The sequence below is a fragment of the Cinclus cinclus genome, chromosome 3 (assembly GCF_963662255.1).
Source record: "Cinclus cinclus chromosome 3, bCinCin1.1, whole genome shotgun sequence".
In the NCBI taxonomy this organism is placed as follows: Eukaryota; Metazoa; Chordata; class Aves; order Passeriformes; family Cinclidae; genus Cinclus; species Cinclus cinclus.
The window spans coordinates 114,511,735-114,655,913 of record NC_085048.1 but is presented as its reverse complement, the minus strand read 5'-3'; the positions used below and the strand labels follow the sequence as shown (position 1 = coordinate 114,655,913).

General features: G+C 43.0%; 3 protein-coding genes across 5 annotated transcripts; 1 reads left to right on the top strand and 2 right to left on the bottom strand.

The window, feature by feature from the left end:
- Positions 1-29,909: 29,909 nt before the first annotated feature.
- Positions 29,910-44,313, top strand: UGP2 (UDP-glucose pyrophosphorylase 2). Its single transcript, XM_062490657.1, has 9 exons — positions 29,910-30,041; positions 30,574-30,681; positions 37,506-37,691; positions 39,135-39,268; positions 39,907-40,204; positions 41,186-41,383; positions 41,566-41,808; positions 42,214-42,318; positions 43,236-44,313. Exons 1-9 carry the CDS (start codon positions 29,928-29,930, stop codon positions 43,341-43,343), a joined length of 1,494 nt encoding a protein of 497 aa, XP_062346641.1. The 5' UTR covers positions 29,910-29,927; the 3' UTR covers positions 43,344-44,313.
- A 13-nt stretch (positions 44,314-44,326) lies between these two features.
- On the bottom strand, positions 44,327-90,911 carry VPS54 (VPS54 subunit of GARP complex). 2 transcript variants are annotated; one of them, XM_062490656.1, is made up of 25 exons: positions 90,807-90,911; positions 90,409-90,492; positions 82,024-82,185; positions 81,342-81,447; positions 81,206-81,250; positions 79,683-79,761; positions 77,059-77,093; positions 75,647-75,704; positions 72,877-73,262; positions 68,930-69,056; positions 67,797-67,904; positions 65,450-65,505; positions 63,897-63,993; positions 63,055-63,392; positions 61,108-61,237; positions 60,491-60,672; positions 59,665-59,777; positions 58,319-58,382; positions 56,309-56,414; positions 52,903-52,990; positions 51,892-52,013; positions 51,707-51,787; positions 48,404-48,511; positions 47,447-47,541; positions 44,327-45,507 (listed from the first exon to the last, which is right to left on the bottom strand). In XM_062490656.1, the coding sequence occupies exons 3-25, from the start codon at positions 82,157-82,159 to the stop codon at positions 45,402-45,404; spliced, it is 2,766 nt and encodes a 921-aa protein (XP_062346640.1). In that variant the 5' UTR covers positions 82,160-82,185; positions 90,409-90,492; positions 90,807-90,911; the 3' UTR covers positions 44,327-45,401. The 2 variants fall into 2 exon arrangements, with proteins under 2 accessions (XP_062346640.1, XP_062346639.1); XM_062490655.1 differs by having other exon boundaries at positions 75,647-75,778; positions 81,206-81,447.
- Positions 90,912-93,999: 3,088 nt separating this feature from the next.
- Positions 94,000-112,702, bottom strand: PELI1 (pellino E3 ubiquitin protein ligase 1). Of its 2 annotated transcripts, XR_009933096.1 has the most exons (8): positions 112,559-112,700; positions 112,193-112,322; positions 110,506-110,607; positions 108,310-108,507; positions 108,002-108,190; positions 106,276-107,034; positions 96,133-96,227; positions 94,000-94,012 (listed from the first exon to the last, which is right to left on the bottom strand). XR_009933096.1 is itself a non-coding variant. In XM_062490654.1 (6 exons), the coding sequence occupies exons 1-6, from the start codon at positions 112,627-112,629 to the stop codon at positions 106,468-106,470; spliced, it is 1,257 nt and encodes a 418-aa protein (XP_062346638.1). In that variant the 5' UTR covers positions 112,630-112,702; the 3' UTR covers positions 104,620-106,467. The 2 variants fall into 2 exon arrangements, 1 of the variants encoding a protein (XP_062346638.1); XM_062490654.1 differs by lacking the exons at positions 94,000-94,012; positions 96,133-96,227 and having other exon boundaries at positions 104,620-107,034; positions 112,559-112,702.
- Between the last annotated feature and the right edge of the window lie 31,477 nt (positions 112,703-144,179).

Sequence of the window (144,179 nt, the reverse complement as noted above, 5' to 3'; positions counted from 1 at the left end):
AAAACCAAAAGCACCACCTCGATGTGAAACCAGCCTTTCCTTCCTTTTACTTTTCACCCAAGCACAAAGACGACATGCTTCGTTTTGGTGCACAGAAACCTTTTATGATGGAATAAAAACCCATAGATTTAATTTCTTTTTAGTGAAGGGTGGGGAAAAGAAGGTGTCTCAGAGTTTCTACGTTTGCATGTGACTATTGGGCCTCCCACCCTTCCTGCTATTAACTGAACAAGGCTTTTATGCTAAAATATAACACAGGATTTGGCTGATGATGATGCTCTTCAGCACTGGGTGTTTTTCCTTCCAGACTAGAGAAGTCAAAAGAAGGAAAGTCTGTCAGACAGAAAAAAAAACACCTGTTGGAGGGTCTCTCCAGACCTACAAGCTGTCTGCATTGAGACAGGGCTCAGACTAACCTCTGCTCAAAGTCCATAACTTTGTACCCAGGTAATGACCTTGCCCACAGGATAAGTGGGCTTATCTTGGCTCCTGGCATGGATATTGCTGACAAGGAATACAGAGAGCTGAAGGGGGCACACAAGTTTACTGCTGTCCTCTATCAGCTGCGGGGAGGTGTCCCACAGCCCAGAGGTAACGGCAGCCCCTCTTCCAAATCCCAGGCTGCAAGTGATGCAGACAAATCTCTGGGAGTTGACACTTGTCCCTCTTTAAGCATCTCAGTGATACACTTCCTTAACACACTCATCAACACAGATAATCATGGGGAAAAAAAACTGCTCGAATTCTACAGGGGAAAAAAACTGTCAGAAATATTGCCTGCAAAGTTTTCTTTATTGTGAAAATTCTGATCATAAAATGCCTGAACATTTCATTTATGGGAGAAGTGCTGCCACGTTCCCAACTCTTACTGCAAACATTTCCTTCATGTCATGAGTCACCTGGTTCCTGGTGTGCTCACAGAGCAGGCGAGGAAGCCCACACCTACCCAGGGATAAAATGTCTCTTGGCAAAGGGAATGATACCTGAGCAAATAATCTGTCACCTAATACACGTGGCTCCTACGTGGTGCTCCTCTGCCTGGGATTCTGGCAGCACTGCTGGGAAGCCAGAGGGAAAGGTCAGGGAAGTGAGTACAAAAATCCAAATCACGTATATCCTCTGAGCAAACAACTAAACAAAAAACAAACAAAAAAAAAAAGTGGTAAAAAAAAATAGTAAAAGATTTCTCAATGTTTACCTTGGCTTTTTTTTTTTTTTTTCACTAGCAAGGCAAACATTGGGGTATCGTGGCACAGAGAGACTCCTCGACATATTGTTTTAAGAATGTCAGACTGAAAAAGGTCAAGAAATGCAGTTTGAGTGATTTCAACCTGAAAATCAAAGCCACAAAGATGTAGCTCAAAGCTGCCCTGTGGTTTCCCAGCCACTTTTGCTATTGATTTTGACTGGGTTTGGTTATTAACCTTGATAAAACCAGAGCCAGACACAAAATCAATGCTGCTTTTCACAGGTATTTTTCAATCCATTATATGCTATTGATAGCACGTGGTATTTTTCATCATGACAAGTTTTTATCTTCCCTTGGTTTGTTCAGGAGCTTTGTCTTAAAATACTTTTTGCCTTTCCAGTAGGTAACATTGTACTCTCCAAATAACTTATCTGTAATGATATCCTTCATTTTTGGCTGTAGCACTACTCTTCCTTTTCTTTTTGCATCGTGTCTTTTTGCATCCATCATCTTCCATTTACTCCAGATGAAAGGTCTGTTCATTTGTTCCCCATTTTAGAATGTGTTGAGAATGATCTTGTTTGCGTGAGCTTGTGAATTCCCTTGGTTTTGTCTCTACAGAAGGTATGTTTTTGGCTCTAGCACAGGCTAACAAACCTTTTGAAAGCAAAGTGAAGGAAGCTAGTCAGAAGCAGCAATTGACAGTGTGGATTTCAGGAGATAGGCGAAAATAAGTAGATGTATCCAAAGAAACTGGTTACTGAAGCTCACAAAAACACAGGCTGAACCCCAAAAAGGTGACACAAAAAAGAACTGTGTGACACTGTTAGAAAGACAACCTGGACAGGAGGATGAGGACGTCACTTCAACTCAGGAGGAGCTGATTAAGTGAAAATGAGAGAAGTGGGAAGAGAGCCAGGCTGGCCTGAGGGATAATCCCAAAAGCTAACTGAATCTGGGAGAAGGGGAATATAGGCAGAGATAGAGAGAATTTAGGGGAATGGAGGAGGAGGAGGATGAATTATCCCTGTGGTAAGGAGGAAGCAGATGATGAGACAGGACAGAAGGTGCAGGTGGGAGATAGAAGTAGGACAGACAAGAGGTCGGAATGTGGACATGTCAGGTGGATGATGTCCCTCTCATGACCCAGCCCGCTGCTTGGGCAGGTGTGAGACGAGCAGCAGTGTCACACCCAGCATGTCTCTGAGGGAGGTGGCAGTCACCAAACCCCAGGAAAGGCCACAAGGACACAGCTGAAGGAGCACGTGGCAGGGGAAATGTCCGTGTGGCACGGTGACTCCCCTGTGTTTGCTTTGGCATTGGCAAGTCAAACGAGATCAAGCAGGAAAAAAGCAGAGTGTAGATGGCAGCCAGCATGGCTGGGGGTGGGTTGCAGTGTTCTGCCTTGCTGGAGTCACAGCATGAGAGCAGAGACAGAGGGAAAAGTGCTGCTCAGACAACTCTGATCAACACACCCAAGGAGAAGTCTGGGCAAAAGCCAGCAATGGAGGTTGCAGGGAGGGCTGAGGAGGAAATAGTGCAGGTTAAAACCAAGACCAAAGCAGTGACAGCAGGAGTGCACTTGGAAATGTCCCTGGGTACAGAGCTGGGGCAGGGTTTATGAAATTTTCTTAGAATTCTGTGAAAGAGGATGCTCCTCTCATCGCCACTAAGCCAGCTATTTTGGTTCAGTTAGGGGCACGTGGGGTCTGTAGGGACCCTCTGCGCTGGAAAATACTCTTGTCCTTATTCCCACCCAGCCCCTTCTGTGGCAGGATCATCCTCTGGACCTAGCAGGGTCTAGCACAGCTCAGGGTGAGAGTCTGGAGGGGCAGAGGACAGGCATTTCTTCCACTGGACACAGTTTCAGCAGCCAGCCGGCCGTACCTTATGGCCAGCTCCACCCAGGTGTGCAGGGGTGCTGGAGGTGAGTGGATGCCAGCTGGCTCCTTCTCCGAGATGGGAATGCCTGGCATGTCCTGCAACAAAACTCTGGGGCAGTGACTTGCTCGGTAATCCAGCTAAATCCCCATCTGCAGCAAAAAGACAATGCGAGAAGAGGTAAGAGTCCAAGCTGGAGAAAGTAGCATCAAGCTATCCATGCTGTTCCCATGTGATATTCCACCCTTGCTTTTCTAAGGCAGATCACGCTCTTGAGCACCTAACTAACATGGAGCAATCAGGACATGCCTCACCTTTTCTCCTGACTCATATCCTGCTGTGGTACCCTGGGTACACAGAAGCAAAAGGTCGTGATACCTTTCAGGCCACCATCCTTTAGCCAGGTTCATTTGAGCCCATGAGCTGACCTGCCAGGGGACTGGGAAGGACGCAGCTCCCAGGTTACCAGAGTTCCAGAAAAAATGTGCTCATTACATCAAATGGAGGCTGCACTTTGGTACTCAGACTTAAAGGCTTCCCTTCCATTCATGCTGCTTTGACAGAATCAGTATTATAAAGAGAAACTGCTTGGCCAAACCACTGTTTCCCTTCCAGACTCCCTGGGGTGAACACATTTGTGTTAGATTTCATACACAGGGGCAGGTTTTTCAGAGACTTATTACATTTACATGAGGGGGAGAAGAAAAAAGCAAATTATTAATCCACAACATTCCCACCTCTCTTGTTATACCATGGAAGATATTATGGGGTTGTGAGGAGATTTTCCACAATCCTGGTCTGTTTGTTCTCCCAAAATAACTGCATTAACATCCTCTCTCTTTATAGATGTGTACTTGCCACTGCATTGGAGTACTTGAAGTGGTCATCAGTTTTCATCCAAGCAGAGGAATAGGAAGAAGATCAAAAGATAAAAAGGCCTTAACTATGATTGTGTCCAGTATTTATCAGCTTTTCTTTTCATGTGGTTTCCTCCTGGCTTTTATGATTTGATTCCAAATTTGCATCATTTAAGAAGTGACCATTTCCCAGGTGAACCCAGATTTTATTTGCTACCCATAAAACCCGAAGTGATGCTTCAATGAAGCACTTTGTAGGAGTTGTAAAAGCAACCACTCCAGCTCAGGAGAAAGGGATGGTTTGGGTCTCTCTCCCTGGAGAATTTCAGTCAAGCAACTTTTCCCAAGCAGTCATAGAGCAGACAGAGAAGAGCTGTAGTTTAAAAGAGCTTATAAAACAATCTCAAGGTTAAATCAGAGCTGGAAATGTAGATTAGATGCTGTTATAGAAATTCGCATAGCTATTCACCCTGCCCAAAATGGCAGGATGGATTCAGCTCCACTGAAGGCTTTATTTACCATCAGCACTGTGCATAATAACTGAGCTCCCAGATCACTCAGCTCACCATAACCACCACATTCCTGGGAGAAAGAGCTTGCATTAGATATAGAACAAAGTGGAGGCACTGAAATAACAGTTAATATTTAATCACTGGGAGTTTTCCAGCCCTCTGGCACAAGCCGGAGCTGGGGAGCACGTCCTCTGTTCACAGTGAACATGCACTGCTCTGGTGGGACTGAGGATGAAATCCTAGATTTCTCAAAATCCCTTTGATAAGAGAAACTCAGTCAACCTGGGAGCTGTTGTTCCCCAGAAAAGAACAACATTAACAAAAGTGAGTTCTTCTTTCTCTGCAGTTGTCCCACTTGATAATGAGCTGGATTTGAAGAAAAAACAGGGATTTCCCTGGTTACAAAGAGCAAATAAACTCACTCTTCCTAACCACCTAATGTATTTCTAAACCAGTATTTAAGATGATTTGTGTTTGTTTCACCTGGTCTTCTGCTCTGCAGGGCTGTCAGGGGATGGGCAGACATGGTCATCCATGGCCATCTGGGAGAGGCAGAGCATCTGGGGTTGAGCCAGCTTTGGTTTCCAGCACTGGCATTTGCCCAGCCCTCGTCAGCTCTCACCTTCAGAAGAGACGTGCGACGGAGTCACGGGTCTTGTCTGCTGCCACCTCAGCCAAAAATACTGCTCCTGACTTCTGAGGATTTAGAGAAGGAGTGGATAACAGGTGGAAGACATAACGTTAGAAAGGAGATGGTATTTTTATAGCTTGTTCTTCAAGGAAGCTGTTGACCCTACGGAGATACATGATGAGATAAAAAAAAGGAGTTTGAAGACACTTGGACAACTTCAGGCTGATGAGGTCTGGACAGTGGTAAATGTCACGTCCCTGCCAGGATCCTACCGAAGTCAGAGCTGAAAAGGCATCTATGGAGAAGAGTGGCAATGAAGTCTGTCTTTTAAGTTTACAGCCCAGGAACAACCCACTCAAAAGTGTGAGACACCTCCTGGATTGTTGCTTTTAGGGAATTTGTGCTGTTTCTCCACCTCTAATTCAGCAAATAGCTTAAGTTTCTTACAGAGCTTTTACAAGAAGATGGTGAAAGTCACTAAATAATTTTGTCTCATTTTCCCCTGCAAAACTCCTGTTTTCTCTGCCTTGCCTCTGCCAGCATGTGAGCATCTTCAAGGTCTCAGCATCCAACATGACAAATGCCACAGCTGCTCTACCTCATTGCTTTTGCTCCATTTGGAAAAGTGACGTTGGAAAATGGTTTGTCTTCCAGCATTAGCTCTGGGAAACCACTCTGGCAGGGCAGCTCCCCGTGCCTGTCTCGCCCCGGGGCCAGTGATTAGCAGGTGTTGCATTAGGGCTGCTTAAGTGGGCTCAGCCTCAGAGGCTCAGCTCTATTTATAGCTGAGTTCACCACCAGGGCTGTGCCAAGTAATGGACACACTGTGGGACGTCATCCCCTGAGGTTCCTTACAAATCCTTGCAGTCCCCCAAAAGACGCTGAAGTGCGTAAGCACAAGAAATGCACCCTTAGGACCCCAAATTATTGCTCTTGGCACTCCCACAAAACCACTGTGTTTGGCCTTGGTGGTGCCAGGTCTTTAGGTTGTCCCCCAGAGGGTGGAAGGGTCATGCCAACCCATCAGAGACTCCTGCCTCCAGCCTGTAGAATGAGAAGGTGGAAATGTGGTTGAAGGGGATCTCAGCCCAAAGAGTGAGCGCAAACAAGGGCAGGTTGGAAGAGAGCATCCAGCAGGGTGGTGTATGTGCCTCCATCTGGGTCATCTCTCATTTCAGGAGAGGTGGCAGGGCTCACTGCCACGTCTCCCTGGAGCTGAGGAAAAGTCACGCCAACAAACAAGGATCTATTTTAATCACAGCCCTGACAAATGTCCCTCCTCCACGGGGGTTTGAAATGTCACCTTAAAGACAGAAGGCTTGGTACATGCTGTACAGCTTAATGAAAAAAGTCATGTGGAGCCTCATGGATAGAAGTTTGCTGAGTTATACTGGGAAAATTAAACACAAGTCACCCTCTGTCTGGATTTGACATCAACACATTTGTCATACTAAAATCGTTTTCCATGTGATGGTAGTGAAAGGCCAAATTCTGTCCCTGCGTAGTCAGACATGTGCTGTCATTGAACTGGGACCCAGGACACTACAGATGGATTTATTTACTGAGTCAGGAATTGCTGCCCCTTGGTAGCAGCACACAGTTCTTCAATACCAGCTGGATGGGAGCCCCCCTGAAGCAGATTTTGGTTAGCGTCCCTTGCAGTTTTATCTGAGTACTTTAAAGTCCAGACACGCTTAGCCACATTATTTCCCATAAAAATGGTGAATCTCTTAGTGGGTCTTATTATAGTCCGAATTTACAAATCAGTCTTGAAGAAAAAAGTTGTATTTAACAGGAAAAATTCCTGTTAGAATTATTGGAAGGAAGCACTGGACTCTCTGATCCTTGTGGGTTCCTTCCAACACAGGATATTTTATGATTGTACAATTCAGAGAGGCAATGTAGAGTTTTAATCTTCGCAGCATTTTAAAAATTAAATTCCTCTTGGTGTTCAATTCTTTTCCTTGCCTTTTGTCAGTTAGGACTTAGGCACAGAATTAATTATGAAGGATGGACTTTTACAGGTTCAGTCTGAGTGCTGCTCGTATGAGTACAGTTGCCTGCTTATACCCTTCTTCAAAGGATTAGGAGGTTAAATCTCTTTAACTGAATAGCACTGGCTGTCTAATTTCCACTTTTATTTCATTGATAGCAACTGCAGAATATCAAAAGAACAATATATGGTAAGAATTAACGCCACATATTTGGCATCTGCTCCCAATAAAGCATTTGGGGAACAGACAATTGGATAAAAGTGGAGGTCAGGGACTGCAAATAAGAATAGCACTCCTTAAGGACTGATGACAATAGATACTCTGTCTCCTGCACTAGGAAAATGTACTGGTGTTTTACTGCCGTGTTTGTTATTTAACCACAGGACAACTCATAGCCACTGAAAATATTCCTCTGAAGTCCTGGCATGCTGCTGAATCCAACAAGTGTGTATTTTTAAGGGGGGAAAAAGAGCAGAATTGTCTTCTCCTCCCCACCTGAAAGGGGTTCAGGAGCCGGTGGGACTGGGATGTGGGATGGCTCAGTAGCCCTTCCCTGTCTCCCCTCGCAGCAGCCAGCGATGAAAGGCACACTCAGCAGGAGGGGCCATCAATGCCAGGATTGTAATGCAGCTTTCCCTCCCTTCCTGAGGTCCGTCTGCAGCCTTCCCGGCATAAAGCTGCCTTTTCAACAGCCCCTGCTATTTCCAGTGCTTTTTAACCATCTCCTCATGGGACCAGCCTGGCTTCAAAACACCACAGGGGACACAGCCAGAGCCGGCTCCAGGAGAGCAAAATGGGAGTGCTGGATTGACCTGGGAGAGGTGGAAAGCTGTGCATGAGGAATTACAAGCCATTACCTTATTACATGCTTGAAAAAAGGTACAAAGAAGCCCAGCTAGCTACAGCTCCACCCAAAACACATGTGGGGAAGATTTAATGGGAGCCATGCACTGCCAAACGCCTCCCATACCAGCACCCCTCCTTCCCAGCCCGGTTTTTCTAACAACAAGCCTTGCTGCTTTGTCTAGTGTTTAGCTCTGAAGCATCCAGTGCCCCCACAAAGGCTGTTATGAGCCTAATTTATATTTGCTGTTTATGCTGGAACATTAATTTGCCTGACAACCACGGATATTTTTCCCATGCTGGTTTACTATTATTTATGTGCATTCACAGTTGGCAACCCTGCTATGTACAGAGTTTATTGGGGAACAGAGTTGCTTGGTTTTCCTCCATGCTGGCTCCTCCATGGCAGCTCAGCTGGGTGCTGGTGCACTTGTGGGAGCAAATGCAGAGGTTCAACTGAACAGAGAGTAAAATGCCTCTGTTCTCACTTGGCTTCTACTCTACCTTGGCACTTGCAGATGATTATTTTCAAAGCACGTTTCTCTCTGTGGCAGTTCCAGTCACAGCCTTTCTCTTTAGGTGCCCCCACCAAAGGATCTCTATGAAAGATGCCCTTTCTACTCAGACATCCCTTTTCCCATCACAGAGTTAGGAGAGGTGGTGGGAATGGTTTGGGACAGGGTGGGTTGGCTTGGCAGAAACTGTTGTGTCTGTGGTACAATATAACTGCAGAGGGGATAATCTGGGAATATCCCTGGCCACCTCTGTAGTGTGAGTTAGCATATGCTGGTGTGAAAACAGCCTATGGGTCCAGGGTAGAGGTTTTGGACTTTTTCCTCTTGGGATTTTGGATCCAGACTGGGTTGATGGAGTGGTTCCTCCTGCAAAGACATTTTCTTGTCAAGGGGAGGTGGCAGCTTGCATCTCCTTGTCTTGGGAAATGTTGTAGAATATATCTGCAGCTCCTTTTCTTCATGCTTTTATTAGAGACACCTCCACAATCATCCTGTCCAAGGTGGGAACATGAATTTGAGATGGTTTTTTTTGGTACTGGGGGCCAAGTGGCAAAGAGCATGTTGTAAGCACATTAATTCCTTAGCCCCCAGCCACATCCCAGCTGCCTTGGAGGGAGGTCACCAGCCAAGCTGTGAGCTGGGATGTTTTGAAGGGCTGTGCTGAAGTCATGAGTGACCCACACCCCGTGCTGCTGATGTAATCACAGCAGAACTGCAGGATTTACAACAGTGGAAGATACAGCCCAGATAATTTAAATCCTGTTTCTTTGGTCTCTGCTTGCTAGCTAGCACACTGCTGGATGTCTCTGGGTTTGGTTTGGTTGGAGTCTCCACTTAAGCCCTCCTGAACTTCAGAGGAGCTGCATCAGAAGGAAGCAGCTGGGTCTTTATTTTAGAAGAAACCCTGGACCAGGCTCAGAGCACTTCATATATGGGGAAAAACATGGATTTGAATTTAGACACACTGCTCTTCATAAAGCAGAGAGGCAGACAGCTGAGCTGAGGTCTAACTTGCTAGGGACAGCCTTCCTGAAAAGGTGGAGCACACCTAGAAGTGCTCCCTGAGCTGCTCATGGTCCAAAATGATCCTCTTGCATCTGGGACAAGGAAGGGATTCAGGACTCTTGTCCTTCTAGCTGGTCCAGAGGAAGTAGAGATAGAAGAGGCATTGCAGCTGAAAAAGATGATGCTACCTGGGGGAAACAGAAGGAAAGCAGCAGAAAAACATCATGGCAGAAGACAGTGGTTAGGGAAAAATTAGGTTTGGAGTGGGAAATACCTGCAGATAGAAGTCCTAGGAAGGAAAGTGAGGGATGAATGTAAGAAAATAGGAAACCACAGGTCACCAAGGTGATTGCAGGAAGGTCTTAGATGTGCTTCTTTTCTACTGGCTGTGATCAGGAGATGATCCAAAAATGTTCCAAGATCCAGCTGTGTCTGTCCTTTGCCTACTCTGCCTCTCTCTCTTGGAATGATCCAGCATTTCTTTTGGATCAAATACATAGACAGGTGAGGGTAACAGGAAGATTTCAGGACATGAAGAAATCCTTGCATCTTTTTTATTTGTTTTCATTTGAGATTGTTAAACCATATTAAAAAAAATAACATGTATTTCTATTTAAATTGGGAAATGTTCATACACATGCCTACATGTGTTTATTTATATACAAGCATCTCTCCCCCCCATGCAGAAACAGGTTGCTTCTCAGCTCTTCATCCCACTTAACCATAATTTTTCCTTTGAGAGCCCTGGCAGCAATAAAGCTCTATGGAGCTCTCCTTCTGCCTATGGAGGGAGTGAGGCTGATCCCATCCCTCCACTAACCCACTGGATGTGGGGCTGGCACTGTGTTATCCCACAGCTCGTACCTGTTCCCCAGCAAAACCTCCCACTGGAGGAGAAAATTCCTTCCTAAGATCTCTAATCTTCTGTGCAGCAAAGGTGACCACAGAGTTATCCCTTTGCCCGAAGCGCTGGTGCTGGAAAAGGCAGGATGCCTGGTGTGAAGGAGATGGAGTCCCAGTTTCCACCAGCCATTCCACCAGGGTCGAGGTCCCCGATACTGCCAGCTGGGCATACTGGTTCAGCTGGATTTTCACGTTCCTTTACGTATCACAGGTTACTTCCGAGCAGCAGTGCTGCCTCTGCACAGGACAGAGCTGATCTGCCCTGGGAAGTGAGTGGGAGGGAATGCAGTGTTTTGGCTCCTCTGTCGTGTTTTGGCTCCTCTGTCTAAGCTCCTGTGCCACCCCAGTGCTGGTACCCAGGACCTCGAGGTGCCTGGGGTGAGTAGAGGTGTCATTCCCATACCCCACCTCCCTTCCTCCCCGCCCCACAGGCTCAGGGATGGGCTGGGGTGGCTCAGGCACAGGCTGGGGTGAGATGGAGCACACTTCCCAATAAAATGCTTTTCCTGCATTATTTTACTGGCAGGGAAATGTAAACCATTGGCTGCATTTATTTGCTGACTCAAAGCTGTGACCGATGATGCCATAATCCAAATGTCACCAGAGCTGTAACCTTACATTGGGTGACTGGGGTCGTAGGTCTCATGACTGCTGTCATATTTTTGTAGCTGTGCTCAGCCCAGAGATAAAACTTCCCTTGCAACTTCCTTTCCCTGCAAAGATCATGGCCAAGTATGTGCAGTCCTGTGCCCTGGGACACGCCACTGGCAGCTTCTGGGAGATCCCGAGGCGTGAGGATGGGGCAGCTCTTGGGCTGCTGGGGCTGGTAGGATCCTCTCTGCTGTGGAGAGGGTGGCTCTTCCCTCTTAAAAGGCCAAGCACTGGCACCTTGTACCCAAATAGGCACTGCCAGGCCATAAGTGCACCCCTGGCACTTCGGCTTCAAAAGTTGTTCTGTGGACAATCTATTGCCTTGAGTTGTTTGAAAACTATATAGGAAGATCCTTTCCTTTCTCAGTACTACTAATATGGAAAAGTTGAGCTATTCTTTTCAGGTTTGTATCCTGTTCAAAATATGTCTGAAGTTTAGAGAGCGTTCAGTGATGGAAGTTTGTCAGAGTTGGTGCTGAGGGGAGTTTTACAGGCTTGTTAAGGTTAAGACACCCCTGGAAGCACCTGCAAGTGGACTCAGCAATGTTTTTATTCTGCTTTTATTGAATTGATATCAGTCAGCTCTTCAGGTAGTTGCCTGAATATTTTTTTTTTTTATTTTATTTGTGGTGAAAGACCTGACTCTCTTTGACCAGGAAGAGGCTTTCATTTCACCCGGGGGCAGATGGGGCCTCTGAGAGCCCCATCAGCCTTGTCTGCTGGTGCTCTGTGATGTGTACCAGTCCCTCCGAAGGCATATGGAGATCCCATTTGCTTTAAGAGCATTTTACATCGTCCCAGGGTATTTTAAGGCTGGGTCATTGTAAAGTGGCTTTTGTATTAAGGAGTATCAGACCCAGGGATTTTGTAACTCCACTTACTGCAATTCTCATAATCAGCTTGAAGTCTCTAATTAGCTGCATTAATGACTCAGCCCTGCAGAAAAGTCTTGAAGGTGAAGGGTGGCATGCTGGAATTGCTCTCTTATCTGGAAAAGGCTGAGATGTATTGTGCCTTTTTTTAAAAGGCAAGTTGGGCAGCTAAGAAATTTACCCTCTCCCCAGGTTTCATTAAAGGCATTAAAAGTCATTTGATATGTTCAAAAGCCACATCCACCTCTCTTCTGCTCAGATCAGGAGTCTCTCCAAATTAGCTTTAAAAGATACAGTTGCCCATCATTTAGTTGCTTCCTGGAGGCTACCTGTTACATCATCATTTCAGATCCATCAGGTGAGGCCTGGGTTTGTTCAGGACCATGGTTTTCTCCAGGGAACTGTGGCACCTGCAGTGCAGCGGGTGATCTGCCTGGCTGGATCCAGCTCCAGGCTGGTCCACGGAGAATTGGCTTGGGAGGAGAAATGTGTCCATTCTGCACAAATTTAATTAAAGCCTGACAAGAGAATGGAGCAAGTTCTTGACAAAAGAGACTATGAAATTTGAAAGGAAGGCTGCTTTGCTGGCTCTCATTGAACGAATAGCTGCTGGAGTTTCTTGGGTCCCCATAAATGGCTATAATTTGCTTTTCAACAGCTTCTACTAATGGTTTTGAAGAAGTATCTCATTAAAGTTTATGGGAGCTTCTAATCTCCCAGGACTCTAAAAAATGCAGAAGTTGCTCTGTGCCTTCACATGAATTCGTGAGCTGCTCTCATCAAACTTCCATCTCTGTAAAAAAGTCCTGTGCTTATTTCCTGACAAGCTGCCACTTTCCCAGCTCGGTGGCTTCGTGTCCCCACTTCCCAGACAGTCAGATGAAATCTACTGTCCCATGGGGTTGCAGCCAGCACAAGGTAAGGGAGACCCTAGAACCTACAGCCCAATCCTGGAGGTGTCGTTCACTTGATAATTCAGGATTTTAACGCCTGTTGCAAGGTTCTCTGCTTCTGGGCAGGTAAAAAATTGTCTGTAGCAGCAGGAGTGCTGCTGTGCCCAGCCCTGCAGTGCAGATATTGCAGCTTTGAGTTGGCAGCACCGTGTGGAGCATGTAGGGCTGTGTGGGGCTGCTGGGAGGTGGTGGGGGCTGCAATCCCCTTCTGCCCATAAATACTGCCCGTGATAACTGCATTCCTCATGGGAGGCCCCTAAAAGAGGGACCCTGGGCAAGCAGGGGCATGGGGTGGTGCTCTCACAGCTCTTAACTAGCTGCCTTACCCAGGCTGTCTTGACCAGCTCTTGCTTTGCCATGCCAGCTTTTGGGATGAGCTCTCCAAAGGGTCTGGCAGGTGGGTTCTTGCATGCTGGGAGACCGAAGCACCCCACTGCATTCCCAGGAGGTTGGAGCCACTGGGGGCAGGGAGAGGTGGCTGTGAGGGAGGGTGGTGGCTCTGCAGATGGAGGCAGGGTTTGCTCATGCTGGAGCACAGCCACCTCAGCACCGACACTGGGACAGAGGGCAAGGAGGACAGCTGGCACCTGTGCTGGGCTGGGCAGCTCTGCCATGAGCTGAGGATCAGCTCCTTGAGCTCCAGGCTCAACAGGAACAGCACCAAGAAAAAATGCCACATCCCCTGGAGATGTAGTACTTGCCAGCTTAACCTCTTGTATGTCCATTTGGCTTTCTGGTGTTGAGTTTTTCAGCCTATTTCCCTTTGCATGAAAAAAAAAAAAAAATATATATGTTTTAAATTTTCTTCTCAGTCCCAAGATTCCCAAAGGGGCAGAATGACAAACCCTGTCTCAAAGCCCAGTGTGGTGGAGCATGGATGAGAGATGCCAGAGCTCGGGCTAGCTTGGCCATATTATAAATATAGCTGTATACACATACACATACACATACACATACACATACACATACACATACACATATACATATACATGTATATATACATGTACATATACATATACATGCAGAATATTTTCAGCTGCTGCCTGGGCCAGCACTGGGTCAAATCTGTGTGGCTGACAAAACCAACAGCACCGTCCCCTCACTGCCACACACCGGCATGTGTCCCAGCACGTTGGGCCATCACAGTAAATCAACTCGTTTTTTGCCTTATTTGAGACTTCCAACTGGCAACAGTGCAGCTCCCATGGCGTGCCCTTCCTAACAAATGGTTTCCCAAAGTTTTCTGCTGAAAGCTGCAGGATTTGGCTTCTCGGTGGTGTTTGCATTCAGTGAGAGCCCCCGCTGGCTCCGTGCACCCTGTGATGCGGTGGTGCCATCGCCGTCTCTGCACAGCCTCAACTTGGCAGCAGGAGAGGACATTTCCCACAGCTATGGATAAAGCTCAGGGACCCTGCCTGTATTGTGGAGCTAGTTCCCCATCAGTACAGCCAAACTCCTGTGAAAGCCTCCTCACTCAAGCAGAGAATATTTATGGCCTTTGATAAGCTTGTAAAACATTTCCGTCTGTTTCTGGATTTCTCCAGCAAAGACAGGTAGCAGAAGATTAAACTCGCTCATGTTTTACCCCAGAGCTTAACAAAACTAGGGCAAAAAAAAGGGGAAAGTGCTCTTGAACAGGTCAGCTGTGCTTTAGCTGTAGAGAAAAGCCCGACTTTGAAGCAGCTACTTTCATACAGAATCACACAATCACAGATGGGAAAAAAATCATAGAATCCCTAAGGTTATTGAGTCCAAACATTAAATTTTTTTTGAGGAATTTGATCAGGACCCATTTGCAGAATGAGAAGTGCTGTTGGCTTTCAGGAGTCATTGGTGGGGCAAAATACAGCTCTTGGAGCATATGGCATTATATGCTCCTGGCAACAAGCATAGCCCAAGGCAGTGGAGGCACCCCAGGTCTCCTGTCCCTCAGCAGCTGTGGCTCTGTCTGCTGCTGGAATGAGCCTGTTTGCTCAGGCTCCTCACTGACCTCATCTTGTCATCCAGAGACCTGGTTTCCTGTCCTGACCTCTATTTCTGAGGTGCTGAGCAACAATCCTTAGGAATCACTCACAGTGCTTCCCTTGACAAGGTTTTTTTGGGCAAGGATCTTCAGGGCTCATTGTATGCCAACCCCAGTGGAAACTTGATCAGGATTGAAAACTTTAGGACAGCTCCTCTGTGAAAACATACCCAGGACAGAAGGGTCTGGCTTTATATTTGCAATGTTTCACCCTTCATGGCTGCACCCAAAGCACAATTCCACTGCATGGGTTGCAGTTTGGTAAGCATGTCCTTGAAAATGGATAAAACACTAAGCAAGTTTCACAGTTAACAGATGGATTTATCATCCAACATTCAAAGAACAGTACTGGGGGCAAACTTCAACCCCCTCCACCCTAAGCTTGGTTGGAAAGGATGGCAGCTGATAGTGCTCTAAGAGGATTTGTGCTGCAACCAGCAAAGCCTGAACAGCTGTGAGGTCATCTAAAAGAATCTGAGATTCTGACTTTGCCATCAAAAAAGGATTATAGTGGCAATATCATAGAATCCTAGAATGGTTGGCATTGGAAGGGACCTTAAAGTTCCAAGCCGCACTCCCTTCATTGGGCAGGGACATTGATGTGCAGAGGTGTGGACACTAGAAATAAATTGTTTTCTGGTGTTTCATCTGGCTTCCCCATGACTATTTAGTAGCACGAAGAAAACATTTTAGCAGGAGTTCCAGCTGAAGTTTTTTTTTCTCTCTCTAACTAAGGAAGGGAACCAAATGTGGCCTTTAATAAAAGGACTTACTATGTGGGAGAAACTATGAAAAAAAGTCGTTTCACAGAGATGGGGCTGGGAAGTCCAGTGTGGAGCAGGCTGGAACTAAAGGGATGAAATCCACCCAATTCCATTGGAGAAGGGGTAAAAAAGCAGGGCAGGCTTTGTGGGGAGTCACTGTCCTACCACAATAGTCCTTGACATAATTTCCAAGGGCTCCAGGGAGCTTGTCTGCTAGTGGATGTCCTGGCTGGAACATGGAAGAGGTGAAAAACATGTCAATTTGTAGCAATAAATACATAATCTTTTCCTTTCTATTATAAACTATATTTTCAGAGACTGCTCCCAAAAAGAGCAGGTCTAAAATTAAACCAAAATGAAGGTAACAAGTGATGGATAACAACTCTATGATTTGAAACGGGTTAGCATCTGGCACTTCCTACCTTCCTCCTTAATGTCCCTAAATACAAGCCCGTGAAGGGACATGGGAGGGCTCAACAGGACCACGTTCTTTGCAGTTTTCTTCCAGGGGCAGGACAGCCCCACGGAGCCACGGCTCCAGGCTTGAGGCCATCCTGAATTTGGTCCAGCAAGAGCCTGCCAAATCCCACCAGGATGCCTCACCCCTGCTCTGTGAAATTGCTGCAGCGTGACCTCGGGAAGGCGACACTCACACCACGTGTTGTGTCTGTGAGAAGCAGCTGTGGAGAGGCATTTGGCTGTTGGGAAAGCTCCACGTCACCCATGGAGTTTTGGGATGCAGCAGCTTTCGGTCGTGTCTTTCTGTTGGATCTTCCCAACCCTGTCACCCCAGCCTGCAGCCCACTAAAGCAAAGCAGTGAGTCCCATTTGTTCCTGTTGGCTCCCTCAGGCTGTGTACATGTGAAAACCACTGGCCCTTTGGGCTGCTCCACTCTCAGGGTGCTTGGCAGCATCATCATCAAGGGATAGGCTTCTGCTGGTTGAACCATGGGCCCAGGAAAGATCTGGTGGCCTGTAGAGGTTTTCAGATGCTTAAAAACAGGTGATATTTTGCTTCTTCCTCCAGCAGTGGTGCATATAATCCTGCACATGCCAGAAAAGTAGGCTGGTGGTCTGCCAGTAAGGGGCACAACCATTTCAAGAAATAAAATGGGAATTAATTTATTTTATGCATTTTGGGGGGTGGGGGGAAAGGATCACATGGACACGCTGGGGTTGGTCTTCTGTTTGGTTTCGCAGTGTTGCAGAACTAGGAGTTGGCTGAAGAGCACCATTCCCTCTCTAGGACAAACTCTGCTGTGCTGTTGCATGTGGGCTTGTGAACAGATTTTATTTTCCTTCAGAAAGCAACTGGTTGGGTAACTGTGCAAGAAAAAAATATTGAGAAATGTGATGAATAAGGAAAAAAAGTAATCTCTCTGGAGGGGACACTGGTGTGAAGAGAGTTTTGCAAAGTTGGGGCTGCTGTAGAAGCCTGGACATGATCCCAGCACATGGGAGGGAAGGGCTCCTGGGCAAACAGCATTAAATGATGCCAGTAGGTCTTTCCTGTTCAGTTCTGTTCCTTGTTTGCCTCAGGGATTAATATGTGTGTGTTAACAAATTTAGTAGCAGCCAGAAGGAAGCTTAGATTTTGTTTTGTTCTTGCTTTTTTCTCTTTTTATTTGATGGCACGTGGCTAATACAGAATTGCAGGTGGAAGAAATAGATATAGAGGTAGTTGTTAAGTAAGAATGCAGTCAATTTTTTTTTTGCGATAGGTAGGGATAGGAGAGGAACATTTTTAGCACAGATAAATTTACAGTTCTAATTTGTGGTTAAATCACCTTGTAACTAAGGGTTAACCTTCTCTTTCACCTTAAGCCTCTGCTGCTGTTCAGTTCCATGAGAATATTATATATTTTCTTTCTCATCCACATTCTAATGTTACGTTAAATCACCTTGCTTTAAAACTTACTATTAAGCTTCAAAATAAAAACTAAAATTCTCTGCATCTGGATGAAGCATCTGCATATGGATGAAGCATAAACTAGTGCATTTAAGCGTGTCTCTATTAACTGCTTGAAGCTATTCCCTGATTGCATAATCTGAGATTTTGTATTAAGATGTGTCAGTAGTTTAAATTTCTCCCACGTGATCAAGAACAGGAGCTATCCAGAGAGGATAACCAGACAAATTCAGCCTTAGAAATGGTCCATCAGGAACCTCACCAAGCCCAGCAAAGGCAAATGCCAGAGCAGAGAGAGAGTTGGATGTAGCCAGGCTCTTCTCAGAAGTTAGACAAGGGGCAGTGGGCACAAGGTGGAAGATTTCAGTTGGGTATCAGGAAAAAACTTATTTTCCATGAGGGTGACCCAAAAATGGAGCCCAACAAGGCTGTGGAATATCTGTCTTGGGATATGAAAACATTGGTCCTGAGCAACCTGGTCCAGCAGGAGTTGGAGAAAGGGCCTCTAGAGGTCCCAGATCCAGAGCTCCTTCCCTGCCTCTGTTTTTCTGCAGATCTATGACTCGTTAGGAAAACCCCATGGTCTATTGGTAGAGAAATCTGGAAAATTACAGTAATTCCTTTAGTCTTGTTCTTAACTCACCTGTTTGGTGCTTTTCATAGCCAGGTTCACCGTGCCCCAGTGCACGTCTTTTCTTTCTGCATGTCCAACATTTAAGACCAAATTACTGACCGGTCAAACACCTCTTCATGCTCTGCTTGGCTGAGTGGAGTGATCTGGAAACCACTTCTTTCCCCTTGCCTCCAGCTGCCAGGCAGGCACCAATATCCTACCGAGATGTTTCACCAAATCCACAGGAGGGCTCACCAGCAGTGCTAGTCCCTAATCCTCTGGGCTAGGAAGCTCAGATGTCACCAAGCCCAGTCAGCCTCAGTGCAGAGGTGAGGGAGGCTCATCACCCAGTGGCAGAACCCCATCCCTTGCAGAACTCCAGGCTCAGGGCAGGCCCTCAGCACCAGCATTCCAAGGTCCACCACCACTCTCCTGGCTGCAGGGAACCTGCCTGACCACGGGTGCAAACCCTGGGAGGTGGATGAGCCTGGCATGGCACTGCAAGGCTGTCCCCACTCGGGATTCCTGGTGGGCACACAGGTGTCCAGTTATGGTCACTGGGTCGGAACTAGGTCCTGAATCCAGCCCTGGGCATGCAGGGGAGGAAGGGGAAGGCTTTCACCCCGCTGCAGACGTAATGAGCCTTTTTACTCCCGTGTCTCCAGCACTTGGCTTCCAGCCCGGAAAGGAAGAGCACCATGCCAAGAATTTCCAGGGCAGTGTCCAACAGAGCAAGCTGACACCTGATTTGCTGTTAATTATAGCACTGGGAATAGGTCCAGGGGCAAATGTGAAGGGGTGACAACGGGGTGGCGATAAGGACAAGACTCATCTGTCGCTTGTCATAAGGGCTCGTCGAGAGGGTTTTGTTTTCTGTGAAAATCCAGTGGAAAGACTTCCAGCATGCAGAGAAGCAGCTGGCAGGGCAGGACCTAGAGGAACCCTGCCTTCCCCTTTGGCTATCTTCCCCCAGCACCTCCAGAGCAGAGAGGGCTGCGTTGTTCCCAACACCCTCTCCCAGCCCCTCGCCAGGAGCGCGGTTTGCGTGCCACCAGGCACCGGCCGCCACGAAATTCCTGCAAGGAGAGAGGTAAAAATAGACCCTGAATGATTCCAGACCTTTTGTCCGTCTCACAATAACACTAAATAAATAAATAAATAAATAAATATATAAATAAATAATTTTAATAAGTACACTAACAATTTAGCTAGCACTAAAGACACCACAAAAACAAATACATTAACCAAAAAAAAAAATAAATCAATTTAACAAACCAAAACCACTACAGGTCCCCGCTGAGGTTGCTAGCAGATTTTTAGGTACAACCGGGCTTATTTCTGATTCAGTGGCTTTCAGCTCTTGCCCCAAAGGTGTGCTGTGTGTCCTTGCTTAAAACACAGAAAGGAGACAAAATTATAGAATTAAAATCATTATCTTATTTTAATATTTTTTTTTCCAGCATTGAAGCAGGTGGAGTTGAACGATGGTTAGTGAGCATGGCATGGGCAGGGAGAACTCTGTTTCTTAAACTAAAGGAAACTAAAATGAAATTAAATGTGGATTTTTATACCTTTTTAACCACTTGGGGAGCGTTTCATAAGAAGCAGTCTCAGGTTTCTGTGCCCCATGTTGAAGCCCTGGGGTATCACAGAGCGGTGCCACGGGGATATATATATTTTTTTTTTTAATGATGCACTTAGAAACCTTTGACCTGTTTGGTGCTATTAAACTCGTTAATGCTTTACGTCCTCCCCGGCTGATGCCCGAGCACGGATTGTTTGAACTCGGCTGCTCCCCAACCCGCAGGGACAATTGGAAGGCGAAGAGGGAGTGGGAGCGATGGTGCTCGCCGATGAGACTCCGCTTGTTTGGGAAATACTGCAAATGGGTGTTGGTCAGGAAACAAAGCTCCAGAGCAACCGGGAATGTGTCGGGAGGCTGCTGCTGCTGTCACTCGCTGCACAAACAGGAGCCGGCGGAGCTCAGGTGCAACCGTGCCCTGTGCGCCCCGCCCCACCCAAGGGGACCCAGAGGTGGCCTTTTACTGCTGCCAGTCACTCACTGTCCTTTCCGGCCAAAATTCAGATTTCAAAAAGAAAAATTGGAAGAAAAATTATAGTAGATATAATGCTATATATATAATGTATATAATACCATAACTATATATAATACAGGTTTTATAAACTGTGAAAATGCATACGTCCGTAATATAAATGTATATAGATTAAATAGATATAAATCTTTAAGTAATAAGTATTTATATTATACACACATACACACACATCCTTGGGGATCCATGTGTGTATCATGTCTACTTTGCTGGATGCCTGGATGCATCTGAAATTATATGTATATAATATATATTCCTGGATTTATATTGTAGATGAAGTTGTAAATGTGTATTTATATAATATAGAAAAATATATAATATTTTGAGATACACATATAATATACATTATGATATACACATGATGTAGAAATCATAGATATATATTACTACATATATGCATATCACTACATATAGATATATTATTACATATATACATGTTACAGTACTATATATTTTGTATTTGTATTATGTATTTATATATGTATATTATACACATCTTTATTTATAGTATATATTACAATATATATTGAATATATAATTTATATATTATACAATCTATATAAAATACATTATATTATAGATTACTATACATATTAAATATATATAATTATCAAAGAAATGGCTATAAAGCAACTGTGTTATCATTTATGTTATTTGGACAACAACGACAACAACAAAGATTTTTCTATTCTTCCCTAGTCAGCAAACTAAAATGTTCACACATTGGCTTTCCAGCTGCCTCCCAGCCATGTTTCCTTGGCATTTGCACTATCCCTTCCCCATAAACACAGAGATTTCCATTATCTGCTGACCCTTCTCAGCTCAAACAAGTCAGTCAGTTGCAATAAATGAAGTGACTGAAAAACAGAGGAGAGAGGGAAAAATAAATGTCCTCAGTGGGAAACTTACTAAGGAGAGCTGAGGAAGAAATAAATGAGTGAGATGAAAGTGTCATGCTGGGTCTTCATTTTCCACTTCCCCTTGTCACCACCCTCCTGCAAGCCAGGAATGAGCCCATCCTAAAGACAGCTCTCCCAGCCAAAAACTGCCAGAGCAGAGCCAAAACAGGGATGGGGAGAAGGGCTGGAGTAAGGGGGTGGGGGGGGGGGGGGTGGAGGGGAGAAGGCAGCATCTCGCCTTGGTGTAAGCTTCTCAGCTGATGAAACCAAAGGAAACCATAACTACTGAATTAATTTATTTTATTTACGAGGCATATTTATGAGACAGTTTATTTATGAGGCACAAAACCAGGCAGTGGTTTGGGTTCGGTGCCTCTATCACGTTGTTCCTTTGTGACACAGCTCCAGCTTCCTGGAAGGTGCTGAACCCCCTGGCTGAGATGGTGACATCAGGCACTGGGGGAGCAAAAGGTTCTTTTTCATTTGAGGAATTTAGACCTCTCTTTGGCATTCCTGTGTCTACTTAATCCAAAATGCTGGTGCAGGTGGATGGGCTGCCAGGATGCTGCTCCTGGCACATCCCTGGCTGGTGTTTTGGGAGCAGCGGCACCAGGAGGCTGCATGAGCAGCTTGCCTGTGGGCTGTGAGATAAACCTCCCCCGGAGTTTAATCTAGCTCAAGAGCTTTACCAAACTTTGCTGGTTTTGGACCGATTTGTTCTGGTTACCTTCTCAATGACACCGACTGATACCACCAGTGCTCAGTCTTGATTGTTCCCTTCCTTCTAATAAAATGCAGTGAAGGAGGGAGTGTTTTCCCCTGGTTGCACTGCAGTGAGACAGGTTACTGGAACTAGTTTTATTGCTGGCAGATAAAAAGTTATCTCTGCTTCTTACCCTGTAGGTCATGCCTGTAATTATCCTTTGAAAGGACAGCTGTACAAAAGTTGCCCCTATCCAGAGATTACCTAGGTTGTGTTTGACTTGCAGGTGTTGGATGTGGGATCATAGCAGAGCTGAACTGTAGAAAGAGAACAACAGGTTTAAACCAAAGCATTTTAATTAACAGTGGAAGGACAGGAGTGGGGCTGATCCTGCATTTAATGTAACAGCAAGCTCTCATCAACATCTAGAGAAAAGGATCAGGATTTCGCTGAAGTTATGGAGTAAATCCAGGACTTCTTTCCTGGTGTATCCAGGGCATAAAGAGGAGCATCTTCCCTGATGTCAAGAAGGCAGCATGCAGTGAGCCCTGTACTGTCTGGCGCTACAAAATGAAAAGGGATGCTCCCAGGTCCAGTGGACTGGGATGTTAAATTCAAAGGGTCTTTGCAATTGTGGTGTTCTTAAGAGCCAAGGAACAGGCAGATGCAGAGGTAAGCCATCCCACTCACAAATGGACTGGTTACCTGGTTTATCCCGGAGAACTTTAGCCAGGAGGGATGAAGACCACCCTGCCCATCCCATGCAAGGCTGCACCAATCCACCTCTTGAAACTGGAATTCAGCAGCACCCTGCCAATTCCCCCACCCCTCTCCTCATGGTAACAGGGCACTGGTCTGGTCTGCAGCTTGACTATGTGTGGATGCGAAAGGATTCAGTGATGTATTACATATGATTTTACATACAGCTACATATATAACCACTGCAAGGCCATATAGGGCTGATTTTTTTCAAAAATGAGAGAGTCAGAACCAGAGTGGTGATCTACCTGCAGGGTGTTGGGGGGGTATTTATGGTAGGCAGGGTCACAGTGTCTGCAGGCAAAAATAGGAAAAATATTCGACAAAGAGAGAAATCACAGCCTAGCTCAGGAGCAGTGCTTAGCCTCTGGCACCTGTGTGCTTCCTGGGGCTGCTGCACCAGCACAGCACCTCCCCAGCACCGAATGTGGCCATGAACCCAGGATGGAAAGCCATGGGTGGAAATGCTTTAACTCACAGTACACTCCATAAATCAGAAATGCTTAACAGAACCACAGAATCAATCAGGCTGGGAAAGACCTCTGGGAACACCGAGTCCAACCCGACCGGACACCACGGTGTCGGCCAGACCGTGCCACCGAGTTCCATGTCCAGTCATCCCTTAAACACCTCCAGGGATGGCGACTCCACCACCTCCCCGGGAAGCCCATTCCAATGTCTAACCAACCCTTCTGTGAGGAAATTCTTACTGTCCAACCTAAACCTCCTCCAGCACAGCTCGAGGCCACGTCCTCTCATTCTGCCGCTGCCTGCCTGGGAAAAGAGGCCGAGTCCCACCTGGCTACAGCCTCCTGCCAGAGAGCTGGGGGCCGAGCAGGCCGCCCCTGCGCCTCCTTTTCAACGGGTGCAGCCGTTCACAGGACCCGTGTCCCGGACCCTGGGCTGGTCTCACATCCCCCAGGCCGCCGTTCACAGGACCCGTGTCCCGGACCCTGGGCTGGTCTCACATCCCCCAGGCCGCCGTTCACAGGACCCGTATCCCGGACCCTGGGCTGGCCTCACATCCCCCAGGCTGCCGTTCACAGGACCCGTGTCCCGGTCCCTGGGCTGGCCTCCCGTCTCCCCGGCCGCCGCTCGGGGCCGAGGGGCGGTTCCCTGGCCCCGCCCACTTCCGGTGGCGGCGCCCGCGAGGGGCCCGCCGGGATGGGCGCGGGCCCCGCCCCCGCCGCGGGGGGGAGGGGGTGGGCGGGGGCGCGCGCGGCACGCGGGTCCCCGCCCCCCGCCCGCGGTGCCGCAGGACGAGGTGGGTTCGGCTCGGCCGCCGCCGGCACCGCCCGGCCCGGGCGGGGGTCCCGCGGCCCGGCCCGGCCCGTCCCGGCCCGAGGTAGCGGTGGGGCGGGGCGGAACCGCCTCCGGCCTGGCGGCAGCGCGGAGCGGGCGGAGCGCGGGGCGGCCGCGCCGGCCCGGCCCGGCCTGGCCTGTCCCGTCCCATCGCGTCCCGGGAGCGGGGAGGAGCCGCGCCGGGAGCTCCCCGGGGAGGCGGGCGGCCCGGCCCGGCGGGGAGGGGAGAGGAGGGGAGGGTCGGGGGTGGCGAAACCCGGGGCGCGGCGGGTCCGCCTCTTCCATTGATGAAATTTAAATTGCTCGGGGTTCGCCGCCCGCCCGCCGGCCCGGGAGGGACTGCTCGGCGGAGGGGCAGCGCGGCGGGCGGGCGGGCGGGCGGGCGGGAGCTCCCAGTGAGGCCGGGGTCGCCGCCTCTCCCGCCTCAGCCTCCGCAGGGGCGGCAGCCGCGCTCCGGCCCTTCGCTGCCGGCCGCGGGGCGGAACCCCCCGAGCGGGGCGCTCCGTGTTTACCCAAGTGCTTGTTAATTTATTAAAGCGCGAAAATGTCGGCTCTCGTGAAAGGTAAGCTGACGAGCTTTGTTTTCCTCGGCTCCTCCGCCGTGCGTACGCCGTGTTTTGGGTCCGCGGTCCCGGTGCCTCGGGGGCGGCAGCCGGGCTGAGATGTGCCCGGGCTGCCCCGGTGCCCTGGCCGTGATCGGGCGGCGGGGCCGGCCCGGCTCGGTTCGGCTGTGCACGGCCGGGGGCTGTGGGGGATCCTGCGGGACCTCGGCAGCGCAAATCGCCCCTCTCCGCTAAGCCGTCTGGTAAAGTTGCGGGAGGATGGATGCCGAGGTTAAACGTCTTCGCTTTTTAAGTTTTTTATTTTAATTTTTTGTTTTAATTTTTTTTGAGGCTTGATTGTGTTTTGGGGTTTTTTGGTCCCTGTGTGGGCTCTGACGCTCTCCTCTACTCCTCTCCGCATGTGGGAGCGTTTGTGTGTACGTGGTCTGAGTTTTGGATTCCCTGTGAAACAGGGAAGCAGCCCACAAGAGATCATTCGGGGAAGAAAAATTACTTTGGTGCATTGCCGTTGCAGTTTTCTTTCCCTTTTTTCCTACGTTTCTTATATTTAATGGTGTGTGTGCGCTTTTTTTTAATGAAATGCATGCCTGTAGGGTTCCTTAATATAAATCCATGCAGGCCTGTCAACAAATGTAATGCTGCCTGGAGAAGGAACACGAGTAGGTCATTTGCTATACAAACTTGGGAACTTTGGCCTCTGGGAAATCACTGTCCCTCACACGGTGGATGTCCAGGGTTGGGCAATGCTGGCTGTGTGAAGGCACCACCTGTCTACACATGTCCTGTGGCACCTGGGCAGAAAGCAGGCAGCTAGAGGAGGAAAGTGTTTCCAGCTGGTTGCTCAACCGGCCGCTCTGAAAGTTATCAAGATAAATGCTTGTGAAGTTGATTAGGAAAATACATTGCTAACTGTTTTTTAAGTGGAATTGGCTTATCTCAGGCTCCTGCTGAAGGTAGCCATCTTGCAGAGAAGTGCTGTTATTTCTGAAACGGAAAGCTGTGGAAACCTATGTGAAGATGATAATTCGCTTTTAAAATATTACCAGAGATTTGACAATCCTGAAAGCCTTTAAAAAAAAAAAAAACAAAAAAAAACCCACAAACCATCCGCTGTTTAGATACTGTTTTGTCAGGCCAGTAGTACTAAAACATATTGTCATGTCAAGTGATATTTTTAGCCTGAGGATCATCTGCTAAACTGGGAAATTCAGCTGTGTCTGACTGTTACACCTAAACTCTTGGTGTGTGCAGCTGGCAAGAACAGCTTCCTAGGTTGCAAATTTCTGAGTTAGCTCAGGCTAATGTGCTCATCTGTCAAGAAGAGTCAGAGCATAGAGGTTTCACTTCATGTATGCTTCAGTCCAGCACGTGTTGGCAAATTTTGCCTCTAGTAGTAGGAAATTGTTTGTCGAGGTAGAGTGGGTATGTTCACTTCTAAAATTCAAAGTAGTATTCGTTAGCATTGCACGGTATAATGTGGGTATTGAAAGAGACTTTTATCCCTGCCAGAGATAAAAATTGCCTTGAACTTTAAGCGGAATTGTTGGAAGTTTAGGCATTCACTCTGCACCCTGAGCACAGAGTTCAAGGGTAGAACATTTAAAGTTTAGCCGACTGTTGTAACTTACTGGCCACCCTTCTTGGTTTTTATGTGTTAGTCTGGCTCCAGGGAGACCTAAATTATTTTCTGCTGTAGGTCTTTCTGTATACATACTTGGACTGCAAAGGTAATCACAATTCCTAACCCTCAGCCCGAGAGATTCCGTACTTTTTTATGAGAGAAGTTCTTGCTTCACTTGTCCCACAACTCCCTCCTGTGCTGCCTCCTTGTACACACAGCACCAAGGCAGTGACATTCTCTTCTGAGCGGATTAATGAACAAAATTAACAAATCTTAACATTTTCTCTGCTTTTAATGTAGAATAAGAGGAAGGACAGCAGGAAGGAAATAAGGTGCAAGCCCCTCAGTAAGAGGTGACCACTGTTCTGTTCTTGTGCAGTTTTCTTGAGGAGATCTGCACACTTATATTGTTTGTGGTAGTGTACAAAGTCCTCGTTTCTGTTAGCTTGCTCTGATGTACCATGATTTGGGTTTTTTTTTTCATGTATCAGTTATAAAATTAGGCATCATAAACCTGTCGATACTCTTCTGTGTGCTGTAGCTTGTGCTGTGAGGGCAGGGGCCAAGTTAGCAATCAGAGAAGAGCACAAAAGCCTGCTAGAAATGACGGTGGGGGCAGGAGGGTTGGAGTGAAACCCTCCACACGTCGAACACCACCATGAACTTGACTGAAGTGCCATCCTGTGTCTGCTGCTCGGGGGAACGCTTTGTGGCAAAGGCATTAAAGTGAGATATCCTCTGTGGTCGTTTTTGCAAAGCCCAGTGTTCTGGGAAGTCTCTACTATTTAGTCACGCTTTTCTGGTCTGTGCTCATTTCCTGTGTGGGCAGGTCCCCCAAGAGTCTTCCACTACCTTATCCCACCCTTTTCTTATGTCTGATGAGTGTTCAAGAGCACGGGTTTCATAAAAGTGGGCTAAAACTGAAGTATGAGGCATTGGTTGCGAAATAGCTTGGAAGAGGCATTTCGTTTTTTACCGTAATTTTGGATTTCATGGCCACGTGTATCCTTGGAAATCTCTTCCTGTGATTATCCAGCACCCCAGCCTCCCATCTGATTTTGAGAGGCCCAGTAACTACTTTTCATTATGGCCTTAGGAAATTTTAGTTGCCTGCAGGAAAGAACTGCTCTCAGATATGCAGTTGCCCTGGCCTTTCAACTTCCTTGTTGCTGCTAAGTGAAAGGGAAATCAATCTTCACCCAGGCTGTTAAATTCAGCTGTAATTTGTGTTAAAGGACTTGCAGTTGTCTTCCTGCCAACCGTAGGCTGAGATGTGTGAATACCAGCTCCTTCCCAAAAACTCTTGAGGGGCAGCAGGAACAGCTGTGAGCCAAGTTTGCTCATGGCATGCACCGATCCTGCTTTGGGGAGCCTTTAGAGAGTGCAGCCCAGGTCCTGGTGATCATTTCCAAGATAAATGCTCAAAGCCTCTGCCTCACCCTGGCATGTTAAGAACGCAAGAGCTGTCACCTGCTGTTTCTCTGGGCTCTTTAGTTACAGTATTCACATTCTTACCTATGCAGAATAGATACTTTTCTTGCACCAGGCAAGTGCATGGTTTTATGGACTCCAACCAAATCCTTCCTCTCTCTTTCCCTGCAATAATAATAATTGGACTAACAGCAGCAATGCTCTGCCTGAGCAGCAGTGTCCTGACACACTGGGTCTGGGTGAGGCTGAGGGGTCGCAGTAGTTGATAAATGTTAAATGTAAAGCCTAAATATCCCCCACTGCTGATGAAGGGTATGGCACTGGCAGCTTTGGCAGGCTCGGGTTTGGTAAGAGCTGTCCCATCCAGCTGCTGCTCTGCGTGCCTCATGTCTGGTGTTGGAAAAAGCAACAGGTCTGCTTTGCTTTCCTGTGAGGATGTTGGTGATCAAATGTGTTAAGCGTTTGCTCATTCAGTTTGTGAATAACTTAGAATATTACAGGGAAAAAAAAAAAGGACCCCTGAACTAGGACATTGTCATCAATTTACTTTTATGATGCCTTTTTAACTCAATTTGTTTGTGATGTTGCTTAGTCTCTAAGTGCCCCCTTTTTTTTTTTCTGGTAGACACAAATCTTTTGGCTAATATAAAAGCAGAGCAGGCTTTTCCTACTTATATGGCAGCGTGGGGAGGCTGGGCTGTGCCTCCCTCAGCCCCAGTGTGTTCCACGGCACGGCTGAAGGTCTCTGCTGAGACTTGGGATTTGCAGAGCTCCTTATGAGATGTGTTGCATCACACTGGGAGGGAGGTTCAAATATTTCACAGGCCCGGAGAGTGGTGAGAAATGGCCTCTGTTGTTGCTGTGGCAGAAGTGGTGTATTCTAATGGGTTGCAGGGAGGATTGGAAACATATGAAAGCATCTCCTGGCAGTTGTTTCCCTGTGCATCACCCCAAAGGGTGGGAATGAAGGGAGCACTCGTAGCAGTTGGGTGTTGAGCGTGAAGCTGGTACACACCTTGTTTTTCTATAGGAAAAAGTGCTTCCTGGTGGAGAGCTGTCTGTGTTTTTATACATTTGACCCGGAAAGATATGCCTACCAGGCTTTTAACTCTTACCTGCTTTTACTATTAAATGAAGCAATTTATTTAAAAAAGGACCTATTGTTTAGTGTACTGTTCATCTTGAGCTGGAGTTTTCCCGTGTTGCACCACACATGCTATGTGCACTGCAGCACTTGTCTGTCTTTTTTTTTTTTTTCCTCTCCCTCCCCTACCTGCAAAACAGTGCAGTCAGGAAAATGGCTTCTGTGGGCTTCAAAGCAAGGATTAGATACTGTCACTGAGGCTGAGGCTGTGGAGTATTTTGCTTAGAAAAATAAAATAAAATCAAAATTGCACTAAAATGATCTGTCTTTGGCTTTCTTAGACATTCTCAGTAGAAGAGCCTTTTAACGCATGATCTCAGTAAGTAGACTTTAAATGCAGGTTCCTCTTCTAACAGTATTTTCTGTCAGTGTTGCTCTGCTCACTTGCAAAGTTCCCTCCTGTCCCTTTTTTGCACTAGTATTCAGAGTGTTTCTAAAATCCAGCTATATTTGGCAATACATCACTCTCTGTGTTACAGGGAAGTGATCACTCAAGGGATTTGGCAGAAATTAAATTAACTGAGGTCTTTAGAGAACATACTCAGAATGTCTTTTGAGAATAGACTCGCTTCCAATTCTTTCTGTTGGAAAATAAAATCGTGTTCTCTCCTGGTTCTTTCTGCAGGGTGGACTTTATAGAATAATTGTGTATTTACTCTTTTTCACGTTTGTGGAGTTTATGACTTTCAAAAACAAAACAAATGCTGAAGTGATAGACAGCCCAATTTTCTAGGTTGCTTAGTAACAGAAATGCATGCTGTAGTGTGAAAATACTCCTGACAAAGTAAGGGAATGTTTACTGGAACAAACAGGAGATCCTGTGAAAGTGCACTGTATAAATAATTAAAGCATATGTTTTTATTTGCTTGTGGAACAGAGGGATACCATCAATCACAATGTTCTACAAAACTTTTCACAAAGAAAATTATTCTTTTTCACACTTGCTGAAGTGTGCTGATGTGGTAGGATGTGAGTTCTCTAGCAGAAAAGCGTGGTGCTGCAGATTTTTGGATACTTCTTGAGATGGACCATTGATCCTTTGGGGTACCTCTGAGTTTTGAAAGAAGGGTCGTTATTCTTTGGGCCCAGTTTAAGATTTGTTCCCCAAGTAACTAGGAACAAAAACTTTAGATTCCTAGATTGCTGGCACAGCAATTTTTGAGTTTATCAGTCTTTTTAAAGAAAACTGAAGGCTATCTGTAGTCTAATTAAGCTAGTTTGTTTGTTTGGTTTTTTTTAATAATTTCCTTTTGTTTTTATTCAAGATTTCAGCAAAGCAATGTCTCAAGCTGGCTCCTCACAGTTTCAGGAAGTCATTCGGCAGGAGCTGGAGTATTCAATGAAAGTAGAACTTGATAAGATACTTGCGACCGCACACTCAAACGAGATAGAGGTAAGAAGCACAGAGTGGATGCTACTCAGAGCATGAGAAATGGGATGCAGGACATTGAGGGAAATCTCAGAGAGGAGATAAGTCATGGATTTCCAGGCCTTTATTTTAAGGGTGTGCTCTGATCCTGTGTGGAAGAATAGCCAGGATACAATGTCAGTAGTAGGAGACTTTCAGTTCCCTCTGGACTAGGTGACAAGAGTTATTTAGTGTTTAATCATCTTTAGTTATTAAAGGTTCTGTGTAATCTTCAGTGGATTACAGAAAGGGAGGGTAAAGCTGTTCTCTTCAGTGTTGGGCCAAATTACAATGGTTATGATTTTGACAAAAGACTTGTGTAAGTTGGTTTTGTACTCTGAATTTTAGTGAAAATGAGTTTTTTTGGTAACTTCTGGATTTTAGTTTAGCATGTCTACTTCAGTGCTAATGAAATTACTCTTGTGAATAGACTGTACTTCAGTTTGTAGAAATGCTTCTGTGATTGAGTAGATGTGCATTGAATACCAGCATTAACTAATGCATTTCTTCTTTGTAGCACACTAAAAAGGACCTAGAAGGATTTAAGAAGCTATTTCATAGATTCCTACAAGAAAAGGGACCATCTGTGGACTGGGGGAAGATTCAGAGACCTCCAGAAGATTCTGTAAGTTGTGATTAAGTGACAGTTTGTAAGGAAAATAAAACTGATAATTGCTACTTAAGGCAAATGATGTGTTCACCCATCAAATGGGTCTATCTGCCATGGTTCTGTAAAACCATGTAGGACACAACTTTGGGTTCTAACTGAGATTTTAATTATTTGTTGACATATGTTGTATGCCTTCCTGAACATCAGGTTCTGCTTACCATGCGTGTCAAGTTCTTTGGTATTATTTTGTTAGGTGGTCTGGGAGCAGAGGAACAAAATGGGAGAGATGCTACCTCACCATTTGGTGCCCTCTCTGGAGAAAAGTTGTGTTAGGGGGGAAGTATGGGGCACCCTTGTGGTTCCTTTTTCCCTCCTGCCCATAGAAGAGGGTTGCATGTCTCAGATGTGATTGTTTCCAGCAATCCTTTACCTTTAATAATTTGAAAGGGACATATGGCAAGTGGGCTGGTAATAGAGCTCATTTAGCAACTTCTGTAACCTGAAGCAGCTCAGCAAAAGTGAGGGATATGAACCAAGGAGTTGATTGTGGGGGGTTTTGGAGCCTGATTTTCTAATGTTGTCTGTGTTGTTGTAACTTATAACCTGTAATTTGAGCTTCTCCTGAAAAAGCACTGTGTATTTTTTCAGCACTGTTTAGTACTAAATAAATACTTCCTATTAAACCTGACTTCATTTTACTGAATCATCAGTGGCCTTAGGCTGTCCTTTGACTCTTGTGCAACGAATGGTGTAGTTGTGCTACAAATTCTTGCTTTTCCCAGCATAGTGATCTTGGCATATTGCAGGAGTTCTGTGTGCTCCCGGGCCTGTGGTTTCTCTAAGGCTCTCTGTGTGCCTCAATTGAGGCTCTGTTTCCCATGAAAGGCAGGCTGTCCAGTTACTTCCAGAACAGATGCAGAGCTGCTCTATAAAGCGTTGGAGAATGATGCTGTTTTAGAGCAACTCTAGGGTTTTTCCAAGGTTGAGTGTTTTCTTTTAACTTCAAAAACATGTGATGTCTCTTTTCTGTACTGTAACACTGAATGAAGTGTTGCTTTGGGGAGAGAAGTCTGCCCTCAGTGAAGAGGCCAGGGTGGGAAATTGGAGTTCTAGGTAAGATGACTTACAAGGAAGGCTGAAGAAAACGGGATTTATTTCAGTGTAGGGGGCTGAGACTCCGGGGGGGGGAGGGGCAATAGGTCTTTTTAATATGTGAGAAGGTAGTTGGGACAATCAAAGGAACAAACTGTTCCCTGTGCCAAGAGAAGGGATTAAATTACAGAAATTTAGGGTGAGTGAATGGCTGCTTTGTGGAGAGGGAGAGCTGTTGTCTGTTTTTCAAGTTTTGCACACCTTCAGTGGAAAAACGTACAAGTTCTGTAAAGGTCTGAAAGTACCCAGGTGGGACATCTGGAGCAGATGTCAAACTGGAGGTTGTGTTAAGGCTCTGAAATAGACTGGGGGCATATTCCCAGGCATGGCAAGCTGCTAAAAAAAACTAAGAGAAAGGTCTAACTTAAGGTCACAGAGGGCTGAGTGGAGAAGGGCAGAATTAGAAAGAGTATTTCTCTTTTTCCTTATGGCCTGTACTGCTCATTCTGAAATGTGTCCCTGTGCTATGTAGCAACTTTTGATGAGAAAGGTAAGAATTCTGCAAAATCGGGTCACTTCTGATGAGATGCATGCATGATGGAAAATGAAATTTTGCTTCCTAGAATGAAGTCTAAATCAAGTAAACATGCTTGATAAGTGCCACAGGAGAGAGTTAGGGCAAAATATCTGCAAACAAACTTCCTTCCATGCCTTCATCACTTCATAGTAAATTCCCCTTTCTTTAGGGATACTTGGACTTCCTGATCTGACAGGAAATGTTTGAGTGCTTATGAAAACTGAAAGTAAAGTTAAATTCTGTTTGTTTTTTTTTTTTTTTTCCTTTTCTCCCTTTTGCTGACCATTAGATTTCTATCTCTCTCCCTGCTGTATCCACTCCCTCCTTTTTAATGTGTCAGTCATGTCAGGGACATACTGTGGAAAATGAAAAGAGTTCTTCATAAGACACATTCCAAGGGACCTTCTCCCAAGTTGTTCTTTGCTGAGGAGTATGACTTGTGGAATTATTAAATAAAAGTTGATTTCCTGAAGACCAGAATTTCAGAATTATTAATCTGGCTGGTGTGAGCTTTTAGAAGGAGTAAAGGGGGATAAGTTTTGAAGGGCTGCAGTACTGAGTTCTTTGGGACAGGTTTCCATCTGTGAGTGCATATTGTGTTTGAGTGCTTCTGTTCAGTTCCAATTGAGTTTTCCTAGCTATAAAACCTCAGAGCATATTCTCATCCTGCTCTTGTTAGAACAACACAGGGATTGGTGTATAGAAGAAGTGTTTGCTGTTAATCTTGCAAGTGATTTATAATTGCCTGTAGGGATGACCTTGTTTTTATGAGGTGGTGGGATGCTTGCCTGCTTGGAGAATCTTACACTGCAAGGATCATGGCCTAGAAAGCACCAAATTCTCTGCAGTGTGAATTTATTTGCCTGTGATTGTTTTGGAGAATTGCTTTGCTGCTGGGAATTCTGGCGAGTATAGTCTTCAGCTGATCCCTAATAGGGTAAAAAGCATATGTTGAGGTATCTATGTGCCTCTGTGTGTATAAACACACAGACATACGTGTGTATCTGTAAACAGAGGCACACAGAAAGTCTGTCAAAGTGTGGGTTTGTTGCTTTCTTTGTTTATTTAGCAGCTTAAAAAAGTTCATGAATAGTTCATTGGATTTATGGGCTTTGACTTTTAGGCGAAAAGGTAGGGGGAAGAGTGTTTCAGGCTTTTGCCCAGTGCCAAGGGACTGTGCTGTGCAGAAGCAGAACTTCTGATCAGACTTCTGTAGGTCATCTAGTATGTTATCTGTTGTATTTTTTCTCTGAATGTAGCTTCTGCTTCTTCCTGAAGACAGGTAAAGGCTCCTTTCAGTTGCAATTAAAACAGAAATTATTGCTTTGTAGTGTCTCTGTTTTTCTCTGCAATGGGGGATTTCATCCCCGACCTCCGTATTTTCAGTGTAACAACTTATGTTGATGCCAGTAAGAGAAGATTGAACCCATTTCACACTATATAGGTAAACCTCTGACTTGATTTTTTCCTTCCAGATGCTTTGCTTTCATATGTCCAAAAGCTTACAGTGATAGCTCATGTAGTTAGGACCCATTCCTGTTACAGTCTCCAGAGAAGAAAGTACACTGAGAGTGCCAGTGAACAGGGAGAGGAGATAAAGAACGTGGACATGGCAAGTGTAACTTAATCCCCTCCATGTAGATTACAGTGATCTGTTTGTTTGAATTGGAAGCAATAGCAAAGTCCTGCTGGGAGGCCTCTGAGAGAACTACAGTGATCAAGTCAACCTCAGAACAGCAATGCAGAACCTCATCTGGAATGTAAAAAGAGCACCTGGGCAGTGTGAGTGTGAAAGGAACTTGTCTGTTAGAGCCTTTGCTTTTTTTCTTCCCCAGTGGCTGGATTCTTGTCTGCAGCTCAGGTTGTCACCTCAGTGAGCTTTATTGTAAAGGAAAAGAATGACTGTTATGCCCCTTATTCAAAAGCTAAATATCTTCTTAACCTTCAGCTTTGGAAGCAGGAATGGTTTGGGAGGGACCTTAAAAATTGTCTTGTTCCACCCCCCTCCCCACGGGCAGGGATACCTTCCACTAGACCAGATTGTTCCAAGCCTTATCCTAGCTGATCTTGAAGCCTCCAGGGGTGGGGCAGCCACAGCTGCTCTGGCTGACTGGTTCTTCTGCTTTATTACCCTAAAGAACTTTGCTAAAGAATTTTTACTGAAGAACTTCTTGCTAAGATCTGATATTAGTCTTTCTTCTTGTAGTTGGAAACTATTTCTCATACCAGTTTAAGAAGTCTCTCTTCCTCTGTAAGTCCCCTCTAGGTGGTGGAAGGCTGCTCTAAGGTCTCCCACAGCATCCTCTTCTCCAGGCTGACCACCCCCAGCTCTCTCACCCTGACATCACAGGAGAGCTGTTCTCTCTCTGATCACCTTTGTGGCTCTCCTCTGCACTGCTCTAACAGGTCTGCAGATTATCTGTGCTGAGGACTCCAGACCTGGGTGCAGCACTGCAGGTGGGGTCTCATGAGGGTGGAGACCTCTTCATTTGGTGCTATTTCTAGAAGTGTTTCCTCAAACTGTAAGTACATATTAACTAATAGGGGCGTCCTCCTTTCCGGTCTGCCCACGATGACAGCCCTGATGCTCATTTTGTCTGTCTCTGACAAACTCTTGCAAGCCTCCTTGCAGTGGGAGTAGGCTGCTGGAATCTGTTAGTCAAACTCCCAATGTTGCCTCATCCAGGCTGTTCCAAGAAATCACTTCTGTGACACTGGCTGCAAAACAAAAGAAGCTGCATATGTCATCTTAGAGCAGTCCCAAACTGCCAGACGTGTCTCAAGCGAGTAACACTGCAGCCAGGCATCTGTAAGACATGTCATTCCTGCTCCTGTTGTTTTTTTTTCCTGTAGAATTTCCCCATCAACATTTACTTACTTGTCAAGCACACTGTTCCAAACCCCCAGAGCAAGAATTGATCTTTGTTGCTGTGGAGCGCTTCTCCGGTTGTGTGTAAGTTTGTAGGTGATGAGGTAGTTGTGCATATTAGTGCCTGAACATGGCTGGCACTGTTGGATTGATAGCACTGGCATCCAGCAGTCCTGGTGTGGCAATGTTCCTGCTGGAACTTGACTTTTTGACATTTGTTATTCTCTGAATTAAAGACCCTTCAAGATCCAGGGCTTTATTGCCAAGTTGACGTTTCCAATGCCTGTGCCAGAAGAAATTGAAACAATTAGTGGGGCTAAGTCATAAATTTTGTGTTGTTACTGGTGCAACATGCAATGAACTGAGTTCTTGATGGAGCTGCTACCTTCTTCAGGACTTTTACTCTGAATGTTCTGGTTTCAGGCATGATAGCGAAAGCATCAAGAGGTAGTTGGCACTTCAGCAAAAGATTTTTGAGGCAGTCTGGCCCTGAACTGAGTGTCAGACTTTCTGCTTTTTGTGAGTGATGCAAGAAGAACATAGTGAGACTTGAAAGTTGAGACAGTTTTTTTGGATGTTCAGACAGTGTCAGAATATCATGGCTGTGACTCACATCCCACCCAGCTAAAGCTCAAGACGAAATGTTTTTAATCCATGTACAATCTAATGCAGAGTGTTACTGACCTTGGAGTGGATGGGAAGCAGTAAATCTGAACGTAAAATCTGAACATAAATCTGGTTCTCCTGATAGCAGAATGTTCATTGAGCTTCCTGATGTACCTCCAAGGCATTAAACCCAGGATTTATCATCTTGCTGTTAATGAGAAGAGCAGTTGTTTTTTCAGGGTGTTTCAGCCTGAACATAATCTCTGGTGTTGACAAAGCAAGAGTCTGCTTTTTGTGCCCCTCTGTTCCTGAAAAGTTCCTGGCAGTTTGGAAGGAAGTTTCTGCCTGTGTCCTCATGAAATGGCGGTGATTGTGGTGCTGCTTTCTGTCCGAGCCACAAGACCTCCACGTGGAGTTCTGTTATCTTGCAATACATCCCATAGGCTTTCCAGATCCCATTGGGCAGAATTTCCCTGATGTGAGGGATCTGCCCTGATCTGCTGCCCGTGGTGTCCTGGAATGCTGGAATTGCACAAGCCATCCTCTCTGCCCCCACATATGCCAGTAAGAAGTACAACCCTTGTTCCAGGGCAGTGTGATTTTCTACTTGAACCCCAGCTCTTGCCCAAAGCAAACACAGCTCTTAAAACTACACTGTATGTATTTGGTTTTGAAAACCAGCTGTGGGTCTTACACACCCCTTATCAGAATTAAATAATTCTAGCTGCACCTAGAATGCTGCAGCACTGGAGCATCAGGGCTTTTCTTCAAAAGAAAATCTCTAGAAGGGCAGGCTAAAGGATCATTGTATTGATTCTGTTCTAACAGTTTTGGCATGACTCTTATTGTGGCATTGCCACCATTATTTCTTTGACTTAGGGGACAGCCATACCTAATGTGAGGCATACTGTCATTATGAGCCTGATTTTGCTCTCAAATGTAGCCCAGACTCTGTTCTTAAACCTGTAGGAAACAGCTGTCAGTGAGGTAGAAGACTTCCTGTAAGGTTTATTATGAGCTGGATGAGCACATTCTGAAAACAGCAGAATAAGAACTAGGAACTCTCTTCCACTCTGTATCATGCTGTCAGGAGAAATGAATTCTATCAGAGCAGTGGCTGGAATAAGAATCAGTTCGACTGAGTTGAAGAACCAATATTTTCCCAAGAATGTTGCCTTTGACAACCTCAGAGCGCAAAAAAAAAAAAAAAAAAAAATAAAGGAGTTTAAGCTGCTCAGGGAAGGAAAGTTGTATGCCTTGCATGTAGAGCCTAGTTTTTAAATTGTGGCCTGACTGAAGGGGGAGAGGGGCTGTCCTATGGGGCAGTGAGTTAGATGGTTCCCAAGGAAACCCCTTCCCCTTCTGTAGGGCAGGAGCGGGGTTGTGACAAGTGGCATAACTGGCCTGGCTTCTCATCTGAATGAAGCTAATGGTGCCTGGTGTCACAGAGTCTATAGAACCTCTTGAGAAAAGAGGTTATTGTAGTAAGAAACCAGGTTATTTGTATCATTACAAATCAGTTATTGTAGCCACACTTTGCAGATGTTCTTTAGTGTCGTAGGGCATGTGAATAAATGTGGGTTTTATCACCAGATTGTAAGTTTTGAAAGTTTTTAGGAGAAAGCAATTTCTTTCTGAATATCTAACTGTTGGGCTTTGTTTGTTTGTTTGTTTGTTTTTCATTTGTTTTCCCAGATCCAACCCTATGAGAAGATCAAGGCCAGAGGCCTGCCTGATAACATTGCTTCTGTCTTGAACAAGCTGGTGGTGGTGAAGCTCAATGGTGGCTTGGGCACAAGCATGGGCTGCAAAGGCCCCAAGAGCCTCATTGGGGTTCGGAACGAGAACACCTTCCTGGACCTGACAGTGCAGCAGATCGAGGTAATGTTTGATGAGCTTTGCTGGCTGCCTTGCAGGAGGCAACACACACTGAGCTGCTCCTGCAAGGCTTGTTAAGAGGGATCAAGTGGAGGCTTGCCAAAAGAAAGAGAAGAGGGAGATGAGGTCTGGTCAAGGTGCTGGGGTGAAGCAGAGAATTCCTTTGGGAAGAATGGACACGAAAGGGACGGTGCAGTCAGTGACTGAACTCTGTGCCCCACCCCCCCATGTGTGTTAGCACAAAGTGTGGTCCAGCCTGTGCACACCAGCCTGGACAAGGGGGATCGTGTCCAGGAACACAAGCAGTCACACTGTAGAGCTTGTCTGGGCTGGGTAGCTCCTGGGCTTGTTTCTGACTCCTCCAGCTGCAAGTTTATCTTTTTAAAAAAGGGGTCGTTTTATGTGTGTTAGAGCAAAGCTTTTCACAGCACCTCCAAGTTCCATGATGCATTTGAACTCCTGTGATGGAAGATTGCTGGCATTTTCCTCTGAAGAAAGAGGAGCAAAAGAAAATAGCAGCTGCTGGTGTTGGGAGAGGACATTTCATCTTATGTTTTTAATGCTGAATTTTCCTCTTACAGCAGATAATGAAGACAATTATTAGAGTAGGAGGTGGGGTGTGCCTGCTCTGTGGTTTCTGGAATGCCAACAGTTTTTGCTTCAATGTGTTGTTATTTGGAGTGGCTCTCCCATGTGTGTTAGATGGTTTTATGGCAAACTCCAATTTACATCCAACTGATGCAGCCCTTTCTTGAAAGCATCACTGTGGAAGTCTCTGATTCCACCAAAGTGTAATGATCCCAAATGCTCCAGCAGAGGAGGGTGAGCTGGCACACCAAGCTTTAAAACTCACTCAAGGGTCTATTTCTTTTTCCCCTGCACCTTCTATTTTTGGTGGAACTGGCATGATCTTTGATTTTTTTTTTTTTTTGTCTTTGTTGTGCATGTGGAAATGCTCTAATGTATTTCAGCTCCATGCTATAGAATCCCAAATAATTACATGGTGATGTTTCAGTTATTGTGTGCTCTTGATACAACTGTCCATCTCTGTCTGCCAAGAAAACTTGGAAGTGCTTCCTGCGCAGAGACAGAGTGGAAATGCCACCTTGACAGACTGCAACAATTTGATGGAAAACATGCCTTTTAAAATGATCATTTTATGGTGTTGTGGTTTCAGATTTTAGACCTAAATGCAGGTTTAAAAATGAAGTTTCACTAATTAAAGATACATTAATTAGTGTGGGTCTTATCCTTACAACTAACAAGTATTTATTTTCCTTTACCTGATTTATTATTCTTTCTGTAGCATAAGTGCATCTTTTCTTTTTTTCTCACACATTCATTATTTCCAGTCTGTTTCACCTCATTTCTCTCTCCCAAAATCTCAGGTGTCAGGAGTTAAAGCTAATAATACATGCTGAATTTACCATTTATTTCCCATCTCAGCATTTAAACAAATCCTACAACACCGATGTTCCGCTGGTTCTCATGAATTCCTTCAACACGGACGATGACACAAAGAAAATCTTGCAGAAATACAGTCACAGCCGTGTGAAGATATATACTTTTAATCAAAGCAGGTATCAAAAGACTTCTCCACTTGTGGTAGAAGGAAAAACTTGCTTGTTTCTCCATATTCCAAATGGGGTGGATTTGAGTTTGAGGTGCTGGGGTAGCAATGGTGTCTTCTATACCCATGTTCAGTCTCTTCTGGGCCTCGTGGAGAGACTGAAACATCAGGGGGTTGGGCAGAGTCAAGGACAGTGTATTAAAATTGGGGAGAGGGGGGGTGTGTGGGCCCAGTTTCTAAGAAATGTACAAACAGGAGTGTACTGGGTGCTGGCCACTTGATTCCTGAATTTGCTGTTAGTATCCTTGGGCTCTGGAGGGAGACAGACCGTGTTTCCTTATGAAGAACAAACTCTAATCCAGGTGGCTGCTGGGGTCACGGGTGTGTTTGATATGCTCGAACCTCCGTGTTAGAGGAAAGTTGGTTTGCAGTGTGGCCTGAGAACTGCAGCTTTCAAATCCTTGAGTAGATAGATTGTATTCTGTAGCTTCTCAGTGACAGCTCAGAATTTGGGTGGGTCTTCCAGTTCAGAATACTCGGGAAAAGCACACCTCCAGAAGCCTATGGAGCTGCACCTTAACTGTAGTATTTTTGTTTTATGCTAGTCCAGCACTGGTGAGGATGTAACAAGACCCATTGTCCTCACAGGTATCCCAGAATTAACAAGGAAACTCTGCTGCCCATAGCCAAGGATGTCTCTTACTCAGGAGAGAACACGGAGTGCTGGTACCCTCCAGGCCATGGAGACATCTATGCCAGCTTCTACAACTCTGGGCTGCTGGACAACCTCATCGCAGAGGGGAAGGAATATATTTTTGTGTCCAATATAGATAATTTGGGTGCCACTGTGGACCTTTACATTCTTAACCATCTCATGAACCCACCCAATGGAAAACGCTGCGAGTTTGTCATGGAAGTCACAAACAAAACCCGGGCGGATGTGAAGGTAAAGGGGGATGGGTGAGAGTCTGAGTGTGTTGGTGGCCATCTCCAGCCTCCTCTGAATCCATGGATTCAGACATGCACCCAGTCTCCTCATAGCTATTTTAGACACCATTTAACACATCAGCTCGCATCTAATTTGAGATGCACAAAATCAGCAAGTTTAGGAGGTTCTAATTCATGGAACAGATTTGATCTGTGTTCTGGGCAGCAGCAGACAAGGACAGTCTGGGCTGGACTGGAAACACAAGTGATTTGTGCAGGGTGCAGGTTACAACCTCTGCACCTTCCTCAAACTGTTATGTACGTGGGGGCAGAAGCTTGAAGGTGGAAGCTTGAAAGCAGCACTGAGGGCTGGAATGCAGTTGTGTCTCCCAGAAAACTGCCTGAGCCACTTCCCAACCCTGCCTTGCACAGCTCTGCATGGCACCACTGCCCATCTGCTCCTGCCCTAACTCCTGGCTTTGTACAAAGTCCAGGAGTGACATTTCTCAGAGGTTTATGACATGTATCAAATACTTGTAGCCTGCAGTAATTTGTCCTGCAATTGTGCTCTCTTCTTTTGTATGCGAGAACGAGGATTTGGATTTTCTCAGTATTCATTAGGGAAGCTCTGACTTAGCCCTATAAAAGCACAGCAATGCTCTGTAAGAATACTTAGATTTAATTTAGCTTTTGCTCCATCATCTAACTGCTGAGGGTGATTTTTGTCAACAGCAGCATTTGCAAAATATTCTCAACAACCTTCATTAAAGGAATTAAGTGTCTTGGAGTGCTGAAATAGGATCGTTGGATGGTCCTGACTGTACTTTAAACAACCTCTATAATTAGTAACCTGGTAGCTGGTTACTAAAAACAAGAAATGTGTTTTCTCTGGGGTTCAACTTCAAATGCCAACAGACCAGTGCATCTGCCTGTGTTGAGGGGAGGATTTCTCTGGTTTCTCATGAGCAGGACTTAAAACTCTCTCATTTGCCCTTTGCAGGGTGGCACGCTGACGCAGTACGAGAATAAGCTGAGGCTGGTGGAGATAGCTCAGGTCCCCAAAGCACACGTGGATGAATTCAAGTCTGTGTCAAAATTCAAAATATTCAATACCAACAATTTGTGGATTGCTCTGTCTGCAATTAAAAGGCTGCAAGAGAAAAATGCCATTGACATGGAGATCATTGTTAACCCAAAGGTAATCAGCTGGCAAGGGTTTAGAGGACACTGACCCAAACAAATTTTTAGTGTCTGGGGTAACAGGCATTGCTCCCTCACAGAGCCAGACCTGTGGGGTGTGGAGCTCTGGCTGACCTTGGGCTCCAGTTCTGAGTGCCAGGACCTGCTCCTTGTGTTCACACGAGTTTTTTTCTCTTCTAGACTCTGGATGGAGGCTTGAACGTTATCCAGCTGGAGACCGCAGTTGGTGCTGCTATCAAGAGTTTTGAGAACTCTCTGGGTATAAACGTACCTCGTAGTCGTTTCCTGCCTGTGAAGACCACCTCGGATCTCTTGCTCGTGATGTCCAATTTGTACAGCCTTAATGCGGGCTCTCTAACGATGAGCGAGAAGCGCGAATTCCCAACAGTGCCTCTTGTCAAACTGGGAAGCTCCTTCACAAAGGTAAACGCCTGGTGTTCACCTCTTGGACTATTCATAGCAATAGCCGAGTGAAAAGTGAGGTTTGCTTCATCTACATCTGCCCACCTGGGCCTTCCCTTGCTCTTTGTGAGAATACAGATATTTACTATACCATGCATGTTGGGTGCTCCTGCCCCCTCCCTCAGCTGAGCAATGGGAGGTGAGCTGGCTGTGTGTGCTCCCCGGAGCTGGCCCAGCGCTGCTGGGCAGCCCCCCTACTGCTCCTCACACTTGTTTCTGAAAGAAATCACGAAGTAGCAACTTTTATACCGATTCATATGTAGGTTATAGGAAGATTCCTGAAGAGTATTCAAGAGGCTCCTCCCACGCTTGTCTTATTCCACAGGTGGCTTTTAAACTGTCTCCAATATTTCCTCTTTCCAAAAGGTTCAAGATTACCTGCGAAGGTTTGAAAGTATTCCAGATATGCTGGAGCTGGATCATCTCACGGTTTCAGGTGATGTTACATTTGGGAAGAATGTTTCATTAAAGGTGAGTGTGCAGTGAGGGTGCTGCTGCAATAAACGTGACTGATCTCTGCTCCTTGGCAATTGATCCTGAGGCAGTGCCCGTACACAGAGTCCGTAGGAGCATTCCTGGGAATTGGGTAACTGGCCCAAAGATGGGAGAAGCCATGGCTGGACAGTGACCCTTGTGACGGAGTGCAGGATGTTACTGCCAGAGCTGCTGCTCTGTGCAGGCCCTGGCTGAGAGGAGGTTTATTTATGAACCTTGAGCACCACAGACCTCACATCTCTCTTCAAACACTGCTGCCGTCTACTGTCCTTAGGCTCAGTCCCAAGGCTGACCTTGCCACCCCTTTTGCATTGCTTCGGGGTTCTCAGTTTATTACTAAATGGGGGAGCAGAGCAAGTTAAGTTTCTCTCTCAAATTCTTCCTTAGGAGCTTGCCAGTCCTGGCAGCACCTGCAGCTCTCTAGGGCAGTTTGGCAGGTGCCAGGGGCGGAAGGTGGTGGTGGAGGATCACCTCTGGGCTCTGAGCTGTCCATCTGTCCCCTCATTTGCTGTTCAGCTGGAACAGGAGCCTTCCTGGGGCACACCCAGGGGGTGATGTGGGGGTAACGTTTTTCCACTTCAAAGCGAGCAGACATGACAAGAGCCCTTAGAGCAACCCTGTCTTCAACTAAGTTACCAGTTCTGCTTGTGGGCTGATAGGATCTAGCATGGTAATTTACAGAGTAATTTCAGTAATGCTTGTTTAAAACCTTTGTTCTGGGGGAAAAGAGCCCCAAATGTGTACGCAGAAACAATGTCACTAAATGCCTTCAGGCTCTGGTTGTGGTACAGCTGACACCTGACTGCTCCTCCAGACAACCTATTCCCTCCTTCCACATCAACACACAACAGACAACAAGTTTCTGAACCTTTGTTTCTTTCCTGTAACCCCAGGGAACAGTCATCATCATTGCAAACCACGGTGACAGGATCGACATCCCAGCAGGAGCTCTACTAGAGAACAAAATCGTATCTGGCAACCTGCGGATCCTGGACCACTGAGTCCAGGAGAGGGCACAGCCAGGGCTGGGGCTGCTGTGTCAAACCAGCCTCGTCGTGGAAGAACCTTTTAAGCATTAGAAATCTAAGTACACAGAGGGCCTATGCTTTGTCATCTTCACAGTACCCTGCAGTATTAATTTAAAATTAATTTCTCTTGCTTATCTTTAAGCAGCCACATAAGCGCCATGGATGTGCGTAAGTAATGCTTCAGTCCTTAACGAGATTCTGTAACTCAGTTAATATAACCTTGAAGTGCAATACTGTTTGTCTTGCGGGAAGATGGACAGATCTTCTTTGATAAGAAGTTCAGAGGCTCGCCTCAACCATGCAGTAGTTTTGAATTGCTTGTAACTGCAGAAATAAAGCTGTGAAGCAATACAGGTGGGACAACATGGTTGGCAACTCCTGTGACGTTTTAGGAAGGCACAGTTGAAAACCAAAAGTTTCACTAGTGCTAAACAGGCTCTTAAAACCCTGTATTTCATGTGCTCACAACCTGTAGCCCTCTTCAACCCCCCCCCCCAAACTACAAGTGGGATGTGCTATCCCAGTTGTATGTCGAGGTACTGGGGTAAGGCTGTCAATACCTCCATTTCCGTATCGTGAGAGTGGGAATCATCCGTGTTCCAAACTTGCCCAAAGAATCCAATACTTGAGAAAAATGCCTCAGTAGCCACGTGTGGTGTTTGCTTTTTCACATCCCCTCTAAGACTGGATCTCCTGTTAATACCCACATCTTTGATCTGCCCTCTTTTTTTCAATAAATGGATCATGTTGACTACACCTATGTTCATATTGTCACAGCCATGTATGTTAATTTATCTTCTCTTGAGTTTCTAAATTTGTACAGGAATTGAAATCCCTGTCCTGATCACTATTGATTTCTTAATGTTTCTCTTGTATTTACATGCAGACAACTTTATTTTATAAGCTTAGTATAACACTGGTATGTATCATTAAAGAAGTTGGTCTTTAAAAACAACTGTGATTTTAGAGCTTTATTTTGACTGACAATGCATGACATGTGTTATGCTACCAGGTCAGCATGCCTGGCTGAGGGCACCACGGGCACACACACACTGCAGCAGAGACCATTCCATCAGACATGATCATCTCAGGGTTAGGCACTCGACTGGGGTCAGGTACAGAGGGGTGAGGTGAGAAACACAGGCACTTGTACTGAGTACTGGCAGCCTCCAGTCTGTTAAAGGTAGTATTAAAACTCCAAAATACATGGATTTTCAGCTGCACCCTCCTTAATGGTGCAGCCTTTTATAAGCAGCCTAAAAACTTTAAAATTCTTCCTGCCCTGTTCTTTGTGTCCCTGTCGCTCCCCGCTGGCAGGGACCGTGGGCAGCTGGAGTTGGCCATCCTTACACCAGACTTTTTTTCTACCTTCCAGTTACCCCAGGAGCCCCACTACTACCCTGTCAGGTCACTCCTCTCTCCCACAGGGAAGGGCCCTTGCTTAGAAAAGCTCATCTTACGATTTTAGGTCCTGAGAAATCCCCTGGAACAGGACTGCTCCCTAACAAAGCTGAATCCTATATGCAAGCAATCAAAAGACATTTATTTATATAAAGTTCTGTAAAAAAATAAATTTTAGAACAGCATAGTTTTGTAGAGAAAAACATTTTCTACAGAGTTTCAACTGCAAGATTTTTATATTGTACCATCATTAAATAAGGTGGGACACCATGTGAATTTCATTGCACTAGAAGAAATGCAAAGCATCTTTTTAATATAAAGATATACAGAGCATTCTAGACAACTACAGCTGTGTTACAGCTATGTGTTCTTTTGGATTTGGTCCAAAGAAACCTGAGTCTGTTTCCAGAGAGAATGAAAAAACATTGCACAGACAGCTGATCACTTGTTTCTTGCTGAAGGACACTGGAAGGATCTCTCCCTGCAGCTCCCTCTGAGTCTAAGCTTCCCCCGACTCTCAGTCCTGCCCTTTCTGGGGCTCTGGGCTCAAGTATTCACCTCACCGACATCACGCTGCTTAGAAGAAAGTCAGTCTGTTGTCAGAGCCAAGTGACTGCCCCCAATGGATTATCACCTCTTCTGTTCCCAGATTTCAGCCATGTTTAGATCTAAGTTGTTAAGGCCTTTCAGAGCTTGAAGGTTTCCAGTGTAAAAAGCCACATCTGAAGTAACCAGCCTGCAGTGAAACACACAACAAGATTACAGTGTAACCCCATCGAATCCACCTGGAATGCTCCGACAAGCAGACAGGGTTTGTCCAGGACTTTGGCATACAATTGCTACAATACCTCTTCAAATCCTGTGCCTGGATTAGATATTTGAAGTATCGGTTCAAAACTCAATGCTATGGATGTGGTTTATTTTACAGCAGTGATCATCCATAACAGGATTACTGCTGGGTGTAAAACTAGTTCTAGGGAAGGGAGATCAAACCATGAGTTCAGAAAACTCAGCAGGAATTAGGCATTTATAACTTCTATTCTCTTGCTGTAATCCCAGGCTTATCTAGACTTAAACCCTCAATTCCATTCCAATATTCTAATAATATTAATTATTGCAACATTAACGTCTGTATTCTAGAGAGTAATGATTCTGTGATTCTAAGATTAATGAAAAAAGCAACTGAACAGCACAACAGCTATATTGTTTGTAACAGTTTACACAGAATTTAAATCCCTCAGATACTGCTGAAACATGTCCGGGATCACGATGCTTCTTGCTAGCAAGATGTAGGAAAAGAAGCAGCATTTACATAGTGAAAAAGTTAAACAGGAGTCACAGGCCTGGATTTTTACTATTATTACAGAAACAAGCAGTTTATTAAACAGAATGAGGATCAGACAACCATGTTAAAAAACCTGGTCAGTGAAGCCTGCTGGCACAGCAGCAAGTGTCATCCAGGGTTTGATGCTCCCTTTCTCAAACAGCCCCAGCTCACTGAGAGATGTGTCTGAAGTACAAAACTGCTATCAGATAGTCCTGGGCCAGCTGAGACCTCCTGACTGCTGGCAAACACCTGCCCCGACCCTCCTATCCAAAAGGGATCCAGGGACATAAGAAAACCAACAGCACAGGATGAAGACAGCACAGCACCCTGTTTGGGATTGGAAATCCCAGTGAGAGAGACCCCGAGCACACCCAGGGTTCTCACTTCAGCTGGGGCTGCAGTGGATCCTTGGGGAGCTTGGTTACAAACACCTTTATAAGTAGCAAAGGCAAGGGAAGGTCACCTTTGTGAGCACACCATGAGCACAGAGAACCAGTTCAGATGAACTCTCACACAAAGTACAAAGAGGAATGCACATTAGCAGGAGAAGCAACAATAAGCAGGAAAGGAAGAGAACTTCCATTCCAGTGACATTTGAAACATTATCAACTTTCTTCTCTGACTTCTGCAACCTAAGACAATCTTTTCTTGCATGTGGGTAGGCCCATGAGTTTCACTCGCCCTTGCTCCACTGCAAATACATCACTGCCCCCAGGTCATCAGGAATAACTCAAAACTCCACTGTTTCAGGGGACAATCCAACTGACAACAGAATTCAGCCTGCAAGAGGCTTTTCTGGGAGGTGGGGACAGCAGGCACAGCCAGGTACCCTTTCTTCAGGACAGGTACTGCTGGCCTGTTCAGGGATGGAGTGGGCTGTGTCAGGGAAGGGGAAAAGCTCCATGAGCATAATCTCTGCTTCAAATCTAGTTCTGCTCTAAAAACCATTCCTGAAGAGCTGCCCACTGCACAGATGAAATGCTGTTTTCTCCTATTTTTACTTTGCCAGCATCATGAGTCACCATCCATGTTTCTAAACTGCTTCAGGAATCACACAATTCCTGCTAATTAAACTGTGGCTGCTGCTGTCACACAAAGGGAGAGAAAAAAATCCATGAGCTGAGGACACCTACAAGCAAGCTTCCAGTTGGACAATGCCCAGCTTCCAGTCTGTTACCAAGTGGACTGCACTCCTAATTACTGTGGAATGGCACAAGTCTTGTCCTTTACTGTAAGAAAGCTCCAAACGGGACACACTAAAACATGAAGTTGTGATTCTGCAATCATGACTTCCTTGCAGAAGACAATGCCTGCTTATTTAAACAGTGAAAGAAGAGTCCCAACTCACCCGTTCAGAGGTCCTCCATCATTGACCACATTGAGGTGTGCCAGCTGCCTCTTCAGGTGGAGTTTGTAGCTTGCGTTAATTCGTAAAAACAACATCTGGAAGAAACCACAGCAGCAGAGTAAGGAACTGTGCCCATGCTCACATCACTGCCTCCAGAGGGGAAACACACTGCCAACACCCTCAATCACTGACTTTTGGTTTTGTTTTTGCAACTCATGTGAGTCTTCCTTCTGCCAGTGCTTTGGCCTCACCTTTCTGGCCACATGCAGTCTGTAATGTACAGGGCATTCTCACCTACTCATTACGTGTGGCACTTAGAGGACACCTTTGGAACATGAACTTTTCTCCTCTGCGCTCTCAAGTATCCAGCAACTTGTACTAAGCCTAGAAGACAACAGATCTCTTTCCTGTGCTAGAAGGGACCATTTAATCTAATGTGAAAGAGAAATGACAACTTGTATGCAATGACTGGATTGGTCCCTCCCGTCCTTAAGATTTGCAACTCCACAGCAGCAATGACTGCAGCAAAATCCTTGAAAAACACATCTGGTACAATGTGGGTGCATCATACATTTAGGGACTTTTGGAAGCCACTGATTCTGAGCAGTGTTACAAAATAATCCTCTCAGAAGGCTGCACTCAAGCCCCAAAGTGTTGCAGTTTGCATAGCATTTCAGCACTAATTCCTGGATTGCCAACTCTAGACATAAAAAAGCAGCTCAAAATCCTGAAATCCTTTCTTTTTGTGTGCCTCATCGCTCTCCCTCCACACTGAAATACTTCCTTTGGCTCAGCCCAAGCTGTCCATGTGACTGCTGCCAAGCTCTTTAACGTGTGGGTTTGTTTCACCAGAACTCAAAAAAGAATTCCCCTCTCCCCAGATAAACTTTATCTTGTTCCCAAGTCCACGTGCATTTGCAGCCGAGCTGTGAGATGAAGCTCAAAAATAACATTCACCTGAGTTTGCTCCTCAGGAAGGAGATCATATATAGCTTCATGCATCTTTGCCATTTGCTTGCAGATATTCCTGAAGCATGCTGAAGGAACAGGGGCTTTCACTTCATACTGGAAATAAACACACAACCAGTTAACTCCTTTCTGTCACTTTGAAGTGGTTCATGTAGGAGAGCTCCCAACAGCTATCTGGGGCTCTGCTTTGCTAATAACATCAGGCAGGAATCAAGATCCATCTAGTACACCACAAATTAAAAGGGTGGCTGGGCATGATCTGATCCAGCCAGGAACTGCAGAGCTGGCCCTCTCTTTCAGACTGGTATGAGCCAATGACAGAACAAGCACTTCTGCCTGAGAAATGTGCCCCTTGAGTACTTCCCAAAAGAAAACTGCTTGCCTAGGATCATGCACATCCAAGTTTCTGAAGAATCAAGGAATGGAAACCTTAAAGAAATGGAAACTCCTGAAATCTCATCTATCTACCATAAAAAAAACCCCCAACCACATCACAATACAATAACTCCCCCAAGAATATTGCAGAAATACCTTGGAAAGTAAAGTAAAAACAAAGTCCCTTCTCCTGGTGCCTGAAATCCAAGAAACAAGGCACTGGAAAACACCAGATGGCGAGAGATTTGCTACAAAGGGAACAAAATTCTTATGTCCCCACTCTGGATAGGGAAGCTCTGAACAAGATTTCAGAAACACTGGAAACCTGTCCCAGAAATGGTGAAGCCAGCTCTGCAGTTCCAGGTGGAGAGGCTGTGCCATCACAGGCCTGGGTGACACGCTGGCAGATCACCTTTGGGAGGGTGACACTTCCCCACGAAGCCTTGCATAATTCAGGAAAGAAGCAAATCATTGTAACTACTTCATTTACAAATGGATTGGAGGATCTATTGATCCAATCCTGCTTTTATGCAGGCCCGAATTGTGAAAGAGAACAAAGCTTGTCTGAGCACAAGACAAAAAAAGAGATGGGGAGTTCTCAGAGTCTTTACAGAAAATCTAAACCAATGGCCTAATTCTGACAGGAGAAGCAGCAGAAAAATGCTTTCTGATCCAGGGAACAACCACCCAGCTTGAGAGATCAGCGTGCCTCAAGACAAGGAAGTTCAGCAAGAAATTGTTTCCAATTTCCTGGCACATTGTTAAACCAGAGAGAACTGGGAGGCTGCAGCAGCAGCTCTTGCATGATTACAGCCACACCCAGCTCTTCATCATCGAGGGGAGGGGGGGGGGGGGGGGAAGCAGCCCCAGGAAGAACCCCAAGATCTTCTGGCCATTTTTATCTGCAGCTGAGGTCAACAGCTTTAATACCACAAGGGATCAGAAAGAACCTCACCACTCTTCTGTCCAAACAGTCACAAGACAGCAAGTTCCAAGAGAAGCTCAGAACTTGCACTGGATTTTTTTCCATTCATGGTAATGAATGAGCCTTCCCAGTTTGTTGATTTAATTATTTCCACTGTTCAGTAACCCCACTCTTGCCGTATTTCCCTGCCAAAGATAGCTACTGGGAAGTGGCTATGCTGCTGTGAACTGCCTTGTCTCAGTGGCACTGGGTGAGGACAGCTCCCAGGGGAAGCACAGCCTGGAGATGCAGAAGTAACTTGCTCATATTACCCAGTGCCAAGTCAACATCCTGTCCACTGCACCAGCTGTTCACCTCCTACAAAGCAGGAATTTCAGGGTTTGAAGTGTGCCTGGCATGCACTGCTATGGAACTCACTTGTGCAGATTTACACACTTCAGAGCAGGTGACCACTTCATCCACAGGACACTGAAATAGCTGGACTCAGAAAAACACCTGAATCCAGGAACACACTGGCATGGTTGCACTGACATGCCTATTTGCAAATGTCCTGGGTTTATGCTCTTCACAGCCTTCAGTGCCAATATTTAATTTTTTAGGAACATGAGCCAAATGATGGCATATGCTAGGAATAGAAGTAAATCAACCATCCTTTGGTTCTGGATTCTGTGGGCTGCATTCATATGGGCCAAGCACTGTCACTCAGCCCTCAAGAACTCTAAAGGACAGGAATAGTCCTAGTTAACATCCTGTGCCAGCTCCCAAAAGGACAATGGGCTGTGAAGATGGAGGGACAGTAAGGGATGAATTCTTACTAACTACCATTAAGAACATAAACTGTATTCCTGCTTTGTTGTGGGCTACACTTGTTTAGCACCAATAATGTAAATTCTTGCATTTGTGTCTTATTCTCAATAGATACAGTGGCCAAACAGCCATGTTACTTCACATAATAGCTACTTCTATGTGGGACAAAACCCCCCAAAAGCAGCAGACTATTTTGGTCTTTAGGGAAGAGCATAAACACATTTTTAAAAAAAATAACAGGAGTGGGAAATCCCAATTTAAATGCTTTCGCTTTCTTTCTTCACCCTATTTAGGCAGCACTACTTGACAGACCAAAGAAACAGATGAAATTAAAAAGCACAACAAAGTAACAATAAAGTAACAGAAACAGCAAGAAAGAGAGAAACGCTGCCTGTTGCAACTGCCTCACTACAGCTCTCATCAGCCTGTCCCCAGCCTGTTACTGTGCTTCCCATGAGCTCCTTGAAGGAAGATGTTGGCCCAGGCCAATCAATCAAATCTGTCTCTTGAAAACAATTAATCTTTTCCTGTCATGAAACAGCTTATTTTTTTCCCCCAAAACCCTAAGATCCAAAGCACAACACTAAGCTTAAAAGGTCATGATACTTTATGTATCTGTGGGCCAAAGAGATGTCTGAGTGTGTTCTACCCTGAGGTGAGCCAGAGTAGATCCAGCCCAGGGCCACACTGCAGCACTGTTCAAACACCAAAACACACCAGGAGTACTAATGCTGCTCCAGAGCAGGAACTGCTGAGCACAGACCTTCAGTCCCCCCAGGCCTGCAGCCCAACAGATGGGCTGGTCTTTCCCCTCCAAAAATTTTCCTCCTCAGCACTTTCCTGCTGTTTCCTGAGGTGCTTGGAAAGAGCAGGAAATGAGACCAGCTGAGCCTGGCTGCAGACAAGAGCTGTCAGTGGAAGGAGAGCATTTCAGTTCCTGCTGAAGCAGTCAACAAAACATTTAATTTTTCTGGGAGTGAAGGTGACTGACGCCCAGGTGGTAAATGTGAACACGAGACACATTCATGAAAACAGCTCAGAGTTTTCCATCTATATAGTCAAAAGAAGTTCAAACAAGTCCTGGTTAGGTAAGTTTAAGACTCCATTTGAAACATCTGGACTGTGTACAATGAGACATTCAGTAGCAATTCAGAGAGTGTATAATTATTTCCATAAATCATTACCTTGGATAATAGTTTGTCAAATAAGCTGTCCATTATGGCAACGAGCTTTGCTGAAATTTCAGCTATGTGGTCGTGATAATCCTGTAAGGGAAGAAAGCAGGTTTCATTTTCTAGTGGCATTCACGTTCTTCAGAGTACAGTTGAAAAGCAAAACTTTGCATTTCAGGAAATGCCAGAAGAATTACCTTTGTGATGTGGTCAAAATGCCTGAGCATGCTGAACTGCTTTGGCTGCAGCCGAGCTTCAAAATGAGCCCTGATAATGGGAATGTAGTGTACAATGAGCTGGAGGCAACGTGAAGAAAGGGCTGTGAATCCAGGAAGAGAAACAACATAGTTATTACACAGGAAGTGCCATTTCTGTATGGACTGTGTCTCCTTTGACATAAGTAACAGATCTGACACCATTTCACACACGGTGGGGTTTTGTCTGTTCCAAGAGCATGGAGGGACACGTTTGTTTCTCTGGGAACCCCCACCCCGTGAAGATGTCAGACTGGTACCTGGCTGCTCACACACAGCTTTGGTAAGATGGAATAAGGGACTGATTTTACAAGAGGCTTTCAGTGTTTACTTGACATTTTGAGCCCCGAGCACACGCAGACATTGAAGAGATCTCTAAAGACCTGACTCATCAGCTACTTAGCCTCAGCAACCATACTCTCAAGGCAGCAGTGTTTCTGCTGCAGTGGTGCACATAACACCCAGCCCTGCCAGCACTGACCCGCTCTGAACCTGCTCCTACTGCAGTGCCAGCAGGATCCCAGACAAACCAACTCCAACAGACCTGAGCCAGCAGCAGGACACACACTGGTGCCAGTGTGGTCACCACACTGGCCAAACACTCTGCAGCAAAAACCTGACCCAGCTGTGGCTCACAGCCTCTCAGCCCATTCTCAAAAGGCTGCTCCCTTTTGAAAAGGGAAATGCAAACTGGTAATCTCACCAGTTCCTGAAACATGGGAACTCTAGTTTAAACACCTGCTCCAACCCATCAACCAAAGGCTCTTAATTTCATGAGAAAGTTTAAAACTACATTCCAGGCAGGTAACTGGCAAGGTCTTACCACCCTCTGTGTCCACACACAGCCTCCCAACTCAAACACAGCTTATCATAGATACTTAGGGCTTTTCTGCACTTGGGTTCTTTAATAGGCAGGGGAACAAGCTTTGTCATTTTAAATACAGAAATCCATACCTAGGTTTTTCGTAGTGATTGTTTTCAAGCCAACAACTTGTAATGCACCGGCTCCAAGCACTAATTGGCAACTTCTAGAGTTGAAATACTGTGAGAAAAAGGACAGTGAAAACACATGTTGACTCTTTATCTATAAACCCACAGTTTAGAAACATCATCAACAGAATTTTGCAAGATTAAATAAATTTATTATGAAGGCCAGTTCCAGAGTTGCACTAGTTTTCCTCAGTAGAGTTAGCCACATAACATCAGAGTGGAAAACATCACAACAAATGGTTTCTGCTCAGGCTCTTGTCCTTCTCCACTGCTTAATGTTAAAGCAAACTTGATGTTAAAGCAAACTTGAAAGCACTGAAACTCCCTCCTGCTGAAGTGACTGAATTTATGTTTGTAACATTATGAAATACTGGATTTATGAAACGATGCACAGAAGATGAAAAGCCAATCCTGTAAGAATTCCAGGTATTGTGGATAGCTCATGCTCAGATCTCCTTAACTTACATCCAAGAGGAAAAAAGTTATTATTAAAAGCACATAGGCCAACAAAGCCTCTGAACAGTAAGACAGTTGCTAACAGCATATTTTGTCTTACACTGGAATCCTGCTTGCTCACCCAGCTTGAGATACCAGATATTCCAGATTGGGCCTGGGTGATACAGCAGAAAGGCTGCTGCTGCTGTCCCCAACTCCTGCACTGAATGTAGAGCAGAAGTCCCAAGGCTCATATTTGACCAGAACTGTCTGCTGACACTGAGAGGCAAAACTTAGAGAGACCTGACCCTTTCTCATACACCTGAAGATGCAGAAGAAACTGGGACAAGGCTGTCCTGCAGCTTGTGTCTGCAACATAGAGGACTGCCCTCATAAAGACCTCCTTTTTGAGGGCAGGGGCATCATCCCACTTTATAGGTCTTTCTTCATAATAATGCAAGAACAAACCCAAAATTTCAACCCTCTTTGTGTGAAAAGGGGAAATAATTTCCTGGCTGTTGCCTGGTGTCAGTCACAAAATGCAGGCCCTCAGAGCCAGCATGAGCCACACCTCCTCCAACTCTGGGCTGCCAGAATGGTGCATCCAGTGCCATTAAAGCAACCCAGACCTCATACCACAACTGAACCAGAGCTACGTGTGGCCCCTGATTTGAGAGAGGCATAACCTACACTGCTCTCAGACAGAGAGCAGGGGCTGAAACTGCCTCACATTCACTTCATCTTCTCCAGAAAAACAAGAACTTCTCTTATGCCTCTGTGTGGACTTTAAAGTAGAATCACTGAGCCAAAGGCAGCCTGAGCTTCTCTGAGGTATTTAGCTCAGGTTAGTGCTATCTATGAGGCAAACCATCAAAAACTTGGTCTGTAAAGGGTGCTGGACACACATACTGTCCCCTGCCTTTTGTGATAATGACTGTTCCCAGATGGCCTGGTGCAGACAGAGCAGTGAGGGAACAGAACGCCTGTAACAGAGCAACACCTCCTCCTTGTGCCTGCTGGGAGGAATGCGTTCCTGCACCCAGCAGCAAGGAACAACCCCAGTCATTACAGCCCCGTGTGCTCAGTATGGGCCCCTCACAACACTGAGGTGCTGGAGTGTGCCCAGAGAAGGATCTGGATCACGAGTCTGAGGAGGAGCAGCTGAGGGAGCCAGGGGTGCTCAGCCTGGAGAAAAGGAGGCTCAGGGGGACCTTTTCACTCTCTACAACTCCCTGATGGGAGGGTGTAGCCAGGTAGGGGTCAGTCTCTTCCTCCACAAGCAACAGGACAAGAGGAAATGGCCTCAAGCTGCACCAGGGTTTAGATATTAGGGCTAATCTCTTCATTGAAAGGGCTGTCAAACATTGGAACAGGCTGCCCAGGAGAGTGGTGGAGTCACCATCCCTGGAGGTATCTAAAAGGTGTGTTGATGTGACCCTGGCAGTGTTGGGTAAACACTGGACTCAGTTGATCTTAGAGGTCTTTCCCAATCTAAAGGATTCCATGATTTCTCCCATACTCAGGTGTCATTTCACTCAGGCTGCAGCCAGAGCTCAAAACTGCCTGGAATTTCATTACCTGGGAATGCTTTCCATTTTTCGTGACAATCAAGTCTAGCTCTTCCTACTCTCAAAGTCTGCTGGCTCTGACAGCTGTCAAACAAAAGATACAGTGCCAGGACACCTGGAGTGGCTCTATTTTGTTCTAAGTATAATCAATCAGCTATTTTTTTCCCCCTAGCTGTTCTTGACACGTCTCCAATTGATGGCACCTTGCTGACAGATAAAAAATACAGTAATTAAACTGCACATGATGTTTGAATACCAAGAAATAAATCACAAACAGACAGAGCTAGAATGAGATAAGATAAGGAGAGGGAAGTAACACAGATATGCAAATCTGGCCAAGTTTGACACATCCACTGCTATTCTACCTGTGAAAAGGTGCTGCAATTCCTGAGGGAAGCAGCAGCTGGAGAAGGAAACTTGAATAAGGGCAGGCTCAGACAGATTGATTTGCCTTGGACAGTGCTTTTAAAAGGGAACATTTGTGGATGAATCTGAATGTCAACTGCAGGGAGCAATCTTCCTGCATCTGGTCATTCAAATACAAACTACCAATAAGACAAATATTTAAAGGTTCATCTCCTAGAGTTTGCTTCCCCTCCCCTGCCCCCCACCTTATGTAAAGTATCATTTGGGAGATTGAATCTGTTTATCTTTCATTGATTATGCTCGAGCTCAGAACTCAAATACCTGATATGACCTTGGTGGGCAAAGATACATGTGAGAACCTTGAAATAAATTCACTGCTAGGCTTTAGAGCCTATATAGATAGATATATATGTGTGTGCGTGTGACAGTTTTAAGGTGCATTAATGTGTTCCTTTTATTATTGATTACTTACATTACCTTGCAGTGTCTGGGCTTTACCAGCTTTCCTCTTCTCTAGTGAGAAATAAATGACCAAGAGGTCCTGGTGATCCATCACCTTTACATTTTACAACAGAACCTTCATTCCACATTATTTTTCATGCTTCTACTGACTATACCTCTACTGATTTGTAAAAACTAAGTAACTTGTTTCCTTCCTCAATATAGATACATATTTCTGTGGCATCTGGGATCAAACTGCTTTTCCTTCAGCAGCATTAATCCTACACCCAGCCTGAAGGACAGGGAGCTATGTCAAATACTACTAGATGGGATTTCCAGTATTCCATGTGAACAGCCAGAGTTAATTCCCACAACAAACTGCATCTTTAATGCCTTCGGCTTGAAAGGTTTCTTTATGGCACAGTAGCAAACACAACAATTCTAGGTATTTTTTATGATTTATATGAAATCACAAAAACACATAAGCATTATTGAGAGCAAGACATGTTCTCTGCACCTTGCCTGCCCCTGCTTGGCACCGGGGCACATTTGGAGCCTACCTTCAGTAAATCTGACAGACGGGTCAGCATGTCAGTGGTGATGGAAGGAATATTATCCACACACTGGCAGTACTCCAGGATTATTCTTATTAGCAGCAATACTGTCCTGAAAAAGAAGAAAAAGCCAAATATGTCATCTCAGTGCACAAAAGATGCTGAAAAATCAAACACAGGCTAGTCATGTTGATAGAAAGCTACCCAATGCTAGAGATTATAGCATTGAATAAATCCACTAACTGATGTGGAGCAGAAGTGAAACATAAAAGGAGATTTACATAGATATAGTTACAACCAATACCCATTCCACAGGGTGGTGTGTGGAAGAAGTATTTTATATGAAAGAAAATCTCTGAAAAATACGTAATAAATGCTAAGGAGCCACAAACAGAGATGGCAGCTGTGAAGAAACAGCACCAAATATTCAAAGATGCTCAACACCTGTAATTTCTCCTGAAGTCAGCAGGCACTGGAGAATTTTGGAGTTACTGGATGGAATTGAGAAGGCTCCCCACAGAGCAAGCATGCTCCTTTGAATTCAAATACACAGAAGGCAGGAAAATTGACGTAAGATCAAACGTTCAGAGTGGATATTTTAACATTTCAAAAAGTTGAATCTCTTTCTTCCTCTAGGCAGTAGAGTGCAGAAAGATGATGACAAGTCAACTGAAAATAAACACCTGGAGAATGTTTTGTGAACACGAGGCATTTGTGACGAATGCATTTTATTTGATTAGATGCAATGAAACTGGATGTAGAAGTGTGTAGAAACAAACTAAATATTTGCACAGTGAAGCTTTTAATTGCTTCACAGAGCTAAATATAACAAGTTTCAAGTGATCAGAGGTATATTATCAAACACATCATATATTAAGCAAATTTTATCCTTTAGAGCAATCCTCCTACTCGACCTGAAATGCTCTTCAGCAGTGATATCATCTGCTTGGCACATAAGTTCTCAGCCATCAGATTCTGTTTCCAATTGAATAATGACACATCATAAAGCAACTCATAAAATGACAGCTGGTCCAAGACATCCTGTACATCACACCTTTTAAGTTGGGTGCAAATTGATGTTAGAACTCTGGGGAGTGAGATCTTCCAGGGCTTTACTCCCTCTCCAAAAAACACTCTCATGCATAATTAATGCTTAAGCCTCACACTCTCTGGAAACACAGCATGCTTTTAAATGAAAGAAATAAGTGAGTATCATACATTTTAAAATTGTCTCTGATATAACCAGCTTTAAGAAACCACTTTCCAATTCAAATCAGCCAGGATGTCAAGAAATATCAAGCTTCTGAGATGGCCCATACCTTATTCTGAATAAGATAAGCAACCATTCAGTAGTGGACTCAGGTATTTTGGTGCTGTCCAGCCTGGAGAGATCTTACTGCAGCTTTTCAGTACTTAAAGGGGCTTATAGGAAAGATAGGGACCAAGTTGCTAGTTTGCTGGTGATAGGACAAGGAGCAACAAACAGTTTTAAAATAAAAGAGGGTTGATTCACCCTAGACATAAGAAAGAATTTTTTTTTTAAATGAGAATGGTGGAACACTACTACAGGCTGTCCAGAGAGGTGGTGGATGCCCTAGCTCTGAGCAACCTGGCCTAGTGCAAGGTGTCCTTACTCACTGCAGGCAGCGTGGACAAGATGATCTTTAAAAGTCTCTTTCTTCCCAAACTATTCAAAGAGTCTACAATTTTTGCCAGAGATTGTTAAGAAATAAGTGTGCTCAGAGACAAACCCGTATTTTTAGATGTGTGTTTTCATGAAATATTTGGAAAAAAACCATTCAAATAAAATGATAAATTAAAACCTAGCCTCTTCAGAGAAAACCTTTTTCAGAGAAAAAAATGGCATTTTAATGTAGCAAAGAGCTTGTAGTGTTTTAAAACTGTTGGGAACCAAAAAGAAACTAGTCTGTGAAAGGAGAGGGATAGCATTCATCACAGATCTACTCAAAGTTCTTGCCAACTAACCCAGTGCTAAGAGAAAAGAGTACATCTTACCCAACTGTTGCATATTTTTGTCCTTCAACAATAAGGAATTCAGCTGGCTTTCTTTCTTCAGTAGCTAGATATTTTAGTAAGACAGGAAAAGGAGTGAGTTAGACTAAAAACAAGTGCAAAAAATGCTGTTTATAAAAATGCAGCTTTCACTTGCTAAGGTTTGAGAAAACCCACAATCTCTGTAGCAAGCACTTCTCTCTTTTACAGGATTTATTCAATAGTTGATCACCCATCAAAATATTTACAACCCATAAAGTTACTTCATTATCTGCTGTGATTTTAGATCAAAAAATCTCATAGTCCCACAGTCATTTTGGACTTAAAAACTCCAAATACAACAGGTTACAAACAGAAGAAAGACAGAAAAAGCCACTAGGTTTTCTGCTACACATTCTCAAGTGACTTGCTGTGTGTATCAATATTTTAGTTTCAAATTACTTTTTCCTCAGGCTTCATAATAGAAGCTCTTACTGATGCAGTTTTTCATGCTAAATTATCTGCTTGAAGGAAGCTGCAGGAGATTATTTTATGAGCAATAGCTGATGAACATATTTTGGTGTCATGTTCCATAACTGGAGTGATTATTGCTTTAGTACATTCTCTGTTATCTGCTATGTTCCTTCTGGGAGGTCAGGGTTTCTCTATCATGACATCTCTGTATTTTCTTCCTTCTAATCTCTTGCCATTTTCCTCCCTCTCTCTGCATGTTTTCTTCTTCTTCTGGGTATTCACTTCCCCCAACCATCACTGCAATACAGGATGAGTATTCCCACGAGGTAAGAACACATTAATCATCCCCATGGAGCACACAAGAAAGTGGGGCAGGAGGAGGAAAAAGTGACTTCTCTGAGGTCAAATGAGGTTTCTGTGGCAAGTTAAATAATTGAATGAACATGAGTTTTCCCTTCCATGAGCAGCCACATGGCATGCTGCCTTCCATTTGAACTGGCAGAGGAAGTAGTGGGAAGGAGGAGCTTCGTTTCACACAAGGAGGGCTGAGCACATTCATGTGCTCCTCAATCCCTTGCAATTCCTCAGCAGTGCCTTGTGGGAAATGACTGAATTTGTGCAGAGACTGCAAGCTTCTACACTGTGAATATTTGTATAAAAAGGCAGCTCTCTAACACTTCTGGGAATTTTCAAAAAGTAAACAGATAATCTTTCAGCACAAGGCATTTCAAAAGCAGTAACAAAAAAAAAAAATAGAAGAGAGAACAGCTATCAATGTTCTTCTCTTCAGCAAGCAAACACAGATCCAGCATGCCATCAAAATATGTCCATCAATATTCAACAGCAGAATTCACAGGCAATAAATTAATTTCACACCAGGACTGCAAGATACACACCTGTTGGTTTTTTTTCAGGGAGAGAAATTCTGCCATCTGACACCGAATCAACAAGGTCCTGGAACTCAGCAGGAACTTCAGCTTGCTTCCAGCGCTCATTGTCCAAAAGCAAGCTGGTTATAAACACAAGAGAGAGGAAGCTGAGAAAGAAATAGCTTGCCTTGACACTTCTCCTGCCTGTAATGCTGAAAAACAATTCTAAAAAAACCACTGGCCCCCAAAATGTTATGTCAGTCATCTCCATGAGAAGGAGGTCCGCAACAATTGTCAGCAGCAAAACAGAACAATACTATGCTGGTCTAGAGAGCTCACAATTTGTTCATTCAATCTGTCATAGGGGACCAAAAACTACACCGGGCAATAGAAGTCTTTATCAGATCACTGCCAATGAAGTAATGCATATATACATTGGAATTTTAACAGCTTTTGGTGGATGAGAGCAAACAGACTTGATGGACGTTACCGGCCAGGCTGTTCCTCTGAGCAGTTTGGGTTTTTTTTAGAAAACATCTGAAAGTGAATTATTCGTAAACCCCTGAAACAGAGCAATCCTGCCCTTCAATGTTAGTTTTGTGTATTTTCTATAGCCATTCCTGTACTTATTTAATTAAGTGTAGAACAATCCAGTTTGAAGAAATCAAGTTAAGAAAACAGTAAAAGTCTAAATCAAGTGGAAATAATTGGGATTTAATACAGGGTTTTCACTCCCTGCTTTTAAGTGTAACAAGCTTACTGATGTTCTAGGCAACAAAAGGTTGTGTTCAGCTGGCATACAATACAAAAAATTATTCATGGAAGAACACAAAGACTATCTACCCAGAGGTACCTTAGTTTTGTTTTCCTCTCCTCATGAAACCTATTCACAAATCTGTTGGCTTGACTCTGAAGAGCTCCTCTCAAGGACATGCTTTTCCTGCCACAGATCTGCTCAGTATCCAAGATAAAGCCTTCCATCAAGCGAGAAAGAGTAACAAACTCGTTGGAATTCAGCTTCTCTAGGAAGCCATCCTGCATGCAAAGAAAACCACTGTAAGGAGACAACACCACAAAAATTCAGAGACACATGGAAATAACTAGTCAGCATGTCTGAGGGCTGCTACAGTTTGAAGAGGCACATTATTTAACCCTACATGTGACACACTCAATAGACTGCAGTGCAAGCAGCTACCTTGTCACAGACACGCATTCTCTGCAAGAGGCATCAAAGACAGAAAATCAGAATATTAAAAAGAGAAAGAAATAGAAGAAACCAATGCTCTCTCACAATGATTTACATTAACACTGGTGTGCTCTGAGCATGACCATGCAGAACCTGTGGCAGCAGGAACAATTCCTACACTGCCATCATGGATGCTGCTTCAGAATCCTCGGTAAAGCAGTAACCTGGAAGTGAATGCTCACCAAGCATGAGGCACCACCAGCAGTCTGACCCAAGCTCCTCACCTTTGCTCTTGCCATGAGGAACTTGACTGAACGATCGTGGCAGACATCAGAGGCATTATAAAGTAACTCTTGGATATTGTTTGCCAGCCTGATCAGCTCCAGGTCAGTCAGTTTCATGTCCTCGCTGATTCTACAAGTGACAGAAGCAGTTGGCTGAGCATCAGTTTATGGAGCAAACAGTATTTTTGCACACAGAAGGAAAGAGCCTTGCAGCAACTGTCAAATGCAGTCATTTAATCACAGATGCACATTTATACAGATGGGATCTTCTAAGCTGCTGTCAAGGTCCTGTCAGCCCCCCTTGTAGCAAGGAAATGCGCAATGGCACATTTTTTTTTTTTATTCTGCATTCTAATTGCTATTAACGATCTAAGGGTAAAAAATGACATAGCCATTACTCATACAATAAATGTAATTAACAACTTACTGAGTTAAAATTTACCCAGCTCCTGTGAGACTTCAGCATCACAAGCATATGACAGATAAAACACGGCACTTTTCTTCCAATGGAAGTGTAAAGCCTAAAATAGATACTCTGCACTCTCCACAGCCTTAATCTATCTAGCTTTCATTCTATTACCTCTTTAGACTCCAGGCTCTTAAGGTAGTGCTTTTTAGAAAACCCTGTAGGACTTGTCTACTGTTCTGAGGTCAGCACTTAGCACAGCTCTGCTGTCCATGGTTCATGCCATTAGTGAAGATCACAATCTTCTGGCCCAGCCCAGGGACTGACAGCACAACAGGAGAGAACTCAGGACACTACAGAGCAGCAACTGGGATAACACTGCTCTGCGTATCCAGACAGAGAGCAAAGGTGCAAACAAGAAGAGCAACGAAGTAAGTTCATTTTAGACAAAGTTATGCAACCAGCCTCAGAAACAACCTTATTCCTGAGAAGCTCTAGGTGGATGGTAAATTTTTAGCAAACTTGGCAAAGAGCTCCAGACTAGTTTGGATCCAACCCCCTTCCCTTTCCCTGCTCTCCCACAAAACCCTGGACTCCTCTTCGCAAATCATTTCTCCTCCAGCACACAACAGATGTTCAGACATACAGAGGCCTGTTTTTTATGCACAGCATATTTATTTTAAATCTATCTCCTTCAGCCAGCATTGTCATTTGGTGGGGAAGGTTTCTATCAAAACTAACAGCTGCTTCAGCACATAAGTACAGGTACTCAAGGACCAAGCAAGCAAGGGCAGGCCACTTGCTGTCTTCCATCTCTCAGCAGAGTAACAAGTGGTATTTCAGTTTTGCTTCATATAACTCTGTATCCAGACATGCTGGCTGTTGAAGTGGTTCATGCCCAAGTTCCACACACATTATGCCTGGTTCTGTTCAAAAGATAGCTCCGACCTGCAGCCATAAGTAAGGGGTGCATAAAAGGATGCCAGAAGGTTGGAACTCTAGAGACTGGAACACCTTGGGGCAGCACTGCCTAATGTAACCAAAGCACTGAGATGGATTTATTTATTTATGCGGGTCAAATAGTTGATGACAAAGAAAGTTTTTCTCTAGAATTTATCAAGGCGTATTCCATGAAGCCATCTTAAAAACAAACAACCAACCAACCCCAGGAAAAATAACCATAGGGAACATGGACAGGGAACAGCAATTAAAGGCATGACAATCTGTCTTTCAGGGACTCACATCTCTCCTGCTCTCTACAAAAGCGGCCTCCCCAGAAAAACTAATGGAGAAGGGGCTCTTTTCTGGAAGAACTGACATAAATCAGTCCCTGCACCACTACATAAGGAGGTGAAAAAAAGGCAAACATAACAGTGCACTCTGATGGCAGTCTCTAGGGAGAGACCCACTACACTCCACCTACCTAAAAAGCACATTCCTCCAAAGTCATTTTTGTACTGTGTGACCAGAAACAACCGCCTGCACCTCACCCCTCGTTCCGGCCACGCTGCCAGCTGGAGACAGGCAGGGTGTTCACTCACATCATCTCTACTCCTCCTGGAGTAACAGAAGAGGACGTGTGCTCCTTGCTGGACGAGGAGTCAGTGGTGCACTCGGGCTCCGAGACGGAGTCGCTGCTGCAGGGCTCGCTGTTGGGAGAGGTGTTCCTTTGGGAGGACGAGTCGGCTGCTCCGGCCGGGAGCTCCCCATCGCCGAAGGCGTCGCTGATGAACATCCCCTCGTGGGTCAGGTAGGCCACCTCGCTGTCCACCACGCTCTCCTTAGCAGAGCTCTTTTGTAACGTGTCCTCCAGGTCTCTGTTTTTTTGGTTCTTGTCTAGAACCAAGAAAACCACGCTACGGATAGTATTTAACGTTGCCTAGAATGAAATATGACTTTTATTACCAAAAAAAAAAAAAAAAAAAAAAAAAAAAAGAACACCCCAAAACTCAGTGCCAGGAGTTTGTGCTAGAAAGAGATTTTCTTCTGCCCACAAAATTAAACTAAATCCTGGCTTTATTTTCTCTCACATAGTTAGTATTTAGAGGTAGGTCCGTTTGTCTGATGGCAACCAGTATCTGACATTTCTGAGATAGGTGAAAGAAACCTCATTTGGAGCAATCTGACACGTACAAAAGTCCTGTGCTAATCCCTAGCATCTTAGAATAGAAGTAATCGAGCAGAAGAGGTATCTTCTCTTTGCCACTGCTTTCTTTGTTAGCATTAATCATTTTTGCCCTGGATGCCGACATTTACATCTCCTTTCAATCAGAAGTTTGAACTCTACAAGCAAAACCAACATCTCAAGACTTCAAATGGAAAAGCAACTTCATTCCCTTTTGTGCCTGAACTATATGAAGTTGTTTGTAAATTAATGTCTTACCTTTACTCTCTTGAGAAAGATGGTGAATTTAGAAAAAATATTCTTCAGTAAATCAAACCACTGAGGAAAATTCATCATCCGCATCTGGTCTGCAAGCCTAAAAAAAGAGCAGTATTCAGCAAACAGCACATGTTTGCTGGCCATGATGCCTACTGGCACATAAAGGAAAAGAAAACATGCTTTAAATGGAATTGCAAATATAAGGAAAGCTGTGTAGATTTTTATCTGGCAAGCAACAGACACCACCCAAACAACAGTCATGATCAACACAAAGTAAGTGGAGTGGGGAAGGAGGGATATAGAATTAGATTATACTAAAAGAAAATGAAAGCTTTACATTTACCCTTTAGTCTTTCCTGGGCATAATGTTCTCTTCCCAGGGATAAGTATGTTACCAACAAGGGATGGGGTTAATAACATTTTCACAAACCACATGGAAGGAAGAAAAAATTACCAAAAATCCTACATTGAAATGAGACCACTTCTGCTATTAAAGTACAAGCCAGCTGTTTGTGGCAAAAGGGCAGAAAAAATCACTGACAGAACAAAAATTAAAGCCTGTAATACACAGTTGGGACCCAAGAGCAGAAGACTAAACACTGGAGAATGGCAACCAAATATCCAACGTGTAAAAATGACCCTGTGCCCAGTCATTTCCCAGTCTGGGTATGAAATCCATGCAGGTTTTGCAACTCACTTTGCTTTATCAGCTGGACTATTTTTATTATCTTGGGGTAACACTTTGCTGAGTCAAGTGAATCATAAAGCCATAGAAAAAAACAGAAGCTGGCAGGGGCCCCTGGAGCTGGGGCCTCTGGAGCTGCCTTGGCCAAGCCCTGCTCAAGGCAGGTCCAACTACACTGGGTTGCTCTGGGCCCTGAGCTCGGGGTCAGTCAAAGCCTGAGTCCCAGAGCACAGATCCCACAGCTTCTCTGGGCTTGTGTTCCAGTGTTTGACCAGCCTTATGGGGAACAGATTCTCCCTACGATTCAACTGGCATTTCTCATCTTCCACATTGTGCCCACTGCCCTCTGTGCAATCTCTGAGAGGAGTCTGGCTTCATCTCCACCTCTGCTCTGGTATTTGCCTTTGCTGGGCTTGGTGAGGCTGCTGATGGACCATTTCTAGTGCTAGAGTTGTCTGCTCTTCTCTCTGGATAGCTCCTGTTCTTGATTATGGGAGAGGAACTTAAACTAATTACATGTTTTAATACAAAGTCCCAGATTATGGCAACAGGGAATGCTTTCAAGTGGAGACATTTCCATTCAAGAAGTATCTCCATATATTCAAAAGATATATGTTTCATGTAGTGAGATTCACAGAAATTTAGTATTTCTTTAAAAGGTAGATTTAAGGTAACATTAGAATCTGAATGAGAAGTAAAACTACATCCAACCAGAGGTGGACAAAGGCAGAGTCTTAAGATGCAAGAGAAGCATAATCCTTAATTATGGGGAAACATAAGCAAAAAATAGAATGAAAAATTTATCTATGCTAAAAAACATACTATTCCCACCCACCACCACCACAAAAAAATCTGGCTGCATACTTACTTAACAACCACTTCTGTATCTATTTCTTCTATCTGCGATACCGTATTAACCACACACTGTCAAATTTTAAGGAGAAAAAAAAAACAAAACAGAAGAAGATCTTAGCTTCTTTCTAACCACTGCTGAGTTTCGTAACAAACACATTACATTAACCCTCAAGTTAAATAAGGAGAAGCAAAATAAGAAAGACATACTTGCATCACTTAACAACTTGTTTCTCTAAAAACAAACAAACAAACAAAAAACAACAAAAGAAACCCCCCAAAGCAGCTGGTGCATAAAAAAACTGACCAGCTTCCTCAGGTCTCCAGTATAACCAGTTTTCATTCCAAACACATCTAGTTTTGCACGCCATTTCATTAATCTCTTTTTCCATTACTTGTAAGCCCAAGGTACAAATCAACTCCACTGAGACCAAAAAAGGTTTTTTTCCCAAATACCAGTCAATAAACTGAACAAATAAATAGTAGAGTGTGAACTCATCTTGCTTTAAGCACGTTTGTGCTTGAGGTGACTGAGAGCTGCCATCTCAAGCCACATGGGTTTTACCTGTGCTCTGAACAATGGTGGACAGTACAGAAGATTCTGAAGAAGAACAGAACCTTGTTCTGGAACTATGCAGTGTGCTCAGTGCTTACAAACCTTGGCTCTTATACTTGCCTGGCAGCAAAAACCTACTAAAATTCACTGACCAGAACAGCCCAGCAATGCATTTGAAGAGGAAGCACATTTGAGGTGTGGCAAGAAAACAGTTTCCTTTATTAAGGAAAAGTACCCCTAAGAGTTGAGACAATGGGCCACCATAGAAAAGCATTGCACAAGCCACACAGGAATACTCAAATCCTGCCTATTTTCCTTATTCAGCAGAAATTTACACTGGAATTTGATTAAAAGTTGTCTACTATTAAGCAGAGGGGAAACCTGAAAAATGCAACTTAAATTTTCCCAGCAGAATGGGAAAAACATTTTGAGACCAAGAATGAGCAGAAAAATAGGGAGTGTTGTCTATTATACGATCAAACAAAGAATCTTAAGGGGATAGAAAAAAGTCTCCTTATGACTGCTGATACAGCCAAGTGAAAAGCCAGTGGAAACTGTGAGGCAGATGAACAACTTTATCCTGGTGTTATTATTTTATTTTTTTTTAATTTACTAGCAATATGGGCCTATCCACCTTGTACAACCAGACCAACAGAACCATGGGCGTGCAGTGTGAAAGGGACTGGAACAGCCAAGTCTGGGTGAAAACAAAAACCTTCAAATAACAGTATTAAAAGACCAAATCCAAACTTCTAAAATCTAGGTTCCCAACCCACAATGCAGCTGTGAACTGCAGACTATCCTATGAGGACAGGACATGCCCAACTCAACACCTATCTCTGAGCCTTTGAGATACAAATCAGAATGAGAGAATGAGGTCATAGCACATCAGAGCACAACTCTTTGAATAATAACCTATCTCTAGGGAAAAAAAAAATCCTTACACAATATTCTCACATATGCAGGCAAACAAGATGAGTAAAACTGAAAGTACCAAACACACACCCTAAGTTCAGCCTAAGATTTGTCTGCAAACGAAAGTCATCATGTCACTATCCAAATTAGCCAATGTATTTTCCCCAGAGAAGTAATATGGATTTTGTTCAATTATAGGTTTTAGCTGGTTTTATCAACAAGGTTTTTTGGCTTGAAAGATACTCTGCCCTAAATGGCAAACCACCACACCAATGCAGAAAAGGACTTGAGGCTTAATTTAAGTTTTTTTTAAAGGTAAGCACTTCCACCTTCTCCGTTACTTCACCCTGCTCTCTCAGAAAAAGGCAAGGATATTTTTCAAACTTTTATCATGTGCCTATGCTAGTTCTGTGTGAACATTAAAACAAGAAATATTTTCTGTACCATTTGCAGGGAACTCATTTGTTTAAACTGGCAAGTTCTATGATTCTCCTTTACATGTTTACACCAAGAACTTGAGGGTTTTGCTTTACAGTGTGTTTGAAGGGAGAGGTTTGTAGTGGGGTTTTGGAGTGTTTGTTTTGTTGTGGCTTTTTAATGAAATGTAGTGTTATGACACAACTCCACTATTTCAGAGAGCCACGTGTTAAGAGAAAGGAAAGTTCACAACCATGTTAATTTTCCAGAGAAATCAGGGACCTTATGCTACCTACACCTTCCCAAAGTTATTCTGTAAACACCTCTGTGCTTCAGGGAGCCCTTTAAGCTCAGCTGATCTGAGAGACCAACAGCCACCTAAAAAGTTCATCCGAGTTGTTCTTAATGACTAAAAAAATTTATTTGCAAGGGGCAGAGGAAAGCTTGTCAGATACATTAGAAATGTTTGTCTTACCTGTTTAATTATATTCTTTGCAGTATTAATCATTTCATCTCCATATATTTCATAAAAATTTAGCTTCCTTTGTTTTAGAAGTCCAAATACTAGAGATACAAGTCTCTCCTATCAAGAGAAAAGAAAATTGAGAAAAAAAACCCCACACACATACACAAAAAATATCAAGGTAAAGACAAGAAACAATTTTAAGAAATTGCACAGCAGTAAGAAAGTTCACATATCAAGCACACAGTGAAGAGCATTTAGGTCAATCCAATTCCTCCAGACTAATGCCAAGTTTTGGCTATACAAAAAAAGTTCCCTGTGGCAATACCAGCTGAGTTTCTCTCTCCCACCCCCTTTCCTGCCAATTCCTCAATTGGGCTCATTCACAAGTGCTTAAACCTGTAGATATTTCTAACCATGAGTGAGTTTCCTGATCTTGAGCAAAACTGACAGGAGGCTCAGCCCAAGTGAGAGGCTGGCAGGCTGCAGCACAGAGGGCAAGGAACCACAGGGCAGAAATGGGAGCACTGCAGTGCTACTGCCAACCACTACATCTCATGAAATGCATTAAACAAGGCTGAACAGGTCATAGGCTCTAGCAATTACTGAAGAGCCCCACAGGCAAAATCCCAAAAAATTTTTTTCTGGGCTAGAAAGCAACCACAATAGCTTAATCTTCATATGCTTATGGATCTTCAGAGGAATGAGAAATACATACACTGTGAATGAAGCATGCATTCAGGACAAGCATATGCTTTATGGGGAAATAGAATAAGAACAACATGCAAATATCAGCTTTCACTGCAAAACTGAAATTTTACAACCAAGTCAATGAGAGCCCATGTTCTTTTCCACTTACATGCTTAGGTTCATGAAATGAACTCAATATACATTTAATCAGAGAAAAGAGAACTGATTATTTTGAAAAAATAAAGTGGGCCTAGATTGCTGTTCAGAGTTCAATTAGAATTATTTAATCTTATCAAGCACAAAAATAAATGGGTGGGGAGAGGTGTGGATGAGAAGATAAACAGTCTAAAATTATAGTGTTGCTACTAAGGACCTGATTGAATTAGTTGGTACTAATTAAGTATGTTAAAGTGCAAACATATTCATGAGATAGTTTATTTCAGTAACAGACATACCTCTTCTAGAATTTGGCAACCATCTTCTAGGGGTCTATTTAAATCATTGCGAGCGTAAGTTGAAAACTCTGCAATCATCATTTTATCTATCAGCTTTTCCAGTTCACAAAGCTGTGAGCCAAGATGCCTAAGAAAAACAGCCATTGAGATATGAGCTAAATAATCAACCTAAAAACGAATCATTAGTTCACAGTTGAAGAAAACAACCACCCAGCAGGAAATTTCCATGCAATCAACGCTGGCTTAATGGGAGGCTCCAATCTTTCACTCCTCAGAGCAGCTGAAATCATGCATTTTTCAGAGGCACTGTCACCTTACACCAAAACATATGGACTTGAATATTGATGGAGGATAAAATTTGGAAGTAGGGCTTTTTTTTTGGAAGGTGCCAAATACCTCTTTTCCCAATAAGTGAACTAGAACTGAGACTACTCAGTGCTTGTCAGTGTAAAGGTGTTAAAAAGAAGGAATACTTCTTTTGCTTGTTGAGTTCCTCAGAACATCAGTCCACAAGTTCTAATTCAATCATCTGAGCTTTTGATGTGGTCACAGATTAAATTCACATGACAAGACGGCTTTCAGAGAACACACAGGAGTTTTTAAATTTGCCATTTTTTTATGCTACTCTAAATGAAAAATGTTTTTCCCACGTATGGGAGATTTTAAACCATATTTTGCAGACTGTTGTCATTCAGAACCACAAGGGACTTTCTCACATCAGAAATGTCAACCACCCTTTAAAAGTGGGAACTTCAGAGATGTCAAACACTCCAGGCTTTTCAACTTCCACTAACAGCTAGGAACAAGTATCTGTAAAAATCAGACTGCCTTTTTTTAAACAAAAACAAACAAACAGACACTTTGCAAATGAGAATTAAGAGGAGCTGTGATATTTTACATAAGCCTAGATACAAAATGGGGGGGATGAACATGGCTTTCATTCAGTGCTGGTGTAGCTGGATCCTCTGCTGTCACAGCTTGTGATGCTAGCTTCCTCCTCCCTGCAGAAACCCACATGGCCAGCACTGAGCTGAAGTCCATGAATCTTGCTGGATCTGAGTTGAGCAGATTTATTCATTTATTTTTATTTCAAGATGACCGTGGATGTACCTGCTTTTGAAATTGTTGTTCAATAATTTATTGGAATGGACAAAGCAGACATACTTCATCTAATTTAAGCAAAAATAGCCTGGAGAAAATCCAAGCCAGTTGTACCATGGGCATTTCAGAACAAACACAACAGGAAAATACCCTAAAGATTATCATAACTGGAGTTGCAAAACTGACAGCAGGACTAGGAGCCACAACACAAAGGCTCTTACTGAGGAAAGCATGAAGATGCTCCTTGGTACATTATTTCTGTACCTGTGCTGAACTGCACTGAAACACACCAAAACCTGTCCTCTCAAACCCCAACTATGGAAACATCCAACAACAGCTCCCAGCACCTGCCCTCACCACTTTGTCCAAGAGGTTCTAGTCCCTGGCACCCAAAAAAACCCCTCCAACCTGAAACATTCAGGAACAAGTCAAATCTTAATTCACATTCCAGCAAAACAACCTGGTAATTATCTCTTAACAGGTATCGCTCATGCATCAGATGCCTTCAATGAATACTGAATATGACAACTCTATCATGTAAAATGATGACTGCAGGGTAAAGCTTATTTTAAAATACACAAATGAGAACTATTTTTCCATGTATCTGTGTTTTCCTGTATAAAATACTACAAAAGTGTGGTTTGCCAGCATACCTGTGAAAAATACCCTGAAAAACAACAACAACAAAACAAAACAAAAAAACCAACCAAACCCCCCTACAAACAAATGAAATCAGTATCTCCATCACCCCAACAAGGACTGTGAAAATGATGCAGAAAGTGTTTTCACAGATTTTTAAGTTAGTTAGCACATTAGCTGTCTTTTGTAAAATTAAAAGGGTGAACTTGAAAAGGTTAGAGCTCTAAAACTTCAATTCTATCCTAGAGTAGTAGTAGCAAGCAGTTAATTGACACATATCATTCAGTGATATTAACCCAGACTAAAGACACCAATGTATTACTTCACACAGCCTTTATGGTTTTTTTCAATTTTTGCTACAACTAGAAACAAAACTACATTTTTCTCTGCATACAGTATGACAAAGGAAAAATGAATTGATTATTTGAGTCATCTTCTTACTGCTTTATATTTAATAATTCTGACATGACTCAGTTGAAAACACCAAATTCTACAAGCTGCCATGGAAACACTAAAACAAGACGTTGTGGTTTTTTATCAGATATTTAGTAAAAAAATAGTAATTATTTTAAAAATGTGTTGCTTTAGAAGTTTCTTGGTAAAATAAACCAGGTATTTAACTCACTTGATAACCGCATCATTCTTGCTCAGAATAAAGCAGGAAGATCCCTTTGGTATTTCTTGGGAGAAGCTGAAGAATATGTTCTTGCCACCAATTTAATTTTTTTTTTAAATTTTATTTAATTTTAGAAACACAACATTCCACTGAGAAGTTCTGCCATCTTTCCACTGCACATTATTTCTTCACACAAGCTATATACACAGGCCATTGTGAGATTTGGAAACTGTGCTGGGTTTCTCAACTGCACTTGCATTTCTGGGGGGGTACAAGACTTAGGTAGCCCCTAAATCACCTTGACTGTCCAATGCAGAGAGGACATTTCCCACTCACGTCACTGTAGCTAAAACACCAAAACAACCAGCTAAGCTTTACTCACAGAAATTATTCTTTACAGACAAGATTATTATCTACCTGCAAATATGTTTCACACACCTGAGGGTAATTTTGAAACAATGGCACATTCTTGGGACATCATGCCAATGGACCACAATGACAAGAGAACAGCACTCTCTGCTGACAGAGCACACAGGTTAGTTACCCAGCTGCAAAACACAGCTGATTCTGAGTGATGCTGTCACAGGGCTGTACTGACTTGTCACCAAAGTCAATACAAAGGTGACTCAGTCAAGGGCTGTGCACCAGAGTCAAATGGTTGATAGCAGGAACCCTAAAGAGGACAAACTGCACTGAGGTGTCTGAAGAGAAACAAGTTTCACTTTTTAGATGGTCTGTTTTTAACAAAAACACTTACAGCAACTTTATCCCAATATTTATTAGCTCTTTAATTTTTTTTTCATTTTTAATACTTTTTCTAGTACTTTTTAATGAGATTTTTTTTTCTACATAAAATGTGTTTTTCCAAACTAGCTAGAAGAGGTGTTAGGAACTCAACAGAAGAGAGACAAGAGCAGCAATTATATAAAGTTCTGAGCATTCATGTTGCAGTCTGAGCAGCAACCATGCTTCCAATATGCAAGCTGTGGACCACTGGTCCACTTCTAAACAAACCACCCCTTACCCAGCATCAATTTAGAAAACTTAGCACACAGCTCCTCAGCTGGCTAATGCAAGCCTTGGAGCTGATTTAACCACACACTGCTTCTGCCAGCACCATGCCACACTGGCAGCTTTGCATGCACCACTTTTAAACTATCTAGATCTTATGATAGCTTATTTTACATCATCTAGAAGGATTCTACTGGATTAATATTCCTACCCATCCCTGGGGTGCTGCCTGCAGGAGGACTGCAGACCCCCCCCCACAGGGAAAACACCTCTCAGCTATAAGACATACAAGATGAAAGTCTGCACCCCTAAAACATCTGTAAACCAAAACAGAGGACAAAAGCATTTAGATGTCAAAGGTTCATCCCACTCCAAAACAAAAACAAAACAAAACAAAAATCGCTGGCAAAGACGTAAGTCACACTGCTTATGCCACACTTAAGATTTTATACCTTCTGTATGAGGTCCTCTGAGAATGAATGAATAAACAAAGGTAGAACAAATCCCTTCAGCCAACATCATGTGCTCAACACATTCCAGCTCTGCTTGCATTTTATGTATTTCCTCCATGGTTACCTACCGAAAACTGTGAATACCTTGAAGCTCTTGCTGTAACACCTCTTGTGTTGTTGCTATTAAGTCCAAAGCTCCAACATATTCTGAAGTGGAGAGCAGCAACTGCACTGTGGGCTGTGTTTGGTGCACAGTAGCCATTAATTTCAGTTTATTGTATGCTTTTATACAGTTATTTCTGGTGAGTGACAGTCTTAAAACTCGAAGCGATCCTTCACACATTACTTTGTCAATTTTAGCTATTTTCTCTCTAAGCAATTTTACGGCCTGGGAGGTTTTCCTGAGGTAGTCCTGCAACTCATGCTGAGAGGTCATTGCATGAAAAAATGCTTCTGAGCGGAGAGAAATCTGATGAGCAATATTTACTTCCACGATGTCCAGATAATGGCTCAGCTGGGAAGAGGGAAGAGGAAAAAACAACATTATTGTTGTTAAGATCTGGAAGCTTTATCACCATGCAAATACACTTTCAGAGTATTTGTCTCATTGTACCACAAGGAAATTTTGTTAATAGAAGTTAAATCCCTTTGCCATTGTGGTTTAATAACTTCTTTTGAAATTAACTCAAAGTAAAAAGTTAGAAAAGCAAATAAATCTAAAATAGCCGAAATTTTGTAACACGTGGCTGCACAGCGGCCACAGAACATGGACAATAACCAGGAGACAGCTCTGGATACTTGCTTGCAAGCTATAGTATATACATATGTATGCTATGAAATTTGGTTCACTGAAGCTGCTAAAGGTGCAGCCACTATACTTGATGACACTCCACTGGAACGGCTCTGCTTATTTAAAAAGCTGTAGTACTTTCTTTGTAGAAAAATCTCCAGAGTATCTCTGGCTGCAGTTGTACTTCTGCCAACCAGCTGGAATTAGTACTAAGCCTATTTCCTGTGTGCAGGCATTGTGGGATTCCCAGAGAGAGAACACACCTACATGTTCAGAGCCTGAAATTCAAATTCTCTGTCTGACAGTTACCAGACCACTGTGTTGGCCTGATTCTTTGACTGTAAAAGCTCTGTGTTCTGGCTTATGCTTAATATGCAAACTAAAAGGACCCAGGCTTCAGGATGCTCATCTGAATGTTAATATTCAGATGACCTGGTTTCTCAGAGGTGCCAAGCATTTAAACCTCCTGCTGAATTCCAAAAGGCCAACCAGAGATGGAAAGGAAATCAACTAGAGAACATTTCCTTCTTGGAGGTATTTTCATACTGCTTTTTATGGATACACTAGGGATTTATACAATATGCAAACCCACCTATTTTGTTCACATCTAATTTAATCAGAAGCATCCTCCACCAACAAGCTGTGACACACCAAGCCACAGGGAAAGCCAAGACAGACTGTGACACAGGGATCGGGGAAAGGGCTATTACAAACAATTATTTATGTGATTGTACCAACCAAATGCCCCAGGTCCCTTCACTATGCTAAACAAGGTAGAACAAACAGAGCACACAGCACCTGCCTCAAAGAGTTTACAGTCCCAATGTAGGGCAACACATGGGAGGGGGTAAAGAAGAAAACATCATGAGGAATTTTTTTTTTTTTACAGTCCAAAAGACTGTAAGCAGATCTGCTTAAGACAAGGCTTTCAAAATCCTGTTGGAAAATCCTGCCTGGAGCTAGGGACAATTATGGCAGCAGGGTGCATATTTGCATGTGGTAAGTGTAAACCTCATGCAGTTCAGAGGCTTTAAAAAGTAAAACAAAGAAACAAAAAAAAAATTGGGCTCATTTCAATCATATGAAGTAGTGTTTTCACTCCTCTGCATCAGTGAAGGCTCTGGGTCTGCTTCAACACAAGTTCTTTCTGAGTGTCCATCCTGCTGCTGCCAGGCACATTTTGGGAAGTTCACAGCTTATGCCAGACATTGCTTTTTCATCTTCACACAGCAAATGCCCCAAAAAACTCCAAAGAAACCTTCCTCCAACTTTTGGTGTGGAGGACAACCTAACAAACCTTTGAGTTAGCCTCCAGCAGAGCCTGTCTCTTCTTCCTGAGTTTGCAGGAGAGCAGGAAGACTAATTCTCAGAAATTTGCAAACACCTTGTAGACCATCTCATGTTATTTTTTCCTAACATACCTCACAAGCTTCAAAATTACTCAGATTTTCTAAAAGCATTTTATGGGTATTTGTACCACAAAGATGATTCATTATGAGATTTTCTATAGTATCACCACATAACTAGCAAAAAAAAGATAAAAACGACCAAGAAAATGCTTCCATTTCTCATATGAAAGAAACAGCTCTGCTTTCATGTTCTCCTTTGTGAAATGTAAAAACAGATCAGTGCAGACAACAACAGTAAGAGGAATCTTCTAAAACACAAACACCATAGGATTTACCATTGCTTTTAGCACAGGAACCACAGTGCCTTGAATCTGAAATTTTCCTGAAATGTTGGAAAATAACAATCTGTGCAATCCAGCTTTCCCTTCTCACAGAATTGCTCTTCCTCCCTAAGAAAACTACTCCACACCACTGAAGTTCTCAGCTGTTTCAGTAAGTTACTGCTGTTGTGAAGACCAGTTGTTACATGATACACAGATTTTTTTTTTCCAGATTCAATAGATTTACCGAGCAGGGAAAAAAGTTCTCTTTCAGTAGGATGCTTCCTGCATGGTTTACTAACAATCTGCAGCCTGATGTAAAATGAAACAGCAAAGCCCACAGTGATGTCTCAAGAAACACTACACTGCAGCAGCCATGGAGTTCCTCTGCAGTATCCACAGCACTGATGGATGACCACAACTTGTGTCAAAGCTGTACCTTTTCTTGAAGTAACTTGGAGGAAGCTGCATCACGATTTCCTTTTCCACCAGCGGTACTAAAATGAGACCATGGTAAAACGGCATTAAATGTTAAGGAATCTTCCAAGGCAAAATCTGGTTTCATAAAAATCTGAAACAGAAAAACAAAAGAAATAAATGTGCCTCACTCACCCCTATATTTTTTGCCCCAATTAAACAGATCTCCTGTCTCATTAAGCTAACAGAGACCTTATTTGTTGATTTCAAAATCTAGATTTTCATTTATCCAGGCAAACAAATTCATTCCAGACCTTACAACCAATGTACTTTAAAAGCTTGTGTGATCTGACACAGTCCTATATACTTCCTGAAAGTGGAAGTCACAGCTCCAAAACTACATATGTATCCAACCACCTGAGATGACCTAAACACCCTGAGTGTGCAAACGTAGGCAGCTTTGAAGCACAGGTGGGCCCTCTCAAGGACCTGAGCAAAGCTTCTCCACTAACAAGGGCATCCTGCTGCTGCTGACCTGCTCATTCCTGAGGCCACAGCTCCAAGGAGGCTGTCAGGAGGCAGCAAGTGTTCCCTGGGAGGGAACAAGAGCCTCAAGCCGACATCCTTTAGGCAGGATGTAGCGACCATGCTTGGCACAGGAAGAGTCAATGACATGTAACATTAACCACACCTCCTGGAGAACTATTAATCTAAAATCCTCTCTGATAACATTATTCATACTTGGCTAAACCTTCAGCTTACAGGCAAGCAGTAGGACCCTCCTTCTTTTATTTATGAAGTGCAATTTTAAAGGGTTCAACAGAGACAGCACATCACACTCAAACATTCCTGTTTTCTGGACTTTAAACACTGCAGTGAAAGCCTCTCAAGTCTCAGCCTACACGACTGGGACGGAGATGCTGACCCATATTAATACTCTAACTTCTAACTGTACCTATGTACAATTATTCAGACTAAAATGCAATCTGGAGCTGTGTCTTTTGTCAGCCTGACACAGTAACCCACATCACGTATGCTCCATGCTTATATGCAAGAGACCTCTGATCACAGACTCAAACCTAAAGCTGAGTTGTACACTAGGCAATATTCAAGCTTTTCTCAAACTCTTCAGTTTTCCCTTCCTCCTAGACTGGCTAATTCTGCTCAACTCTGAGGTCTTAACTTCATTCACTAAAAGATGAAAAAAATAATGGTATTATACTTTAAGAGAAAAACTGAGACTATGGAAACAAGAAGAAAAAAAAAACAGTAAATAATCCTTAGTCTTTAAATTCTGAATGCTATAGATCCTCCTGAGAATGAACCCAAGTCATCAGCAAGGACAAAATTTCTACAAAGAACACAGTACATGCATATATCCAACACTTCTTGTGAGAAGGCCTTACAACACCTCAGAGTGCACAGAAGCCATACCTTAGGTACTTGTTCCAGATCTGTCCTGGATTTATCTAAAATTAAACAAAACACAGGTAGTCATTCAAGAGCAAACAATGGGAAACAATTGCCTTGAACAAGTGAATCTCAAGAGGAAGTTTTCATGAAAATGATGTAGTGTTCCTCACACAGAGGGAACAGGCTTACCAACTGAAATGGAACTTTCTGACTGAACGTGAGGAGAATCAAGTATTGGAGCAGGCTGCCCAAAAGGGCTGGGTACTTTGGAGATTTTCTGGATATATATTTGTAGATATTTTGTGGATATTTCTATTTTTCTTGGTAAAGCTTTGAATGGCTTGGCCTGACCTCACAGCTGAACTGGCTTTGAGACAGCAGTTGCAGTAAAGGCCTTCTGGAGTCCCTGCCACCCTGAGATATTCTGATTCCTTGAAGTGCTCTTTTGTCCTTTGCAGTTCAGGTCTCATGCTCAGACTACTCAAAGGAGCTTGCACTTGGCTGCTTTGGCAGGGTCAGTGTTAGTCATACAAAGCAATCTACTTAGCACTTCACATTCATTAGTGCACTGGCAAGGGCCAGTAAAAGGTCCTTCTAACATCAGCCCAGTTTTAATGCCTCGGACTGAAGCTGCCCATATAATCACTTTTGCACAGCACTTGGAGATTGGATGCACAAAGCCTGGCAAGAAGGATGAACAAGGGCTAGGGCCAGAGTCCCAAGCACTGAGCAAGCAGGACTAATTCCCATGGAGTATGCTGACCTGCCAATTGCAGAGGGTGAGAGAGTTGAGCTGAGAAGAGAACTAATTCATTATATCCCAGCAGAACTTGAAGAAAAGGCAGATTCAGAGTTTGGAGGTTCAGCCAAAATCCACTGTCCCACCCTTACTCAATACTTTAGTGGGCATTATGAAGAGGGGGCACACTGGAGTACAGAAAAGTTGACTTTAAAAGCAACAAGCCCATATCTCTGTTGGACAGCTTGCTCAACCCTGACAAACATGGCAAGTGCTACCTCAGCATCAGCTCCCACACTGCTCTCTTTGGATTTTACTTCATTTGTTTCTTACTTTATTTGTATCAAAGTACAAAAGGAAACCTTGAAATCATCCTGCTGTCCTCAGCTTTTGAACAGACCAATTCTTACAGGAGTGAAAGGCCAAGTCGTGTGGGATGGAGTCTGAGGAAGACAGGAAACAGTAACAGCAGAATGTATAGAAAATCAAGCCTCAGTTTACCAAATGAAGCAACTACTAGGAACTGTCCAGCTACACAAGGAGCTCCCACTTACTTTGGTGACACTCTTTTTTTTCTTAAAAACACTCAGACTCTTTTAGAATGGATTAAGCTAAGACTGAAGAAGGCACTTAGATTTTGCAGTATGCATGCAGCAAAGACAGCCTTATCCTGGAGCAGCTATTCCAAAGTAACACCAATACAGAGAAAACCCTTTTGCACAGAAGAGGAGGAAGAAAGTCAACTGAAACAACTTGATCAGAAGGAGTGAACTACTGAATCCTTTTTGCTGTATTACCTGTAGATATTGATATAGATAAGACTTAAACAAACAAAGATTGATAAATTAATCCTTTTACACTAATATTTTTGAGAAAGTAAATTAAAATAAATAATAAAAATCTTCTCAAAATTGTGAGTGTTTCTCTTCCTTTTACTTGTCTTCATTTTTTTTTTGTATTTTGCCTCTTGCCTGCCTTCCTGTCTGTTTTCCTATTAGTTGAACTACTTCCATGAAGTCCTGAAATTCAGCCTTCACATGCATGTTTGAGCTCCCCAGCACAAGGCAGACCTAGACATACTAGAGTGAATCGTGTCAAGAGCCACAAAGGTGATTATGAAACAAGGAGGAGAGATTGTTTAGACTGGAAAATCCCAGGGGAGGTCAATGTGATAAAGATCTGATGGGGGGGTGCAAAGAACACAAAGCTGATTTTTCTCAGTGGTGCCCAGTGCCAGGACAGGAGGCAACGGGCAGAAACTGATACATGAAATATTTCATTTGAACACAAGGAAATACTTTTACTGCAAGGGTGGTAAAACACTGAAACAGGTTGCCCAGACAGATTGTGTAATTTCCATCTGTGAGATTCATAACCCAACTGGACATTGTCCTCCCATAGGTGGCCCTGGCTTGAGCAGATGGTCTAGACTAAATCATCTTGAGATATAATTTCCCACCTCAGCCATGATGTGACTCTCATGGCAGAGATATTGGCACTGCAGTCCTTCACTGCAAAGCCAACAGGCCATACAAATTTGATGCAACAGTTTCAATGGATCTTAAAATAAAAAGCAGTTAAAGAAAACACTGCCAGGGCCACAATGACCTGCCATGAATCCAAACATGCCAAGAAAAAGTTTAAAAGAGGGTATCACATTTTGACCTACAAAATGTCAGCAGTGGTCATGAATACTTCTCAGCCTACCATGTCTGAGTTTTCAATGACTGTTTCAAAGAAATCACCAGCTATTATTGTACATGAAGGTCTCAAGCAAGTAGCAGAGACAATTAGTACATTATAGAATCAATGATGAGTAACATTCATAACATTTGCTACTGATGTTATAACATAATGATACAAAAAGACAACACTTTTTAATGGCTAAAGGAGGCTTTGACTGTACCGTGAGTGTGTAATAGTGTCCTGTCAAAGGTATCTTTAGGAGTACAAGTATTCTTGAACCTTTCATGAACCTTCTCTCTCTGTGGAAGAGAAAATATATTAAAGAACTATTCTGATGCTTAAAACCCAGAACCTTTTAATTTGAAGCAAAGCATTCAGTGAAACACATCTAAATTACGCAAAATAATTCTGGCAAGTTCACAGTATTTTCTTCCTCTTATAAGATCAGACAAAGTTCATCCAGATGAAAGGTACCAAAAAATTCAGCCTACAGTGGACATGGTGCTTTTTTCCTGTACCTTTACATCTCCAGAGAAAATGAACACAGAAGTTACTGAGGAGGTGTAATAACTCCTCTACATAATGATATACAATCATAGATCAAGTATAATTACATACACAAACACTTATTTGCTGACTAATCCAGAAATCACACTAACACACAAAGAATCCTTTTTCATTGCTAAATCAAATTGGGTAAAAGTAGAAATTACTTGCACATATTACTAATGAATACCTTGCTGAAACCACATATCTTGTTTCGTGATGCAGGGCTTCGACTTTTAACCACCACCAGCAATTACAGTGGTGAGAAATTATGTTTCTAAAGAACACCCATGTTAACTAGATTTCTGCTAGAAGCCACGTGACAGCTCAGATCCAAAATCTTCTTTCATTTAGCAGCCACTGCATGAAATACTAATTTTAAAGGATAAAATCTTAAAACATTTTACATGCTGAATAAGTGAGGTGAAGGCAATGGTTCAGTTGTAGTTTGGTTACAGACAATTCCCTTCCACAATCTCTCATTATAATTACACAAGTAACACTTCCTGCTAATTCTGAACCAACAAAAAACAATAAGGAAGTTACAAACCAAGGAAGCAGAAAACAGCAGGAGACTTCTACATGTTCTTTCAGTTTTTCAAAAAAGATAATACTACATACTTTCTGACACTTGTATTTTTAAGAATTGTAGAAGTCTCCTACTGGTCCTGGTGTCCTTAGATATAGCTTACACTTCCCTGTTACAAAGAAATCATCAAAATAATAGGCCCCTTTATAGTTTAACAAGTTCATGCATAAACATTTCAATGTTTAGACTGAAGACTCCTGAAAAAAAAAAATCTCCAATCCTTTGCAGCATACAGTCATTTGATACAAAGGTGTGAGAATGCTGTGTTGCATTGTAGAGCCCAATCCTTAAACAATCCTTACAGGAAAAAAAGGGATTAAGAACCAGGAAGAATAAGTATGAACTGCAAACCCTGGTGCAGAGCTCAGTACTCAGAAACAGAAGTTAAAAATACCATGAAATTGCTTCAAGACAATTCAGAGAGCATTTTCCCACACAATGGGCTCTGAGATTATAAAACCAGAAATGTCTAATGGACGCAACCAACACTGAAAAAAACAAATTAATTATCAGCTAACTGTATGATGGGGTACTAGCAGGGAGAACCTAATTAAAAGGATTTCCTTCTGGTCCTTAGGACTTATGTGCACCTAACTAGGGGTTCTTACCGGAGTGATTTCCTGTTGGTATAATGCAAAATGTTCCTTGGTGATCTGTGGGAGGTAGAATGAAGGCGTGACTTCAGTGTCCACAAAGTCCACTCCCCATGTTTTTGTAAAGAAATCAGATTCCCTTTTTGCTAACCTAGGATCATTTAGTGCTGCTGGGAGATTGACTTTGGAATGATAAATAGTCCATCTTTGCTGATCCACAACTAGAGATGGGCTGTCATGTAAGTTATTGGGATTGCCTGCAGCAAAAAAGACAAGACAGTTTGTTAGTGTGAGAAACAAATGTGGTTCTCAAGCAAACCATATTTTATCAATTACATACTAAATTAGAATTATCTATGCAAACAGCAGATAATATTCTCCTTCTGCAACACTTCACCTTGCATTTCTTCTATGAGATTAACCAACTCAAGTTTTGAACACAGAAGTGCAGTATTGACACTCACTGAATAGATTCAGCTCAATATTAGCTGCTACTGAAGAGAAACAGATTCCAACCACAAACATATTGCTAATAATCTGATCTGGATCAGAACAACAGCTGCAATTTGTTAGCACTATATGTCATAATTCTTAAAATTCCATCCCACCTACTCCTCTGCATAAACTAGTGCAACACGACAGCTGAAACCATGACCAAAATCTGGTTTAACAACAGCACCAGAGACTTAGTATAAAAAAGAATCATAGCATGCTTGGAAATAAGACTGTGGTTTAGTACACTACACCCAGTATACAAGAAATACTGACTGGATAGCTGGCAGTGGTTCAGCAAATTGAGCTGCTTTCTCCCTCTCCCTGCACACCAGCATTACCTGTGGGTTCCTTGGGACACACATCTGGCAGGGACTGCAGAGGGCGAAAGCGTTTCGTGGCATCCACTTCTTTTTTAAAGAAAGAATCACTGCTGTTTGACTGAGGCACTGGTGAAGAACTGTGGCTTGATGCCATTGCATAAAATCACCACTTGATAAAAGCTAAATAGGAAACAATAGATATCAAGGCTTTAATAAAGTTCTGGGGACACACTGTATCAAAACAATGACACTCCAGCATTGCTTTTAACTGCAATACTTCAACTGACACATTTCAACAACAGGAGGAAGTTTATTTTAAACACAAAAATAAAAGGCAGAATGTAACCTCATAGTCTGTTCCTCACACACCTGCAGGTTTGGAGGATAGCCTGTTCTTGTGCACAGCACCACTAAAATGTTACATCAGGGAAAAAAAAGCAAGTCTTTCAGGCTCTTCTTCCTTTCTTGCCACAACTATTGGAGCCACAGTGCACACAGTCACAACAGAATGTCCTCTCAAATATCAGGAAACCTTGTACTTCAATCAGGAAAACTGACAATTCAACTTTTATGCCTGCCTAGTGAATTACAGTTTATTTCAGCATAATGTATTCACACAGAGAAGACAAATCATAGATCAAAAAAAGCTCCAGAGTAAGCAAAGTCCCACTAATTTTCAGTTGAATTTTAACATCCCAATTTGAAAATAAATGGTCTTAAGAATTTTACATCAGTGTTGAACTTAATGAGTTCTTTTCATCTGTAAACAAATCTGTGTTTCCATCAAAGTATCAGACAGTAGTACACTGCACAACTGCTAGAGGTTTGAGAGTTTATTAAAACCATAACAGCTCAAGGAGTGCCTGCTCAAAGGGATCCATCTGGATCCCCACCTTTAAGGAGAAATTAAACACATCTAGCAAGACCTTAGCATTTAACTACTAACCCTTAATGGACACTTAAATTACTCACTACCCTGTGAAGGAGCACAAAAAGATAAAAGGCCAATTTTATCTTCAAGTGCTAAAGCAGGCACCAAGGGATGGCTGTATCTCACCCAGCTGGCTTCCAGCAGCATCACATATATTACAAATCTCATTTGGAAAAGGAAAAGAAAAGGTTGCACTTTCTAATTGAAGCTGAAAGTGTCCTACAAAACAATTCTAAAAGATGTTCAGCTATAACAGAGCATCCCAATTAAGAGGCCCATAGTAAGAAAAACTTAATTAGCAGACTGATAATGGGAACAGTCAGAAATCGTCAAACAAAACACTTTTCCAAACACCTGACAGGTCTTCTGTAAGTATCAGAAAACATTAATCTCTCTCCCCCAAAAGCCCCACAAAACCCTTCTTTTCTCCTACTTTTACTTCATTTTCATATTTTTATGTTCTTCCCTTGATATTTCCAAAGTAACTTCTTCATTAAGCTCTTCCTGAATGTTTTTGGATGGTTTTGTGAAAAATCCGGTATATGATGAGAAAACACCATTTCAGCACTCTTAAAAGACAGATCCAGTGCTATGTAGCCATGACCAAGTCTCCTACAAGCATACAATAAATGTATCTGCACTTGGAACTGCTTCAAAGTGCTATATGTGCAGTTTTTCTCCTGAAAAAGCCTCTGTAATACGAGCCACAGTCTGCTCTAGTCAGATGTACAAGCAACTAGGGCAATTTGTAGAAAGCACTGAAATACTGTAACTCTTGCAAGCCTTTCATTAAGCCTTTCTCCTTTCCCCACAATGAAGTACCATCTAAAATAATTGTCTAGGATGTAAATTGTCTCAACTACACAAATCTGAGTGGAGAAAATGCTATCTGTGTGATGCTAGTCAAAGATTTAGAACAAATTTAAAAGGCAATTTAAGACTGAAGAGTAGCTCAACACCTTGGCATTTCAAAAACAAGCTTTATCTACTCTTGCACAGGTATTTTCATTACTTATCACCATAAAATATTCACTGACAAATCTTAAAATAGAACGAAAGGAGTACAATAAAACACCAGTGCAAGCAGCAACCTTCATACTGTTGAGTGGATTTCAACAAGATGTAAGGCTACACAGGCAGAGGCCTTCTTAAGTGGCATGCAATCTGATGCTGTACTAAATTATTCATAACCAGCAGCTATTCTAGCACCCTCAAAAGTCAGGACCTTATGGATAATTAACTCCAATGAACCACATCTGCACAGGAAAAAAAACCTCATCTCTCTACTGCCCAAAACCAGGCATTCCTCAAAACGCAGTCCTCAAATTGGCCAACAAAGTATAACTTCAGAAAGATAAAGAAAATTGGACAATAGTACCTGAATTAAAGCCACATTACAAAGGAATATGTGCAAAAATAGTGCCCTACACTCATTTCTGTACACTAACCTTACCCACAACTGAAAAATTTTAATTTGTTCACCAACAGAACAGCAGCTCCTTGTGCTCCACTACTTAACGTTTTATAGACAAATGAACCTATAACTAGCCCCTAAATCAACATATTTAAATACACAATAATATACAAATTTTCTGATTTAAACGTACAAACAAAATTAAACTCAGTGTTAATACAGAACAAAACTTCTGCAGAGTACTTTAACTCATTCAATTTTCCATGCAAGTGAAAGGCAGGTAAATGCAGTTAACTGCATTAACTGTGCAGAATGAATTATGAAATGGTGAGTCCTCAGTCTCTTACTTAGAAGAGCATATGGCTGTAGTAAGAATATGGGACTGTGTAACTTCATGACACCAGTGTTTAAATCATATACAATTAAAATGGGTTAGATCAACTGTAATCCCCATAATTTATTCACATTTTGTCTAGCAATGTGTATTAAACTAAGGCAGTTAAAAAAAAACCAAAAGCAAATAAACAAAAAGTTTAGAGGTTAGACACAAGAGTAGTCATGGACCCTGGAACCCAGGATTATGGCCTTCAATATATTACCATCTATTTTGCACACACTGTATTAATTTCCTTATTTAAAAAGATTATATTAAATTACACTGTCACTGTAATGACTTAATGCCACTGAAGTTAAACCAAATCAGCCATGGCAACAATGAAAATAGCTCTGATGATGAACTGACAGTATTCCTACAGTCTGAGCACACAAAGAGCTGTATCCCAACTTACAGCCTCCTCTTTAAAAAACGTTCTTGTTCAGTAACATGCTCAGCAAGCACAATATGACACAGCTGTACAACACAGCACGGAACAAAATACTGTGGTGACGAGAGTAAGAGCCACACACTTGGATACTGCACAGTCAGCGAAACAGCAGCCCTGTGAGCTAGCAAGGCATTAATCACATGAGGTTATTTCTGAGATGACTAGGCTGTGACTCCTGAGTTTCACACCTGAGGTTTCAGCTGCTGGAATAGAGCACAACAAACAACAGAGCGTATTACTCAGAAGTAATTGCACAGGGTGGTTGTAACTCTGGAGGATGTGCTTGTTTTTCTAAGTATCAGGACGTGTACAAAAGTTCTCCAGGATCTGCCTTCCTGTGTTCTGAGTGTGTTCACATGCTTTGTTTTCCTAATAACATTCATCATATCTGCTCTCCAAATTTTATTTTAGCTTCAAAAATAGCGACAACTAAGAAGAGACACTCAGCACTCAGAGGGAAAGAGTTCCCAGGGTTCCAACTGAACATACAACACTGAGCAAGCTTTCCTTCAAGTATTCCCCATTGTCCACAACGAGCCACTACTGGACACCAACCAGCAGGCACTTTCCAAGGAGCATGCTCTGCATCCCAAAGGTAAGGCAGGAGAAGTTTCTCTGTGAACACAAATGGCATGCTGAAGTCCCTGCTGCTTGTCATGGCTTTGGTAACAACAGAGTGAAAGGAAAAGATTTCAAGCACTCTTCTGGCTACCCAACATGCTTTGGAATAGAAAACTATCAGAAGCCACAACTCAAGCTAAAGGAAGATATTGTACCTATCTTGCTAAAGCAAGATATTGTACCATTTCTAGAAGGTATGATAAATACCAAAGACATTTATTAGAGAAAAGCATATCCGAAACACAACTAAAAGACAAAAATGCACAAGGGATTCCTTCCAGGACCTCAACAGATAATAAACTGCATATTGTTATTGGCCTAATGTATTTACTCTGTCCTCAAAAGCTGAGCTTTCCCTATGTATTATTACACAGCTCTTTTTGCTAAATCAGCAGGATTCCATCCTGTAACAGGGAAACCATGGTACGAGCAAAGTACACAGCACCTTTGTAAGACAGTGTGAGCCACACTGCACAGCACAAGCTTTCAACTTTGTTTTTTTTTTTTAAACCAGCTAATTCCTCAGGCTGAAATTTCCATGCTTGTCTCTGGTGCTCTGAGACAGACACCCCTGTTGCAGCAGGGGAGCCAAGGCTGGCTTGGAGCAGCAACATTTAAGCAGTTTCAGAGACTGAGGCAAAGGCTGTGGGAGCTGTTCTGCTAACCCAAGCTCTTTCTGAACACCTACTTCCACCCTGGGGTTTCAGAGGAGGAAGATGACAACTGTCAGGGGAATGACAAGGCCAGAGTCAGAGGAGAACTGGACTTGTCCCCATGGCAAGCCACCTATGTTTGCAGCAAACTCCAACATGAAACCTCTTCACACAACTTAAAGAGAGGAGGCCATATGAACCTGGCCTTTCTGAGAGCCTAACAAATATAACTGTATTTGTATTCACACACAAACACTCATTTGAGTGCATTCTGCACACCCCAACAGTATCCCCAGTCTCATGTTCCCACACGGAGGGTGTACCTTCTCTGCAAAGTTAGCATGACTGATGACCATCCAAGATAACCTTGCTGGGATGAAATCAACCCAGCAAGGAACCAATGTATGAGTTATCTGCACTTCCCATCAGCCCTGCTTAGCCACACATGCTGTTATGCTCCAGCAGATTCTGTAACTCCTCAGACCGTGCCACGTTCCCAGCAAACTGCAGAATGGGGACTGTGAAAAAGCAAGAGCAATTGAATAGCCCTAAGAGTAATGCCACCACCCTCCCCTTAAATTGTCTCTTTCATAAGGCCATCTCAAAACACCCTCCTCAAAGAGGGGAACAGGCAAGACAGAACAGTAGTGACTCCAAAGAAAGAACAGAACAGCTGCATCCCCACTGCAAAGCACCATGGGTAGCCTACATGGCCAGGATAAAACATCTGACTTTCATATTATCACATGCTGCACTGGTTTCTTTTGCCCTTCCCAGCTGTAGCCACATGAACAGCATATTAAAAAAAAAAAAAAAGAAAAAGAAAAAAAACTTCAGCTGAGCTTTGCTTCTTTAAACACAAGAATAAGATCCTCTGAAAAGAATTACCTCAAAATGTTCCATCACTGAATAATGTCTTGTTACTTAAAATAATCCACAAGTGTAAACATTTTGTCACAAACTGGAAAGGTATTTATCTCCTTTCAGACCAACTATCTGGAAAGCAATATTTTGCTTTCATTCAGGTACCAAATAAATAATTACACAAAACACTTGTGAGGTACCCACTGTAGCAAATATACTTCCCCTCATCTGGAAACCCAACCTGCCAATGCTGAACACTCATTTGAAATCAGAAGGCAGATTCTGTGCTGGAGAAACAGACCTACCTACAGCTATTGAGGTCATTATACACCCAGTTCTTCCATACCAGAGGTGTCAAAATCATTCAGAAGCAATCATCAAAGCAATAAAAATATGTGTACAAAAAGGCCTTGTGGTTAGTTGCCCACACTACCACACAAGATGAGAATGAAGTCTCTTTGTACCCTTTATTCCAGGCATCAGCATTAGAGTGTGCATTACCCCCTTAGAAAACTGAAATACAAGCATCTTACAGAGCTCCAGAGAGGTCCACACAGCTGAGCAAAGACCAAGGAGCCCCAGCAGGCATTCCTGCTACAAGTCTCTCAAAGACACAGAATGCAGAGAGAAAAGGCAGAAGAACTTCACCAGTCACAGCAAAAACCCCAGCACTGAGGTCCTGACGTGACAAAAGAGTCCAACAACTGCTCACTGCAATTTGTGTCAACAGCATGATTCCCTGTACAGCCCCTCCACTTGTCATCTTCAGCAGGGCTAGGTTCCACTTGTTCATCAAAAAATAACTTCCTAAAAATAAGAATTTTCACAGGTATCCTCCCTTTCCGAAGTCTTACCCAAGTCCTTAACTGCAAGTAGCTATGAGGGAGCCAAATAAAAATATTTCACAATTTGACACCACGCATAAAGCTGTGACCAGAGACTGTCATAAAACAGGCCCAGTGCACCTCACATCAAGTCCTGACACAGGATGCCAGTCCACTGTCACTCTACAGGGCAGGTACTCTGCAAGCAAGGCCATCCAAACTTTAATTTGGTGAGCAACAGAGTATGCCACCCATGTTTGTTGCTGGTCCTTGTGGTATGGTGGTAATACCTGCCCAACAGAAGATCAAGCAAAACTAATTACCTCTGTTCACATCACCTCCCTTTCATCCCTCAAACAGCTTCCATTGACAAAAAAAAAAAAAAATAATTCCACGGCATAAAACCCAGCATGGTCATGCTACACCTAGAACGCCAAAAAACCAAAAGGAAGGTCTCACACTGCTGCTTACAGCAACTGTATAAAAATTATGGAAATTGCAACCTGGCAGATATGCTATTCCAGTTCTAATAATCTAGCCCTAACACATACCCACATACATCCAAAATGGCCCCTTTTTTTTAAATTTAAGAACCGGATTGATAGAGAAAAAGCTGGGATATTTAAGCTACAAAGTATGAGCATTCTGGAACATCTAATCAGTATATGGACCTGTCAGTTTTGAGTATGAGGGAAACACATTAACAATTCTTTACCTTCTGCAAAGAATACTCAGGAGGTTTTTTTCTTAAATCTAGCACCTACATGAGGTGGGTGCAAAAAGCTAAAAATAGGAAGACAAATCCTAGATTTGTGGGTAAATATGATTTGGACTTACTCATATGAGGCCCCAGAAATATGTACATAGAACATCCACATTCCTGCTCACCTGCTTACTCTTTCTGCTTCATTCATAAAACAAGACAAGGAGTAAATAAAGAGTGAAGAAAAAAAAAAATAAACCAAAAGAAAACTGTGAGCCTCGCAACCGGAAGGATAATATGATGCTCATGGGCCTTCTCTCTTCTTCAGACTCACAGCTCCTCATTTTCCCCAAACTCTGGAGAAGGAAAGCAGAAGTGGCTTCTTCACAGTTGCTGCCCCAAAAGAAGAAATAATACCTACATGATCATGATTCCATTTCCCAACCTCTTCCTGCTCAAACTGCCAAAGAGAAGCCTGTGGTTGGCTTTCTCCACTCATTTCTAGTGGCTCCTGACATTTTCCAGGCAAACAATATCTTTGTTCAACATTGGAAATGTGCATCTCCTTCTCCTCCCATGAAGCTTGTGCTCGACAACAAGGCAAGATTCCTGCTTGCACGCCAGACTCCCACTACAGAGAAAGATGGTGCTGAAGACAGAGGGACATTTGGGACAGATCCTGTTACTGGTAAATGGGATGCGAGAGGTAGAGATGCTTCTCACTGCACAACTTTCTGCCCTCACAGAGTCACTCACCAGTGACTTTTGCATGAACAGCCTGATCAGATCTCCTGTCAATTTATCCATTTTAGGCACTGTTCTCTGACCCAACAGATAAACCAACCTAATGCCCAATGGATTTCAAGACCTTTTGTCTGCAAAAGTCTGTCAAAGAGTTACACCGACTCTCAGGTCACGACAGTAATTACTGCAACCACTACAACAATTAATGTACTGCAGCTGGATTTTTAAATAAGAGAGCAATTTCTTGCAGGGCTGCACAGCAACAGCTGCACAAGTCCATAGAACTTCATCAGTACAGGTAAGACAGTAAAGTCAATACACCACCTACACTAGAAAAATCTAAAAAACAAATACATACAAATCTGTAGCTCAGTAATTACTTTGAGGCACTTTAAAATAGGCATTCTATACTTTTTACACTGAACTGTGATAACTCTATGTCCTGTAACAGAAATCCTAAGTATTTCGACAATATAAGAAAAACGGAGAAGAGACTCAGCAATGTATTAAGGCCCAAACTGGCCAGTCGGAGAGGGAAAGTTTCTGTTGGGATTGCAGAAGGTTGGCATTTTGCACCCCCATAGGTGAATTTCTCTCAACATCACATACCGTCTTGGAAAAACTAAAGAAACGCAAGAAATTCATCTGCCCATCACATAATTTTAGGATCATGCACAAACACGGGAACCATCGCATTCCTACGTGGCTTACGGAACCAACAAGCCCTTCAGCGCTCCACGTCCCAGTCCATCCTGGCTGCCATCCATGCGCCAGAGGAAAACACTGAATATTGGCTCTAAACATTAGCTCCCGAGCCGGCCATACCTTATGGAGAACACGCCAGGAGTATCTCCCGGAGGCCGTCGTCATATCTCTCCCCGTGTCATCGTCGGGAACGCTGCCGGGGACCTGCGGGACAGCGACCGCATGAGGGAGGCCCGGCCGCACGCCGACACCTCCGCACCCTCCCCGCGCCTCCCGCCGGGCACCGCCCGCCGCGGGTTACCATGGAAATTCAGAACGGGGGATTTGCAGGGAAGGAAAGGAAGCGCGCCGCCCGCCCGCCCGCCCTCTCCTCTCCACCCACCCACCCACCTCCCCTCGCGTCCCTCCGCCTGGCCCAGGCCGCCCACACAAAGAGCGCCCCGACAAATTAAACTTTCCTCGGCCGTTCCCCGGGGGCAGCCCCGGGGCGGGCCCCCCGCCCACCTCCCGCTCTATACCTGCGGCGCCGGGCGGTGACGCGCGGCCTAGCGCGGCTCTCCTCCGCCGCGACACGTCGGTGCCCCCGCGCTGGGCGCCGCAGGAAGGGCCCGGGCGGCGGCGGGAGGAACCAGGCCCCGCCTCTGCCTCTGCCGCCGCCCGGGGGAGGAGCCGCGGCCGGCGGAAGGGGCCGCGTCTGCCGCCGCTGCGGTACCGTGCTCCCGGTCGGCGTTTAGGGAGCCTTCGTCACCCAACCGCACCGTGGAGGCTCCGCGGAGGGTTTGACTCGGGTTTCTGCTTCGGGCTGGACGGAAGATGAGCCGCAGAAGCTGCTGAAATGGAGGGACACGTTAGGTCCCGCTCGAGCAGTAGCAGCCTCGTGCCTGCCTGATCGTGCTTTGAACGCGCTTGGGTTTTTCAGCCGTAGCTCTGTGGCGGTCAACAAAACACAGGGAAACGCTGATTAATCAGCAGCGGCGATTCCGGCTGTATTTAATAACACGAGCGTGCGGCCGTGGGCTGTGTGAACGCACGAGTGTGGAAAGCCGTGGGTTCACTCGCTGACTCGTGTTTGTGTCTGGTGCTGGCTGCAGACAGACTGGGCCGAAGATGTTGTTCTTCCCCTTGGTGGCCAAGGTCGGCAGAGTTTTGTTCCGTACGCTTTGTTTTGCAGACTCGGCCAATAAATCACAAGTGAGTATTCGCTAGGATCAGGGACTCCTTGATGATTTCCTTCAGGGAGGGACGTGGCTGACCTGACCAGTGCTCACCCTTGAAAAAGTTGAGTTTAAAGAGCAGAAAATGTGGCACTACCCGAAAGAAAGGCTAGTTTAATATTATTATTACTTCATAACTCTGGGCTTCAGTGTCAGTGGCCATCCATTATACCTTTCGTAGACGTGTTTTGGAAAATAAAGTTGTACCTTCTCGTGCTTCAGAAGTCCATCCATGGCTTTCTGGAGTTAGTATTACCACAGCTCAAACAGACTTCGTTGGAAGCTAGAACGGCAAAAGGAGTCAAAAAACACAACTATGTTAAATATTAAATGCTTGTTAGGAAGCCAATGGGGATTTCCCTCCAGCAACCTGCAAATGTTACTCACAGTATTTTCATAGCATATTTTCCCCTACCTGGCAGAAATCTCGTTGTGCCTCACAGCCTCCGCTGTGCTCAGACACTCATCACAGGCAAAACATGGTGGCTTGGGGGCTTTCTGGGTTTTTTTCCCCTTGGGGGTCACATTACTTGGAGTCTGTCTGTCTCCTAAGCCCTAAAATATGACACAGCAGCAATAAAGTAACCAAGGAGATCAGAAACATAATGTAAAACTGATGGCTGTGTATTGATCCAGACTGCAGAAGGACTGAGTTGGCAGAATTTAGTCATGTGGATAAAGGTAAGGAAATTGGAGAGGCTGTAGGAGGGAGGTGGTGTTAGCCCTGTCCTCCCCGAGGTTCTGCTTTATGTTACTTGCTGTTGACCCAGACAAAAGTCCACAGCTGTGTGGGTTGAGGATGGCATTCCTGCCTCAGCATTGCTGCCAGCTGGCTGGGGGTGTCTCCATGGCTCCTGCAACCACTCACAACTTAGCTGGAAAGTTTGGATTTGCCCAAACGGAGTTCACAGTTTGCTTTCAGTAGTCTGACCTTCTGGAATTGGACCTGAGAGTATCTACATAACCACTTTCCACTAGCAAAAGACAGATGGGTGGGGATGGGAAGAAAGTGGAAGGCAAAAGGAACAGGAATCCCCAGCAGAGAAGCAGCTATGCAAGATTATTAACTACAGAGGCTGGTTTTGAGGGGAAAGCCCTTCCTAAAGGCTTAGTGGTAAACCAATTTTCCCCTCTAGCCTTATGGGTCAGCCTGAGGCTGAAGGTGATTCCTGCAGCATGGATACAGTTTTCCATGCCTCCTGTGTATGAATCATGGGTGGATCCACTCACTGCTGAAATGTGTCCAGTCCTGGTCAGCAAACTGAGCCAGAGCTGAGTGTGGCTGTGCAGGACTGACCTCAGTGCTCAGCTGCTGAGGTTCACAACACTGTTCTTGCAGCGTTTTTACTGAGTCAGGGAGCTATCCTGCCAGGTTCATCTCAGTGAATTTTTTCAGAGCAGCCTTAAGAAGAAATTTTTGCATCACTTGCTTAGCATGAAATGACCTTTATGTAGAGCTGCCTTACCCCTCAGCTGACATTTGCCCAGGAAGCCCTGATCTAGCTGAAAACGTTGGGTCTGTGTTTCTCTTGCACCAGAGAGGTACTTTCAAAGCCAGTGATTAATTGTGTCAGAGATGCAGGGGAAAGCCGTACCCTCGAAGTGACATTTGGGCCATGCACCCTCCCATGACCTTTAATGTTTTCCAGTTGCAATGAAAAGACTCCTGGTACCTGCTCACACAGGGAAAGTAACAAACTGTTTGATTTTCTATGTTATGCTTCATTGACATTATCCCCGAGCTAAATGTTGTTACTGTTCTGCTGCATTTTGCATTAGCAGCAAAGCCCTCTGTTCCCCTTGGGAAAAATAAACCAGAGCTGCATCATCTTTGTGGATCAGAAGGAAAGGATGACAGCCATGGTGTTGCCTCCTGCTGCTGGCTTTTCTGCCTGTCACCTTTCTGCAAAACGCTGTGGTGACAGTGACAACACCAGTCCAGCCTGGGAAACCTCCTCTCCTCCAGACCGTAGGAGACTCAGTGGGTGATTTCTGGAGACTTTGAGAAGAAAGGCTGGTTCAGAGCACAACAAAGCTCCCCAAGGCACGTGGTGTGGCTGGGCCTGTGAGCTGTGGTGTTCACAGCTTGAATGCGCTCTGTGGGTAAGAACGGCCATTGCTTCACCAGCAGAGCTGGTCAGGTGAGGAAATTGTGAGTCAGTCAACCATAGTTCACCTGATCTGTTGTCAGTCTACCTCCTCACGTATAGCTTGTGTCCATAAAGTCTGCTTTTATGGGAGCATTTCAGTTATCTGTGCTTCCTACTGATTGCCAAGGGCCACGTCAGCTCTGCAGGGCAGCGTGACTCAGCCCAACAAACACCCTTACCCTGGGCACACAGGATATAGTCCTACAAAGGCTCTCCAACCCCAAGTAGCTTTAGCCAGGAAGGTCTTTTCTACTGCTGCTTTTTCATCTATGTGAGTTAAACTGGCATTCTTACAAAACAAACATGACAGGGTTTTTTTCCTACACTCATGCCAGCTCAGGAGTCTTCAGTGGAGTCTTCCTGGAAAAGAAATGGGAAATAGTGAGTTTTGTGCTGTAGAAAATAAATGGTAAAGAGAACAAAGTAGCTTGATGTCTTCTCAGATACAAGAGAGATTAAAAAAATAAGGAAATGCTGATACTGCTCAATGGTAGAACCAGCAGCCAACGATTCTAAAAGCTGGGTCATCTCTAGGAATACCTGGCCTCCTTTCTTGAGATGTCATAGTGTTTTAGAAGGTCCTTGCTGATAGGATCCTGGTACCACTAGCTTACAGTTTTCTGTAGAAAACCTTTGCTCAGCTTGCAAAAAAAGGAAGAAGGTACTGCAATCCATAGAGAATGTGAGGGAAAATAGTGATTAAATGTAATTAGAGGGGCAGGTCCCCCAGGAACCCTGAGTGCAGTGGGTAATCTTGTCTCTAAAAGAGCAGCACTAAACAATGATAGGAACAACCAAACTTCGAGGAAAAACTCTCCTTGGAGGGAGCAAGGGATAAAAAAGAAATATGTAAAATAATGATCACTGCAGAAAAGGCAGATGGAGAGCTTCTGCTCTTCTTGTCTCAAGTGACATAAAGGGATATTAAGACTGAATATTTCATGCCAGTAGCAGGGAACATATTTCCAGGCCTTGTTTATGTGGAGCATGGTGCTCAGTGCCACGAAATTAGGAACATGCAGAATGGGGTGGCAGTTTTATAGGGCAACGTTACTGGCTCTCAAAATTAACACAGATGACAATTTTGAAGATTATTTTTATCACGTCAACCAAATGCTAACTGGTGGAACTCGGGTTCAGACCTTTGTATAGAAGACATGCCTGGCCCACCTCAAGGGCCACCTCCTCACATGGCTCTTTCTAGGACAGTTTTTAAATAGACTCCATCAAGACACTGTCATAACATAAGGACAACCCGTAAAACTGGGATGCCAAGTCTCTCTCTTGCTCCTGAATGCCCTAGCATGCATTCCTCCATGTCTGCAAGGGTAGCAGAGCTCCTCCTGGCTCCAAGTCGTTCCTCAGCACCTTAGATATGCCACAGATGTGGCTGCATTTCACACAGTTCTTGGGTCTGTCAGTCTCCAGTAAAGAGAGCGTGTAAAATTAAAAGCTCTTTCTTCTGTATCTGGAGTGAACCCATTTTATCAGATAGCAGTTTATTCTGATGGAGTACATTAATACCTGAATCATCAGGGGCTCTGGCTTTCTTTATGTCAGCTTTCCAGGCTAGCTTTGTTATGTGCACTGCTCCTTTTGAATCCAGCCACAGCCACGCCAACTTTACAAAAGGAGGGATTCTAGTGGGGTGTTTTCAGGAAAGTGTAATGGAAAACAGTCTGGTCCAAGCAGCACCTTGGGCAAATGAAAAGCTCTTGTTTCTGAAATTTCTCGTGAGACAAAATGTGCAGTTTCAGAGCAAGTGATGGTTGAAAAAAAAAAAAAAAAGGAAAAAGTGCAGAAAAATTGGAGCATGTTGGTACCGAGGGAGTAGGACTGGCGTCTTAGTGGCTTTTAAAGAGAAGAAATTGATTCTAGATATCACAGGGTGCAGTACAGGTTTTATTTTAAAGATTGGAGATAAACACCCTGAGTTGTACACGTTTTTAGACTTTGCTCTGTTCTAGGTTGCAAGACCTGTGGGTAGAGGGTACAGCCAAGTTCATTTGTAGCTAGTGTAGGCGTCACACACATACTGCTGAGAGGAAAGCTACACACCTTTCTGCATTTTAAAACTCTGCAGCTGGGAGGCTGTGGAATGATGTGGATGCCCAGATTAAATTGAGGAAGCAGCACCCTCACTGCAGCTGCAGACAGCAGCTTTCTGAATGGTGCCTCTGTCCTGTCTTTGACCTTGACGGGAAATCTCAGGGATTAAAGCTGGTGGGGACCACAGGGAAGATTTTTTTTCCTCTAAGGGCATGGTAGGTAACAGCCATTATTAGGAGAGGGATCTGTGTGAAAAGCGTCACCAGGTCTTTAAGTGCACAGTTTGTCTTCACTTGTTTTACTTTGCTCCTACCCTGAGCTCATCTCAGCTTCAACGTGACTGCTGGATTTAAGTCAAATGTATTCCCAGCAACCACTTTGCTTTACAGCAGATGGCAGCCTTTCCCCAGACTTCCAGAAATGAGGAGTACCTGGATTTCAGACAATCGAGTCTTTTCTTGTCCCCTGGTGTCTGCTAGTGGCCAGCAGAAGCCTCTGTAGGCACCCAGCAATTGATTCAATGCAGCTAGAGAGAGAAACAACACTGAAATCTCCTCCTTGCATTTGGAGAGCTTGGCTTCTCACCAGAGGGTGATTAGCTCTTGTACCACCTCTTTATTAATCTAGGATGATATTTTCCTTCCAGCTGATATCAGAGTTCAACATTGAAGCAATTAAAAATCCATGCTAATTCATTTATTCACCTTGACAACAACGCATAACAGAAAACACATCATACTTGGTGGGGAGTATGTCAAAATCAAAGTGACATTTCTCAGTGCTTGACATGCTGTATTAAAAAGCACCTCTGTTAAGAGACCTACGCAGCTGGCTGAATAAACTGTGGTGTGGGTGAGGCCTCAGATTACTTCATCTGCTGGTGACTTTTCCAAAGAGACTCAGATATGCTCTGTGGATTCACCCAGCCCTGAAAAGTGATCAGCACTCTTCTCTCCTGCCCCTTTTTGTTCCAGAAGAGGAATGCTTACTGGGACAGGGGTTTTTGAGATGACCACAACCAAGCTCTTTTTAAGACCTCCTGGATCCTTGGAAGCATTTCTTACTGCCACGTAGCAACTCCCTTGCCCAAACCGTGTTTTTACACCTACCTGACTGCAATTAGGGTCTGTTTCACAAGCACAAGAAAGATGCAAAGATATCTTCTGGGAGGTTGCTCGTGATGAACACAGAAGAACACAGATTTACTTCTACATAGGCTCTGCTTTCAATTTCTACTTTTTATCCTGCTTCTGTTCTCACAAAACATGCTAATGGCATCCAGATGCTTATTAACACGCTTCATAGTAAGAACCAGAGACAGGAAATACAGGCCAGATGAGGAAGAGAAGAGCTTAAACAACAGCTAAGAGAGATGAGAGGAATCCAGACTCAGCAGGGCCAAGTAAAATTTACTCTGGAACCTTCAAGAAACAGATCAAACCATTGCCAAATGAATGACACTATAAACTCCAGGGAACAGAAGAGGTCCCACAGGACCAGAGAACCTATTAGCACTATTTAGGGGAACATCAAAATACAGCATTAATTAAAGACTCACATAAGCCTTAGAGCAACTGCTAGGGGCTTAAAAAAAACCCCAGGCCGTGTCTAATCAGCTCCATTCCTTTCTTTGATAAGGCAGCTGGCCTGGCAACTGGGAAAGGAAAGTCACGGATGTGCTGCATGTCCCCTTGAATCATGCTGGGTAACACAGCACCAAAGGAAATGGCCCAGACAGCTTTGCTGTGAGGTGAACAGGCAGTGGAGTTGTTTATGTTCAAGGTGAAACATCCATCACGTCCCCAGCTCTGTATGTCGCATCAGCCACTGTCATGGGAACATCAGCTCCCAAAATTTGGCTGAAGAGCTAGGAAACTGAATTTCTGTGCAAATAATACTGCGTGGGATGGGAGACACAGGGAGACAGGGTTAACTTCACACAGGAAATCACCATCAGTGAGGAAATGACCCCAGTTCCCCACTCTATACTCAAGGTATTTGAATTCAGGAGTGTCTTTTCCTTATATACCATGAGTACAACTCACCCTCAGTTCAGCTTTTAATGACAAAAACCACTTAAAATACTCTTCCACCAATGTATGCAGCCCACAGAGCTTGCTGCAGACTGCTGCTTCCAGCTGTCCCTCACAGGAGCCCTCTTGTCCTTTGAAAGTTGCCCTCTTCTTTCCCAGCTCTATAGAGAAATCTGGCTAACGAGGAATGTTGAGGCCATTCCACTGCCCTTCTCCCATCTTCCTGGCTGCATTCATTAATAGCTCCTCATTAAATTTTAATAGAATGAGTAACAGAGGTTGAGGGCTTCGTAGGCACCTTTCCTCCCCTTTTTTTTTTTCCTTCCGTGTCTATTTGTTGGACAAGTTCATTCAGTGTCACACAGGGGAATGTGCCGATCGATACATTTTGCAGGAAGTCGCTTTTTTTGCTTTATTTTCAAACTCTGCAGAAGTGCCTGGAATACAAAAGCTTTTGCTTTGGGTTGTTTCTTTTTCTTTAAGAAAGCAAACCCCAAACAGTAGGTAGATACTTGGCCCCAACTTGCTCTTCAGTTTACTTTAGTAGATACAAGTTTATGAATTGTACAGTTTTATAGTAGATCTGAGTTTTTGAATTCTATAACTGAGCCATGGACCAGGCTGCCTGGAGATGTGGTAGAGTCTCCATTACTGCAGATTTTGAAAGACTAAGCACGTTGAACACTTGGGAGAAGTATTTGGGTAGAACTGACCCTGGCACAGGGCAGATAAATGAAGGAGAGGACCTTCTTGTGTGGATCCGTGGTTACATGATGAGCAACATATTTTTAAATTAGCTGGTGCAAAGAAACTTGCATCTCAAACTTGCAAAAAGCTTGTTTGATGCAACCTGGGAACGCTTAGTGGTGGTTGTTGTTTTTTTAGGGTTTTTTTTTTTTTTTTCTTTTCCTTTTAAATAGTACAGGAACTCCAGACACACTGATTTTTTTTTTGAGTATCAAGAGCAAAGGTGGGTTAAATATGCCCCATGCTGGGGACTCCCATAGCTGCTCTTCTCTTCCTTTGCTGGGCTCTGGGGAAGACAACCTTGAACATACCACTTTTATTCTTCTATTTTGTGAATGAGCCCCTAAATTACAGTCTGAAAGATTGTCTGGGGCCAGCAGATCCTAAGTCTCTTGCATGATGCTATCCAACATTTTTTTTTGCTGCAGAAGTATAAATAGAGCCTGGCTTTATTGACCATTAGCCTATGAAGTTAAAAGTATAACAAAATGCACACACACATGGGTTATAAATATGTTGTTGCAAGAAACACTAATCCCAGGCCTCTTTGGTATGAGAAACACTCCACTGTATAAATAATGGCAATATTGGTGTAGGGCCAGAGGTTTTTTTGCTTTAGGGCTGGCACAGGCTCCAGGCAAACCCCACATTTGTAGAGGCACTTAGCCTGCTCCAGTGACAGCTTTCCCTGGCAGGCAGCAGCCAGGAGCTGCCAAAGACTTTGCCATGAGCATGATTCATCATTGCCTAAAGGTGCTTGAACACACCTTCTGCTGCTCCTGCTCCAGAACAGGTGGAGTGAGATTTCCAAGTGATAAGGAGCGACGCTAGCAAAAAATGCTGAGTAACACTGAAAGTCCCCTGAGCAACGGTGGAGCCCAGGTTGTTGGCACTGCTGATCCTGCTTCCTCAGGAAAGCTGCTGTGGATCCACTTCTATAGTGAATAAGTGAAAAAGCATTAATATATTTATGACCTTGGGTGGTCATGTGGTATTTAAAGGCCTGCTGACTGCTTTAGCTGCCCTTCAAAAGTGAAGGGAGCTACTTCAACAGCCTTGCTATGCAGAACATGGGTCCAGCCGTGTCTACTGTGGACACAGGACTTCCACAGACTGTGGGAAGGCCCATCTCCCTGTGCCCCATGTCAGGCAACGTTTATCCTCTAGCAATAGCCACAGGTGACACCACAGCTTGAACCTGGGGTGGAACCTATGGACATGTCCCCATTACAGAATAACACTCCATGAAAAAGCAAGCTGGGCAGGAGAAACCATGACCTCTCAATCCATAGCACTTTAGAGCCTTTCAGCCCCTCTGAGGTCACAACTCAGGGGAGTGTCCAGGCAAAACTAGAATGGGCACACCTGTACCACAGTCCTGTGGAGACTTTGGAAACTGCCAGACCCTGTGCCAAGGGGAAGCACAGAACAGAAGGGAAAGGGGCCAATTAAAAAGCCAGGCTGCCTCCGTATTGCTAAGGGCAAAGTGAACGGATGATGACATCACTGGAAGTTGTATTTGCTTTTAATTGTCCTCATTCCACTGAATAACTAATTCTCTCCTCCTCCCACACAACAGCACAAAAAAAAAATAAAAATAAAAAAAAAAAACAACCCTGGGATTTTTGGAAAGGATGAATTGACTCAATTCCTTTCATCAAGCACATGACAGCAAGCTGCAGTTTTTAGCTTTGCATCCAGGCAAGTTTAGAATATCGCTGCATGCATTTGTTTTGTTTCAAATCTTCTGGGATCAGCTAAAAATATTACTTTGGAGAGATGTAGATATGGAAGCACTGAAGGCTTAGTGTTTATCCAGCTCCTAAACTGCAGCCAACCAAAGGGAATGACAGAGGTAGGTCCCAGTTGTAAGATGGTTATATTAAAAAGTTATTTTACAGAGAGCTGGAAAGTGGGAGGTGCTTGAAATCTGAGCGTGATCCAGGGAGAAAAGCGGATCCCTTCAGCCCAGAGACAAGCTTTACAAAAAAATTCAGCTTTCACGAGCTGCTTCCCAAGAGCCCAGGAAAGCCATTGCTCTTCCCTCATCTTTGACCAGCTTGTTTTCCAGCATTTTCCAGGACAGTCTGAAGGCAAATCTGATCTAGGCAGAAAACTAGGTGACCACAAGAACCTCAAAATATCTTTTGCAGGGCCCAGTTCCAGCCAACATGGTTCAATGAATTAAGTCATATATTTTAATAGAAACACTTGAGGAAAGGCATCAGCACAGGAAACATGACTGAGAAACTTTCAGGTAAAACACTTGCAGAGAGATGTTAATTTTTTTTCTTTGGAAGGGGTGTTGAAGCAGAAACAGATATAAGGGTCAAGACAATTGTATAAATAAGCAGACAACCGTGGGAGTGAGTAGCAAAGAAAATACACTTAAAGGAGTTTTTCCCACTGGTTTGATTGTATTTAACCATACTTAAATCTGAATAACAAGGTGAACTATCATGTCCTCCCTCCTTTGTCTGTGCCACTCACTCTCCGTGCAGCACTCACAGGGAATCCTCAGGAGTCCAGCGCGTGCCATGCCAGGGCTGGAAGAGGGGAATCCTTTCCAGGAGACCTTTCCCATACAAAAAGGAAAAGTAGACCATCCTGGCATGAATTCTAACTCCAAAGAACTCCACTTCCATTGTTTTTCTGGAAGGTAGCAGATCTCCAGTAGTGATCTCAGCACAGAACTGGTACTACAGATGTAGATGAGGTAGAGGAAGTTAGAGCAGATTAATAAGCTCTGAGCTGTTTAGTGACACTAAATCAGCAAAAATATTCAAAATAAAAACATTACAATATTGCAGGCATTGCCAAATTGCAGAGAAGTTGCCTTTGCAGCAGAAAAGTCCTTCTTTGAGTTGATCACTAGGTCATTTGTACTCCTGTGAAATATCTCAGCCCCCTGCACTGGAGCAACGTGCTCTCAGGAAGGCTGGCAGAACCCAGGAATTGCTGGTGCTTTGCTGCTGCCACAAACACATCCTCACCAGCAGTGCCAGGCAAACACCACAGCCAGCAAACAGAGTGATGTTGGTGCAGATTCCCATCCCCTCCTGCCAGCCCTGCAAGAGGGGCAGTAGGACAAGGAGTGAGAGCTGAGCAGCAAACCCAAGAGTGGCAGGGAGTGGGCAGGGAACTCCTGACTGCCAGAGCTGGCACTCTGCCTCTGGTTACTCCTCTTCCCTGGAGCCTAGCCTTGAGGAATGCAGCCCCAGGTGATGCCTAAGCTGATCCCAAAAAGGGCTTGTGCTGGGCAAGGCAAACAGGACCTGCTTCTGCCAGCACCTGCTCACTGTGAGTGCAGAATGAGCTGTGCTGCCAGGGCTGGAAGGCACAGGGAAGGTGAGCAGCAGCAGCTCAGGGGGGTCCAAGGCAGGAACAAAGGTTCAGGCACTGAGGTGTACAGCTAATGCCATTCCCTAATGTTGCACTGATCCCAGCCTTGGGCACATCCAAGGCCACCAGCCCTGCTGCGGTTCCCCAAGGCTGGGTTTGGCATGGCTGCTCTCACAGAGGCACCTGAGGCTTGAGGGAATAAACACCCATTTTTTTCTGCTCTTTAAATCTACCCCCTACTGCTTTCACACCAGAGATGGAACCGGACCAAGAACTAGGACAGCTGAAGGAGCTGGCTGCTCCTGCTGCAGTAGCACCTGTCAGTGTTTCCCCAGCTCAGCTTGTATCACCATCCACGTTTCCATGGGATACTGCCTCCCAACAGCACAGTGATGTAGAGCTGTTCGCCGGGAGAAAACCGGGGCCTGAGCTCCTGCTGCAACCCTGGAAGCAGCACCCGGGAAGGGGCAGGGCTGCTGCTGCCCTTGCAGAGGTCATACTTACCAAGGAGTCCCTGATTAAAGTCACAGGAACCTTCACAGCTTCTGCAGAGATGCTTTCTCAGATCATCTTATGCACAGTATGCGCAACAGTGCGAGTACAAGTGTTCTGCTACAGTCATAAATGAGCCTTAGAAACTGCATTTCTAGGATGATCACAGCCCTTATGTTAAAGCCAAGTGCTACAATTAAAAATAGACGAGCTCTGCCAGTGTTTTTACAGAAAGGGATGAGCCAAGACAAGGACCATGAAATCTGGTCTAATTCAACAGCAACCAGACCTAATCCAGGCTGAAAGACAGCATGGAAGTAGTTGTAGTCATCTGGGTAGATTGAAATTGCAAAACTGGAAATGTATTTTTAGAACTGAGCCTGGAAAGTGTCGTTTCAGAAGGAGATCAAGCATGGCAGGATCATTACGGGATTTGCAGAGCACCTTCCAACACAGGAGTCTCCTGAGGTGACTTCATGTTAAACCTTCCAGAAGACCAGGCTCATTCCTGCAGGTGTAACAAGTCCCACACAGCTGGGATGGGAAGGCCTCATCCCCAGCCTGCACCACGCTGCTCAGGGCCACACCAGGCACTCGTGGGGCTGCTCCAACCCAGTGGCCAAGACAGCAAAGGAACCAGAGCACTCTGTTCTCCCCAGGAAAACCACAGCAACCTCCCTGTCTATGCTCCTGCCAGCACCCTGTGCTGTCCCACTTCTGCTGTGGGGAAAAAACAAACAACAAAAAAAAAAAAAAAAAACAAAACAAAAACAAAAGGGGCTTTATTAGCCAGCTGCTGCCTTCCAGCAGTGTTAAATCCATGCAATTTCCGACAACTGAAAGGCAAATTAGTTCATTGTATCACCTGCTTTACACACTGCCCTGCCCAGAACAGGGCAGCCACACACAAACCAGAACTCGTTTCCAGAGGCACATCTGCAGAGTTTCACTGAACTTCAAGGCTAGAAAAGTACCTACACTTTATGCCATTTTCCCATTCATTCCCTTAGCAGTTCCTTATCCCTGCAGTGGTCTCCCAGGGAACAATCCTGTCCCATCTGCCACTTGCATCACCAATGTTTCTTGCCAGTCCAGTAAACCTTTAAAAGCAGGTGAAGGCCACAGATCTCACCTGGGGCTGATCTTCGCTGCTGCAAGGGGCTGCTTTAGGCTGCCACAAATGGAGCTGTGATTGTATTAAACCCAGCCAGGTGCCACCTCTTGCAGCACCAAAATCTGTTCAAAAGGATTTGTCTTAAAGTTCAGAGTGCTTCAGGGATCTGTTTGAGTACTTTTAATCTGAAATTCACTTTACCATTTAGAGGGCTACTGCAAACATTTATCAAAGAACAGAAGCCTGGAGGAACCCAAACAGCATGCCAGAGTCAGAGGTGCTGTTGTTGGTGATGGAACTTGCTCCTTAAACTACTCAACCATTGCCTCTGACAGTGGTATTTCCATGTCTCAAGTGTTTGGAAGCTCATGTTCTGCCCTTCTAAAAAAAGAGATTAACAAGCCCAACTCAGCCAAAGAAGTATGAAACAGGCAGAATGTGAGGCAGACAGAAGAGTGACCTTAGCCTAACACTCCCCAGAGACACAGCTAGTTCTGCTCAGACCCCTTTGTCTGGGATATCTTTTTTTGGGGGGGGTGAGGAATGGGGTTGAAAACTACAGTGTAAGCATAATGTATCATCTTAAACAGGGTAGATCCTTAACAAGGGCTGCATGTTGGGCATGACTCTCTTCTTCCCCTCTGCAGTTAGGTGTGCATGTACCCAACTATATCCAGCTGGGCCTCCAACACCACTTCCCATATTCCTCCTACCATCCCGTGCTCCATCTGTGCTCACAGCTCAGCTCTGTGTTATTCATACTGCTTTGTAGCTTTCAGCATGTCCTCTTCTGGCTTTTCATGTGTCTGTAGTCAACAAGATCAGGATCAGAGAAGAATCAATGAGAGTTTGTGAAAGATAGAATTAAGATCTCGTCATTTGAAGAGCCCAGAAAATTTTCTGCTTACACTTCAGTATTCGTAACTTACTCATTTAACTGTGTCTTTTAAACAACAATCTCACCTTTAACACAGAGTTAAATATAAAACACATTGAGAGGACATCGGAAAGGAGCCATTCAAAGCCATGGCCAGGAAAAACATCAAAAGCCTTTACATCTGCTGCTTCTCTGTGCTCTTAATCCACATGTGCAGAACAGAGGAACACCTGAGGTGACAACAGAAGGGCCATCCCCAGCCACCTTTCCCATCTCTTGGAAACAAAGCCACAATCCCAGAATTTCTGTTTTTGAAAAGTGTTTACTCACGTAGTTTAAATAAATTAATTTGCAAATAAAAATTAAAACTACAGTATACTATAGTTTGAATAAGATGATTAGAACAACTACAATACAGGGATTTCTCGCTGCATAAGTTTCATTACTTAATGCATATAATCTGGAAAATGTCAGAATCAGATATATTTCTATGGAAAGGGAGTAACAGCAGTTACTTGTACATGACAGCTGACTGAACTTATAGTACAGGTTTCCTGACACATGCATTTCCTGAGTGAACCAAACAATATATATAATTCCTTTTTAAAAAGAGAAATAATTGACAGTCAAAGTAATTAATTCATGACATCTAAGCAACACAGGTTTCTTTAAACAAAGAAAATTTTAGAACAGCTTCAAAAGAAAAAATGAAAGCTTTGCTATAAAGTACAGAAATTTTCTTACTGCCAATTATACAGTACATATTAAAAAAAAAAAGTACGAAGCTGGCCAAAAAACTCAAATCAATCCTAAAAAGGTCAGGTTGCCATGAAACACAGTGGGCTGGCAGCAGAGCTGCATGTAGTGCACTGGTCTTTTCTGGTGGATACAGAAGGGAAGGAGGAGGAGAGCAGAGAGAGACCAGTAACCAGACCCTATGGCAGCATCCCACACGGATGGTCTGAGCCCAGCCCAGCCCCAGCTCTCCCAACAGACTGCCAGCTGTGCCCAGCTGCCCCAGGATGCAGGGACACAGGCACACATCCCCTGGCTACCAGGCTCCACCTCTGTTCCACATGTGCCCCAGATGAGCATCTGCACCTGGCAGAGGGGCGAAGGCCAGGCCTGAGCCCCCCCACCACCACCAGTCACAGCAGGTGGAAGGCTGAGCACCCAGCTGACAAACCCCTCTCAGGCTGGGACTGTGGTCAAGTCACAAACTGCTCCACACATATGTGCCCAGGTACATCCACCTCTCCCCCTTGTCTCCCCCACCATCCCCAAACAGCAAGAAACAGAGCCTCATCATTCATGACTAACATTGGAAAAACCTTCACAAATGCCACTAACGCTAAATAAAGAGAAGTGTTAGCGTGAAGGGAGAAAAAAAATCCTTAATCTAGACTAAGTTGCATATTTGAAGAGTCTGGTAAATATTCTCCTTGTAACCAGATCTTAAGTACAGTCCTACCAAAAAGACATTTTAAGAAGTCCTTCTTAGCTACCTCTCAACACTGTTAAAGCACAACTTTATGCCATCATAATTTGCATTAGCTTTGCTTAAAAAGCATTTTAACTATTCTAAGAACTCAGTATTTTAGATTAAAAGATTTTTCTACCATTTTCATCCCACGTTCTTCTCCATCCAGAACTACTCTACACATCCAATTGGTGGATGTAACACACTATGACCATGCTACTCTCTAAACATTCTAAGTATTTTCAATAATAAAGATAAATAGAAAAGAGTTAATATACATGTTATATTTTACAATGTTTGCATCCAAGCTGTAAACTAATGTTCTTTGAACTATTTACCCTCCATATACAAAAAGAATGAAACACCTTCCAAACACTGTGGGCACGTGATTCAAAAAAACATTAAACTGAAGGTATTGAAGTTCACTCTACAACACTTCCTTCACCTCTTCAGAAGTAGTTATTAACTAAAAAAAGCAGGAGGTCTCACCCTTCTCCCCCCATTTCTTCTATTTCCAGACTTCTCTCAGTAAAGAGGGATTTAGCTGTTGTAACAAAAAAATCAAAAAAATTCTTCATCTTAATGCAAACCAGCAAAGCCCAGAGAATACGAAAAACAGTTGTTTTAAAAATGAGACTCGCTTAGCTTATCAGTTTACTGCAGTCCTTGGGAACACCCGCGTTAGTCGAGAGGCCCTTGGAAAATGAGCCTGATGTAACCCTGCTCACCAGCCAGCTGATGCGCACAGAAGGGACAGGCCGCGTGAAAAGTGTGAGTACCGTGAGGAAGAGGAATTTGGGACCAGTATGCAGTTGTCTTTTCCGAGCACACGTGTCCACACGGGCTGAACGCGTGAGTTGGAGGTCCCGCATCCACATAAAACCCCGCTTCGCACCCGAGCCACAGAGGCACGTAGGGGCCGACAGAGCGGCACATGGGGCACTCGCGGTCCTTGCCGTCCCTCTCCTCTTTGTTCCCCCAGTTGTGGTAGCCGTGCACGTGGCCGCAGTTCAGGTAAACCCACGGCTGCTTTTCGTCTACAACATCTTTTCTCTTCATGCTGGGGAAGGCCAGCGTGTTGAAGCCCACGGGGCACTGGGGCCTGGCCGCATTGATCTCCTGCCTCAGAGCCTCCAGGTGCTTGACGGTGGGCGTGCGCGAGAGCCCCTCGGCCGTGCGCCACAGCAGCGTCGCCCCGCACAGGTCGATCAGGGAGCCGTCCTGCAGCTGGTTCGTCTCGTTCTCAACCTTGACATGGACACAGACACACACAGCTGGCACCTTAGGGTCTCTCAAGAGAAACAACATGCGCTTCCACGGTACAAAGCTACCTGGAAGAGCCAACGTTTCAAGCGGCTTCTGACTGTCTCCACAAAGCACCCATAGAGTGTCCAGTATCAGCTTCTCTCTGCCCTCTTTTTTTTTTCTGGTAAAACCCCACCCCCAACATCTTATGAGATTAATGCACACATTAAAATAGACCACGCTGAGTCAAGAAAAGCTCCTTTCCCATCTTAACAACTTTATTTCATCCCTATAGCACTCCCAACTATGTTACTTGAAATGCCCGAAGGAGTATCACAAGACTGTTTTAGTCCTCCATCATATTTTGGACTGTTTCCTTAAAACACCCCTTTACACATGGCCTTCCCCTCCTCTCATTAGCACTCCAAGTTAAATATGCCATTTAAAATGTCCAATGTAGCATTTCTTTTTGCTGAAACATCCCAAGTCACACTGAACCCAAGTATCTCCTGGAAACATCACCAATGCTTCGGAAACAAGATGAAGAGGGAAAACTCAGAATGCCAACATGGAAATGAATATAGAATAAAATTATAACTATCCTTCATTATTCTATAAAAAAGTGGGAAAACCTTAAAAGTATAAACGCACAAGGGAGAACTGGGAAAATACTTGTAGAACATGGAGATGCCTAGGAGAGTTTGCAGAAATACAGAGTAGATTGGGAACTCAACTTAGGAGAGCAGCCTAGATGTGCAATTAAGTACTAGTTTGCAGATAAACTCAGTTATTCAGGTAGAGCAAGACACCTTTGTGCACTCAGGCAGATACACAAAAGGCAGTATAACTAACTGCAGAGGTGACAACTACCACAGAATTCCAGCAGATTCCAGCTCTATGCCCAAACCATACCCCTTTATGGCTGCACCATTTTAAACAGGTTGCATAAAACACTGGTCACTCCTCTCACCATTTTTCCCCTCTGTTGAGCTGATCTGGTTTCACGGAGGCTGAACACATTCCCACACACAGAAATCTCTCTCCACACCCCTGGCTTGGAGTCCTCTGTGAATCCATTACGAGGATGCATAACAAGAACTCCATTTGTTGTTAGTCCATCCATTTGCCCATCTGATGTCTTCCACTTTGCAGCTTTCTCCTACAAGAAATTACATCAATGAGAACCTTTAATTTGGCTGAAGTGGAGTTATGAAGTAGTTTAAAAAATAAGCCTGCACTGAACTTCTTGTGGGGAAAAAAGAAAAAGAATTCCCTTACCCCAAGAAAAATGTTTTTTGAGGAGTCAAATCCTGCAGCATATATTCTTGCTGTAAAGGGAGGGTTACGTTCACATATGATTCTGCAGGCAAACCTTGATATTGTGCTCTGCACAGACTGTGTATCCGAATTACTCTGACTCCCAGGAACTGTATCTGTTACTACAAAGTCTATAGGACTCTCCGTTGACCGACCAATCTGGAAAAGCATTAAAAGAAGGAAAAAAAAAAAAAAAAGTGGTCAGAGGTTTTTCTTTGTGTCTAGGACTACTCAAATTCAAAGCAATTAAAAGCAATGATACAAAAATCATGACATTAAAAGTTTGTTTAATGAATGTTTAAAGCAGTCCTATCCACCAGTCTATCAATTTAGGTTTCCAAAGCCTCATCTGAATTGATGAATTTTTATTCCTCCAGATGATCAGTTATTCTGAAAGCTGGGTACAGCCAAATGAAGAAAGGAGAAATAAAATGATGTAGTGAAGTCAGTTCTGAGATGATTTACCATTGGAAGCCTTTTCATCAGAGGGGTTACACTCAGGTCAGGCAGACCAGCTGCAGGAGCACCAAAACAGCCAGGGAACAGTAGTCAGAGAGAACAGTGACATGCAGTCACTTTGTATGCCCAGAACATTCTGAACAGTGCTACACTAAAGTCAAGGTATGAAAATCAAATTATGTGAGCTCTCTCTTCAGCTCTGGTGGGCACTGAGAAGCAGCAAATCTTCTGTGAAAGACCAGGTGCCAGGTGGTTGTGGGAGAGAGGGCTACCTTTACACACTCAGAACACAAGAATTTAACATGTGACTACAATCAGATTGTCTTGGTAGCTCTGCTTCCTTTCCTGGCTGCAGGAAACTGAGTCTTGCAGTCCCACACAACTGAACTGAGTTTGATAGAACTGCAAAGGTATCCCTGTTTTTCCAGTCAACTTACCTTGTACTTTTCCTTGCAAAGAAGGAAAGTAATAACCCTTCCCAAGCATCCACATAGCTGGGTTTAAAGCCCCCTTATGCACTACAACTCACTCACTTCCACAGCTCTCAGGCTCTTTGAAAACAGGTGGTTATATTAAGACTGGTTAACTGCTGAGCAAGAAACCTAAAAGCTTGAGGTGCTGGAGAGCTTTCATGGGACTAAAACTGCTTTGTCAGAATCTATTTTTCTATTGCTTCTTAGGCAGGATAACCCACGAGTGAGTACACAGGGACTGCCAGGGGCAATTTCAGAGCAGCACGCATGCTAGAGCATGCCTGAAGAGAGAACACTCACACAAACAATAGCTTATGCTGCAGTGCTTTCATTACAGTCCTTTTGCTCTGTTGTAAGTATTTGTAGTTGCAAAGCAGCTTCCTCCACCACTTCCCAACACCTCCCACCTCCTTAAGATCCTGCAGTGGCGTCACAGCTAAATGCTGTGACAGCAAAACTCCTTGCCATAAACTAGTGGCAACAACAAGGGAAAAGAAAAAGCTACGCAAGATCACAGTCTGGGAATCAGAGAAAACAAAGCACACATTAAAAAGAACCCCAAAGCAAACCCCTTCCTTATGAGAAAAACAGGAAACAATTATAACATGTGAGGGCACACCACAGCTGCAGATGTGTTTGTGGTCCCTTCTCATACACACAGGAACTGCAGCAAAGTTTTTGTGAACTGCCAGCATCAGCACTGAGGCTTCTCTCTTCACATCTCCCAGAGCTTTAGACATTACTGGGTTTGCTTAAAGAAATTCAGAATATTTTTCATATTAGTAGTGCCAAAAGCTTTTCTGTGTTTCCACACTGTATTTCTTCTACCCGTCTCCAACTGGCTGATCCCAAATCCCTTTGAAAATGCCAGAAGCAAAGTTCCAAGTGCTTAAAGAGAACAGTGCCCTTTATTCTTCATTTTGCAAGGAGGGACTAGGAGACAGACTATGCGACTTGCAGACCAGCAATCAAAAGAAAATCCATAATCTTGCACATTATTCACAAAACCCCCCAACTTTCACCTTTGCCCAAGTCTAAAAGAGATGTATAGGCACACAGCCTTGTTCACAGGACGGCCTTGGGAATGAACAGAATTAAACTGCTCTGAATCATGAGTGCACAAACTGACACACAGAAACTTTTGAGTCCGAGGGGAAAAGCCTGCTGAGAGGATGCCTTGTTAAAAAATAAAAAAAATGAGAACACACACATTTATTTCACATACCTGGAACATATCTGTGTTGCTGTCATGTGTATATTCAACTACCACTGTCTGGGCCCGAGACAAAGTGTAAGATATGCTGTGTTGGTCCTTATTACTTATTGCCTATGAAAAAATGCCAAATATTATTGAACCCATGCACAATAATTCTACAGTATGCAGCAGCAAAGCAGACTATACATACATACACACATATATAAATAACAGCAGCCTCTTGTGTTAATTAATGCATTAAGGCAGATGGTTGTTAATGGCACACCTGCAGTTAAACTTCACAAAACCCAGTCCTGGCCACTAAAAAAAAAAAACCCAAAAAGCTGCAGGATTGATTCAGCAACAGACCAAACTGGTCTCTTCACCACATGCTGCAACTAAATAAACTTAACCAGGGCATGTTATTAGTCATGTTTTGTGTTAAAGCAACACTGGCCTGAACACAAAAGGACGAAACAACCAAATGCAAAGGCTAAAAATGAATGTAACACCTTCATGGCCATCTCAGTGTGAATTTGGCCAACAGCAAAGTGAGGACAAAAACTTAGGGACTTTATTCTAAAAACAGGATTTGAGTCAACACTAAAATCAGTAAGGACTCATTTAAGACACACAGATTAATAAGTAGTGGTTAATAGAGTAAACATGGAGAAACCCAACATAGGTTGCAGCAGTTGTAGCAAATGTTTCAGTTTGTTAGTCTAGATGTTCATTCTGCAATTACCTAATAGGAACTAACAAACACTGCTAAAAGCATTGCTAAATAGCACTTACCAGACCATAAAGAATTTGCAAAAATGCATCTTCTTTTCACAGATCTACTATGAATGTAGCTCTACCTCAAGAATTTTGGTAGAAAAATGCTTCTGATTTCAGAATGTGAATGGTACTTTATACCATTCCCTGAATTTAGGCTCAAGATCCTTAAGTGTCAAGGTATTATGGGAGTCAAACACTTAACACTATCATGTTTGTTTAAAGGCCTGATCTTGTCACTGGCAGTTTCTAAACAACCACTAAACATCCTCAAATTCCATTGTTTTAATAAAAATGCTCCATTAGTTACTGAACACAACTGCACACACACTTGAATAGACACAATATTTCATGGTAATACCTTAGCTATGACGTATTAGTTTTGACATGAAATACAGTTAAACTTCAGGGCCTAAGCCTTTCCTTTTCTGCTTCTTAATGGGAACTCTGATTACAAGCCCTATGAAACATGCCCTGCAAAACCTATCTGTCCTGATCCCTGGGGATCTCCTACCCGCTGGAAGGAGCACCCACTGGAAAGTGCACGTGGAGATTTGGCAAAGGATCATTTAAAAGTCAGCTGCACGTGAAGCAAAACTAAATTCTAAAGCACTCTGAGTGCAAAACCACAAAGTCCAGAACAGATGTCTGTACTGAGTTTGGAAGGGAAACAAAACAAAGTCTTTTATATGACTAGCCTGTGCCCAGAACATTCATGTTTCAAAACTATGTTTTTTTCTGGCCAAGGAAAGGATTACACACTGAATGTTCTTTGCTAAATTGTTTCTTGCTAACCCCAACAGGTACTAAAAAAAACTTTGGATAAACACAAACCATTCTTTTCCAGGTAGATATTTATGCTGTTTAAACCATTTTCTAATAGCTCTTAATATGGCACAAGGAGAAATCAGACAGATTTGAAGGTAGGAATGGAGCTTACCTTTGCTGCTTGAGGGGTACAGGCAATGTGCACAGTGCTGGGTTTCACCCCATTTGCCTTGGGCCTTTTAAATAAAGCAAACCTACTTTTCCTTCTTCCTCTATCTCCATTTGGGAGAGACCCATTGTACCTATCAAAAAGCAGATAAAAAGAGCAAAGTCCATCATTCCTGTATTACTTAGTTTCTCATGAGATACAGACCCCCAAGAACTTTCATGCTAAGCACCAAGTATTCTCAATTAGTATAGTTTTACTAATTAGAGATTTTCAATTAATCGCACTTAAATCCAAGATTTAACACAGTACTGAAACATGCCCACAGGATTATAGCATAGAAAACCCTCAGACTCTTACACAAACACTTACCCCAATACAATCAATTCACCATATTTGACTGGTGCTTTTGATGGATGATTTTCTTGATCAGGAGAAAACATGAGCTTAGGTAATGACTTCTCAAACTTTAGGTCTCTGATCAAGAGTTGTGGCACACTTTTTTCATTATTTCCTGTAAAAATAAAACTAGAATTAGGTCTAAGATAAAATACTCTACTCCAATTGCACAAACTAGCACACCTTAGGTATAATATTTTGTGTTTACCACATTTTGGTTTTGCCTGAAATAATTTTTAAAAACATATATATAAAACCACATGGATTAAGGTTGAATTGCCTTGAAGAACTACCAGATAACTAAAAAAAAATGCACTTCAAAATTCCGCTATGGCCTTAAAACATCCACACTTGTTTTCCTCCATGCTAGTTTTTAGGATAAATGATACATAGCTTCATTTATTATATTTCATTCAGCTATTGAGAAATAGAGCCAGATAGGCATTAAATTAAAAAAAATAACCACAAAGCAAGACCAGCCCATTAGCTAGAGAGGCAGAAGTTTTCATGGGAAGTGTTTAATTTAGAGCTTTCCAAGAAGTTTGTGCATTTGCAGATAGAAGGAAGTTGTATGACAATTTGATATTGAGCCTGCCATAAAAGTTTAGGGTATACACTGTGATCTCTCATGTTTAGCCAGAGACAGAAGTGATATAAACATACATTTGAAGGGCATTTCCTGAGGGAATTCCATGTAACTCCTAATGAAAGCAGTCCTGAAGTGCATTTTTTTACTCAGACTTCTGCTTTGAGGAACAGTTCATAATGTATTTTTTACAGATTCTCATTAGTAGCATTTCCAGACACTTTTGACCTATGCAGCTCATCTCTGACCTTCCTCTAGAGAAAGCCTACCCAGCAGAGCACTCGCTTGATAGAGCTGATGAGAACCTGTTTGAGGCTTTCTTTAACAGAAATAAGAACATTCCCCTGGTCCTTCCAGGTGAGTTTTTATAGCAACTCAAAGAGCTGCTAATATTTTTTTAGTACTGATGGTTAACATTCTGCCTTCTGTGCAAATGCACTTTTTGACCCACATAGCACTTTTTGAATCCTATCATCAGCTTTGATCACAACTACAGAGCTGTGTCTCTGCTTTCTTCTACCTTGACTAGACCATGGTTATTAGCAGAAAAGATGTCATCATGCAGATTTTATCTATCCTCATGTTATGTCATAAGAACAGAGAAAAGGATGTGACAGTGCTTGACAGCCTGCTTGCATTTGTTCAGAAGCTGATGCAAAGATACCTTTACTGAACTTATCTCTACAAGTCTTTGCACCTTCACAGAGAATCTTGGCTTTCACCATGTTTTCTCAAATCTACATGTTCATATTCAGCATGCATATGTTGATTGCCATCTGCAATCAGCTCACAGTGCTCTCTAAAAACTCAAGTTTGCTCCTTCATGCTATTCCACATATTTGGGAGGGCTTCTCACTAATACAGGCAAAGACATCACACTGTCCTCAAAGCATTTGCTATGATGCTTGCAGAACACAACCAGGAGAGTAAATAGAAATCATTTAGTTTCTCCTTCCATTCCTCATTACTTTCCAAATTTCTTCTTTTTTCAAGTTTGGGTAGTACAGATTTCATAGTGCTTGAAACAAGTTAACTGCAGCCTGTCTTTGTGGCTAGCACATGCAGTATTTTCACAACAGTACCCTGACCCACAAAGAGATGAGTCCATTGCAATAAACCTCATTTGCACACACTGCCTGTGAAGTGTCTGTGTCCCAAATGCAGAACAGTGACACCGAGCTATTTCTGCTGCCTGGGAAGCAGCAAGCACTTTCACTCAGCAGCTGTCCTGGTTCAAGCCTTAGAGTACCCATCACTCAGCTGGTGCTGAAAGTGCATTTTACTGATCCAACAGTCTCACTTTGTCACACAGGAACAGTGGCAGTGGCACAGGAGAGAGTCAAGGAATATAGCTTGCTCCAAAAGCATTCCTGGATTGCTGACCCAAGTGTAGCAGTAACTCCCCTGGGATTGTGAGGTTGCTCACTGTTGCAGGTTTTGCCTTTAGAATTCTAAAACGAAGACATTAAAGAAAACTTATCACGTGAAAATGCAACCTTAAATGATGCCAGTAGTCACAGCACACTGAAGTGGAGATTGCCCCATTTGACAACATTAACTGTGTTCACCATTTTCATGTCTTCCAGGGCCCTCCTTGCCTCCTGGCATCACACCCTGCTTTGGAGCACCACACTCAAACTATGTGCCAGTGAACACATCTCAGGGCTGCTTTACTGACATTAATACTGAACCATATAGATCCTAGTGTTTAATAGTGCTCAGTTCTTTAGACCCATTTCCCTTCTGAAGTATTTCTATTTATGAATGAAGTGAGGATAAATCTTCACGATCTATCTGTATGTAAAAATAAGGATGTATTTTCTGTGAAGGATTTTCACAATCAACTTCAGAATTTCTTGTTTGAAGATCTTCTTGCATTATACTTGCTTGTAGTTGTCTTCTGAAAGAGCTCATATTCTCATCTCTTCCCCACATGAATAACCTATTTTCTGCTTGAATATTGATCAACAGCTTCTCCACTGCAATGCAGTCTTCTTCACACACAACTAATTTCATTTTAGCCAACAGTTGTCCTCTGCCTTCACATTTAGCAACTCACAAGAAATACTGCCATGAAATGGTAACCAAAGACTTGACTAGTATAACTCCATATTACAGTGTTAAAGAGTTAATCCTTTCACTTAGAAAAAGTGGGAAGGCAAACATTTAAAGTAGTTTTAGTCATCAGTATAAGAACAGGTTTGGTGCAGCTTCTCTTCCTTTGTTCATCCAAGTGAACAACTACATTGGAAAATTAAAAAAAAAACAAACATACAAGCCTCATTCTACGACAACTTCAAAACCTCATGAAAATAACACATGAACATTTAAAGGAGACTCTTAATGCATTACATGCACAAGTGACCAGAAATGATAAAAGGGGTCAGCAGTTCCCAGGGACAGATTTCAGCAATACAAAGAACTACACAGAAAATCTCAGTATAAGGAAAGATGCCCCACATCTATTACTCACTTCCTCTTTAAAACATTTTCTTTTGCTTTACTTTTAAAGAAATCCACTGAAGTTTCTTTTGCACATGATGGAAATCCACTTCTTATTAGACTTGAGGAAGGTTTAAGCATTAGAAATCTTGAGCCATCAATAATACAGCATGCTCATCCACTTTCAAAGGTCTGGCTGGAATGTCTGAACTTCATTTTTTTTCAAATACACCTCAGAACATTTATGAGTTTCATACACCACTTTCACAACTACTACACCCCCAGATTACTTCAATTTAAGCACATAGAAGACTGCTAAAAAAATAATCAGTCCAACATACACACTAGTTCATATGCAGTGTGATTGGCCTGGTATGCTATACTCAAAAGGAAAATATTTTTGTTCCCAGAAATAACAAAGATCAATTATATCCTTCCAGTGAGGTCCTGAAGACTAGTCCAAGAGAAATTACGTGTCTGTGAATAAAACTCAAGTGCTGTCCCACTGGAGATGAGTCTAATCTGCCATGGGATAACAACATCTCCGCTCCTGAAACAGAGCAGGCTTATGGATCATTTAAAACTGACTGAAGAACTTACTTGAAAGAACACTGTTGAGCAGAAGATAAAGATTCACCAAAATATCTAATGGGCCTTCTCTTGTGCTATAACATGACCAGTTTGTATTCCTGGAGTACCACTGTTCTTCAAAACACTAGGAAATGCTAAATTAAAAAGACAATTTGGCTCTGAAGGGCCAATAAATAGCTAAGGAACCAACTGTTTGAACAAAATACATGCAAACTACATTTTTGCTGCTTTTTGCAGCAGCACTTCCAGACGTCAGTGGAACAGGCTTCCTTGGAGCAAGCTCTGAGCAAGACTCTTCTAAACTCCTCCAAGAACTTTCAACACTGATAAGGAATAAGATGTCAATTACGAGACCCCATCTCATCCAACGTTCTTCCAAAAATCATAGAACTGGCAGCAGCAAACATTTCATGTCAAGATCTCTGCTTCTACCAAAGAGAAGAGACCAAAGTCTGATAATACTTACTTTTGCACAGTCCTGTATTATGGATTTGAAAAGATTTTGAAAGTAAAGCAACTTGCATGGCTAAAGGTGAGCACAACTGTTTGCAGTTAGCCCCACACCGCAATGGGTACCAGTTAAAATCCTTCAGTATCAGAAATAGGAAACTGGAACAGGAAGAACTCATGAACTTTTTATTCTTAACACTGGTTCCTCCGGGGGTAGAAGAAAGTTCAATGCTCTGTACTATCACATGCAACTGTTTTGGAGGACTGGAAAATAATAAGTGAACTGAGAAAAGCATTTAAAATTTGTTTGAGGAATATAAGTCTAGTGTCTTACATGCCTTCCTGCTCCCTAGTACTCCCTAAAGTCACAGAGGCAAAGACTGCTATAGCTGAGGAAGCAAGCCACAGATTTCTGACTCCCTTCCAGCAGAAGGAAAAGTCATATCACAGTCTCTCCTGCCTCATGCAAACACCGGTCCCTACATCCAGACTATCCTCTGGGAAAACCTCCCAAACGACGCTTCAGAGTACGAGAGGTTAAGAGCTCACTTTCATCGAGCACATCGTTTCCCATGGGGGACAGAGACAGATGAATTTTGGTTGGTTGTGAATTATCAGCTCTAGCTTCACTAGTCATCTGCAGCCATTGAGCTGCCTTTCCTAATCACCAAACTCACTCACAATTAGTCTTTAGTTGCTTCAGCAAGTCTCCAGATTTTGTCTGCAGTAAGGCACACGGCACCTTGTGAATGAAGTTTGCCATTTCGCAGACCAAGTACAGCTTCTGGAACTGCAGCAAGAATAGCAGTATTTTAATGGTTAAAAAGGGGGGGGAGGGTAGAACATAAATTCAATGAGCCCAAGCAGAGATTCATTAAACACTCGGCTGCAAGCTAAAAATACTAGAATAAAAGTCTCTTTGTAATAAATTACCATCATTTTCTAAACACAGAGCCAGCATTATAGGCTGCTAGCAACCGTAGCTAGTGCCAGACTAGCCCTTTTCTAAAATACTGTGTACAAAACCACTTGCACAGTATAGAAAGAAGTCCTCAGCCAATGAATATATTAAAATAAAAATATGCTGATTCAGATGCAAAAAATGGGAATTTTCCCCTCCCATTTTATAATATATTTATGTTCTATATCTACATATTTTTAAGTGTGGATATGTGGTTTGTTCTTTTTTGCATTTAGACATAAACCAAAAGACATTTTATCTATCAATGCTTTTATTTTTTTACTAATTGCAGTTCTGTACTGACTACCCTTGCAATTCTCACATCCAGCTCTTCCCTCAGCAATTCTGTGCTAAACCAGAGGGAATAGGGACAAAATGGAATCTAGTCCCTTTGATGGGTATGCAGTGACAGAACAAGAGGCAACAGGCAGGCTACAACACAGAAAATCCTGATTAGCTATTATGGGAGGGAAAAACCCTCAATCCACAGAGGCTATGAGAACTCCATCCTTAGAGATCAGCTGCATGTGGCCCTGAACAGACTGATCAAAAGCAGTCCAGTCCCATTTTGAGTCCAGGGACTGAACCAGACAACCTCACAACCTAAATTATGCCAGGACTACAATTAATTTTAAGAAGTCCACACAACTCTATTGAACAACTGGAATGTGCACTATCGACCAATTAAACAAATTACAAGTAATTCCATTACCAATGAAACAAGATTTTGTCCTTATTCCTCAAGATTTACACATCAGTGTCTACAGCTTTATTTGGATTTAAAACACCATACTGCAAATAAATAACTTGCATTGAGTAGTGTGACAATACCTGACAAAACACAAGTAGGACATAAGTTTGCCAACATCCACTTACACATTTAAGCTCTTTATCACTCTGTTTTCCACTAGGTAAGTGTCCTGTAACTTCAGAATCAGAAACCCCAATCCTCTGAATATATGTATGGTGTTTCAGCACTGCATATTCTCTTCTGTGGTTACATCTCACCACTTCAAAGGAAAAATCTTGATTTCCAGATTTAAACAATCAGAATACTGAAGTTAAAAGTCACTGTGAGATACAAACAAGCTGTACAGAATTCCAGTCTTTCAAGATGAAGGTATTTGCAAGCATGGAACGAGAAGGAGGCAATAAATAATCAGAGAGAAGGAAAAAAAAAAAGAAACATACAAAATGACCAACGAACCAACCAAACAAAAAAATTTAAAAAACAAAACCAAAACAAACAAAACAAAGCCCTCCCCCCAAAACAAACAAACAAACAAAACAAAAAAACAACCCAAACCCCCACAGTAATTCCCAGCAGACTGACTGCTTGTTTGTGTTCCCACCAAGCCCAGGTTGCCAGGTTTCACAAACAATATAAATAATGTTACTGATCTCCACTGGTGCAAGCAACAAGGGATCAGCTCCTTGCATCACTATGTTTCTGAAAGCTGAGACAAAGGTTGAGAAATCACTTTCTTCCACCTCATGGGTGAAGTAACTTTCACCACTGGAAAGTTATTCTCTTTTAACTGTTTTTCCTATAAATCATTTCCTATAAATCATTAAGCTTGTATCAAAAGAGTTTTTACTGAATTGATCACTGGGTAAAAAGAGCATGTGGTTATCAACCATAGTTTTAACACTTCTTCCAGTTTCCAGTTAAAAACAAGCTCACCTTTCCTTCCCACATACACCTGCAATTTTAACATCAGCAGGTTTTAGACTCCACTTTTGAAATCAACCATATTCTGTGTACAGCTTGCATCCTCCACTACAGATGCAAAGGGAAGATATAGTGATGCATCACTTTAGATCAATAGCCATACACTACCTTTCTAAGGAAGGGAAATTAATTTTTTTATTTCTAGGAAAAAAGAGTGTTTCAGCATCAAAAATCGCCAAGAATAAGTCTTGGGAGTGTGGAGTATGAGCCCAACCTTTTGCTATAGTATGGCTTATTATTTCTTTAGTTTATACTGTACACCTTTTCTTTTGTAACTCAGAATAAGCTTAGTCATCCACTATCCACACACAAGCAAGACAAAAACAAGATATCAAAAACAAGACAATGAGGCCAAGTTCTGAAATGAGCAAGCAGCTGATCCTGCACAGGGCACCAAGCATAAAGCAGTGCAACAGCTATCTACTACTGTGTCTTGAGAACATCTGTAAAATCTCAGTAGAGGAGTTTTTCATTGTCACAAACAGAATGAAAGCATCTTTTTACATGGACACCTGCCGTTAAGTGGGCTGATCATCCTGGAAACAAGTCATGCAAGAGTCAGAGCACATACACAAACAAAACCCCATTGTATGTGGACACTTTAAAAGGGGCATTAACTCGACAGACAAAATGTATTGTTTTGCTCTAAGGCCACAGCTAATTTTGTCCAGTCTAAGAAACAGCAGTTTTGGTTGAGCTGGGATCTAGCATTCTGCTTCAAGTTCTGTTCCAGCCTCAGAAGCAGGTCTGAGAAGTTCTCAGCAATTTCAGAAAAGACAGGAACAGTGCTTTGAGGACAAGAAACCTTGCTCAATGAACAGGGGAAGTATTTTAGAAGAGGATTTTTTTTTTATAGTAGTCAAAAATAGCATTCCTCTTCAGAAGACTGAAAAAAAATCCATCTAAGCACAGGGGCCTGATGTCAGTCAGACCTCTGCTAACTTCAGTTCTCTCATTCTGAACTGCCATTGATGACATGAGAATGTGGTTGGGTGTATTAAACCTGGAAGATTTATGTAATCAATAATGATCCACTCCAACAGACTGACAAAAATCAATGCTGAAAACACTCCCTTGGAAAAAGAAATAGTCCAGAATTTTTTTTTTTCAGTTATGAAAAGTAACAGCTGATCCTCCCCTGAGGAAACCACGATAACCTCCTACGGGTTATAAATGATGTAATTCAGACTGCATGTGGGAAGCCAAAAACATTTGTCTTTTAGCACAAGGTGTCTATTTTAAAGCTGTCACTGCAATATTATCTGTATCCTTAATTAGCTGAGAAGGTTCTTCACCAGTTAACCTCCTCCATTTACACGCAGCCTGAACCCCCTGGTCCCCCACCTCCTCCACATCAGCTTTCGGATATAGCAGTGACAACACGTGGCACAAGAGCCAAACACCACAGGCTGAAATACCTGTCAGAGTTACTCACACAAGCTACTTCAGAAGATTAATTTGCAGCTTTCTCCATCAACTTCTGGCTGCACCTGCACTTTGCCTTTCAGTACAAACTATGCTAAAAAAACTTCGTACATTACTAGTACAGAAGTATAGTTCTGCTTTTAACAATATGGTCCCCAACTGCTTCAGACAAATTACACAGTATTACCTTAAAAAGAAAACCAAAAAAACAAACAAACAAACACAGTCACAACTTTCACTTAAGAGTCAGCCACAAGAGCAAGACTTTGTAAGTTTAGACCAAAGCAGAGACATCTTATTCTTACACAAAGCAATGGAGCTTTTCAAGTCCAGGAACATCTACTGTTTGAGGCACCTGTACTGGAATACATGGCTGAGGAGCCTGGGCTTGCAAAGAACCACAATGACTTCTTGTTCCACATGCCTGAATGTTAGTTTTGCTTTTTATGAGCCTCTGACTTCCTGATAAGGCAGTTCATGTACCAAAGTATCTGCTAAATAGCTGTTTGAATTACACTAAGGCCTTTTCACACAGCATACCGTATCATCTTACAAAAACAGGAGTTACTGTTACATTTAAAGCCTTTTTCTCGGTTTAGACAACAGAAATATTCAACAGCTCCATGAGAAATTTCCTTTGGTACGATTTTGTTAGGTAATGACAGTTTTAAGGCACCCTGCTCTGCACCCTAAAAATGAGGACTGACACCTCTTACAATCAAACAGCACTTGCTAAGCTGTGCACTTGGAGGTTGAAGGGGAGCTTGCAGACACACTGCCTGCTCTAAGATTCCCTTTCCACTGCATCACTGAAAACCAGTGCTACTGAGGAGACTTTCGGAAGAGAGACTGAAACAGCACCACACTAAAAGGGAAAAGTGACAGCATGCAGAGCACTCACCAGGATATTTGCGTCCTTGCAGTATTCCTACACAGTAGAGAAGAAAAAACCCAACCCTTCGATCTTGTTAAAAATCAGCTGAAATCCACCAACTCCTTTAAATCCCCAGCAACTGCCAGACTGAGTGACTGCTCTGTGTGCTTTTACTTCAGCCGTGGGAAGCACCTCCTGCCTCAAGAGGGGCTGGCTCTGCCTTGCGTAAGCTGGGTAAACACCACGGCACCACACAGCATTGGCTGGAGGCAGAACCAGCATCCTGCTCCTGCTCCATCAATTCATCCATCCCTGGCCCCAAAAAGGAAAAAAGGAAGCAGAGGGTGTGTTGAGAACAATACTGCAACCCAATTGCCTGGCAGCTCTGCGGATGAGGTTCTCAGAGAAACACTGATTTATTTCCTTCTCTTACATAACTGTTCCCGTGCATGCTATACCTTTTCTTCTTTTTTTTTTAACCATAAATTTATTAGCCCAGCTAGCTTTCCTCACCTCCCACACAAAGAGTAATTTCTTAATACACTGAATTATACCAGCAGAAACTCTTCAGGCATTTCTATCTCCATTTTCACTAATGCTGTAGGACTGGACACACTACACACCTGCAGATGCCACCTGTGTGTATTGGATTGTCACAGCAAATGATTCTACAACAGCTCAATCCTGTAGGATGCACATTTAGAAAGGCAAATCTGCATGTGCCAGACCAGGTTATGAGCTCATTTCTCATTCCACCAACATCACAATCACTGCATCAAGCCAGTGGGTGGGATAATTTAAATGTCTGAGCCATAAAGTGGTGATCAAGTTACCACAGCTCCCAAGTTACCTCGTGGAATTCATCATGCAAATGCTGCAAGGCTGCTGCAATCACGGTGTGACACAGCAGCTTAACCTTTACATCCAGTTTTACATCACAGCTGTAGTGGGTGAAGAAGGGGAACATGGTCACCCTGGCTCAAGCAACATAGATACAGCCTAACACTTCATATCTCCATATTGTACAAGTGGCTTTTGCTCGTGTATCTGCTGCTCCTTCCTTGGCTTGCCATCTCAATCTTTTAAACACAATTTTATGGACTGATCTGTTAATGTTTTAAAATGTTGGTTTATCTGCTCCGTTATTCTTTAGCTGGGACTCTTCCAGTTCACCTCACAGTATAGCCACTGGGTAACACTCAAACCTAAGAACTGTCAAAATAGCTTTTTTGTTCATAATGGCATAACACAGCATAAGTTGCAGCTCCACAGAAGTCAGCTTCACTACTGAGAACAAGGTGAATGCATTTGTTTTCTCTCTTAACCAGTACTCCACAGCAAACTTTACCCCAAGTAATACAGTACAGCTGTCCTTTCACAGGAACTTGTCACCTACCAAGAAAATCTTGCTGCAGAACACCTCGTCATAGGTTATTCTGGATAATAAAACTATACATGGGCTCAAAGACACATTTTTTTTGTCTCCTACCATCGATTACTAAGCACAAAGATACCACTTTGCTCCACAGAAGTGGTTGAGCCACAGCTGCTGAACACTGGAAAGTGCCTGGAGAAACACTGATGTACAGGTGCTCCCCTGTTTCCACTCTTCTGGTCACCAAAAAAACCACTGACTGAACACTGCTCTGAAATGGCATGGCCATTAGCACAACTACCAAATTACTAAACTGGCAAGGGTCCAAGGGAAAAACCAAAACCACACACTAATCTCCAACTATTTCAACTCAAATAATTCTTCTTATCTGTTTGTGTGTTTATTCTGTCATCCCATTATACCAGTGCAAATGAGGGGACAGGGACCTTCTGCATCAATCTCAACAAAAACACCAGAGACTTAGGTTGAATCCTCCTCCCAGCCAAAAATCAAGAGCCTCATGCTACTGGCACACAAACCCAGCTTTTCCACTGCTAATGTGTAGATCCTTAAAATGGCAATTTTTACTGGGGTGGACAATTCACATCACCCCACCTCCTCCATCACTTTCAAGAATTTTCTGTTTTGGCCCAGCCTGTACAAAGTTGGCAGCTTGAATGCTGTTTAAATCAGGACTAAGGGTCGCTTCTGTGATTTTGCTTAAAAAGAAAAAAAAAAAAAAAAAAAGAAAAAGCCACATCAGGACTGCATTAGTATCACTTAACACACAGATATGGCACCAAGAGTACAAAAGGTGCTCTGTATTCAGGTATTTAACTGTAGTGATTAGTTACATTGGTATGACCACTTCTATGTTGCATTACTTTTCTCACACAAGTTGTAAAACTTGAGTTGTGCTGTTTCAAAACATCCTGAAAAGCAGAACTTGAAGACTAATTTGCTTCTAGAACTCCTTTATTCTCATTTTACAGATGCAGTAGTTCAGCATTCAGGTTAATAAGCTTGTAGATTACTTTATCCTGCAGCCACTTTGGAAGCAGCTACAGGTGGACTTGCTTTCTGCCACCCCACCCCAGCCTCCTGCAGGTAACAATCCTTACCTGCCTCCATATTAGTGACCCTCTGGAGCTATCAGGCAACACCACACAATGTCCTTTTTATAGCTAATCATGCCCCATCTTAATCCAGGTTTTTATGAGGGTTTATTTTGCCCCTAGGCACACTCCTGTGTAGCTGCCTCTGAATCTTTGTCTCCCTGTCTGTGTTTACTCACAGTCATGCTCTACTCAGCTGTTCTTGTGTCAACATTGCCCCCCACTTTTATGATGAGGAGGGTTTAATGATTTTCATGGAATCACTAGAACTATGCCATGCCTTGAGGACTGGAAGCAAATGCCTCCAGCACACTGTCGCTAGACAAGCTGATTTCTCTCAGAGTACAGATACCATGCCAGACTAAAACAATGCAATCTGTACCCCAAGATATCACTGCTAATTTCATGAAGTGATGCTGAACTGCAGGGGAGGTTCTTTCCTTGAAGTTGCTAGAGAAATAAAGGGCTCTATCGTCATGTTCTTCTATCTGACTCACAAACAGATGCTGTACAGTTTGATACAATTACGTGATTTCACATGACATTCAACATAAGCTCTGAAGAGGAATGCATTTCTAGCAGCTCCAGCTAAAAAGACAGCCTTACAGATAGGGGCAATGGGCAACACTATGGCTTCTAGTGTCCAGACAGGCAAGGAGCCTGAATGGCAAACTCTTCTTGCTGGAGTTAACCTTATCAATTTATTACTACTACATTTCAAGACTGATATTCTAAGCACCTGTTGATGACTTTATTCAACAAAACGGCAAAGTAGTGGAATAAAAACCCCACGCAGGATAAGAGCTTGAAATTACTGCGCACAGGGTATATACAGAGACTGAAGGAAAGGAAACACTGAGAAAAGGGAGCAAAACAGCTGGTGGAAGACCAGGACATGCAATGATCTCACAGGGGGAGGTACATTTTTACACTCAATGCTGAATGTGGAATATACACTCGGCACAACCTGAACTGTTTCCCACAAAGTCAGGGGTTGAACTCTGATCAATGCCAATGATATTCAAATAAGAAAAATATTTCACGTGTTGTAAGGCATTAACACTGTTAGGGGGTTCCCAGAAGCCTAACCTCAGGTGCATGAGGGAAGAAGAAAGAAGGGAAGATTACTGCCTTACCAGCCCCATTAATCTTTTATTGTGTTACATCACATGTAATCTCTGTGCAAGGAGTTCCCATGTCACGCTGCTAATAAAAAGTCATACTACAGTGTTTTAAAGAAATTATTGGGGGGTGAACTAGCCTGAAGCCAAGAACATGCTATTTAGAGTATACAATGGAAATGCTAATCAAATAATCTGCAGGAAGAGGAGAAGGGAAGGAAATGACCTAATCCTCTGCACTACTGTGTGGTGGTTTATGGCAAGAAGTAAGAAAGTTCTTACAGGGGCCAAGAAAACAAAGGTCCATTGTTATAGCTACAGCTTCCAGATAAGAACCCTTTTCTGCATCTCAAGTTTCTGTGACATGAAGGGTAGATGGTACTTTATGAACTCTTCTACACTGACCACTTCTGGAAAGGGTAAGAGAGGTTAATTAGATTTGCAGGACATCTGAGTAAAAGATCTAAATAGCATCTCGAGTTCGTAACACACGACAAATACTCCTTCAAACATATTTGCCACCTCTTAAAATGTTGTTCATCCAGCCACGGTGATCCTTAAGCAACTGTGGAGTAATTTGTCAGGGAAGCAGCCTAGTGACAGAGTGGTAACCAGTCATCACACTGCACAGAGGCATTTCCCATCACAGGAGTCACACTTTGCCATCAGACAAACCTAATGAACATTACTTACAGAGTCCTGTTCCACCCTTGCATCTTTGTGTGCCTGTTCCTCAGCTACACCAGGGAGGTCCTTCACAAGAGAAATGGGACCCAATGAGCAATTCAACACAGCAACTGTTGCCCAAGTAAGACATCTGGAAATTAAGCTCCTCTTAAAACAATACTGTGGTTTAACCAACCCCAGCCAGTCACCAAGAACCATGCAGCTTGCTCACACCTCCCCTGGCCCATGAGAAAGGCAGGAGAGTCAGGAAAATAAAGGTAAAACCCTCAGGTTGAAATAACAATGAAGTAATTGAAATAAACTAAAAAACACCAAACACGATAAGGAAAAGGGAGACAATATAAAAGGAGAAAAAGAAACCTAAGAAAGTGATGTACAATTGCTCACCACTCCACTGACTGATGGCCAGAGCATGCATGAGCAGCAGCCAGCCCCTCCCAGCCAATTCCCCCCACTTTATAATACTGGGAACAACATCCTCTGGGTATGGAAATCCCTTTGGCCAGTTTGGGTCATCTGTCTTGGCCATGCTCCCTCCCAGCTTCTTGTGCAGAACACACTGTAAGGTCCTTGATTCAGAGTAAGCACTGCTCAGCAAAACATCAGTGCATTAACACTAATCTCATCCCAAACACAAAACACAGTACTGCACCAGCTCCTACAAAAATTAACTCTATCCCAGCTGAAACCAGAACAGATGGTTCTTCACCTGGCTTCAAGTACCAACTGGAGCATCAGATGTGCTGAACTCCTAAAAATTAAAGACTGAAGAAACCATAGGCAAAGCCTCATTCTGAAGAAGGCATATTTGTTTCCAAAAAAGGTCAAACTGATGCAAGTTACCTGCCAAGTCAGAGCCATACACATGCAGTTGCACCAGGCTTCCTTCCAAGACAGTAAACTTTAACTTCCCAGGTACCTGGAAAAAGCTATTGTAAAAGACTTCTTTTTAAGTTCTCTAGGATCATTTCTAGTTCAATTAATCTTGGCTATGCACAAGCACTTCCTTAAAGAATTTTTTAGATGTTGTTCAGCAATCTTCCAGCATCAAAACCCAGATCCACTGAGCTTCAGGTATTATGGTTTCCCTCAAAATAAAGAAAGGGAGGGCAAATATGAATTCATTTCCAAGGCACAATTTTTGTGCTTGCAAAGCCTTTAAGGTTATAGCAGAACTAGCTGAACCTGCATTACCTGAAATTTTTCATTCCCACAAAGCCAGATCATTTGACCATAGACTTGTACAGAGTCCTAAGACAGTTGCTAGAAGTAGTAACACTTTCAGTTCTGAAAACATCTTTATCTCAGTGATGAAAAACATTTCAAGTTAGATTATTCATTCAGATTAGCAAAAAAAAAAAAAAAAAAAGGAAAATTACTCAGTTATTGAAATTCAGGTATAACTGTGTCTCCTCACACTCCCCACATTCCCTATTCTAGGGAAAAAATATGTTAAGAGGGACAAAGTTTAAAAACTATTCAGTACAGTTTCTAATCAACTCCCACATCACAAAAATGGATCTCTTACAAGAAGGCAAACATATTTACCCACTAAGAGATGGTGAAGCAAAAAGTCAACTCTATCCAACAGCCCTCTGCTTTATCCTAAATTCCTAACCACACTTAGTCAACTCTTGACACTCACCATTTTGACTGTAGTCTCTCTGCTATTTTTGCAAAACAACCTGCTGGATAACCTCAAAACAGCTCCCCTCACTTCTACATGTCAGTGTCCCAAGTCCTTAGTTCATACCTGAATATTTTGCAAATCACTGCTATTAGACATAACTCCGGCCTTCAAACTTTATACAGTCTTTACACAAGGTAGGAAGCTTGGTCATTTCTAAACATATCACCTGCAGCATTTGCACATAAAAGCTGTGATGTGTATTCCCCTGGAGAGCTGTCAGAGGGCTGCCTCCTCTCTGCAAGCCAAGCATCAGGTTTGACCAGTGGGGGTACACATACACAGGGTTCAGCACCTCTGCTTCCTGTGCCTCTGACAGTCAAGGACAACTTTGGGAATACTTTAAGAACTGTTTTATGCACTCGGGTACAGAACAAATGTTGCTTTAGGCAGTAACACAAGAGAACAAGAATTGATTACTTGTCACATGCAGCAGTTTTCTAATAGAGGTATACTGAAATACGTCCAGATACACTAAAAGCTGTCCCTTAAACACTAACTTGAACCAACTTCTATGCTAATGCAACTTGCATTTATACATAAACACAAAGCTAGCTTTTTGCACACTTTAGCTCCCATGTGCTTCACCTCCTACAGCCAGCAATTCAAACAGGACAGTTCCAATACCTTCGGTGTTGGACCACCAGCCTATTCACAGCTTGTTACTGCTCAGAGGAAAAAAAAAAAAAAAAAAAAAGAAAACCCATGCCAGTTGATCAGATCTTCATCTTTCCTTTCTAATCTCATAGGCAATGCATGATTTAGCATATGCAGGCACAATACTTCCTACACTTCTAATCCAATTTGGGTAAGAGGTTTACTGCTTATAAAAATAAACAGGCAGTTGCACTTCACCCCTATGCAGGCACTAACACTTAACAAAAAAAGGTCATTCCCAAATAGTAGCAGTTCAGTGCTAGAGATGCCATCCCTAAATTCTACTCCTTGGCTGAGACAGAAATACAGCTACTTCTTTAGAGGTACAATAGAGAACTAGTAGCTACTCTTGGCTCTTGTCACATGCAATATTTGGTATTATTGTGCCAGATACATTCCCAGCAAAAAAAGCCCAGGACAGAATACATCAACCATGGAGATGGAGCTGTACTATTTCTGTAAGGGACCCAAGGGACTTTGGTGTGACCATGCACTCAGATTTTAATTAAGAGCTAATGAAATCACAATGTTGCACATTTGACTTATAGTCTCAGCTTTTCAAGGTTATCACTAGTTTCAAAATTTTAATTTTCTATGTCCAAAGAAAAATGTTACCTTCAAATAAGGGAAGGTATCTAGCTCAATATGGCAACTTTAAGTTAGTACAGCCTTCAGTTGCAACCAGAAGATTATTTGGAATATTGGGAAATATTCCCAAGTGCGTGTGTCATAAAATGTAAGCAAAGGCATTTTGGTACTAAGAGAGTGGCCTGTTCATTTTCGAAAGAGCCAGGCATTTGAAATCTGCATTGCTTCTTGTCTACTCAGCTTATGTCAGATAAAAGTGATTTTAGATTGGTTGAGTACAGGGATAGTGACAGGCACTGTGACAGAACACTTTTCCAGCAATTGCCAAAGTGATGCACCCATTGTGAGGCAGTGTTAAAAAGTTCAGCTGTAGTTTCATGGACTGCCCCAGCATTTTCAATGATGCTACATCACATCACAAACTCTAATGCAAGTACATTAGCAAGGTAGCACTTTGGTTCTTCGTAATTCTACCAGCAAAGAAAGTGTTCCTGAAGACAAAAAAAAGTGTTCAAACTTGAACCACAAGAATTCCACAGCAGAATTCAGTGTGAATATAAACCTTCAAAATTTGGCCTAAACTAAGACTTTTAAAACTGAGGTTTGAGAACACAAGTTCAGCATATTGCTCGTTAACTAATGCTAGTTTATTTACTTGACATAAAATATTCAAGCAAAACAGCTCAACAATTTCTTCTGGAAAAAGAACCCAAAGAACAAAAACAAAACAAAAAACCCAAAAAAACCAAAACCAAACAAACAAAAAAAAACCCCAAACAAACACAAACACGGAAAAAAAAAAAAAAAACAAAACCACCCCCCCTAAACACTAAACAAAAACCAATGTTAAAAGCTCTGTCTTGGCCAGGGCTCTGGCTCTCTGTACTTACCAGCTCATATTTCAAAGCTACCTGGAAAAGCCTCCAAAGGAAAAAAAAAAAAAAAAAAAAGATGGAGCTAGATTTAAACTAACACAAGCACGAAATAAAATGTACACTTTTCTCATTCAGGCATTTTTCTGACATGCAGAACTATCTTCAAATTCACTTCTAGTAATGACCTCTGCTTTGCACTTTGTACCTAGATGCCTTGAGAGGCAGGCTTTATGCAAAGAATTACTTGTGTTCTCTCAAAGAAGAATTTTTCTATTCAGGAAATAAGAAAAACTGTTGGGCAAGCACATTGAAAAGAGCATACAGCCACAAAAAATGGCAGTTTTGACAGCACCACAACCAAGTGACTTTTGAACAGTACCACATGATTCAGAACACAGTAGTACTTTAGAGCATTTGGAAATAAATTTCAGATTATTTACAGTATCAGTTATTTATTAACCACATTGACTGGTTAATATAGTACAGATTTCTTCCTTTCTGAACCTTGGGAAAGAGATTAGGAGAAGCCTCCACTTTAACCCATGGTGTGCCCTCCAGACACCAAAACACAGCCAGTGTGGGTATCTCCCACAGAAACCTTGGGCCCTGTTTTTCTAGTACAGAAATACTAACAGTAACAATTTAGTCTGGAGGAGCCATTTCACTTATCAATTCCAAGAAACCTGGCTCTTCAGAAGCGGATCTTCAAGCTTTTCAGGGTAGACTGGCCATCTCTGGATTGATATTGTTTGTGAACATTGTTTCCAAGTGCTAATAGCTGCTCGCAGCTCAGCGGTGCCTCGTTCACACCTATTCGTAGTGGTTTGTAGAAACCCTGCTCACATTCAATTTGCCTCTGGTCAATTTAGTGATATCTCCTGCCATCCCTTTGTAGAGCAGAAGGCTCTGAGGTAATGAACTGTCATAGGTAACCTTGACACAAGAAGTCACTGCCCAGATTCGGCAAAGATGTCTGATACATTAAAGCTTCTGGAACAACAGCAATTTCAAAGTTAATCAAAATAACCAAAAAACCGCCCGAACACTTAAGGAATACCACCTATGTAATTAGCTATTCAACAGACATACTAAAAAAAACTAAAGAGCTTCAAATATAGCGAAATCATTGGAGCCAATTTGACACTAGACACCCAGCACGACTTTATGAAGTGTCAGGTGAGTTTTGAAGAAAACTACAAGTTTGTCAGGCTGATCAGAGCTGCCTTTTGCAGTCACTGTGTCTGTTGCCTCAACGCAACTTAAATGGCAGAACCAATTTTCAAACATGCTCAGTCTCACTCCAGCAACATCAATCCCAGCTGTGGAACAGATATTCTCTAAACATAAAGGAAAGAAAAGACTTTCTCTGGCTTAACAGCCACTATTATATACCTAAACTTTTTGAAACACCAATGTCATTCTGTACTTTTAGCATTTCACTGATGGAAGTGTGTGGATTACATGCCCCCAAAATAAACCTCAAACCATACAAATAAATAGAGCAGTCAGAAGGTTGCCCTCCTCAATTTTATAGCAGGTATTCCTTGTGTGCAAACATGACTGCTAGGAAAAAAAAAAGATGCAAGGTCAGCCACTCTGAAATGTTATCAACACTACAGAGTGTTACAAAACCAACATGAGGAGCATATCAGCTCCAATAATTTTATTAGTTTCTGAGGTGAGACTTTTTTTTTAGTAATCACTTCCAAGCTGAGGCTTTTTTCTTTGTCAGAAGGGAGGCACTTCATTTAAATTGCAGAAAAAATATTTAAAAACTCAACAACGATAAAAACAGGTAAGCACCAAAAAATATTTTCTAGAGAAGTCTTCACTTTAAAACGAATTTGTGGCCTATGCTCTTAATTCTGAAAGTATAGTTTAATATCATGGTGCAAAAGAACCTATAACTTTAGATATACAGCTATTTAACTTTCACTACAACTAAAATCTAACAGTTATAGTAGCTCTCTCATATCAGAAATAAGATACACTTTTCACATTTGCTCAGAACACTGATGTAAACATTATAGACTTGTAGCTGTTGACACAAAGTTTCAGCCCCAGAACTTGCCCAGCAAGAATCAGGAGTCAGAGCTGGGTGTCTGTGTGTACAAAGCACCATTTCTGGAACAACTGCACATTCCGAGTTCTGTGACAGGGACCTGTATTTTACTGCTTCTGGTATTAAAATTTATAACTAAGCATCCTCACACTTGCTGTATTGGGATTTGGTGAAGTCCAGCTGCAGGACTAACAATATGGTTTATTATGTTCTAGGTCCTTTTTGAAAGCAGAACTGAGCCTAACATGAAGGGGTGTGAGTTCAGGAATTACTGGATTTCTTTCCATAGCTAGTGCTGTATCTTCCAGTCATCCTTCCTCATTCAGCAATAATGAGAATCTTCACGTATCACTTACCAGTTATTTTGTTAATACATTTAAATAAATGTCTTCGTTTCCCAAAGACACAGCATTATTCCTTAACTTTTAATATCAAAGTCTAGCTAAATCATAAAAACTGTGTAAGAAAAAGGAAGGCAGCAATTCTCACCCCCAGAGCAATACCACTACAACTGTATACAGTGAAGCAGCAAGACTTATCTTTATTGGCAAAAAAAAAAAAAAAATCCAGAATACAAAAGGTAAGCAAAGATAACAGAAAGCCTAACACAAAGGGGCACAGAAATATTATAGTCAAAAACTCCCAGTGAAGTGGCAGCCAACTGAAATCAAAGATAATAAGAAAAGTCTCCTTGTTAATTGAATGAAATGTGAAATCTCTTTTTGACTACAAATGCACAGAGTAATCTAAACCAGCTTCAGCATACAGAAGACTGAATCCTTTGACAGAACTTCAGCCTTTCAGGTAACTGCCTGCAAACTCAAAATGCTCCAAAGATGGTTCTTAGTGTCACAAATTAAGACTATCAAATTAAATTTTAAAAAGTAAAAATACTTACAGCCTGTAAGTTTAGCCCAGATTGGAATTCTGCAACAAGATAATCTTCCTTAAGTGTCTTTCTAAAGGGTGCCAAAACCATTAGTTAGAAGGATAATCTAAATAAAGCCATTGTTAAAAAAATAAAACTACATCATGCCATGGCTGGAACAGCTAAGTTACTGGTCAGCAAGGAAGGATCATTTCCTGGCACAGTTACAAGGCAGCAGACTTAATTCTCTCTCTTTATTATTATATTAAACCTTCCCAATATTTCAAAAAAATAAAACAGATTTGTAGCTCATCTGATTAGCAGATGATCAATTGTGCAGAGCAGCAGGACTGACTTTGTTTCTAAGCATACTGTTCAAAAAAAAAAAAAAAAAAGCATGCTAAGTAAGGGAAAGAAACTAAGAAATTGAAGTCCATATTCTGTTTTTCACCATCTACCAGGTCACTTCACCAAACCTGATACTTGAGCCCAATTACGCAGGTAAGTAAGGATTCAGCTGCACTGAAGGCAACTGAATTCAGCAGCATAAGCAAGATCACTATCAGTCTACCTATGCAAGACTGTACTAGAGCAAATCTTGGCTGGACATGTAATTTAATTCACCACTCTGGTTCTGGATAAGCCCCAGACGTTCAAAATAATTACACTGCTGTCAGAGACAATGCTAACTGTCAGGTATAGCATTTAGTTGTGCACTGTTTCTCTGAAGAGATGAAGCACTTAAATCCCAGGTACCCTCCAGCTTCTCAAGCCACCAGCTTCAACACTGTTTCACAGCTCTTCCTTAGAGTTTTTCCAAGTGATTTTGGCCTACGTACAAGCACTTGAACACAGCAAGTCCCCTCTGACCACCAGGTTTTGTCAGATAGAAATTTCTTCCTAGTGCATTTTCCAATGAGACTCAAGTTCATAAAAGAAAGCTGTAACACCTACATTACTTTTAAAGGCCTAGACCATCCATACTGCACTACCTCTTGAGCTTTCCCTTGAAATACACTTGCAGAGTTAAGGAATTTCAGACTAAGAATTCACTCATGATAGAAACTTGACAGAAAACCAAGAGGCACAGTGAAATACAGGGCTGATCAGAAACTGAAATAAATATGCAGCATAAATTCAAGTCAGCATACTCATGTTGGATAATGAAGTGGTGTTTCCCATACCTTAAAATGTTTCAGGCTGTTAACCACCAATACTGACTGCTCATAACTAGTTTCAGGACTTTGGCAGTTGAAACAGAAATAGCAGCCACTGAAGTACTGATAGCTTTGATCATGAAAAACACTATGATTAGCATCTCATGCCTATTTGCTCCAATCCCCTGAGATGTAAAATAAAACTATAAACATTTTCAAAGTCACACCGAAAGTCCTCTCACTATTAATCACACTCTTTGTACTTGAGGTTGTACTCTCAATTTCACTAACATGAACTCTACTTGAAAACTGGTCCAAGCAAGGTAAAGTTGATATTCTCACAACACCACATTACTACTTTGGTTCAAACAATACTAAGAGGAGGCAGCAGCTGTTGTCCTCAAACCAGAGAGCTGAGGAGAAAAACAATAAGCCACAGACACATTCACAGGCAAAGCTACAGAGAGCAATGCAAGAATTTCAAGCCTACCACATCAGAAGGATATATCATCAGTCTAATAACAAAACTTAAGGCACAGCTCCCTGAACCTCCTAGGAAACTCCCACAATTAATTTGTTTCTCTTGAGTTAGTGAGAAAACTCAGCTCATGGAAAAACTCTGGTCAGCAGGCCTGGAGTAAAGACAGGCAGAGAACTGCACAGCTCAGATCAGGGGAGGGGGAGCTATGCGTGGGTACAGTCCAGGGAGATGAGATGGAAAAGGCAGCACTCCCATCAGGCAGTAAATACTCTATCAGAGCCTCTGCAAATAACCTTGGGTAGAAATCCAACATTAGGGCATGAGAAAGTAAATTTGGCACAGTTTAGAAGGTGTGTCACTAATATAATAATCTACATCTTATAAAAGCTGCAGTTGCTGTAGAGAGATACTATCCAATGAACTAGTTAAAGCGTTCTCTTCCACTGTTTTAAAAAAAATATAGTGATTAGAGAACAAATACCTTTACAGATAGTTACAGCAAGACAATAGTTTGCATTGTTCTACACGTGAACTTTTAGCAGCTTATCTCTATCAAAATCTTTCAGAGGTAAATAAAAGCTCCATTTGAAAGGAACTCCAGAAGTAGTTACCAAATTCTCTAGATGAAAAAGTTCGTAAAAAAGTTTGTTCTTGCAGAACAACTGTGCAGATGCAAACTCACCGTGTCCAAGCCCCTCGAGATCGTAACCGCGCTTCCACTTGGATTTACGATACATAACCAAAAGCCTCACGCGCAGAGGGAAAGGGACCTGGTGATGATGGTGGCTGCCAACAATGAGCTGAGATCAGTTAGCTGCTAGTGCAGACAGGACAACGATTTTCAACACTGCGAGAGAAAGCCAGAGTGAGACCATATGGTTAAGCCCCGTCCACATCAGCAATTGAGAACTGTCAGCTGGCAGAGACACGGGTAGGAGATCTACCTGTCGCTCACAGCCGCTGTAAAGGATGGTGTCACAGAGCTTAGCTCAGTGTCTCCTGGAACACACGTGTCTCTGACACCCTCCAGCCTGTACTCCTAGTGCAAAGCAACTCAAATGTTCAGTTCTTCAACATTATTGAGGGAATTCAGTTGCCTGAGTGCGCTCAGGATTTAGTGAAATTTAAGAATATGGTCTGGAATTATACTGGATAAGTCACCATTTCACATTTACAGAGGACTGCCAGTTGCAGGTAAGCATTAGACAAACACTGTCAGCAGACACCCTGGCTCTGTGTTATTCAAAACCGTGCAAAATAAAGGGATGAAAAGGCTGGCTTCTATTTCAAACTCCAGAGTTCCCTTCCAAATTCTTCTCTTCGTTGACAAACCTGGCCATTAGCACAGAGGAATGAGCTTTGCATGCAAAGACAGAAGCTCTGCATCACAGAGCTATTATTTATCACCTATCTGCATGGCTTCAGGAACACCTGAACTTAGCAGGAACACATTCTGCAATTAAACAATTTTAAGGTGGCATAAAGCACTGCTGCCTGCAAAAGCAGGAGGCCTGCCTGTGGCCTGGCAGCTACGTGGCACAAGGTTCTGCACAACCATGACTTTCACAGACCCACGCTCCCAAGTGTTTCTCAACTGGATTTACTCGGTGCCAAGTGCACCTGAACAGATGACAGGAACAGAGTTGGGACCACTTTCCATATGACTGTGTTCATTTCCAGAAAAATAGTAAAATTATGTATTTTTAAACACATGGACTAATTAATAGTGAGATAACAGGAAATAAGACTTTATTTCTGAGCAGTACTTAAAAGCTATGTTAAAACTTGAAAAAACAAGGAAACTTTACTCCCATTTTTAACTAGAGCTAATGTTGTTCTCTGTATATTCACTCTTCTATTCAACTTATTTTGATCTTTTAGGTAACAGAAGTTACATTTGTCAGTAAAAGATTGCTTAATACAGCAATAATCTTACTAGCATGCGTACGGAGCTAAAACTAAGCTTTTATGAAGGATGTTGTAAAATTAAGCTTGAAAACAAGCACAGGAGCAGCGATAAATGCAAAAACTAAAATTCTGTCTCAGTTACAAAAATACATGTGGAACAACCTAAAGTTCTGTCTTCATCAAGGCTTAGTATTTTCCTGCACATTTCTTCACAGGGCAGTATTTTGTCTGCTCACATTAATGTAAGGTACCTTCATCATCAGCTGCTACAACAAAACCTAGGATACACCAACATTAACACAGGTTATGGGCCATTTGGAAAACTCTTCCACCAACAATTCTTCTGAATTGGTCACTTGCTTACATGCTGGGAAAGCATCATCTGGCACTGCCTGGCAAAGACAACCTGCAGAAACTGAACAGGCCCCTACAGAGACTCCAGTACATGGAGTGGAATGAGAAGACAGGTGTAGGTCACAAAATACAGTCTCTGAAGATTGTAAGGTATCTGAAAATTACCAAATCTTCAGTAACATTCCCAAACATTAATCAGCATCTCTGAGATGGAATAAAATCTGAAATACAAACCATGGCTGAGAACTAGCCACCTTACTTAAAACCATGCTTAGTAAGTACTTCAGCATAAGAGTGAGGCCTAAGAAAAACCAATTGCCATGGTTAAGCTTACAATACAGATTAACTTGGAATTCCCATAAACTTTAGCTACAATGATTATCATTAGTAGGGAATGTAGAACCCATTTTAAGTCTCTCTCTATCAAGAGATATTTCCCCACTTAGCTGTAAGTCTCTGAAGCAATGAGCAACTTTACCCTGTACTAGAGTTGTTCAAGTTGCAAAGCAGACACCAGAACAGACTGCCATTTAATAAAAGCAGCCTCAGCAGAAGGAGTGAAAGGGAAAACCCAGGATTCACTGAGTGCCATGCTGCTCCATATCAACACAATGGAGGGGAACCCTGTCCCACTCTGAGTGCTACCAGCCACCTGGCCAAAAAACATTCTTATGCACAGCTACTTGACCTTGAGGGTTGAAAATAAAAGATTAACAGCCAAAACACGAGGCCAGCAGACACAGCTGTCAGGCAGGGATCAGCAGACCTGGGGACTGTAGCATTAAAAACTATCCAGCCCATATTTGTTGGCAGTTTTGCACTATATCCTATTCTGTCCCTCAGTTATTTCCTTCCTCTCTTTGTCCATTTACCCTAATTTCTACTTGTGCTCTGCTTCTCTCCCCTATCTCTTCCCTTTTTTTGTCTCTTCAGAGTCCAAGGTCTTTCTGTCAGCCTCCTTTCTATTCATACAGCATGGAATTGCTGAAAAAAATCAAAGTTCACAATTTTTGGTATGTTCAATTCCTGTCTCAGGATTTTTTTATAAAAACCAAGTTTCTTGAAAGACAATTGACACTCTGCTTTTAACACTGTCCTCAGTCACAACATATCAGTCAGTATTGAAGAAAAGAGCTCACAAATAATGCAGTGTGCTGATTTAGCTTCTAAAATGGAGAGTCTGGCCACAGCAGAGACATCTGATCTACAGCTCTCACTGACATGAACAGTCCCTAGCCACACAAATAAAGACTGCCATGGTTCTTCCCCAAACTCCTGCAGGGAAAAAAATTAAGATGCTAGCAGATTGGACGGAACAGCTCTAAGAAAAATCAATAACAGTAACTGTAAAATCTAAAATTAAAGTAAGTCTGGTTTTGATGCTTTCAGTACACACGGTACATTAAATCTGGCATAAGCCCAATGGAACATGAAGTACTTGTGGACAACGTCTGCCAAGAGCTAGAAATACAGTACTTAGTCTTTAAAGAACAAACAGAAAGCCTCAGTTCATTTCTACTTCATGCATCTGAAAAAAAATTAAATCAAGGTGATCTTTCTGGGGAAACATTTGCATTAAATCTAATTGGCATACTTTGTGCAATGCTAAATGGAACCCAGGCCCATTGGAAAAGAATCACTATTTGTCATTCTATAATCCCTTCCACTTGTGACAAAAGGTTACAAACAGATGTTAGACCTCCCCACATTCCAAAACACTGTGTTTTCCTGCTCAGTGTCAGATTTGTGCCTCATGTAAGCTCTCTACCTGGTCCTCAGTCATGCTGACACTTTAAATATCTGACAGTGAAAGCAGAAAAAAAAAATGGGAAGCCTGAACTCAGGCAACTCACACTACACTATGGATTTATTTTCACCCACCTTCACATTTGTTGGTACTTTATTAGTTTACATGCCTCAAAACAGAGCAAGGCTTGATTAGTAACTGAATACTTACTTGCATTTCTGCAGCAGCCTCCAAACATTAATAAATTAAGCATCAACACACCGGTGAGTTCCTTACCTTTCTTAAGTACAAAAAACAAGAGAGAAGCCTAGCATCCATTTGGGGTTCTGGAGACATCATACAATATCCCAGCACACAGGTTCCTCTCTCTGCCATCTCCTATATCCCTGCAGTCTTTCCTAGTTGAACAGGACAGTGGAGTACAATTCCAGCTTTATTACATCTCAGCTGCAGCCCTGCCTCGGGAAACTGGAGCAGCAAGAGAAGAGGAAAAAGGCAACACTAGCCCAAACACCAAAGTGGGGCAAGAAACTTCTCATGCCATCTCACTCTACATGTCAGCCAACCACTATCTCAGTCTTTAAAGCTATTATTTCTTGGTGACTGAGGTTTTAAAATATATAAAGCAGCCAGATAAATCTGACTGTTACTCCTCCTCATTAATAGCTGCAAAATTATAGCAGAATGTCTACAATACTTGCTATTGTGGACTCAAGGGACTGAAAGACACCAGACACGTGATTATTACTGTGAAAATGTTCACTTCTCCCTATGACTGGTCTCTCTTGGCTTGAAAGTAAGCATTAACTTCTCCCTCACCTTTTGGATCAGGGTCCTCTCTCTGCTCCTGTTTATGCATTGGCAACTTGAATGAGTCCCTCCCCAAAGTTGGGGGGAGTAAAGGAAAGACAGCAAAAATTCTTGTGACACTTTCCCCTTGAGGCAGATGTTCCTCTTGCTGTCCATGCATACCTCAGAAGAGTCATATATGAATGCTTATTTCAGTGAGGAAATAAATAGCCTGTATATAATGGTGCATGAATTCAAAAGTAGTTATTGTATCCAAGTCACAAAAGGTTTATAAGCTCACACTTTCTACTAGAGCACCCTAACGTTTCTCAGCCAGCAGTGAGAGGTACAAGAACCTACTCTATGTTCACATCTGCTGCTCAGAAACCCTCTGACAAAGCTGAAACACTGGCCACAGTACTGACTGCACAAATACGCACACGTGCAAGACAAAATAAAAGGGGATAAAAATAAAAGCTATTTGTGCATTTATTTGCCTGCATGATCAAGTTCAGTTCCTCAACTTCAGCAGGTGGCTGGCAGCCTTAATACAGCAACACACCATTTCTTTTAAAAACAGCAAGAGAAAAAACCCCACCAAGTGGTTACCCTCACCATGGTACACTCCAGCCCTCAGGAACAACCTTGAGTAGTGTACAGAAACCTCACCCAACAGGCAACAGCTCATGCTGCACCAAAAGGGAAAGCTCAACTGAAATGATATTTCACATCCACCAAACACAGCACCTAATACTAAAATAAGTGATGTGGGCTACCAGCAGCACAGCAATTACCTTATTATTAAAAAAAAAAAAAAAAAAAAAAAACACAACACAAAAAAAACCCCACATACACACACACAAAAAAAAGATCCATGACTTGGCTATGGAAGTCATCTAAGCACAAAAGGGTGATCACCTGTCTTCAGGCTAATATGCATTACAATGTAATTTGTCTAAGGCTTGTGCTAAATCCAGGGTATGAAGCACAGCTATAAATATATATATATGTATATAATATATATATCTATATATATGTATGTATATTAAAACACAACCTTTTAACTTTAAGAGGTACAAGGACAGCAGATTGGAGCAGGAAGCAGTGTTTATCTGAAGTGTCAGCACTACCATCACAAATCTGCCTCACCATTATTACATGAGAAAAAGAACAAATGAAACATTAGGTGCCTGCTTTTGGATGTTCTGGTACTCTGCACTACCTACTGCAGAACTGTTTGCCCCATTCAAAAGCAGTTTTTAACCAACTGTCTCTAAGTTTCAGGCCATTCGAGGGAGGAACTCTCTCAGTTTCCACCGTAAGATTTTGTAGCATGTTCCTAAATTCAAAAGATGGCAGCTGCCTAGCAAAAAGGAGTCAGATCCAAATCCAAGAGGGAGCACATAACCTACCTAATATTAGTAAGGGTTGAAGCTACTTTACTGTCTTGCACTGCAGCACAGAAGTTCAAAGTCATCTTCTGCTAACCTTAAAGGACAGCAGCAATCTAAACACAGCAACTCAAATATCTACCTGCATTTATTTTCTTCCCTGCTGAGCACTCCTCAGAGTATTTGAAGTGGCTCAGGAAAAAATTAACCAAGCCAAACAAAGAAAAAGTATTAGTGGGAAATGACAGAACTGACATTTTTAGAATACAGCAGTTTGTCCCAAGAGGTGCATTAATAAAGCAAAATGAGCAACAAGTTCCTTAAAAGTAAGTAAATTACTTATATTAAGCCTCCATATACAATGAATTGTGCATTTGTACCCCTAACCTCATACTAAATAAACAATTCAGCTCCACGATCTGACATAAGGATCCACTGCTTATTTTCCCTGTTTAAACTTGTGTTACATCGAGATTAAGACAATAATTACTCTTGTAAAAACATTGTATGGAACTACAACTGCTCCAGACAAGTGGAAAGGATATCAAGGTAGCATGAGACAAAAATCTCAGTACACATATTAACACTTAAAGAGAAGAGGAGCCTTGAGATTTCTCAGTGAAAATTCTTCAGGGACCACTTTTATCATTTAACAAACAATTTGACTTGGGACAAAGGAAATACAGATGCAGTACTCAGGGTTGTATGATTTTAAAAATCAAGTCCTTACTGTTTAATACTGCTAGACTATTGAAAGCAAAAGGATCTGGGAACAGAGAAAGTGGCACTTTGGGGCAGACCTGCAACTGCTGGAATGGCATGACCTTGACACAGGGAAAGGAACTACAAATACATGGAACCCCCAGCCTAACTTTGTGACTACTTAAACCTTGTCTTACAGGTCCCAAAGGATGACATGTTTAAGAGGGGCCCTATGTGCAGGCTTCACAGGCACACCAGCTCCCTTTCCTAAAGCCCACAGTGTTCTGCCCAGGTGCCTTGCAAGCTGTTCCAGACATCACTGATGAATTCCTGGGCAAAGATGACCAGCTGGGTGAAACATTTCAAGCTAGATCTAAGCCCAGAGATGCCACTTTGACTGCCCTGACCCAAAGAACAATGAAGCCATTAGTGTTTTTGGCCCAGATCAAGGGGTTACCATATCACAGGGATAGCAGGGACAAACTAACCCAACAGCTGCAACTTTCCAGTTGCTCACTACGTGGTTCAGATAATTAAACAGAAACACTGAAGAGACAAGCACGACAGTGTGACATGTACAAATCACATCACCAAGTTTCTTCTCACTATGCCTTCCCAAATTCTTCGCAGGCCTTGAGCTTCACCAATAAGAAATCTTAACAGTCTTCACAACAAAAACCAAACCAGTGCCCTCAAATTCAATCTGCATTCCCTACCCTCTTCATGAAGTAAGGAAAATAGGTACCCCAGCTCATAAAAGAATATTTTTAAACATTTATAATGAAACCCAAAGGGTTATATAATTACAGAAACATTACAAATTTGAAATACAAGCAGCTAAGTACATCCAGACTGGCAACTGGCAATGGAAGGGAAAAAACCATTGATGGTGGCCTACTTAAAAGAAAATTCTGGCTAGGCAGGGATTTATGTTTTATTATTTTTCTGGGTTTTGGTTGCTTTGGGGTATTTTCTTGGTTTTGTTTGTTTGCTGTGGTGTATTTTCAAGTCCTAGCTCCAACAAACTACCCCCCAGAGAATCCTACTTGATTAACTTACTCCAAACCCATAACCTGCAAGTACCTACACATTTATATATCCCATTCACTCAATTCCTCAATCAATCCACAAAACACCATTATCTAGTAGGTATTATTCATACTATCAGCTACCCTTTGGAATAACAAAAAAATATTCCATAGGTCTTTTCTGGTCTGGGCCTTTTTAACTATACCCTTTCAATACCCTCCTTGCTGTTCACACATATCTACATGTACCCTGATGTAGCCAAACCAACATCTCCCTGCTCCAAATACCTCTGTACTATTAAAAAAAAAAACAAACAAAAAACTTCTCACAAGGAATGTTTTTCTCCCTTCTAAAAACACATTTATGCAATTAACTTCTACAAACAGGGCTGACATAGAAAAACATCTGGTTGGCATATAGCTGTCTAGCCAACATCAAGGCAGACCAAGAGTAAACACTGACACATATCCCAAGTCTTCTACAACATATGCAGGTGAACAAGGAAAGTGAGTGTGAATTGAACAAGTCCTCTTCCTGACAGGAATATAATTACTGGACCAGAGTAAGAGGTTTTGACCGCTCCTAATCTAAGAACTGCAATAGAGCTTTAATTAGAAGAGTAAAATTACAGGATACGCCCAATCCTGAAACCACAGCCATAAATTCACTGCAAGGTTTAGTCCTCTCTACTCTCAAGTACGAGATTCAAGCCCAAAATTCAGCATTTACATAAGTACCATGGGTAGTATTCAAGTCACTGTGATTAAATGCAGCAGCATGGATTAAAACCAAGGTCAGCAGATTAACTTTTATTACCTGTTCGTGAACTGAGCCGTGCTCCCACATGGCACACTCCAGAGGATACCATCAGTCCTTAACCAAACACTCCTGCCCAGGCACTGCATTCAGCCCCCAACCAAACAAGCTGCTGACTCGCTCACACTTGAGCCCACGTCCCCAAATGCCACCTCCCATGCCAGCCTGGAGACTTTGCTGGAGCAGGACTGCTATTGATGAGCACCTACCTCCAGCACAGAGTGCCAGCAGAGGACAACAGTTCTTTCCTGCAAAGCCTGTGGTTTCCAGTCAACTATTTCACAATCATCCATCACTACAGGGTTATTCCAGAAAGGTCACTTTGAGCAGCTATGAGAATTTGGTGCTTCAAATCATGTCAAATGGGTCAGCAAAAGAAGGCCATGGCATAGGACCCACTTAGGTAGCCCAAAAGCTGTGCACTCACTCCTGCAAAGCACCCAAGAACCTCAAAAAGTTTCTTTACAAACCAATATAAATACAGGATACTTGTAAAAGAACATACTCAATGTGCAAGATCGTCATTTTCCTGCAAATCAAGTAATTGTCAAAGAGATTTTAGTGCTTTTCACAGAAGTAAGGTAGAGCTCTTTTTTTTTTTTTTAAGTTTCAGGACGATTTGTAGCAGGACAAAGAGCTGCCATCTTTTTTTAACTTAAAAGGCAGGCTTCTGAATACATATATTCAGACATTTTAAACAAGAAACACGATCACTTGCAACTATTAATTGCCACATCCATTACAAAACATTAAGGCCATGATATTACCTTATTGCCCCAGTCCACCCCCAACCACCCACTGGAGAGCCTACAGCAAAACAGAGACAGGGAAATGTATCCCACAAGCTGCCCACCACCTCCTGAGAAGCACAGAGCCACTTTTCCCAGCTGACACGATTCTTCATAACCAAACTGCTGTTTTACCTTCCTTCTTCCCCATGAATCTTTTTACCCAGATAAACTAACCGGGCCTGACTGGAGATACAGTATTGATTACAGTATTGATACTGGGGAACTACAGTAGGAGTGTGGAACTTCCTGGTGCATCCTGCAAACCGGTAGATTGAAAGGAAACAGAAACAAGATCAGATGGAAACATGCTCACTTTTTTTTCCACTGAAACCC

What these genes read in the sequence shown, in the direction of transcription:
- UGP2 (XM_062490657.1), top strand. Translation starts at nt 29,928, where the DNA reads ATGTCTCAAGCTGGCTCCTCACAGTTTCAGGAAGTCATTCGGCAGGAG. An exon ending in TGGGAAGCTCCTTCACAAAG is followed by an intron (nt 41,809 to 42,213) that starts GTAAACGCCTGG and finishes TCTTTCCAAAAG; the next exon opens with GTTCAAGATTACCTGCGAAG. An exon ending in GGAAGAATGTTTCATTAAAG is followed by an intron (nt 42,319 to 43,235) that starts GTGAGTGTGCAG and finishes CTGTAACCCCAG; the next exon opens with GGAACAGTCATCATCATTGC.
- VPS54 (XM_062490655.1), bottom strand. Translation starts at nt 82,159, where the DNA reads ATGGCATCAAGCCACAGTTCTTCACCAGTGCCTCAGTCAAACAGCAGT. An exon ending in CAAGGTATTCACAGTTTTCG is followed by an intron (nt 69,057 to 72,876) that starts GTAGGTAACCAT and finishes TGTTTTTCTTAG; the next exon opens with GCATCTTGGCTCACAGCTTT. An exon ending in AATCACTACGAAAAACCTAG is followed by an intron (nt 52,014 to 52,902) that starts GTATGGATTTCT and finishes CTGGATTCACAG; the next exon opens with CCCTTTCTTCACGTTGCCTC.
- PELI1 (XM_062490654.1), bottom strand. Translation starts at nt 112,629, where the DNA reads ATGTTTTCTCCTGATCAAGAAAATCATCCATCAAAAGCACCAGTCAAA. An exon ending in GCAACACAGATATGTTCCAG is followed by an intron (nt 108,508 to 110,505) that starts GTATGTGAAATA and finishes ATGCTTTTCCAG; the next exon opens with ATTGGTCGGTCAACGGAGAG. An exon ending in CAAAAAACATTTTTCTTGGG is followed by an intron (nt 108,191 to 108,309) that starts GTAAGGGAATTC and finishes AATTTCTTGTAG; the next exon opens with GAGAAAGCTGCAAAGTGGAA.